We start from the raw sequence: 107,981 nt of genomic DNA, 5'->3' as shown, positions 1-107,981 counted from the left end.
AGGAGGTGACCACAGGTGCGGGTTGTATATAGAGATGAAGGTGACCAGTGGTGGCTTTATAGAGAGCTACTGTGTCCAAGACATAACAGTATGCTTTCATTGTCTGACTTCCGTAAAGCCCTGTCACTCATAAGACTTAATCTTTGAATTTTTTTTTCCTTTTTGTTTTAGTATTGAGGCAGGATATTGCTGTATAACACAGGTTGGCCTTGAACTAGAGGCATACTGCCACATAATCCTTTTAATGTATGTTAGCATATACTTGCCTCTGGCTTAGCTTAAGAGTCCAAATCCAAGCTGGGCAGTGGTGGCGCATGCCTTTAATTCCAGCACTTGGGAGGCAGAGGCAGGCGGATCTCTGAATTCAAGACCAGCCTGGTCTACAAGAGCTAGTTCCAGGACAGGCTCCAAAGCAACAAAGAAACCCTGTCTCAAAAAAACAAAACAAAAAGTCCAAATCCAACAGCCAGTACTGAACACGGCTGAGATTTGTAATGCAGACTACAACCTAGAGCTAGTGCTAACCTTGTGTCTACTGTCTTGCCGTGTTCATCCCCGGAGAATTCAGCTGTATCCAGTATTTTAAATATCCCTTGAGTAGAATTTCACCCAGAAAAGAGGAAGATATCAGTGTCCTTTTGGGAGTATAGGTGTACTGAGCTCCAGGCCAAGTGCTGGGCATCCTTTTTAGTGGGGTCCACGTGGCAGGAAAAGAGAACCGCCTCAGCTTGCCCACACTCCAGCATGACTCAGCGCTCTGCAAATCATCTACTCCCCAGGCAGTGATGAGGCCTGCCAGCTAATCCTATATGACTTGGCAAAATCTTAAAGCTAAAATCAGATCATCCTGACTTACTCAGGTAAGTGCTAGACTTTTCTGGCATTGCACTTGACAGAGACCTGGGACCCCACCTTAAATTGGTGAGTCCATTTTGTTTTGTTTTGTCTTGTTTGTTTTTTGAGACAGGATTTCTCTGAAACAATACAGTCCTGGCTGTCCTGGAACTCTTTAGACCAGGCTGGTCCTCTGCCTCCCAAGTACTGGGATTAAAGGTGTGCGTCACCTCTGCCTGAAGTGAGCCTTTTCTAATACAACACAAAAAGCTGGAGCCCCGCCTCCTCTGTCTCTCAGTAGAGAAAGATGTGAAGCAATGATGACACCTTAGTAACATATGACACACCAGTGTGCCTGTCGGGTGACATAGCCCCAGTCAGCCACTGTCACAGGAAACAGCCTTCAGATCCCAAGATGTCCATAGTCAAAACTAAAACCATGGACTTTTCCTAGTCAACATGGCAAATGTCCTTGTCTATAAAAATGGACCTAAAGCCGGGCAGTGGTGGCGCATGCCTTTAATCCCAGCACTCAGGAGGTAGAGGCAGGAGGATCTCTGTGAGTTCAAGGCCAGCCTGGTTTACAAGAGCGAGTTCCAGGACAGGCTCCAAGCTACAGAGAAACCCTGTCTTGAAAAAAAAAAAAAAGAAGGGGGGGGGGCGCTAACAGGTATCTTGTGAGACCACACAGGTATGAGGTGGGGTGTGATGGCGTGCACGTATAGTCGCAGCTCTCAGGAGGCAGAGGCAGAAGGATCAACCATTACAAGCCCTGGTCACGCTGGTCTCAGGTCTGTGTAGAGAATAAGTAGCTAAGGTTAACCTGAGCTAGCTACAGAAGGGACCCTGTCTTTAAAAACCAACTAAATAAGGATGCACTTGGCAACACCTAGTGGCTGCTGGCTTCTGGACTCACGCTCAACCTCAGGTATTTTCCCTTAAATCAAAATTAATACTGTGGGCCAGTTGGTGGTGGCATACACCTTCAATCCCAGCACACAGAAGGCAGAGGCAGAACTCTTTTTAAGGCCAGCCTGGTCTATAGAGGGAGTTCCAGGACAGCCAGAGCTACACAGAGAAACCCTGTCTCAAAACAAACAAAACTGATACTATGACATACTGGTTTAGTTCAAATTGCAGTCCCTAGAACAATGGCTTTCCATACCTAAAGGTCACCTGGGGGAACCCGTTCAACACAGAATCTCATACTTAACTCTATAGAGATTCTTTTGACTTCTTTAAGTGTAGATATGTGGCCCACACGTTTACGTTTTCGTGTCTTAAATAAATCTAGGGTTAGGGTGGCATTTTTAGAAGCATTTCAAACATGAAAAAGAAAATCTATCTGTAGCAGAGGAAGCAAGAAGCACATCCGGTCTTCGGCAAGCTTTGAAGCATCCTACTTCCGTGCTGCTGGCTTTTTCCAACTTCATCTGCCTTGCCCAGCCTCGGGGCCTGTGTGAAGCAAACCACAGAGAGAAGCGGGAACAAAAGTAGGTCGGTGGCTGGGGCTACACAGTGGCAGTATTCACGGAGTTCATGGTCTTGCTGGGCTCACAGCTGGCTGAGGCAGAAAGGTGCGTGACTTGAGGCTGAGCTGGCGAGGAAGGGCCTTCTCTGATTTCAAGGCCTCCAGGATCTGACACTAGCCACTCCTAAACTGTCCTGTGAGAGGTTCAGTGACTCCACCGCCACCGTTGGAGCTTTTTCCCCTGCACAGGTGTTCCCTAAGCCTGTAGCCACCTGCACAGGGTCCCTTTCTCCTCTGCAGAGCTTAAATAAACTCTTAATTCATAGCTGATGGGCTACTCTTCCTGCAAGCCTCCCAACAACCTCTCTTTCCTGTCTTTATTTTCTCTCGCCTGGGACTTAGCATGGCAGCCGTTTAGCGTGGCATTCGGAGTCCAATAGACAATCACCGAGAACTGATTAAATGTTGCTGATGGTTAAGTGCCGAGATAAACACTAGAAAGGAGCGCAATTGACAGTGCCTGTGGAGAGAGGCTGGGGCGTTTCTACTTTGTTTTTTAAAGTGTCCGCTAAAACCTAATTAAAAAATGAGCAGAAGGTGGCAGACGTGCCTGCAGCCCCAGCGAAGCTCAGGCTGGAAGAGGAGGACCACTTGAGCTCAGGAGCTGAAGGCCAGCCTGGGCAAGCCAGCAAGACCCAAGTCGGAGACAAACAAAATGGTCTTGAGTGTTTGTTACTGGGGCTTGAATCCAGGGTTTCATGCACGCTAGGCAGGTGCCCCAGGATCTATTGTTTTGGTTTTTATTTTTTGGCGGGGGGGGGGGGGGGGGGGGAGACACACTGAGTCTCTATATGTAATCCAGTCTGCTCTCCCGGCCACCCATATTTTCAGCTGCTCTGCCACCTTTTTCCCCCCTGAGCCTGCTCCCAGCATTTCTAGGCCTGTTAACCACTTTGCTGCAGAAGGACCTTGGGCAGAGTGGGGAAGGGTCCTCTCAACACAGGGACACCTGCTCGCCAGTCCTTTCAGGCTCTTAAATGACCAACAGCAGTCTACCTTCTCCAGGGTGGACTTGCCCTTGGTCCCCAAGGGGAGGATTTTATCAGAACATGAAGAGTTAATATCTCTACCTCCTGGATCTATTCAACTGGCAGACAGTTGATAAGTTACTCTGATGTATATACAGACAGGGATATAGTCTAAAACTCATAACCCAAAGCCAGGCGGTGGTGGCACATGCCTTTAATTCCAGCACTCAGGAAGCAGAGACGGGCAAATCTCTGTGAGTTCAAGACCAGCCTGGTCTACAAAGTGAGTTCCAGGACAGGCTCCAAAGCTACAGAGAAATCCTGTCTCAACGCCACCCCAAAATAATAATTTAAAAATATTAAAGCCGGGCGGTGGTGGCGCATGCCTTTAATCCCAGCACTAGGGAGGCAGAGGCAGGCGGATTGAGACCAGCCTGGTCAACAAGAGATAGTTCCAGGACAGGCTCCAAAACCACAGAGAAACCCTGTCTCGAAAAACCAAAATAAATAAATAAATAAAATTAAATTCATAACCCAGCCAGGTGGTGACAAACACCTTTAATCCCAGCACTCAAGAGGCAGAGGCAAGCAGATCTATGTGAGTTCCAGAACAGCCAGGGCTACACAGAGAAACCCTGTCTCAAAAAACCAAAAAACAAACAAATCAACCAAACAAACAAACAAACAACAACAAACTCATAACCTCCCTGTCAGCCTCACAAGGACTAGGATTATAGACACACACACTAATCCCTTAAAACAGAAAAGGAAGCCAAGTGGTGGTGGTGGTGCACACCTTTAATCCCAGCACTCGAGAGGCAGAGGCAGGCGGATCTCTGTGAGTTCGAGGCCAGCCTGGTCTACAAGAGCTAGTTCCAGGACAGGTTCCAAAGCTACAAAAAAAAAAAAAAAGTCTTGAAAAACAAAACAAACAAAAGAACAGAAAAGGAGTGAACCTGGCTCCTACCTGACAACCCGAGATCCTCTGTTCCGACCGCTAATATTCTATTTGCACCAGAACAGATTTAGACTGTTGTTTAGATCCAGACTAAGATAAACCCTGCCATACTCTGCCCTTCCCCTAAATGGGGTGTCTGATAAGGGTGCAGGCTAAGGGAAAGCACAGACACAGATACACCTCTCCTTTCAGGTTGGATCCCCTGCCCCGCCAAGCCCATCCCTCAGAGACTTGGTGCCATTTCCCTATAGAGTAAATGAAGTTTGCCTGTATGTCACAGATTTGGAGTTCTGTGCCTCTGGGACTAGCCAGCTCCTAGACAGGCTTGAAGATGGCCCTTTCTGGGTGTGAGCCGGGATAACTAATGGTCAGAGTGTAGTCTCTGCATTCAGGGAACCCCGAAGGCTGCTTTAGGAAAAGGAAAGGCTGGCTGGGGGCTTGGTGATCACAAGCCCAGCCAATGGAGCTTGACCTGGGTGATAAGCAAGGGCCTCTGTGCCCTCTATGCCCTCCATTCTGCCAGGCCCCAAGTCCTTTATCAAACAGTGCGTGAAAATAAAGTGCTTTATTCCTGAGTGTTCCAGGACAGCATCTGGGCAGCTGTGGAAGGCTGGAACTCAAGTCCCCTGCATCCTTTCTGGAGGATTTAGGAATGGAGACAAAACATTGGGTCTTCAACATTTCAGCTCCAGCCGGGCGGTGGTGACGCACGCCTTTAATCCCAGCACTCGGGAGGCAGAGGCAGGAGGATCTCTGTGAGTTTGAGACCAGCCTGGTTTACAAGAGCTAGTTCCAGGACAGGCTCTAAAACCACAGAGAAACCCTGTCTAGAAAACAACAACAACAAAAAAAATTTCAGCTCCAGAGAAGACAGGACAAGTGACTGTCTGGGGGATAAGATGTGGTTGGGAAGAGGCATAGATAGGTGTGCATCTTCCGACTCCAAGTCCAGTTCCAGGGCTTCCGGTGGCGCGGTTTGGGAACTTTAAGGGGGCCACTAGTGTGGGCATGGACACCACGAAAGGGCCCACATCGAACACTGGGACTGTGTGCCATCACATTCCTGGTTTAGCAACCACTACAGGCACTAAAACCCTCCTGAGCCCACCCCTAGTTCTGAGCCCATCCCACGCCTGGCTTCTGCACATTCCTCCCACCAGGGGACTGAACCAAGGAGAAGGACCAGAAACAGCTGGTGGTTCCCTGCCTCAGATCAACGCCCCTCAGCTCAGCTGTCCTGTCAAGGCCCCTGATGACCTCACAGCATGGGCAGTCTACCCGGTGTAGACGAGGCTGTGTGGCACCCATAGACAAAGAGTGTGGTCACCCTGGTTCTGCCAGGCCAGCAAAGGGCAGCTGTAGGGCCACTTGAAAGGACTGTCCTTTCTTACCCTCCCCCACCATGCTCTTCCTCAACCAGCCATTGGGTGGGGGATCTGAGGAATTCACAACAGACTCTGGGAACTTGGGTGCATCTGGACCATCCCGTCTCAATCCCGAGCAGAGGGAGAGGCAGAAGGGCCTGATTCTGCAAGAAAGGGGAAAGGGCCCCGAGGCCAGACTAGGGCAGTTCCTGCCCTTCAGACGCAGACACAGTCCCAACACATCCCAGGGGCCCTAATCCTGACCCATCCTCCAATCTATCACCAATCCTTGAGATGCGTGGCTTTCCTGACTCAGGGTCATGAGGGGTTTTGCAGGCCAGATGGCCTCTCAAATGTACCCTAACACTCGCCCAGTCCCGGCAGGGACGGGGTAATAGGCAGAAGGACCATTCTCTAAGCCCTTTTCAGTACTCTTTGGCCTCCTGCAGCTGGGCCAGGTACTCTTCCTCCGGTGGGTTGTCTGCGCAGGCCCGGCCATTGTTGGGGGGGCGGACCGTGTGGTAGCGACTCCAGTCCCCCTTACATAGGATCCAGGGCAGCGTATCTACCTTGAAGTGCAGTTCCGGTGAAAAGTCGGTGCTGACTAGGTCCGGAGCTCCAGCCCCCTTGCCCCGGGTCAGCAAGCGGCTACCTTCGTCATAGCAGCAGTGCTGGGCGGCCAGCGTGCTGCTCTCGCCTGACAGCACGGAGCGAAGGCAGAAGCGTGCGGTGGGCTGGTAGATGTCCAGGCGCTCCCGTGGGCCACTGGCATCCCGCCACTGGAAGCTGCGGCCCCGGAGTTCATCCTGCAGGCTCACGGCACGGTACACAGCCTCCAGAGGGTATGCGCACGGGCAGCTGGGCAGGTCTTGGAGCACTTGGCTCAGGTACTTGGCTAGGAAGTCACTCTTGCAATTCAGCCACTTCTCACAGCTGTCCACATCTGCAGAGGGTAAGGAGGCACAGGAGAGTGCTGATTGGAGCTGCCCGCCAGACCAGGAGACCAGGAGACTGATCCAGGTCAGTCCCCTGGGAAGAAAGTCCAAGCCCCCAGCAGGGGCAAAGGCATGGCTCAGGAGGGCCTCTGGGTCAGAAACAGAGGGTTTCAAAAAAGACAGAGAGCAGAAAAGGGATAGTCCACACCATGCAGGCACTTGACGCAAGAAGCTATAGCTCAGAAGGGACACTAGCTTTGGGCTGGCAGCCCCCTTTGGGACACTGGCATCATGGCTTTAGGTTCTGGACGGTGGGAAAGATCTTGGGATCATGGGAGGGGTCTGGGCTAAGCGGGGATGTGATAGGAATAAGTTCTTGTTCTTGTTGTCATTTTGTTTGGTTTTGTTTGCTGTTTTTGTTCTTCCAGGCAGTCTCATATTCTAAGCTGGCCTCAGGCTTGCTATGTAGCTGAGGATGTCTTTGAACTTCTGCTCCTCCGCAGTGCCAAGGTTGCAGGCATGCACTGCCAAGCCCAGTCTATGCCCCTGCTGGGACTGAACCTGGGCTCTGAGTGCTAGGCAAACTTTCTACCAACTGAGTACATCTCCAACCAAGGATGACAGTTTTGTTTTGTCTTTCACTTTTCGTTTTATGTGCATGGGTGTTTGCCTACATGTATGTCTGTGTATCACGTATGTGCAGAGATCATAGAGGACAGAAGAATATGTCAGATCCTCTGAGACTGAAGCCCCCTTGTAGGTGCTGGAAATGGAACCTCGGTTCTCTGGAAGAGCAGCCAGTGCTCTTAACAGTTGAGCTATCTCGCTGGGCAGTGGTGGCGCACATCTTTAATCCCAGCACTCGGGAGGCAGAGGCAGGAGGATCTCTGTGAATTTGAAGCCAGCCTGGTCTACAGAGCTAGTTCCAGGATAGGCTTCAAACCTACAGAGAAACCATGTCCCGAAAAACCAACCCAACAAACAAACAAAAACAAAACAGTTGGGGCTGGAGAGATGGCTCAGAGGTTAAGAGCATTGCCTGCTCTTCCAAAGGTCCTGAGTTCAATTCCCAGCAACCACATGGTGGCTCACAACCATCTGTAATGAGGTCTGGTGCCCTCTTCTGGCCTTCAGACATACAGACAGACAGAATATTGTATACATAATAAATCAATAAATATTTAAAAAAAAACCAGTTGAGCCATCTCTCTAGCTCAAAAACAGGGTTTTGTTTTGTTTATTTATTTATTTATTTTGGGTTTTTCGAGACAGGGTTTCTCTGTGGTTTTGGAGCCTGTCCTGGAACTAGCTCTTGTAGACCAGGCTGGTCTCGAACTCACATAGATCCGCCTGCCTCTGCCTCCCGAGTGCTGGGATTAAAGGCGTGCGCCACCACCACCTGGCTTTGTTTGTTTATTTGAAACAGGGTTTCTCTGTGTAATAGCTCTGACTGGCCTGGAAAAGCCAGGGCAATTTTTTTAAAAATATTTATTTATTTATTATGTATACAATATTCTGTCTGTATGTATGCCCGCAGGCCAGAAGAGGGCACCAGATCTCATTACAGATGCTTGTGAGCCATGATTTGGTTGCTGGGAATTGAACTCAGGACCTTTGGAAGAGCAGGCAATGCTCTTAACCTCTGAGCCATCTCTCCAGCCCCCAGGGCAATTTTTTAACCAAAAAACATTTCATTGTTTTTACTAGTCTGTTCTCTCCTTTCCCTCCCTTCCTCTTTTCCTTCCTGAAACAAGGTCTCCTGTAGCCAAGGCTAGCCTTGAACTAATCTACTTGCTTCCACTTGCTGCTCAATAATTCTTCCTCCTCCTTCATTTGTTTGTTTGTTGGTGGTGGTTTTTCCAGAGAGGGTTTCTCCTTGTAGCCCTGGCTACCCTGGAACTTGCTCTGTAAACCAGGCTGGCCTCAACCTCCGAAATCTGCGAGCCTCTGCCTTCCGAGTGCTAGAATTAAAGCTGTGTGTCACCACCACCCAGATGATTAACTGCCTGTCTTAGTGCATGGGCCTTTTGGTGAGTTGCTCAGCTTTTTTGAGCTTCCTGTGACTCCCTACCTCTGCGGCCCCTTCCCTCTCTCCCTGGCAAAGCGTAACCTCGGAGTCTGGCCCCACAGAAAAAGCGACCCTTTCCTTTTGGCTCTCTGCATTCTGTAGCGCTGTGCCCGTGCAAGCCACGTGTCCTGCATGAGACCTGACCTCTCTGAGGACAGATGCCAGGCCTCCTCCAGGAAGGCTCAGCCTTTGTTGTAGGCCCAGGTACATGACACAGGTTCAGGAAGCTTCCATTTCACGTTGTAGAACTTAGACTCATGAGCCATGCCTTTGGGGGTGCAGGGGAGGCCCAGGAACACCAACAGGGTGCATGCTGCCAACGCCTGGCCAATGTCCTCTGGCATCATGGAGCAGCCCTGGATGCTGGAACCCTGGCTCATTCTGACAGATTCCTCTCTAGCAGAGTCTGCCAGGGGCCTCCAAAGAATAACCAAGGGTAGAAGTAGAAGCCCCCTTTTCCCCTTACCCCGAGCATCTCCTAGCTCTGGGGTTCCCATCAAGACCCCCTTCCTGGTAGGAACCTGGAGCGTGGCAAGGATATTCGGCTACAATCTCTCCCATAGGAAGATGTGCTTAGTGATTCCTGCTATCCAGGGATGCCCCATCCTCCCAAGAGAGAGGCTCCCCAAGGCCCAGCAACAAGATCTAGCCCCTCACTAACCTGGATCAAACATATCCGTAGCATTGTGGGCTAGGGGCTGCCACCCCTCACTGGGAAAGCCCAAGGCGTGCTCGTCTTCAGTGCCTTTGGGAAGAGAGGAGGCCAGGCTGGTGGTGCCCCAGGGCACCTTTGTGCTCCTGATAGGAAAGCCCAGCCCTCACTAGGCTCTCGGTGCCCACAGCATCTGGGACAGGCCTGAGACAGGACCACCGTATTCATGAGCTTCCCATACCCCTCTCCAAAGTCCACCCCTCCTATTTCTACAACCATCCCAGTTTCACATTCTCAGGGAACAGAGCTCACAGCCTGAGCCACGTTAGCCACTCCTGGGTGGGGGCTGGAGCTCATCTCACCAGGACAGGGGGGCAGGTCGCAGACCCGGGACTCTGTGGCAGTACAGGCGTAGCCGCAGGGACGAGTTCTCTGCTGGTTGCCGCTGGTGCAGCTCCCACTGCAGGGAGACCAGGCGCTCCACTCCTCCTGAGGTTCGTAGTCTGAGTTGAAGTAAGGGGCCAGGATGAGTGCGCTCAGCCCCCAGGGCACACCAGCACAAATTCACAAAAGGCACCTTTATCCCCAATCCCGCCCATTCCCTCAGTTAGATGTCCTTATACAGCAAACACCTGTGCGATGCATCAGGAGGTCCTATATAGACAGAACAAGCGCCAACCACCCACTGTGTCAACACAGGGGTACTTGGGACAAGAAGCCACCAGGCCCACTATCAGTGTGACCTTAGGCAAGCCCCATACATTTCTGAGCTAATGTTTTTCCGTCCATCAGAACCAAGGAAGGCAGTGGATAGTGCTTGTCTAGCCCGAGTAAAGCCCTGGGTTCCATCCCCAGCACCAGGTTGGTAGCGAATGCAAGCCATCCCAGCAGGGAGGGCACAGGGGGAAGAAAGGTAAGAAATCCAAGATTACCCCTGACTGTTTATTAATTTTGAAGTTAGTCTGGGCCTCAGGTTACTCTGTCTCAAATAGTAACAGAGAGAAGCTGGAGTCAGAAATCGAGGGTGGCAGTACTTTCCTAGGTCTGGGATTCCCTTTCTTTATCTGAGGGAGAGCAAACACCCGGGCCCGGGCCTGTATCCGCGGCCAGGTGTGGAACTCCGCAGGTCTGGCACACTCCTCTCTAGCTCCCAAGGCCTCAGGCCAGCTGGCACCAAGAGCGGGAGGGCGGGGATGGGAGAAAAGCTGAGACTCCTGAAGCTCTGTTTACAGCAGTTTAGGAAACCAGGAAGAGCTTGTCAGGACTTAGTCTTAATCCCCGGCGTCTCAGCAGTGCGATAACAAGACCCCGGGGCTTCCGGAGAGTCGGGGAGGCTGTTTACCCAGCGCAGTGGGAAGTACAACCAGAAGAGCACTGGTGGCCACCCCAGCAGGAGGTGGAAGGAGAGCCAGGGAGTTGTCCTCACACGCTGACACTCTATGGACGTATTTTGGGTATATGTATATGTGCAGCATGAGTGCTTGTGTGCTCATATATGTGGAGGTACACATGGTTCCGGGGGGGCAGGTATGTGTGTGCGTATGTGGGTAGGCCCCAGGTTGACATGGGGTGTCTTTTTTTTTTTTAAAATAACTTTTCTACCTTATTGACACCGGGCCCCCTGCTAAACCCAGAGCTTGCCAGATAGCTAGTCTGATCCATCAGCTAATGCTGGGGATGCCTGTCTGCCTCTGACATCCTGGGAATATAGGTGGGCTGCCATTCAGCTGGCTTCTGGTTTGTTTGGTTGGTTTTTGGTTGTTTTTTTTTTGTTGTTGTTGTTTGTTTGTTTGTTTTGTTTTTTTCCCCCCCAAACACAATTTCTCTGTTTTGGAACTGTTCTGGAACTCACTCTGTAAACCCAAGGGCCTTGAACTCACCGCCTCTGCTTCCCAAGTGCTGGGATGGAAGGCTCACACAACTTTTACCTGGCTTTTTTCCATAAGAGTTGAACTCTGGCAGGTGGATCTCTGTGAGTTCGAGGCCGGCCTGGTCTACAAGAGCTAGTTCCATGACAGGTGTTAAAGCTACAGAGAAACCCTGTCTCAGAAAAACAAAAAAATCAAACAAACAAAAACAACAACAACAAAAAAAAAAGAGTTGAATTCTGGTTCTCATGCTTGCATTCCAGGTGCTTTCCCCCTTGAGCTATCTCAATGGCCCAGCTGTTTTATTTTTTGAGACAAGGTCTCAAGGTAGCTCAGGCAGGCCTGGAACTTGCTACATAGCCCAGGTTAGCCTCTAATTCTCAGTCTCCTGCCTCAGACTCCTGAGTGCTGAGGTTCTGGTTGTATATGATGATACCTGACTGGATATAAGCTTGCTCTTACCAACCCCGTGTCATTTAGACATATGACCACCTGTTTCCGAGAGGACAGAGCTGAGACACAGAGAGGTAAAGTAATTGGCCTAGGGACACTCAACGGCTAAGCAGCAAGGCCAGCAGTCAAACTCACAATCTCAGGATGAGATTCGCTGTAAGTGGTGTAACTTAAGTGTATTTTTCAGGTTTTTTTAGAAACTGAAGCGTGAATATTTATGCTATTAAGTAACATTTACTTAGAGGAGCTCAGGGCTGTTGTTCAAATGTTGGAGGGAAAAATATTTAATTCTAGCAATGTCACTTTGGGGTTTTCAATGGTACCTGCATAGGCCTAGGCTGCTGGGCTACCCAGTTCTACTGGCCTGGAAACTTCACACACACACACATGCCCACACACACATGCACACACACACGTGCATGTTCCAACTCATTCCCACTCAGGACCTAGCAGGCAGCAGCTGAGGGTGCCCAGCCAGAGCACTCACCATAAACGTCTGGTTCCTTGAAGTCCTGGTCCTGAGGACCCAACCAGCCATAGTCCCAGTTGTCTGTGTCCCCACTGGACCAAGGATCCTCCTCCTGGTCCTCTTCACTGCTCTCCTGGTCCTCACCATCACCGTACTCTGTAGCGTAACCCTTCTCTTCTTCCTCCCCTACCTCCCCTGGGGCCGTGTCTCTGAGGCTGGCGCCTCCTTCTTCACCTTCCTGATAGCCCCAGAAGAGGGGCCAGAAGAGCTCCCTGGTGGGCAGCCAGCTGGAAATGTGCAGGGGCCAGAGACTTCTAGGTTCAGAAGGCAAGTCCATCTCTACCTCAGCCTGGGGGTCCTGCACCACCTCGATGGTCACCTATGGGAAAGACAGACGGATGCCAGACAGGACTCCAAAGAGGAGACTGGTTGGACCCAGATGCCAAGACCCATCCTTGCCACCAAGCCTGCTGTCTTCCTGCCTGACCTTGGCCTCTCAGGGAACAAAGGACATTGGGTCGGACATCCTGCGTGTCAGAATCATCTGGGCGTAGAGGCGCTGGGGTGAACCCACTAGTTTAAGAGAGGCTGTTTGGAATTCTGCCTGGTCTCAGGGGCCAAAAAGGTCCAGAGCAGGACTGCAGATGAGACATCCTGTGTCACATCCCCAGGCTAGCCTCCGAGTGCCCCAGCTGTACCAACCACAGAAATAATCAAGTAAAAATACAAAGAAGAAAATGAGCCATGGGGGCGCACACCTTTAATCCCAGCACTCAGGAAGCAGAGAGAGGCAGGCGGATCTCTGAGTTCGAGGACAGCCAACTGGTCTACAGAGTGAGTCCCAGGAAAGCCAGGGCTACGTAGAGAGACTATGTCTTGAAAAACCAAAAGAAAAAAAATTATTAAAAAAAATCATCTGCTATACACACTACAAATCCATCACCAGCAGGAACACTTGCAATCTATGTGTGCACGTATGCACATGTTATTTTAATACAGGTAGACAGATAGACTTAAGACAATTAGAGAATGTTTTGCACTTTTACACTCTTTGTTTTGGTCAAAGTATTCTGCTACACACACAGGCACACCCACTATTCTTAAAGAGTCAGGATAGGGAGTAGAGCACAGGGCTCGATTTCTTCCTGGCTTTCCTGGAACACCCTTCTGAGGGCTTTTCCATGCTTCAGCACCCTGCCCTCCATTCTGAACTGAATCCCTCTCTTGCATGCAGTAGGGTTTGGGGGCCAAGAGGGGATCACCCCTGTAGGCTATTCCAGCAAGTCTCCGCCACATTCCAAGACCTTGGCAGGATCAGGAGCAGGGTGTCTGGTGTCCGTGTTCCTAGTCCTCAGACTAGCCCTAACAGGTTGCTGGGTTTGTCCCCTGCTACATCCAGGGTCAAGGCTCAGGAGCCAAGAGACTTTTTGACGAGGAGTGGGGCAGATGCTCTTCCCACACTGCATGAGAAGTTTACTGTCTTCACTCAGCTAACAGAAGAAAGAGGATGAAGCTCAGTCACCAGCCTGGTACCTCTCCAGGGGTCCCCTAGACCTTTTATATGCTCACCTGGATATTGGGGTTTGGGGCACTCAAGTCTGTGTTGGCCAATCCTGGAAGGTTCTTCAGCTCCAACAGCAGGGGTGTGTGTTCTAGGGTCCCGGGAGGGGTGGCTGTACCCAGAGTCAGAGCTGCTGGCTCAGGGAGGGTCTGACACTCGGGGTGACATGGTTCTGCCTGCAGATGGTCTCCAGCAAATTCCAGTGTTACCTCCTTATCTTGGGGAGAGCCAGGATCTGGGGCAGGAGAGGCCTGGGGAAAGAAAGAGGAAGGAGCGGGGATGACTAAGGTGTTGTCCTCCAGGACCACACCTGCTCCAACAAGGCCACGCCTCCTAATCCTTCTCAGACAGTGCCACTCCCTGATGACTAAGCAGGCAAATATGTGAGCCTATGAGGGCCGCTCTTTTACAAGCCACCATAGTGACCAAGCCAGGACTATCTTTTGTCAGCTGAGGTGGTGAGGGGAAGGAGCCCCTGAGTAAAAGTCACCTTAGATGGTAAACATTGGGTAGTCTATGTCCGCTACCTGTTTCTGTTCCCCATGTACCCACGGCAAGGCAGGAGGAGCTCCTTCCAGGGACACCTTTGTGGGTCCTGTTCAGGCCACAGTCTTATTCCCTTCCATCCTGTCCCTGGTGCAGTAGAGGACAATTGCTTCTAAAAAATTAGATAAGAATGAACCCAACAGGGGGGCTGGAGAGATGGCTCAGAGGTAAAGAGCACTGGCTGCTCTTCCAGAGGTCCTGAGTTCAATTCCCAGCAACCACATGGTGGCTCACAACCATCTGTAATAAGATCTGGTATCCTCTTCTGTACTGTAGAATACATGCAGGAAGAACCCTGTATACATAATAAATAAATAAAAAAAAATCTTAAAAAAAAAAAAAGAATGAACCCAACAGCCAGTTCCATTTTCTATTAAGGTGTTCAACAAAGTGAAGTGCTCTACCAAATGAGAATAAGAAAGAAGGGTCAGAATCTTCTTACTAGACATGTCCACAGCATTTGCTGTGTAGTGGGCACTATTTGCGTGTGTGTGTGTGTGTGTGTGTGTGTGTATGTACATGTGTGCATGTCTGTGGAGGCTGGAGTACAGCTTTAGCTGTTATTCTTCAGAAGCCATCTGCCTTTAAAAAATACTTTCTTAATTTTATTTTATATGTACGGGTGTTTTACCTGCCCCTGTCTCCTGAGTGCTGGAATTAAAAGCATACAGCACACACCTGGCCCTATAAAGAGCTTTACCGACTAACACCCCAGTCTCTACAACAAATGCCTCCGCTCAGGTCAGCCCTCTGCCAAGCAGCCACAGGACAGGTGGATGGTGCAGAGGTGGGGCCTCCTCTGCTGATGTGCCCGGAGACCTGAGCATCCCTGGTACCTCAGGTCAGCTCCACAGCCCTGATGGTCCTTCATTATTTATCATGTATACAATATTCTGTCTGTGTGTATGCCTGCAGGCCAGAAGAGGGCACCAGACCCCATTACAGATGGTTGTGGGTTGCTGGGAATTGAACTCAGGACCTTTGGAAGAGCAGGCAATGCTCTTAACCAGCGCCCCTGGTCCTGACTCTTTGCTCAGAGTCTCCACTGTGCTGCTGCCTCCGTCACAGACGGGCAGTCGTGGGTGGCTTTGGTGACTGTTCTGGATGCTCTTGTCACAAGTTGGCGGTGGTGAGGGACAGTGGTGAAGTGATTTTCATCTGGGAACCACCGGCAAAGTCTGGAGAGATGAGTGACTGTCCTCAGGGCCTGGGGTTTCTAGTGGCACCTAGTGGCTAGAGGCCAGAAATGCAGCTAAGCAGAGAGAATTCCTGGGGCCAGAAGAGACCACCAATTTGCACCTTCATCTATATATAGCACGGGGAACAATGGCGGCAGAGAGGCTAACCCAGACCCCACTGTCCTAAAGGCAAGCAAACATTCCTTCTCATCCCTCCTTACCATCTCCACCCAGCTCCTGGGGACAGCTAAAGACAGAGAAGGCCCCGGCCTTGGGTCCCAGGTGCTCAGGCTGCCCTTCCTCCTTGGTATACTCTTTCCTGAGCCTCTTACTCTGGAAAGCAGTCCCTGGGAAACTGTCGGGGGGTGGGGAGGGACAGAGAAGTCCTAATGGGGTCCCTCAGATGCCTACCCTAAGAAGAGCCAAATGCAGGCCCCTATCCCCGAACTGCCTCCTCTCTCTTAACCAGCTCTTCTTTGTCTTTCTTTGTTCCAGAGAGAGAGAGAGAGAGAGAGAGAGAGAGACAGAGAGAGAGAGAGAGAGAGAGAGAGAGAGATCTGGAGGGACAAGAAGGCCCGGGGAGGTGGGCAGCTGCAGGAGGAGCTGCTAAGACAAGCCCTAGGCCTGGTATTCCAATGGCCCCATGTACCTCCCTCCTGGTCTAGACAGACAGTCAGGCCTCAAGCACAGAAGATCTACCACTAGGAAAACACCTGCATCACCACCAGGTTGCCCACCCAACACCAGAGCTCTTCCAAACCCCTCCCCTCTCTGTCGTCCGGGCCTGCTTTCCCGATGCATAAGGAGTGTGGGTGCTGAACAAGAAGCCTGTCAGGTTCATGACCCTGCGGGTTTGTCAGGACTCACAAGGTCCTTCCTCTGCACTCAGCTCTAAGCCAGCCTAGCCCTTCCTACCACAGTGACAAGCTCCGGGCTGCTGGGTGAACTTCTAGAACCTGTGTCATGGAGGCACCCCAAGGCCTCGGAGCCCAGGAGAGTTGTCCCACTTCTCTTTTGCCTTATTCTAGCTCCAACCACCCTGCCCCCTGTTCCTCTCTTAATTTCTCACACCTTGCTAGGGTGCCAGGGTGAGGTGCCCAGGGGCATAAAGTTGAGTCTGAATCCTGGCTCTCCACACACTAGGAGGCCTGGGCTGGTTACTGGGCCCACTATCTGTTTCTGCCTCCCCTACATGAGAATAAAACAACACACAAGAGAGGCCAACCTCGGTGGGTGTTTGGGTGGCATTTGTATCTCAACGGGACAGGAGGCAAAACTGCTTCATACTGTGTCGGCCTAGCATCCAACACACTGACCCCTGCCCTTCAGAATGATTGAATGAGTGTATCTTTGAGTCCAAAGTTTTCTTACTCAACACTTCAGTTCACAGAATGGAGTCTTGAACCCATTTTACTTTGGAGGTAAGCTGAGGCTCAGTGTCAGGCCTGCTGGAGTTCAAAGGTGACATAGTCGGTTTACAAAGTCCCTGATTCTTTTTGTTGTTGGGATTACAGGGGTATTCAACCACATCTGGCTTTGAGGCCTCTGAAGTGGGATTTCTCAGCAATGGCCAGGGGAGCCAGGTGGCACACATCTATAGTTCCAGCAGTCAGGAGGCTGGGGCAGGACTGTCATCAGTTCAAGGCCAGCCTGAGCTACGTAGTGAGTTCCAGGCTGACCTAGACTTTAGGGTAAGAGCCTGTCTCAAAAAAGCAGGCCACCTCCCGCCCCCAAATAACCACACCAAACAGGATAAAATGATGCAGGCATGGGGGAGGGATGTGTTTCTCTCAGGAGACAATTCGGCAACATCTGGCACTGCAACATCTGGCCAACATCAGATAAGCAGCGCGGGACATGCCATGTAAAGATGTGCCAACCTTCCTGGAACAGCTCCTCATGGCTGGCCTTGTCCCATCTGTGTTCAACACCTCTCTGATCTGATTTTTCTTGTAGACTGGACCTTGCAACATAGCTAGAAATGATATTCAATTCATAATCCCCCTGCCTCAGTTTCCCCAGTTGTGGGATTACACCTTCTGGATTTAGTCATGTGGACTCACTGAGGAGCCAGTGGATTGGGTGAATCCAGGTCCCATGGATAGCTATCTACGTTTTCTCAATAGGATCCTTGACTTGAAATTAGAAATTTTAGCTGGGCGGTGGTGGTGCACACCTTTTATCCTTTTAATTTTAGAAACACACCAATGTTTTCATGGAGATGATGTAGTCCCCTTTTTTGACTTTTTATTTTCTTTCTTTTAAAGATTTATTTATTTATTATGTACACAGTGTTCAGCCTCCATGTATGCCCGCACGCCAGAAGAGGGCACCAGATCTCATTACAGATGGTTGTGAGCCACCATGTGGTTGCTGGGAATTGAACTCAGGACATCTGGAAGAGCAGTCGGTGCTCTTAACCTCTGAGCCATCTCTCCAGCCCTTCACTTTTTAATTATTATTTGTATATATATATATATATGTATTGAGACAGGGTCTCACTATGTAGCCCAGGCTGGCCTGGAACTCACAGAAGTCTGATGGAGAAAGGTCATTGGCTAATAAAGGAACTGCCTTGGCCCATTTTATTGGTTAGAAGATAGGTGGGAGGAGTAAACAGAACAGAACGCTGGGAGGAAGAGGAAGTGAGCTCAGACTCGACAGCTCTGCTCGCTGGAGCAGAGACACCATGCCCCGCTCCTGGGCAGACACACGCCACGAAGCTCCGACCCAGGATGGACTAGGCTAGAATCTTCCCGGTAAGACTGGTTCTCACAGATTATTAGAGATGGGTTGATCGGGATGTGAGAATTAGCCTGTAAGTGCTAGAGCTAAAGGGCCAAGCAGTGTTTAAATGAATACAGTTTGTGTGTTGTTATTTCAGGCATAAGCCGAGCAGGTGACCGGGGTGCTGGGAACGCAGCCCCACCGCCCCTAATTACAACAGAAGTCTGCCTGTTGCCGGGCGGTGGTGGCGCACGCCTTTAATCCCAGCACTCGGGAGGCAGAGGCAGGCGGATCTCTGTGAGTTTGAGGCCAGCCTGGTCTACAAGAGCTAGTTCCAGGACAGGAACCAAAAGTTACAGAGAAACCCTGTCTCGAAAATCAAAAAAAAAAAAAAAAAAAAAGAAGTCTGCCTGTCTAAGCCCCCTGAGTGCTGGGATTACGGGTGTGTACTGCCATACCCAGGCATGTTTAGTTGTTTTTCATGAGTGCTGGGATTACAGACGTGAGCTGCTATGCCCAGGCGTATTTAGGTGCTTTTCAGAGTATTGCCAGGTTCTATCCTGGGCCTAAGGATACATTTCTGACATCTTCTCACACTAAAACATACAAAAAATAATTATAGCATGAAGTGATGAGTTAAAATAAGAACTACTGATACCAAGAGAACAGAAATAAGGCCAATTTAGTTTTTATTTTAATTTTATTCTATTTTGAGACAGGGTCTCACATGGACCAGGCTGGCCTTGAACTTGGTATGTGGCTAAATTAAACTTGAGCTTCTCATTTTCATGCCTAAACCTCCTCAGGGCTGGGTTTACAAGCCCATGTCACCAGCCCTACCAAGCCAATTTCATCTGATCACTATCATGATTCTCAGGTTAGTAGTGAAACTGACTAAAAGTCTCTGGGTTTTTTGTTTGTTTGCTTGTTTTGTTGTTGTTTCTATGGCTGCTGTTTCTAGTTATTTCATTGTTTTGATTTCTTTCTTTTTTTTTTTTTACAAATGTCTCGCTCAGACTAGCCAGAGACTTTACATAGCACATATTGGCCTCAAACATGTGAGCCTCCTGCTTCAGGATCCTGAGCGCTGCTAGAATTACAGGTGTTCAATGGTACATCGAGCTCAGAAATCCCCGCGTTTGACCACATCGGTCTTTCTCAACAATGGCCAGGTAGATGTGTGTCCCGGGAAACATTTGACAGCATCTGGCCCCCATGGCGGTGGCCACTGCCTAGGAACAGTGGTAGACATCCTGCAAAAGCATAGGACAGCTATCCCCAGGACAACAAATTCCAGGCCCCAGAATGACAGACTGCATGCGCTTTACTACCAACCCTGTGATTTACCTGAGGAGAAAAAAAGTCTTAGAGATAACATGGTTTGTGATACTTCAGGGCCATAGGGCATAAAGTTGAGGGAGGGTTCTCAGCCTCTAAAGGGCTCCTGTAGGCTGGGCTCTCACAGTGTGGTTCCAACTCTGGCCCAAGTCTTGCGGTCAGCATCACCTATTTCCTACGGGTCCTGGGTCCTGGCCCCTCCGTTCTGGTCTTGGAAATGAGGGTCTTCCTCCAGAACAGCTCAGGGCAAGAAGGAGCCAGCTAAGCCTCCAAGGAAATAGGGATGGAGAAGGCCCACTGAAACTCTAAGAAGAGAGCATCCGGCAGGACCGCAGAGCTGAAAGAGCATGACCGACTGGCGTTCCTAACACAGCAAACACTCTTTCAGCTTGTTCTTCTATCTTACGACCCACGGTCCTTGTGGAAATGTCGGGCTGACGGCTCACACCCACTAAGGTGCAAAGGCCCTTGATTACCTCAGCCTTCCTCAACTCTCAGTGAAAAACTCTATCCCTGGCTGATTGGAAGTAAGGGGCTGGGACTGGAGAGAGGCCTCAGTGGTGAAGAGCACTTGACTGCTCTTTCAGAGGTCCGGAGTTCAATTCCCAGGACCCGTACATGGTGGCCCACAACCATCTGTAACGGGATCAGATTCCTTCTTCTGGTGTTCATGAGCACAGAGCACTCATACACATAAAATACACGAATAAATGAATCTTTTAAAAGAGAGGGGGGAGGGAGAGGGAGAATGGAGGCCAACCAAGGTAGCCCAACAATATTTTAAAAAAAAATTAAGAGGCTTCTGCAAGGGATCACCTGGCCCACCTCGGCAGCCCCAGGCCATCCCTCCACAGAGCTGAGCTCAGCGCTCCGGAGGCCCCCTCTCCACCCTGCACGACTTCTCAGGGCGGTGTGGCTGCGGGTGAAGTTCGCTCAGGGTTAGGAAGGGGTCCACCTGGGCCACTGCAGAGCAGGAACCAAAGTCAACTTTCTTCTCCGCAGCCTGGACGTCACAGCGCCGCCAGGGCTCCCGGGCACGCGTGGGGCGTGTAAACTCCTGTAGGCTCAGTGCACCTGGCCATCACTGGTGGATCTCTGAGTTCGACACCAGCCTGGATCCAGGACAGCCAGGGCTACACCGAGAAACCCTGTCTCCCCGAGGCATCCAGCCCTCTCTTTCCCTCCAGTCCCAATCATCTCTCACCTCCAGCATCCTCGAGTGACCGTGGGGCCCGGGACCCCACTTCCTCAGGGGTAGCCCTCGGCCGGTGGCCAGCAGAGCAGCCAGCAGCATCAGGGCGCGCGGGAGCCGCGCTCGCAGGGGCGGTGGCCGCATCGCCTCTCCTCGCGGCTGCTCTGCGGGAGCCGCCAGTTTCGGGAGCGCGTTCGCGCAGCGGCGCAGGCCCGGCCCGGGCTGCGCGGGGACACAGCCAGGAGCGGCGGGAACGCGCGCGCGCTCGGGGGCGCGCGGCCGGTGATCCCGGGTCCGCGAGCGAGGTCAGTGGCCCTGGTGTCTCCCCGCCCTCCCTCCTGCAGGGGCCCCTCGGCGCTCGGGGACTCGTCCGGGCCCCGCGGGCGGCTCCTTTGATCTGGCGGCCTCCCCGCCCTCAGTCCCCGCCGCTGTCGCCGTCGCGGCCCCAAGCGAATTCCTGTCCCGGGGAAGTTGCCGCCCGACGCTGTGCGGCCCCGCGCGACCGCTGCTGAGGGGCGGGGAGGCTGCGGCGCCACAGTAGCGCTCCCCGACGGCGCGGCGACGGCCACCTGAACTAGCCCGGGGCTTGCTCGCAGCTGCGGCGAACGGCGGGAGTCTTTGGAACCTAGGCAGAGGTGTGCGTGCAGCCAGGTAGGTTTGCGGCAAGGCTTGGCAAGATGCCTCGGGCGAGAAACTCGCCGAGCTGGTGTCCCTGATCGCAGTTCCCTTTCAGAACCGGGAGACCACACAAGCTACAGCCCCGGGACGGCGGGCGGGGTGGGGAAGGCTTGAACGCAGGGGTCAGGGGATCTTTCCTGAAGCTGGTGTCGCTGACCATAGGGATGGCCCAGCCCCTTCTGCCAGACCCTCGGGTTGGGTCTTCACAGCAGGCCACAGAGCAACCTCTAAGTAACTCAAATTCCTGAGATGACCAGTATGTCCAGATGCGTTCAGGAGTGGCTGGAGCAGAGTGAAATTCTCAGAGCTGCGTTGAGTTTTTTGGGTTTTGGTTTTGGTTTTTTGTTATTGTTGTTTTTTTTTGGGGGGGGGGGGGCTGTTTTTGAAGTTACTCTCGTTCTTCACAGCAGCAGACACTGCAGGTCATGGAAGGTGTGCCGCATGGGTGACAGTCTGGGTCTGAGGTAGGGTCAAAGTGGGTGGATCCTGGCGATCTCGCATGATCCACCTAAGAAGATACTTGCCTGGTACATGATAAATACTCAAATACTAGCCAACAGGATGCTAGCCTCTGAGCATCTTCTAAATCAAACTGTGTTTACTAGGCTGAAGGCAAGGCTGTAAAACAATTTTGGTTTAACTGGTTTTACCTCTACCCGAATGTTTAGCCTGTTAGCCATGCTTTTGATACTTTCTACCAGGTTAAATGTGACTTGGAAGGTAATGAGCTTGTTTGTTCGTTCATCATTCATTCATTCATAGCTGTCTCCATGTAGGTAACTGCTACTTTACCTCAAGCCCCACTCCCCAACTGGTCTGTCTGAAAGGGGTCCTGCTGTACCACTCCGGTTCCCACGGTGCTTCCACCCCTGGCTGCCAGGAAACTTATCTTTTCTGATTTTGATCAATTTAAGTGAGACACAGTTTACATAAAATAAAATATATCCATGTTTAGGGGCTGGAGAGATGACCTTACCTGCACCCACAACTGATTTTTTTTTCCCCCAAACAGAATCTCATTATGTAGCTTTGGCTGTCCTGGAACTCACAGAGACCCACCTACCTGTTCTGTTTCTCTAGTGCTGGGATTAAAGGCATAGGCCACTATACCTGGGTCTACAGTGGTTTGAATGTTCTCCATAAGCTCATGTGTTTGAATAGTTAGCCCTCAGTTGGTGGAACTGTTTGGGAAGAATTAGGAGGTGTGGCTTGTTGGAGGAGGTGTGTCACTTTAGGATAGGGTTGAGGTTTCAAGACTCAAGGCATTCCCAGCGTGCTCTCTGCTTCCTGTTTGTGGACTGGGACGTGATCTCTCAGCTGCTGCTCTTTGCCCAGTCAAGACGGTGATGGCGTCCTGTCCCTCGGGAACTGTAAGCCCTGAATGAACTCTTCTAGAAGTTGCTTTGGTCATGGTGTCTTATCACATTGCAGTGGAAAAGTAACTGATCCAGCCACCACCTGGAAGTCCAGTTTTAGGGGGTCTGATACCCACTTCTGGTCTCCAGTGGGCACTAGGCATGCACACGGTGCACAGACATACATGCAGGCAAACAGATAAAATTTAAAATATATATATATATATATATATATATATATCTTAACTGTACAGCTCAGTGAATTTTAAGAAATGTATAGATTCATGCAGGCCAGTGAGATGGCTCAGCTGATAAAGGCCCCTGCTGTCAACCACCTGAGTTCCATCCTTGGAATCCAGATAGTGGAAGGAGAAAACCAACCCCCACACGTGCCCTCTAATATCTACCCATGCCCTGTGCAATATGCATGCAGGTGAGGCCAGCCTGGTCTACAAGAGCTAGTTCCAGGACAGGAACCAAAAGCTACGGAGAAACCCTGTCTCGAAAAATAAAAAAAAAAAAAAAAAGAAAGAACTATGCATGCAGGTGTATTGCATCCACACCCACAATAAACAGATATATGTATTTTGGTTTTTCGAGTCAGGGCTTCTCTGTAGTTTTGGAGCCTGTCCTGGAACTTGCTCTTGTAGACCAGGCTGGCCTCTAACTCAGAGAGATCCACCTGTCTCTGCCTCCAGAGTGCTGGGATTAAAGGCCGGTGCCACCACCGCCCGGCTAACAGTTATATTTTTTAAACATATGCTTTTATGTGACCACCATAGCTAAGATTAGAACCTTCCCATGATTCTGATTTCTTTCTAGAGCTGTATGAAGCTAAAAAAATTGTATGAGAACTTGGCGGGGGGGATGATGAAAAGTCATGAGAACCCTGTACTGTCTGCGGACAGTGCATCCCTGCCATTCCTCTCATGATCTGATGATTTTCTCATGATTTTCTGAACTATATTGCTGCATTTGTAGTTATCAACAGTAAAGCAAAATGACTCTTTCTGCCGGAATGTAAATTCTAGCCCGTCTCATAAAAGTTCAGGCGATGTCTACCTGAAGCATAGAAGAAACCAGTTCTACCTTCATTTGTACTTTTATTTCTAATACTGCTCATCTGTACATTTCTGTTCTCTTATTTCTTCATTAACGCATCTTTTTTTTTTTTTTTTGGTTTTTCGAGACAGGGTTTCTCTGTGGCTTTGGAGCCTGTCCTGGAACTAGCTCTGTAGACCAGGCTGGTCTCGAACTCCCAGAGATCCGCCTGCCTCTGCCTCCTGAGTGCTGGGATTAAAGGCGTGTGCCACCATCGCCCGGCTTATTAATGCGTCTTTTGTATTCATTTTTATTTCTCTAAGAAAATCACGATTTTTATGTTTTTGTTGTTGTTTTGAAGATGATCTTTTAACAATGTCATTGTACAATCACCACCCCATAATCTTGTCTCCTGGCAACAGCTTATGCTACTGTACTACCATTTGCCATTTTCTAGAATTTATCAATAAAATCATGTGATATAGTCTCTTACGTAGGCTTCCTTCAGCATGTTTCTGAGAGACATCTACCTTATAGATGTCGGTGATTTGTTCCCTTACATGGCTAGGTTGTACCTATTGCTATTATTTGGGCACACTGCAATGTGTGTATCCACTTAACACGATGTTTCACAAGTTGTTTTCAGTTTGGGACTGCGATTAGTGAAGAAGCTCTGAGTGGTCAAGTTCTGAACGAATATGTTTTGTTTTTTCATGGATTAACAAACACCTAATAGGCTGCAAAAACGAAAGCGGCCATCTTGCTTCTCAGATGATCCCCACCAGTAACCTAAGACAGCCCCAGTTACTCCATTTCTATGCCCACTGACTATTGTAATTCTTCCAGTTTTAGTCATTCTGTGTGCAGGACAGTATCTTATTGTTTTGATTTGAACTTTTTGATAATAATGATGAACGATGAACATTTTTTAATGGGTTAGCATCTCTTTTGTTGTTTAAATGCTGGGATTATACAGGCATGTGCCACCACACCCCTTGCCAGACTTTTTCGACAAGTGTTTGATCAAATATTTTATCTACATTTTAAAAACATTTAATGTTATAAGCTGGGAAGTGGTGATGAACGCCTTTCATCCCAGCACTATGGAGGCAGAGGCAAGTGGATCTATGAGTTTGAGACCATCCTGGTCTACAGGGCAAGTTCTCGAACAGCCTGGGCTACATAGAGGAAACTCTTGTCTTGAAAAACCAAAACAAAAATAAAAAAATAACCTTATATGTATGGTTTTGCCTGTGTGTCACATGCATGCTTGCCCGCAATGGCTGGGCACTGGGTCCCTTGGAACTGCAGCCACAGTTATGAGCTGCCATGAGGGTGCTGGGGGTTGGCCCTGAGTCCTCAGGGAGAACAGCTAGTGCGCTAGTGCTCTTAGCCACCCCAGGCCACTTTTAGCGAACTTGTTGACTTTATTGAGGAGAAATTCTTTGCATGTGTGCATCTGTGTGGTGCGCACATTTGTATGTGAGGAGGCCGGCTGCTCTCATTTTATTTACCGAGGTGGGGGTCTTTCTCTGAACATGGAGCTCACAGGTCATCTAGCTACCTAGACAAGACGGTGGGTGTTGGGGACCTTAACGCTGGCACTCACGCTTAGTGACAAATCACCTGAACTACCGCCCTAGGCCTGTCATTTTCATATTTAGATCTATCACCTAATTTAATTAATTATTGTATACGGAGGCTAAAGATCATCCTCCCACCCCATACGGGCATTTAGTGACTCCATTGCCACTGGTTGCAGCTCTTGCATTTGCTTCTCTGAAGTACTTTGGATCTTTTGCTGAAGCTGGGCAGTGGTGGCGCATGCCTGTAATCCCAGTACTAGGGAGGCAGTAGACCTCTGAGTTCAAGGCCAGCCTGGTCTACAGAGCAAGTTCCAGGGCTACACAGAGAAACCCTGTCTCGAAACAAAATAAAAGAAAAAAGAAAAAGAGAGAGAAAACCAAGTGATCACATTACACATGAGTCTGTTTCTGGACTCCGCTGAGTTTAGTGACCCACAGGCACCCTAAAGCCAAGAACACTACCTACAATGTTAAAGAATGGTTTTAGGCAGTATAAGCCATTTTTCAAAACTGCGGACTATTCTTAGGTCCTTTGTATTTACATACAAATTTTATGAACTTGTTAGCGTTCACAAAAAAAGCCTGCTATCTTTTTCCACTCTCCAAATTTTCTTTTCTTTTCTTTTTCTTTATTTTTGGTTTTTCGAGACAGGGTTTCTCTGTGTTGCTTTGAAGCCAGTCCTGGAACTAGCTCTTGTAGATCAGGCTGGCCTCCAACTCTCACAGAGGCCTGCTTCTGCCTCCTGAGTGCTGGGATTAAAGGCATGTGCCACCACCACCCGGCTTCACTCTCCAAATTTTTCTAGCCAGTAACATGGTTCAGTTGGCACTTTGCCGCGAAACAAGATATACCGAGTTCAGTCCCGTGACCCCACATGGTAGAGAAATGGGCTTCTACAAGTTGCACTCTGACCACATGTGAAACGGCAGGCTCACCCAGACACATGCTCTCCCCACAATAAATATGAAAGAACAAAATAAAAAAACTTTTCACTGGTTTTTCTACAGGTGGGGTGAATATCTCCCCTGACCTGCAAAGAGGCATAGCTGCCCCACCTCTCTAGCCTTGGCCTGTGGTCCCCCACCCCAACCTGCAGAGACATACCTGTCCTGGCCTCTCTAGCCTTGGCCTGTGGTCCCCCACCGCACCCCATACCACCCCACCTCAACCTGCAAAGAGGCATAGCTGTCCTGGCCTCTCTAGCCTTGGCCTGTGGTCCCCCACCGCACCCCATACCACCCCACCTCAACCTGCAAAGAGGCATAGCTGTCCTGGCCTCTCTAGCCTTGACCTGTGGTCCCCCACCAAACTTGCAATGATCTTCCCACCTCTGCCTCCCGACTGAGGTCTTCTTTTACTGAAACCCATCAGACTTTCCACTTCCTCAGACAAGTCTTCTCTGTTACCCATTTCTATTATTCCTTTTGGGTGCTCTGTGCAAGCCTTAGCAGTCTGTAAAACGGTGTTCACACACTTGTCCACATCTGTCTTTTCACTGCTGTTAATTCCCAGTGCACTTGCACTTGCTGGCTTTGAGGTTAATGCCTAATATTTATTGGCTGAATGAATAAAGGCAGGTGTCTATTTCTGAATATTTTATTAGGCCAAAACAATATCTGTGGGATGATTCATCACAAGTAGGTCCCCTTTAATTCTTAACATGTACTCTGAAAACGGATACCCTCTACAACCTACTATGTATAGCTTCACAGTCATCCGATACAAAATCAAAATTTAAAAAAATCATGATCTGGCAAGAAGGCAGAAGGCTACAGGCGAGTGACATTTGTAAGACGTTACTAAAATTCAAACGAACCCCACATTCCCAGGTGGTAAGAACATTGCAGCAATGGAAGGGGTTAGGTCACAGGACACCTGCAGATTCCAGCTTACAGTAACTTGGTCAGTGGGAAGGCATGGATCAACAGGACCAGCCTAATTCAGCTCACAGTAACTTGGTCATGGGAAGGCGTGGATCAACAGGACCAGCCTAATTCACCTCTCACACCATGGATCAACAGGACCGCCCTAATTCAGCTCTCACACCTGTTCTCCTCTCCCCCATCCCTTACTGCTAGCTGCCTTTGTACGGAGAGGGATCATCAAGACTATGGGCATGCAGGCTAAGCTCACACAAAAGGCTTCTATGTCCTGTGGAGAAAGACCCAATAAGGAAGCTCTCAATTCCAGCTACTGGCTAAACCAATCCTGAGGTACAAGGATAAGGGGGAAGGTAAGTCACTACTCCGCCTCACTTGGTGGTGCAATCGCCACTCCTTTGAAAGGCCTACGCCAGTCAGGATCTGTACAGGAAACCTGGGACCTGTGCTAGACTTAGAGTTGAGCCGGGGAGAGCAGCAGCACGTGGGGGTGCCGTTCTTGCAGGCACCTTCCATTCCACCTACTTCGACTGCTCCAAAAACAGAGCGCTAGGTATTGCTTCATTAAAAAGTGACCGCAGGGTGAGAGCCTCGCCTCCTTCCGTGCGCACCAGCTGCAGTGACAATGCAAGGCCACATCATAGTGAACGAAATCTTGCCCACGTCTCCCCAAACCCCCACGCTGTTCCCAAGGGCGAACTGTGAATGTAGAGCCTCCAGACTCAGCAAAGATGAAAAAGGCCATTTTCATTAAGGGCTTAAATTGGCTCCTCGTGTTTCCTTCCTAGCAACACTTTACTCTACAGCAAAAAGCCGTTTGGAAAACACAAGTCACCGATAACTCCCATTTTACAGGCAAGGCAAGGGAAGGGATCAGTGGAAGGCCTTAGCATTTCTCTGAGCTCTGAGATGGCTGTCTGGCTGGACACAGCAGCTGGCTACGAGCCCTGCACACATTTCATGTGGATAAGAAGGAGGGAAGGAAGGACATGCTTTTCTTCACATGGAAGGTATTTTGATTGACCGGCTTAATGGATTAAGATGCCTGCTGGGCACGGAGCTTACAGGTAATGGCTCATCCATAGGTTCTGGAACTTGGTGGTGGGTGGGATGGGGGCTAAAGATTCTCTGATAAACCGCCAAGCAGAATCCTCATTTTTTATGAACCTCTCTCTTCATAGCCCCAGGTTAAGGTGATTTTACCTGTGGGAAGTACTCCACAGTTCCTGCTCATCACAGGCACAGGGCTGTCAGAAAGAAAGAACACCATTCTCCCTCTTCTAACCCCACCTTGAAGCAAAATGACAGGAACACCCAGGTAGTTTTTACCTAGAACAGCGTCCGGGCACTCAGTCATATCAATCTACCCATCACCCCCAGAGCTTTACCGGGTCCTCTTCTGTCCGAGTGTTGGGACTACAGATGTGCATCATACCTGACCCATAGCAATCATTTACACAGGAGACTGACTGTTATTTTCTATGGCGTTTTGTCAAAAATACTACAAACCATTAGGCAGATTCATCAATTTGGAAAAAATGGAGTTGGTAATAGATACTTTGTCCAAAAAGTCAGAAGATCTAATAAGTCAGTTGTTCATCCCGCCCACTTTTTGCAGGGTGTATTACATACCAGGTAATCCGGCTACACCCTGCCGGTCATGGACACTCAGATGTGGATGCCCTCAACTAATAAAGATAGAAAAAGTCCCCTGCGGATCACTGAAGTGCGTGGTTGTGCATGCAAGGGGCAGGCTGTCTACACTGCAGCTCCCCACACCCTGCAGCACACGTCAGTCCTCTCTGAAGCAGAAGACACAGTGGGCGAGCGAAGGATCAGAGGCAATCACTATGAGGATGCTCCACCCTTCAGCCAACGAGGGGGGGGGGTGCGCACGTGGCAGAAGTGAGGCCGGAAAATTCGAGGAAGAAGCTGATTATGAACTTTGCCTAGACCAGAAGAGTTGAAGAGCATGAAGAACTGAAGAGGGCTGGATACTGCAGAGGGGAGATGCTCACTGCCCTTGCCCCTTGGGCCATCTCCCTCACATATGATTCTGGTTGGCTGTAGTGGGTCTTACACACATGAAATGGGTAAGGACAATGGTAATGAAAGGCAGGACGCAAAGCGCCACGATGAGCTGCACCTTGCAAACCAATCAGCAGCCAGGTCTGGTGGTGGCAGCTGACTTACATGTTTGAATCTCTTCAAGATTCTCAAATGCTGGACTAATATACCCCTGTATTGCCCCAAATTTAGATAATAATCTATGACACGACTGGACGGGAGATTTCTGTAACAGTTACAAATAACCAGTCACATATAATGTGCATACACCACTTTGTCCTCTAGAATGTAGATCACACGAGTTTTCTCTCTTCAAAATAAACTTCGCACCAACCAAGTGATGCACACATAAAAATTTAAATGCCTGTCACAAATTAAAGTCACTTTAATTTGAAGTGACTTTGCTAAAAGACACGCTTATCGCTTAAAGTTCGTTACTTTTACAAGCCCTATGTTTACATCATTAAAGTCACTATACTTGGTATTCCGGTGGGATTCCACAGGGGGAATGTGAGCAAGATGTTTGGAGCTTTACAAGACTTTGTTACAAAATCTTTCTTATAAATGTAGTTGTTGTCAATTTCTATGGTTCTTTTATTTACCATTTTCTTTTTCTTTTTCTTTTGAGACAGGTTTCACTATGCAGCCCTGGCTGTCCTCAAGCTCAGAGATATGCTTGTTTCTGCCTCGCAAGTGCTAAGATTAAAGGCACAGGCTACCATGCCCAGCTTATTCACCCATTTCTATTCCTTTTTTGGGGGGATGGGTGGGTTGAGACAGGGTTTCTCTGTGTAACAGCTCTGGCTGGCCTCGAACTCACAGAGATCCACCAGCCTCTGCCTCCCGAGTGCTGGGACTAAGGCATGTGATGCCATCGCCAGGCTCCATATCTATTCTTTAAGAAAGCCTCATACAACCTTAGACTATCTCCTGGGCTGGAAGCTCACAGATCTCAAGAGGGCATGAGAGCACAGCTTCACCAACAGCAAGGCTTCTGCTTTCTCTTCCATGTACTGCAGCAGACAAGAAGGTCCCAGGAGAATCTGGGTGGGGCATCTTTACCAACAAAAACAGTAATTTTAAAGAATGACATATAGAATATACTTTTATACAGTTCTTTTCATTCTGTTCTCAATTAAGTGATAGACGATCACTACTAAAAGACAAATTCATCTTCAGTACAATAGAGACAAAAGTTCTCTTCCACTATGCTTTGGTTGAAAGAAAAAAGTACTAACTCCAAATGGTGTTCTTCAGATGTGTTCTTTGGTCAAGCAGCACAAAGCTCTGGATAAAGTCCCTGACCTGGTAGTAACAGAAAAACAGAAGCTGTTCCAGTTTAGGAAAGAGGTATTTGATCAGAATTCCTCAAAGAAAAAAATACACAATGGAAGCTCAAGAGAAGCCAGCCCTAGATGCTGGGTTAGGGTCGTCTTAGGACGTCAAGAGTAGAAGAACCGGCATTTGGAAGAGCACTGTTCAAGTGGGTCAGCATCTACAAGGAAAACTTACACCACTGACGATGAGGCGGAACGGGTAAAGGACTGACCAACACTCTCCTTTACCATGTCAAATCCTACTCTGGACCCAGAACCAGCCAAAGGCTGTCGTAACTTCGGAGGTGGGAAGCATTAGGGTCAGATCTGGGGAAGAACCCAAACACTGGATACATCTTCAGTCTGTGACCATAAGAAGAAATATCTACTAATGAATAAACTATCTGGTGACCACCACCACCACAGAGTAAGAACAGATTAGGGAGGCTTTGTGTGTGTGTGTGTGGGGGGGTCACATAATAAACTTCTTGGCATTGTTAACATTGAAGATTAAAGACAGATGCTTTGGTTGATTAACTTGACTGGTTAAATAAGGGTTACCAGGGGGGCGACTTCTGAGACCTGGATGGAAGTCAGCAGAAGGCACTTGCTCCCTAGGGAGAGGGCCAGCGAGTCTCAAGGCTGGAGAGCCAGGGCCAGAGTAAGTCTTGATGGATCCAAGTCCATGAGGTGGCTGGAGTGGGGAATGCCTGTGCGGTAAGGCATAGGCAAGGGTCAGTGTAATTTCACAAGTAGAATAGTTATAAAATAAAACATTTTTTAATGGGCAAAGTAATCATTTATATGTATATAAAGGTGAGACTTAGCAAACAAAGGAAGAATGTGAAGCAGTTTGTTTTTTTACTATTTACAAAATGCCATTTGGAGTGGAGGTGGCCACCTTCAGTAGTTTCAGAAATGTCTTTCACATGAGGTGGTCACTGAAGTGTGGTTCCTGGAACTGGCTCAGAAAGGCCACACACTGTCCTGGGAGGGAGTTTCCCCCTCTAGGGAGCACCAAAAAGGCTCAGTCTTCTGTCTCCTCATAGGTCGTCTCATCAAAGGGCCTGTCCAACAGAGGCACCAACCGACGTCGTGAGTACTTCAGCTGCAGCAGGTCCCCGACTTCATCTATCTCCTTTAAAGCCTAAAACACACAAGACGGGTCAGCCAGGACAAGCAGGATGCAAGCATACCCAACACTTTCCTGGAATGACCACAGTGGTATGGTTATCTCGGTGGGACACACTGAATTCGATCATCCAGGAAAGGTCGTACACAGCTGAAGCTAGATAAGAGCTCAGGCCTGGCCATCAGATGGGCACGGGCACCCAAGCATGCACTACAAAGGCCACAGTTCTTCTAAGTGTAATATGCTCAGTAGGAAAGGGACAGGCTTCCTGCCAGGATCATATCTATAATTCTGTATGAAAACACACACCTTGGGTCAGTGAGGGGTTCAGCTGGTAAAGGCGTCTTCCACATAGCCTCACAACCTGAGATCAATCCCTAGGACCCATGTAGTGGAAAGAACCAACTCCTGCAACTTGCCCTTTGACCTCCATCTTTAAGTTATGGCATGTTTGAACCCATACCCATACTCAAAAGCACAATAAATAAAAATTGTAATAAAATGTTTTTTAAAATGTATATTTTAGGCCAGGTGATGGTGGCACACGCCTTTAATCCCAGCACTCAGGAGGTGGAGGCAGGCGGATCTCTGTGAGTTCGAGACCAGCCTGGTCTACAGAGCTAGTTCCAGGACAGGCTCCAAAGCCACAGAGAAACCCTGTCTCGAAAACCCCCCCCCCAAAAAAATGTATATTTTAGAACAGTTTACCAACATAAAGTTGAGTTTGCCTGTTCTTTATTCCAAGATGTGAAAAATAAAAAGAGCAAGCGTTGGACTTCACTGTGCTATCAGAACAAGTACCTCTGAAGCCAGGCTTAAAACTGAAGACTCCACATAGACAGTCGACTCTGAACTTCAGACGGGGGAACCCATTTATTTCCTTGACTCTGACAGAGGATTTATACATTTGAAACAGAAGGGTATGTGACTCGGAACGCAAAGGAAAGGGTATTTACGAACTGTGACTCCAGGAGCACCTCATTTTTTTTTTCCATCAGTGTAAAAAGGAACGTGGTCAGGAACAGTCAGTGAGCAAACAAGCTCACAGTGCCCAAGGGGATGAGGGTAAGAGCTCTGTTCTCACAGCAAGTGCTTCACACAAGGCTTTTGAATGTTTTTTTGTTATTTGATGTGGAATCTCAATAAACTTCCCAAGCTGATCTGAAAGTCTTGAGCTCAAGTGATCTTCCTGCCTCAGACTTCTGGGCACCTAGGACTATAGGCATATGCCAACATTCACAACCCGAGGTAAGTTTAATCTACTTAAAAAACCAAATTTCTCATAGAGACTGTTGGCCCTTAGTGAGGTTATTTGGTTAGGAGTGAAGAACTACTATATGGTACCATTTTTTAGCAAATAATTACAGTGACCCCTGCTCAAGACACAGGATGAACTCATTCAGGACGGGCAGAGTGAGGAAGCAGGTTAACACCACTGCCCCCCCACAGCTGATGCTATTGTTCTTCCCATTATGTGGAGAAATTACTGAAATATGACCCACATTCTACAAAACCCAACTCTTTACTAGACATAATTCAGTGCTTCTATATAATCCCAGCAGGTGCAATTTCCATCTTCACTAAGTGTAGAGAGTTTCAGTCTCTCTCTTTCTCGGCTCTTGAGACAGGGTTTCTCTGTGCAGCCTGGCTGTCTTGGAACTGGCTCTGCAGAGCAGGCTTTCTCTGTCTCTGATTAACTCCCACACTCAGTACGTTTACTGCTCGGCAACCCTGCTTTCCCTCTGAGTTCTCTCAACCACCAATGTATTCTCTGACACGGCAGAGTCGTCTACTATGGGCATTCCTTATGAGTAGAATCCTAAGTCACAGCTGTGTCTAGCTTCTTTCAGTTAGCACAGCTTGCAGGTCTGTCCACGCTGCAGGGTTGCAGCTTCACTGGGTATCCATGCTGGCACTGCTTGCTTTAGAAACTACCTTTTGCTTACTGCCTACCCTTGGTGCCCTGTCAACAATCAGCTGACCAGACGCTTAGGCTGATTCCTCAGCTCTTGTTCCAAGCCTCTAGTCTAACTGCAATCCTCGTGCTGGTATTTAGCTTTAGCTACTATAGGGTGTAATTAGATTTGTGATTGACAAATATGAGTCTTCCAAATTTCATTTTCAACATAAGAGGACAATCATGCCTGATACTGGAAAATTAGCCAACTTCCCAGAGTAAAGTCATGAGCCTTGGATAGGAACCTCGACCACTACTTTACTAAGATAGCATAGTTCCTAACAATAATATAAATAAATTTGTCCTTATACCCATGGTTAAGTATAGATCTCTCCCTCAGCAAGGAAACTTCTCTTTGCAACAGAGACCATTACAGAAAATCATAGCAAAATGCAGGGTTCTGAAGCCCAGTCCAAGCTGATAACATCTGTACCACAACTCCTGCTCTAAGGTTCAGGGATCACTGCTGAGGGGCAGGAAGTTCACTGTGAGACTGCGGCCTTTAGAAATCTCAGAAGCTAGACCCAGTCTTACCAACACGACTGCCTAAACTTGTCCTAAATACTAACAGACATGTTAACACGGAAGGGGAATGTTTACAAGATCTCAACTCTACACGAAGAGCTACAGACAAACAGGGAATGTCGAGTGGAAGAAATAGCCTTCCCCGAGAAGAGAACACCAAGTTTTTACCTAATACCAAACAGTCAGCCCTGAAACAAGCATATAAGTAATGTTATACAGACTGAGCAAGTTGTATTTATATATTTACAAACACACACATAACAAAGAGGCCATGAATTTGAATGAGAGCAAGGGCAGTGGTGCATGGGAGAGACTGAACTGGAAAAGAGAAAGGGGAAAGATGTAATTGTAATCCTACCCACAGTCCACAATACTAGAGTATTGTATTGATCACTTAAAGAATGAATACCAATCACTAATAAGGTGCTCTAACTAAAAAAATTATTTATTTATTTGTTTGTTTTTTGAGAAAGTTTTGTTTGTATCTCAGGCTGGTTTCAAACTTCCAACCCTCCTGCTTCAACCTACTAAACGCTGGGGTTACTAAAGGAATGCATCCATCTTTATTATGCCCAGCTCAGGAATATATTTTTAGAGAAATTTCATTTTGTAGATATAGAGGGAAATAGTCAAAAGTCTTCAGTTGTAAGAAATAGAAGTATAGGGCTGTAGAGATGGCTCAGAGGTTAAATGCACTGGCTGTTCTTCCAGAGGTCTGAATTCAATTCCCAGCAACCACATGGTGGCTCACAACCACCCCTAATGAGATCTGATGCCCTATTCTGGCAAGTAGGCATATATGCAGAAAGAACACTATGGATACTCAATGAATAAATAAATCTTTTAAAAAAAAAGAAGTATAATTAGATATGCTAAGAAACAGAAACCGTTAGCTGGGCATGGTGGCACACACCTTTAAGCTAAGCACTCAGAAAGCAGAAGCAGGCAAAATTCTGTTTTGATGCCAGCCTGGTCTACTGAACACGTTCCAGGACAGCCAAACTGTTACACAGAGAAACCCTGCTCTTAAAAAAACAAAAACAAGACAAAACAAACCAACCTCCAAACTTCAATTAAATTATTATAATATTTTTAAAAATAACGATTTAAAAAAATTCCTTAAGATTAGTAGCTCTTAGCCAAGTATAATGGCACATGTCTGTAATTTCACTACTCAGGAGACAGAAACCATTACCAGCATAAAGAATTTGCTGGGCGGGGTATCTAGGCTGCTGTGGGAACAAGCAGCAAGCTTCCTTTTGAGTGGAGCTGTGATCAACACAGAGCAGCCACACAAGGAGGAAAGAACTTAGGAAAGGAATGTATTTTAAGTGTAACATCGAATGAGAAAGTTTAAATTAGAAACAGCTGGAGAAAAGAGACCTGTTCTGCTTTAGACTGTATCGTGAGAGAGACAACAGTACAAGTGGATGGATGCTGATTGAGTAAGGTAGCCCACACCTATAATCCCAGCAGCCAGGGGGCTGAGACAGGAGGATCTCTAGTGTGAACACTGTTAGTTCAGGGGCAACCTCGGCTACTCAGCAAGACCCTGTCACAAACCAAAACAGAGGAAGCTAGACGGTTCTCCAGAACTCTGGTACTGGATTTGTGGACTATATGAAAGATTCGGCAACTGCTTTGAAATAGTCATTTAAGATAACACTGTCTGCCCTGTCTCACCAGGTGCTCGGGCTGGAGAAATGGCTCAGTGGTTAGGAGCACTGGGTGCTCTAGAGGAAATGGGTTCAATTCCCAGCACCCACATGACAACTTACAACTGCCTGTACCTCCAGTTCCTGGAGATCCATGGCACCAAGCGTGCATGTGGTGCACACACACACATATATATAGCATACAGATAAAATATTAATACACATAAAATAAACCTTAATAAAAAAAATCCTAGATGCTCTAGAACATCAAGTGACTGGTACCGTCTGATATACAGCCCCTTTTAGAATGTGCCATATTGATTTCAAGGTACTTACCGTATCAAGTATTTCTTTGGTATGAGCTGCTGACAGGCAAAATCTGGCTCTGGACTCAATGATTGGGGTAGCAGGAAATCCCACCACAACTACACCAATGTTCCGCTTCAGCATCTCCCGCCCAAAGGCACTACAAAAGGAAAACCAAGAAATGTAGCCAGACATGGTGGCACATGACTTTAATAGGCAGAGGTAGGTGGATCTGAGTTTGAAGCTAGCCTGGTCTACAGAACTAATTCTATGGCAACACAGAGAACTAACCAGGGCAAAATATAGAAATCTTGCCTCAGAAAACAAAACAGCAACAAAAGAAACCAAGAAGTATAAATAGCAGAAAGCACAAAGTCTTACTAGCTTGATGCCTGCCTGCCTCCCTGCCTCTCCCCCAAAAAACAGGGTTTCTCTGTGTAACAACCCTGACTGTCCTAGAGCTTGCTGTGTTGATCAGGCTGGCCTCCCACTCATGGAGACCCACCTGCCTCTGTCTCCTCTGCTGGGATTAAAGGCTCACACCACTACCACCTGGCTGCTGGCCCAATGTTTGATGATTCTAAAATCTCTGCTTTCCCAGTCCTCTGATAGTCACTCCTTCACAAAGGTAGAAGAATGTAACTGGAAGGATCAACTCCAGGTGATAGCCTGTCCCTGAAATGGAATAGTGGTTAAGATTGCAAACAAACCTGTGTTAGAAAACAGTTTTGAGACTGTGAGGACAGAGGACTTGTGACAGGTACAGCAGGAGTAACTGACTGGAATTGGCCTCCTAGGTCAGGAATTCCTCTTTTTTTTTCTTTCCCTACTTGGGAAAGCAGGACAGGCTGCTTCTGAGGCTCTGTAGGCCAGCAGGTCCCCCAAACGCCACAGCTCTTATACAAGTTCACCACAGCTGTCTTGTGTCTTCCTCCACAGCAGAATCCCGACTAGATAATGAATTATAATGGTTTGGCTTTGTTTACAAAATTTTGCTTTGTGTTTTACCTTCCCTTAATTTGTTCACAGTACTTGGGAATAAAAAGCAGCCCATGGCAGGTGTGGTGGTGCACACCTTTAATCTCAGCGCCTGGGAGGCAGAGGCAGGCAAATGCGGTGAGGAAGTCTGATCTATATATAGTGACTTCCTGGCCAGCTAGGGCTATACAGTGAGATCGTCTTTAAAAAAAGCAAGCAAGGAAAACAAAATCCTGCCCATGTAGCAACACAAGAATGCCAACTTCTCCCCCTTCCCCCCAACATATCTTTCTGTCTAATGACAGACCAGTTTGTGGCCTTTCCCAAAAGTACCCAATTTTGGCCGGCATGTAGAGCATCAAAGGCACCACCGGGGAGTCTTCATTGCCATAGATGATGAATCCCATTTCTTTCAGGCGTCTCCTGAAATACCTGGTGTTCTCAGCCAACTGTTGTACACATTCTTTGCCTAAAAAAACAAAAAACAAAATAATACTAAGGAATAGAAGAAAAAGATAACCATTTTCTTTGTCTTCTTTTTATCTGCCAGGACTTTTGTTTGTTTGTTTTGTTTTTCGAGACAGGGTTTCTTTGCGTAACAGCTCTGGCTGTTCTGGAGCTCTCTATGTAGACCAGGCTGGACTCAAATTCACAGAAATCCACCTGCTTTTGCCTCCTAAGTGTGCTGGGATTAAGGTTGTGCACCACAATTGTCTGGAGTCTTAAGAGTTTTTACTGCTATGAAAGTATACTACGACCAAGGTTACTCTGACAAAAGAAAGTTGCTATTGTTTTTTATTTTTGAGACAGGATCTCTGTTGTGGAATAATCTTTCTGTATACTGTGAAAATGTGTTGTTCTCATTGGCTTAATACAGAGCTAAATGGCCAATATTTAGGCAGGAAGAGGTTAGGTGGGACTTGTGGACAGGGAGAATGCTGGGATGAAGAAGGTGGAGTCTCCAGGAGGCCCAGGGAGAAACAAGATAAACATGCTGTGCTGAAGAAAGGTACCAAGCCACGTGGTAGAATATAGATAGGAAATATGGGTTAGTTTAAAATGTAAGAATTAGTAGTAACCAGCCTAAGCTATTGGCAAAACATTTATAACAACAAGTCTCTGTGTTGTTCTTTGGGAGCTGGCTGGTAGGACAGAAAATTATACCTATGGGTCTCTCTATATAGCCCTGGATGTCCTGAAACTCATTATGTAGACCAGGTTGGCCTCAAACTCAGAGAGATCTGCCTGCCTCTGCCTCCCAAGCACTGAGGTTAAAGGCCTGTGTTAGCATACCTGGCTAAAAAAGTATTTAATTGGGGGCTTGCTTACAGTTTCAGGTTAGTCCTTTATCACCACTGCAGGGAGTGTGGAGGGTGGCATGCATGCAGGCATGCTCCTGGAACAGTAGCTGAGAGCTTTACGTCCTGATTCAGAGGCAGCAGGAAGAGAGAGCCACTAGGCCTGGCTTCAGCCTTTAAAATCTTAAAGCACTAGGGAAGTAGAGACAGGAAGTGATATGGCTAGGCAGAGAGAGGAATATAAGGCAGGAGAAGACAGGAGCTCAACCCTATTCGGTCTGAGGATTCAGTAGAGGTAAGAAGTCTCTCTAGTGGCTGCTCCTTTACTTCTTTGATCTTTCAGTTTGTGACACTCTGGGATCAATCTAGTGATGCAGAAAATGAACTAAAATTTGGAACTTTCTAATTAACGACCGTAAAAGACTAATGAAGTAATAAAATCCTTACGGGTGTAGAATTTGTGTTCATCTGTGCAAATATGTAGGTGGTTTCTTATGTTCTGATTTAAGCTCTCATTTTGAAATGTTCACATTCATGTAGCAACAGAACTTGAAACTACAGATAAAGATAAGCTGGCAAAACCCACGAGGATTTAAACTTGTCATCATACTGAAAGAAGAGTTTAGTATTGTTCCTGCATTGCATGTGCACAGGACCTCTGACATTATCCAGTAGAGGGTTCGTTTGTTACAATGTTGATTCCCTTTGAATATTAAAAACCATTTTTTAGTATGCTTTGAGTTCATTCTCAATACTGCATAAGTAGAGAGATATGGTAACCCATAATTGTTTCTTGTTAGTCGCTTTACAAATTTTTAAGGAGCTGCCTGCTGGTGAGGGTTCCTTTTCTTCCCACCATGTGGTCCTATGGATCGACTCAGTGTCACATTTGTTGGCAAACACCTTGTTTTCTATCACCCCTTTCTGCTTTCCCTGACAAATGGCCCCAAGCCCCATCATACTCATTTGAAAATGAAACAGTACTAAATCTGAAGACTCATCTAAGTAGTTTTAATTACAGGAGTAAGAAAACCCTGTTCCACTGGGCATGTAGAATAGACCTCTAATCCTAGTACTCAGGAAGCTGAGGCATACACATACACAGTTAAATTCAAAGTGAACCTGGGATACATAGCAGGATTCTGTCTTTAAAAACAAAAACAAAACACAATCACCTCCCAAACCCCTCAATCAAAATACTCTGTCCATATCAAATATAAAATGGGCCAACTACTCCTTTCATCCTTGATCAACCCCAACAAAACAAAGAGTGGCTCCTTCAGCCATGCATGGTGGCACATGCCTTTAAACCTTGTACTCTAGAGGCAGGAGCAAGTGGTCTTTATGAATTTTGGGCCAGTCTAGTCTACATAAACTAGTTCCAGGGCAGACAGGGTTGTGTAGAGACCCTGGGTCCACAAAACAAATAAACACCCCAACTCTTTAGACATTCAAGGAAGAGACCCTATCACTGATGAGTCCTGATAGGAAACACTGAAGGGTACATATTACTTACAAAAAAACAAACAAAAACCAAAACAACAATAACAACAACATAACCCCCCAAACTGTGGCAAAATCTAAAACAACAAAAACAAACATGTGCAGGAGGCAGAGGCAGGTGGATCTCTGTGAGTCTGAGGCCACCCTCGTCTACAGAGGGAGTTCCAGAACAGTCAGGACTCTCCTACAGAGAAACCCTGTCTTGAAAAACCAAAAAGTGTGGCCATACTCTGATTCTATCCTTACAAGAACATGTGTGTGTGGGAAGGGGCATTAAAAACTGAAGGCAGCAGAAAAACAAAAATATCAAAAACTCACTAAAATCCTTTCTGTAGTGATGGCAAACATTTGGAGTTTGTTAGTATAATTGCTGCCCATCTTATGAATCTCACTATTAGGCTGAAGTTCATTTCCATGCCACTAGAAAAATATAAAGACTAAACTTTAAGAACTTCTACTCGACAGTTTTCACGTTTGGATATTTTAGCTATGAACTCTGTAGAAGAGGAATAAAACTTCACAAACTTTCTGGATCAGCAGATTCTGAACGGTCACAAATACCCCACAGGATGTGCAAAGGACCCCTTAGTGTCTAGGGAGGGAGGAAGAGTTGGGAAAACATGACAGTGAGCATATACCTCACTAGGCCTTTAAGGATGCAGACTTAGACTGAAATCCAGATCATCACATCTAAAAATATCGTAAAGCAGTGACTGGACTGGGAAGGGGTAGGCGAGGATAGAACATGTAAAGGAAAAAAGAATGAAGGAGGCTTTAAAAAACCAAATTGCACAGGTAACTGAAATCTGTTCTGCTGGTTTTCTAACTTGGTGAAAGATGGAAAATCTTAGGTCAAAACTCTATGAAAGACAAAACCAAAATAAATGTTAGCTAAAATGCAAGATAAACTAACATATTCCCCTTAAGTTCCTGAAAATGGCATCAGGAAAAAAAAAATCTTTGTTAGCCAATTAAGAATCCCAAGGAAGGGCTGGAGAGATGGCTCAGAGGTTAAGAGCATTGCCTGCTCTTCCAAAGGTCCTGAGTTCAATTCCCGGCAACCACATGGTGGCTCACAACCACCTGTAATGAGGTCTGGTGCCCTCTTCTGGGCTGCAGACATACACACAGACAGAATATTGTATACATAATAAATAAATAAATAAATATTAAAAAAAAAAAGAATCCCAAGGAAAAGAAACAAATGCATCTTCACCAGGCTTCTAATAACCTAAGATGCTGTCTGCCTCCAAGAAGCACCTTGTAAAGGACAGGTGAAAAGGCTTCTAGGAAACGAGCGAGCTGGAGCAAAGGAGTGGGAGTCAGGTTCATCAACTCTGAGCCCCCATTTTGCTAGACTGGCGACCGAGCATCAAAGTGCCCTGCTAGAGTCAGGGCCAGACTAAAGGACATCAAAGCAGCTCCTTGGCTCTCCAGCTCCATATAAGAATGAGAGCAGCTTAGCTAACACAGGCCCGTAAGTTCCTCCAACAAGCAGAGTTTATCACCCCCTCCCTTGTAGTGGCTTAATCCTTTAATTCGTTTCAATGCCAAAAAATAGGATTTCCTGAGGGCTGCCACAGGATGTGCAACAAGCAGCAGGGGCAAGGGCTTAGCGTTGTTGATTCAATATAATCAAGAGTTTAGCACAAGGGTTGCTAATGCACAGTCAGTAACACAGGGCCCCCAAACAAAAGGAAGAAAAGAGGCCAAAAGCCTTTGAAAAAAATAAAGAACCAAATTTTAAAGGGTGCCAACTCATTCAGGATTGAGTCTCTCTCCCCTCCCCTCCCCTTGGACCCAGAATCTTTAGCATGTTAGGCAAGCATTCTACAACCCAGTTACTTCCCTAGTCCAGGACAGTCTTAGATTGTCTAAAGACTATTCTATCCTCTGACGGAGCTGGAATATAGGTAACACAACTACTTTAGACAGAACCAAAGGGATGAGGAATCTACTGTGTACAGTGTGGGCAGGCATCCACCTCCAGACCCAGAGGGTAGCAAACAAGGGCAATTACTGGAAAAGGTCTGCTTGGTTTTAAGTTGGTAATTTGAGTCAGATAACAAGGTAGTAAGTTAGTTTACAAACTGCTAAAAAATGAACATTAAGGAAAACATTTATTGGCCAAGGCTATCTGTATGTTATTTCTAAAGACTTTGGGATTTTGAAGCCGGGCGGTGGTGGATCACACCTTTAATCCCAGCACTCAGGAGGCAGAGGCAAATGGATCTGTGAGTTCGAGGCCAGCCTGGTCTACAAGAGCTAGTTCCAGGACAGGCTCCAAAGCTACAGAGAAACCTTGTCTTGGAAAAAACAATATCTGAGTAGTCAAAATGGGGAGGGGAAAACAAAAAAATAATTCCAAGTAACACCCCCAATCCTGACCTCGGGTCTAAAGCCTCAATTCTCCCTCCCTAACTGGTTTCTAATTCCTAGCCCGGGGGTCAGGGGTCAGGGTTCTAAGCAGTTAGGTCTCTGAAAATGATGAAAACTGGCAGCTTAGCTTTATCACCAAACATCACACTTCTTGCCTCCCTTTTTCTTGTGGGTAGATTCAGCTTTGGTGCTCTCTGATGTAAACAAGCTTTAAAGTATACATAAACAACAAGTTAAGTCTTTTAAATGCTAGTTTGCCTTCTGATTCTGGTGTTTTCAAAATGCTAGGCGCCTGGTGACAATAATTATCAGTGGTTTGAGGAGAATCCTTTTTGTGAGGAGTGGGGAGACAGGGCCCCACCTAGCCCAGGCCAGCCTTGAATTTCCAATCCTCCTGTGATTACAGGCACGTACCTGGCTCACACTGGCGGTCCAGGGGGTGCTTCTGTGCTGCGTAAAAACACATCAGGCACTACCACCTTAAGATGTCTCTGATGAAGTTCTCAGAGTTTACTTTTGGAAGGTCCTTCGGACACTGATAAAGACTCTCTTCTCACACTAACGTCAACCTCTCCCAAGACTTTTCTAACCAAATCACACATTAAATACCCCTGTCTTTGAGGAGTCCAGATTGGTCGAGATGGACAATCCTGCAAATCATATTAGAGAAAATCACCTGAACATGGTATTTTATTGCCCTGTTTGCCTTCAGCAAAGACTCTAAAGGTAAGGAGCACCCATACCCTGATATTTTCTCTCCACTGACAACAAATCCCTGTATTTCCTGGTTGAAGTCAGAACTGACCTCAATTAATTGCTCTTCCTAGGACAAGACTTCACTGTAGCTGCAGTCTCGGCACCTGTACAGTCCCTCTTGAACAGAATTGCTCTACTGTATTAAAGAAGCATTATGGAGAAAGAGGTGGAGCTCAGAGGCAAAGAGCTGGCTTACTATGTACAAGGTCCTGGATGAAAAAACTTCTAAGGTAAAAGCATCACGGATAGGCCTTCTTCTTTAACATTCATTACACTATTAAGGTAGATGACAGGAACATACAAATCAAATTTAGGTAACTAGAAAGTCCACAGGAAGCACTAAAGATAAAACCAATCCTTTGGCATATTCTCATCTCTTCATTGGGGAGCTGTCAGAGGATAACTGGCCCCTCTATCTTGTTACTGGAATATATTATTACTAAGTCGCTGAGCAGCAACCGTCTCAAAGTTGAAGGACTGCTATCACCAACTCTTTTAGATAAAAACCTCAGAAACAATTCCAGGGGAAAGAAGCAAGGCCAATCGTGTTGTGGTGTGCAAAGTTAGATATGTTCTTCAACACAGACTAAGCCACAGAGGCCACAAATCCAGAATGGCGAGGATAAAGACTATGTCCCAGCTCAAATAAACAGACATAAAAATTGCAGAGAAAAATCTTTAAAATAAATCTGACTATAAAAATAAACCAACCCCAAAAATTAAAATAGAACTAAGGAAATCTATCTACTTTAATCCCTAAAAATTTAAGACCTGAGCATCACCGTAGCATGCAACCATATCTCCAAATGAAGGGCCTCTGGTTTGGGGCTCCTTTCCCACCCCAGGGGAACCTAAATGCCTTTCTTAGGTATTCTAAGAACAACGTTCCATTTAATGGTCAAGTGTACATCTGTTCAAGGCCTAGCTTCCAGCCTGATGCTTGTGGGCATCTAAATAGCCAGCTTCAAACTGACTGCAACAAGACACAAAAAGAAGGTTCTTATTGCAAAAAACTTTTATTTGCATTTGGATTTTGAATGAGAGTGGGAGAAGGAAGCACACACAGTTCACATCCCTGAAAGGCTCTTGAGCTGAACTGCTTCTGAGTGGGAGGGTGCGCGGGGGGGGGGGGGGGGGGGGGATAGCGGTGGGGTGGTAAAGAGCTTGCTGAGTCAGAGTGGAGTGGAGACAGGCAGTCAAATGTCCCAGTGGCTGTCATTGTCAGCATGACCATCCACTAGGAAATTCAGGTGTTTTGTGGAAAATTAGTAAGAGGCCACAAAACAGCCTGTTTTAATAAAACACTGACTACAATCAGAAGCAGATGGACCGAGGGAAGCCACGTCCTATTTGGAAACAAGATACAGAAAGAACTTGCCCCACGTGTGAGCTCAAATCTCCCCACCTGTAAAGTGGTCTTAGTGCTTTCTGATTTTAATAAGCTTAAGCCATTGGTTAAAAGGCCTTTTGTGTTAGACATTAGAGCAACTAATTTATAAAAGAAATTTTTTTTTCGTTTATAGAATTTGTAAGAGGCTCTACAAAGAAAAAGCTCACTTAAGTTTGATTAAGCATGTTAGATCTGAGTTGGCCTCAACTTTTACTGAGTTGTAGGAAACTTACGGTTTCACTGGGGATGCAGTGTGGAAGGAGGTTGTTTAGAGGGAGGGACAGAGGGAATTAAGAAAGGAGCAAGGTGAACAAAGGAAAATGTTTCGACTCTGGGACTAGTTCCTCCAGGAATCTTACCCTGCCAAGCTGCAGGACAGTTTTTAAAGACCTGGAGCACATCTTGTTCAACTCCAACACAGAGCAGGTAACGCTCGCTGACAGATGTTTCTTGACATTAAGTCACAGGCCTCGAGCTCAGCCCTGGAAAAGCTGCTCAAAAGTTTTAGGAAAGGACGGCCACACCAGGAAATGCACTCTGCCCTTTTCCTTCTTTCTAATCACCGCACTCTGCTCATTATTCCCTCTCTCCACTGATCTGGCTGAGTTTCTAAACAAACTCCATTAAAGCACAATACTAAAGAAAAAAGCAGAAGGCAGATACTCCTGGACTTGGAGGGCAGTGTTGGGGAAATGTCAAAAGTTGTCCCTTCTGAGTAGCTCTCCTCAGGATCAAGCTGATGCTTCTCAAAGACAGGGTAGTGTCTACTCCTAAATTAGTTGTTGACAGTTCTCTGGATCATTTAACACCTCACTAGCAAGTCTTTTGCTGGATTAATTCAAACAGGTCAAGCCTAATTTTAATTAAACTTCAACCTACTCAAGTCTCTTTTACACTAGTAAGAGATTTATCTAGGTTCTTTAGAAACTAAATGCAGACAGTAGTGTTTTCTTTCTGTATGTAAAGTGACTTCTGTAATCACTGTAAAAGCTTCCTGTTACATGTACTTTTGGAATTTACTTTATCTCTAACATGGTCATACTGGTAGCATGCAACTACACAAGCACTGTACTGTATAGAAAGCACTAAATTATTTTACACCCAAGTGCAGTTCTGGAAAAAAAAATTTAAATCTTAGTTGATTTTTCTAAATATTTTACTTTAATAAAAAGATACTGGAGCTAAAATCCACCACAGAATATGGTCAGTGATGCATGAAGGACAAGTTAGCTTTCCAAGTGTCTGGTGGACTTTTCAGAACTTCCTAGGCTCTCACTTTTTTCACCCACCAGCCTGTAATAACTTGAATTTTCGAATGACACTTTTACAATATACACTCTTCCCACTTGTGCAAGCACTGGGGTCAACAGGCCTTAGTGTGGCATTTCCTTTGAATGTAAAGACTGCTTTTGCACTGAGGCTCCTGCATCTTCATGGGAATTTCTACATGCCACAAGATATGCTGAAGGACAGGTGCCAAGTCTTCTGAGGAAGGGCATATGACGCATATGCTCTCCACAGCCTCCTCCTCCTCAGACTAATGCCCAGCTGACATCAACTCTGGTGCTGTGCAAGGAAGGCTCAGGACAGTAGGCTTAGAGTCAACTAACTCACTTAAAAGTTTCGTTACCACAGCAAGCACGGCAAGCCTTCCAATGGTCAGTGAAGAGGCTGACAGATGATCCCTCTCCCCATTCAGCTCAGGTCTTTCTAGCACCGGAACCTTCTAAGCTGGTCCCAGATACTGTGGAGCACAATTAATAAACTTTTTTCTTGAACAGGCAAATTCATAAAACTGAAGATGACAACAATATTTCCAAAAGTCTCTCCATAGAGATAACAGGATCACTGACAGATGGGAACAAATATAAAATCAGTTTTGACTTTAGAAAAGTCTTAGTCAAAACCAGCTCTCCTACTTAACTGTTTCCAATGCAGGCTGTAGCCCATCTACAGTACCATGTATTAGAATGGAGAAATCATGGCTGAGGATGTGAAATCTGCCAGAGCCACGATGCCTCAGAAACAGCAAGAGAGCAAGTTAAATTAAGTCAATCTGCTAGTAGAAAAACATTTGTACTTTATTTGTTTTTGTTTATGAGCTAGGCCTCAAAATATATAGCTGAGGATGACCTTAGACGATTAATTTTCTTGTCTCCACCTCCCAAGTGCCAGAATTAGACTTGTGTCACATGTCCCACCCCTGAAAAGACCTTTAACAGTAAAACCAGCAAAATCAAATTACCCTCCTTTCACAGTAACTGGTCAACACTGCCCTCTGGTGATACAAATGAATAAACCAGGCAACATCTTTTATTGTTCATTTCAAATACATTTAAGTAACTGCAGCTCTTCTGAATGCACATCTCATTTGAAATGGTTTTTTTAAATTTATTTGTTATGCATAAAATGTGCTGTTGGCATACATGCCTACAGGTCAGAAGAGGGCACCAGATCTCATTACAGATGGTTGTGAGTCACCATGTGGTTGCTGGGAATTGAACTCAGATCCTCTGGAAGAGCAGCCAGTGCTCTTAACCTCTGAGCCATCTCTCTAGCCCCCTTAAAAAGGTTTTAAATCAAGGACATTTACTCTGGAAATATGCTATTGATGATATACACATTACTATGTATTGATAACATTTTCACATAAAAAGATGTGATTAAGAAAGACCCTGGCCGGGCGGTGGTGGCGCACGCCTTTAATCCCAGCACTTGGGAGGCAGAGGCAGACAGATCTCTGTGAGTTCGAGACCAGCCTGGTCTACAAGAGCTAGTTCCAGGACAGGCTCCAAAACCACAGAGAAACCCTGTCTCGAAAAACCAAAAAAAAAAAAAAAAAAGAAAGAAAAAAAAAAAAAAGAAAGACCCTGAAGGCAAATGCCCTAAATTAAAAGCACTGTAGGACAGCAAGAAAAAGTCTCATCACATGTAAATCAGGCATGGCAGTGGGGGTGCACACCTCTAACCCCAGCACTTGGGAGGCAAAGGCTGTGAATTCAGGTAGCCTGGTCTACACAGAGTTCCAAGACAGCCAGAGCTACAAAGAGAGACCCTGTCTCAAAATAAACAAACAAACAAAAATTCCACAGGAGAGAGCCAGTAGAGTTCTCAAGGAGTGTGTCTTTTTTTTTTTAACTTTTTTTTTCTGACTAATTATGCAGGCACACGTCACAGTCACACACAGTACAGTACAAGAACAAGCACAGAGACAGACAGACACACACAGCACACAGTACAAACTCACTTACCTTATCTGGGACTCGAACCGGCGACCTTGGCCAGTGCTCAGACCGTTAGGAGTGTGTCTTTAACACACTTGAAAGTGTCTATGGAAACCAAAGCCTAACAGTGGACCCATTGGAAGCCTGACTCCTTATTTAAAAAAAAAAAATCTCAACCAAAAGAACACAGTTGGCTGTTAAGTTTTTACTAAGTCAAAGACGTACCAAGGCTGGTGCCATCCTGCCCCATAATACACTTCATGGAGGTGATGATCTGCTCCATCACAGGTGGTGACATCGACGTGGCATACACAGCACTGTGAGAATGTGTACGCAGATAGTCTATCAGTGCCTGTGGAAGCAGAGGCAGATATTTAGAGTCAGGTCCTGAGCACACAGTTATGCAAGTACCTTCCTTCTAGGTGCTACTGGACTCTTTCATTCAAAGGCCTGCAACAGGGCGCTAAACAGAGACTCAAGGTCAACTAACACCATCAAAGCTCACAACTGGCCAACAAAGATGTCAGAAATAGCAAAGTCTTGGGTTTTGGTTTTTAAATTCATTTTTAAAGGCTCACTCTAAATTCAAAAAACATATCATTTAATGTTATGAATTAAGAATGCTGAATTGCTTTTTGAGGTATAATAATTTACTTCTAGGTGTCATTTGTATCTCATCCTATACATTTACCGTCCATCTTTATATTCCTAAATAACAATTTTCCTGGGCTGGGAGTGTATCATTCAGTGCTGTGGAAAACACCAGGCAGGTGTGAGGTTCCTCAGTTTGATCACGCCCCTCCCAATATTCTCTGGAAGGAGATTCACAAATTGATACATAAATTGGCAGAACTTCATTATGTCTTTCATTAGAATATTATCACTGAGTAAAATATCTTTTAATCATCCTCGTCAGGATAATTTAAAAAAAAAACACAACTGATTTTATATCAGTTTCGATTGCGTTCCTGTACTTTTTACTATCATTTAAGCCTTTAATTAAGGCTTATTTTATGTATATGAGGTTTCTGCCTGCACATGTGTGTGTGTGCACCAAGTATGTGTGAGAAGCTTACACATTCTGGAATTGGAATTAAAGATGGCTGGAAACCTATTATGTGGGTGCTGGGAACTGAACCCAGATCCTCTCCAGGAACAACAGGTACTCTCAGCTGCTAAGTCACTCTCTAGATTCTCATTTAAATCTTTTTTTTTATTTTGTTTTGTTTTTCCAAGACACGGTTTCTCTGTGTAGCTCTGACTGTCCTGGAAATCAATCTGTAAAACAGGTTGGCCTCAAACTCAAGAGATCTGTCTGCTTCTGCCTCCTAAGTGCTGGGATTAAAGTCATGCACCTCCACCGCCCAGATTAAATCTTTAAAAATAAAAATTTTAAAATAATATTTAAATATAAATAATATATTTAACAATAAATTTAATTTATTTTTTAATTTATTATTTTTAACAATAGATTTATTTTTAATTTAAAATTTAATAATAAATTTAAAAATAATATTTAAAAATAAAATATGCACAAGAATCTGTTGTGTGATGGCACATGCCTATCACCCTAATCTCTGGACGATGAGGCAGGAGGATTACAAGTCTAAGGCTAGTCTGGGCTACAAAGTGAGACAATGTCCTAAGTAAAGAGGGGTGATCAGTAGCATATATACTAAAAACAAATAAATAGTAAAATAGTCTTGTTGCTTCTAAAACTCTCAAAATTGTACCTCAAAGCATAAATATGTCATGTTGATTCTTAATTATACCCTATATGATTTATTAGCCTTTAATTCATAACAATATTTATTTACCAGTTAACTTCTAAAGTAAGCTTTGTCTCATTAACAAAAAGGTAAAAATTAATAATGACAGCTATCAAACCTGATTAGAAGCAACTGAAAATGGGTCTTTCTAAAGGCAATCAATTATTAGGTGTCGTTATTTTGTCACCAGTGTCCAATCTGGAGTGAACAGACATTTGGTTAAGTCTTCCCAGGAAAAGTCACACAACACAGAGGTATGTACAACTCTACCAGAATTTACCTGAACAATTCCAGGTGGTCAGACTGAGGCCAATGGCTAGTAAGATTAGAAGTGTATTCTGTGAGGACTATGGATAATGCCTGCAGAAATACACCATGCACAATCCAACTGAAGTGCTCACAAGTCTCATGCACTGTTTCGTACAGTAAATGGCTTTTCTACACACACACTTCAATTCACAGTAAGAGTGGCACAGACACCAGACAGTGGTGCACGCCTTTAATCCCAGCACTCAGGAGGCAGAGGCAGGCGCCTCTCTGAGAAGTGAGAAGTCTACAGTGTGAGTTCCAGGTTCTGCTTCTGGGCTGACCTCACTTGTCTAATTCATCCTATCCACTGTAGGTACTGAACAACGTGACGCTATGGAAGAACAGAACCTGGCATCAGGTCAGATTCCTCTCTACTGTGTGGCTTCCTATAACACCATCTTTCATGCAGATAGGTCCATAACTTCTGGGTCCATCCCACTCATCAGAATTTCCAGTGTTTCCTCTGATCGCCTAACTCTGACGAACACAAAGCGTACAAGTAAATGTGGCCAGAACTTATGCAGCCCATAATCCAATTGAGAAAACTGTACTATGAAAATCTGGATGTAGGTACTCCTGACAAGGTTTCATGAAACTTTCTGAATTGAGTGAAACTTAATGTGATCATCAAGAGGGGAACTGGCTGATACCACATGCCTTCAAAACAAAGCATTTCTTACAGATAAACATGCTATTTTCAATGAATACACAGACTTCTTGCTTCCTGCTTGTCGGTTTGTGCCACTATTAGCACTACATATCCTTCCAAGGTATTTTGCTTATGACCTGGGGTGACACAAGGACCCTCAGATTCCTGGTCTATGCTGTACTGCTGTCTGAACCAAACCCCCAGGAGTCTCCATGTCCTTTCAAAAAATATTTAGTTTCTATCAGCATGAGTCTAGTGAACAACCAACAATCACAGAAACTTAATTAAACTAAATCTGGTTTCCTATGGATGCTTCTGTGGGTTGTTGGAGTTTTGTTATAAAACTTCAGGTTTCTCTAGCTACAATTTCATGTTAACTTTTTAAAAAGATTAATAAAAAATGTCCTTGCTTTTGTTACTGTTGTGAGTTAATGCTGAACATGTGTCTGTTAGTAGCAGAGGCAAATATAGTTCCCTCTCTTGTCAGGCAAGGTGGTAGCCCTGGGCTTTCCCATTAGGGTAGGACAAGCTCTGGTTAAGGACGATAGCCACACTGCACACATTGAGAATGACTGTTCTTTAAGGCTCCAGTTTAGTTTTAAGAAGACATTCAGAGCATTTATGAGCACTTACTAGTGTGATGCTTGGCATACATTTCTTTTTTTTTTTTTTTTTTTTTTTGGATTTTTCGAGACAGGGTTTCTCTGTGGTTTTGGAGCCTGTCCTGGAACTAGCTCTTGTAGACCAGGCTGGCCTCGAACTCACAGAGATCCGCCTGCCTCTGCCTCCCGAGTGCTGGGATTAAAGGCGTGCGCCACCACCGCCCGGCTTGGCATACATTTCTTTTTCTTTTTTTTTTTTTTAAAGATTTTATTTATTTATTATGTATACAACATTCTGCCTGCATGAAGAGGGAGCCAGATCTCATTACAGATGGTTGTGAGCCACCATGTGGTTGCTGGGAATTGAACTCAGGACCTTCGGAAGAGCAGCCAGTGCTCTTAACCACTGAGCCATTTCTCCAGCCCCTGGCATACATTTCTTAATGATATTACAACAAGTTTTTCTTTTCTTTCTGAGAGTCAAATTGAGGTCAGAACACATGCCAGGCCAGTTCTTTACTACTCAACTAGAGGCCTGACCCAAGTTCTTTTTTAAGTCATAGCTTTATGGGAATATAAGCCACATTCCATCAGAGTTACCTCTGTAAAGTGTACAATTCAATGGATTTTGGCATAGTCAGAGGGGTGCAGCCCTTATCATTACCTAATTTTAAAACATTTTCATAACCCAACAAGGCACCATCCTATCCATCAACAATTACTTTCCATTTCCCCATCTCCTTAACTAATGTACTAATCTACATTCTGTTTCCATACCTATTCTAGATAAACACACACACACACATACAAAAGAAAAGAGAACCAACCTATCATACGGCCTTTTGCGACTGACTTCGGTTAACATGTCTACAAAATGCATCTGTGTGGCAGCATAGGCATACATCCTTTTTAAGCCAGTATCACATTACAAATCCTCCCTCCATTTACTTTTACTGATAAGGCAACCAAAAAGTCGAAAATGCTTTCCCCTAGGTCTTACAAAGTAAAACACATTCAAATGCAGACAGTGTTCATGATTTTGTATGGATTCTTAACTGCCTTAGAGCTCATACATAATTTTAAAGTTGAAAAATAGATGCTTTACAGTGTATTACAGCTAACAAAACCGTCTCTTTTTGTTTGTGCATTCTGATCTTCCATTTTCGTTGGCTCCTGTGACAACCCTTTGAAAGTGTGAGCACAGCTCAAACCCAACAGAAGATTGTGGCAAACAGGAAGCACCACTGTGTGCTCTCTTACAAAAGAGTGTTCTATAACTCAGACCAGAATGTAGTTTAGAAAGAAGCTCCAATGAGCACACAACAAACAATGAACAGAACCAGCCTTCAGCCCAGCAAGCAACATCAGAGTCACTCCCCAGGCTGAAGTAGGAAGTCCACCAGCACTAGAACATGAGCCCATTCAGGAGCCCCATAGGACCCACCAACTAGACAGCTTCCAAATCAACAGCCTTTCTTGATCTCTAATCGGCCATCTAAAGGCCTGCTTTACCTTCTTGCCTCCAATGTATCCTCCAGAAGCACCGAAGCTCTTTGTGAATGTTCCCATCATAACATCTACATCCTCGGGATCCAGGCCAAAGTAGTCTACCACACCTCGCCCTGAAGGACCAAGGGCCCCAATGCTGTGTGCCTCATCCAGATACAAGTACGCCTTGTACTTCTTCTTGAGAGCAATCACTTCAGGAAGGCGAACAATAGACCCTTCCATGCTGGCAAAACAGGGTTAAAAAAACACAAACACTGAGACTTTTTAACTCTCAAAATTAGCAACTGGACACTTTATTTTTAATGCTTTGAGGTTATTGCTTTTCAAAATAAATCTGAAAATTCCACCTCTGGTTTAAAACTAAGTTATGCAGTATACTGACTTGGCAGGAAACAGGAGGTTGACGTCTCAAAAATAAGTGCCGCACTGTAACTGATTTTATTTCAAAACAGAAGGAATTAAAGCTACAGCAGATTATTTCTGTTTGCTTTTGTGGGGCTAAGGATTAAAGCTGGGGCCTTGCATATGCTAAGAAAGCATTTTACCACTGGGCCACATCTCCCCCACATGTGTCTTCTAAAGCTTGCAATTACAAGCAACATTAAACTTTGTATTCATTGTACATGCCTTGAGTTCCTTTGGTGGACTGTGGCCTAGGATATGTCTTTTTTTTAAAATCAAAGTTGTTTTTGGTCATGGTCTGTATCACAGCAATAGAAATCTAAGATAGATTGTCCAAATTAACAAAAGAAAAAAATCTTAAAATTAAAATACAGCCTGGTATGGGGGCATATAACTGTAAATCCTAGCACCCAAGAAGCAGAGGCAGAAGCAGAATTAGGAGTTTAAGGTCAGTGTGGGCTACATGAGACCATATCTCATAAAATAACAAAAAATAACATATTTTTAGTTATTTTGATGTTAGTTTTGTGGTGCTGGAGATTGAAACCAGGGTCTCATGTATGCTAGAGCACAATCACCGTGGTTAAGGTCTTGCCATGTACTCTGGGTGGGCTTCAACCAGATGTATCACCTGTATCAGCTCTCTGAGTGCTGGAATTACAGGTATGTACCACCACTTCTAGCTTTGTCATTTGTTTTTGATAAGTTAGAATCTTTTATGCATAAGCTTTTCATAAACAGTTGAAAAATAACTTTGATAGAAGAAGGATCTGAAAGCTGTGTACCATACAGACTTAAAGACCTTTGGGCTCAGTGCCTCCTGTTCCCAGGTATTTTTAACAAGTCATGAGCACTGTCTCCTTAGTCTCCAGAGCGGGCTAGTCTAGTGAGTCCTTCAGCTGAGAGTGTACATGACCTTACAGGCCGAGGCCACAGGCAAGTGCAATAGAGCAAGAGTACCTATATATGCCTTCCACCAGGATTAGGATTTTCTTCCAGGGCCTTCTTGTCCGAGGCTGACCATAAACAATGGCATCTTTCAAAAGCTTCTCCAAGCTTTGCATATCTATGGCACAAAGAGAGAATTCAGTCCCCAAGTGTTTTTTTCCTAACAGTATCAGAAAAATGAGAATATACATTTCTTATTTAGAAGTGTCTCAGACAGTCTACTTAGCATAAGTAGAGCTGAGCAGAAAAGATGTTAAGATATTGCTTCATTAACTGACATCTAAATGTGACAAATGTTCAAAGTAGAGAACTAGGTGTGTCAACTCGACTTCCTGACCGAAGAATCGTGACCTGACCGATCGTAACCTCCTGCCCTGCCCCCCATCCCAACCCAAATTCCTCATCCAGGGGCTATATAAGCTGCAACCATGACGCTAATAATCGGAGGCTTTGACAAGAGAATTTTGCTTGGCCTCGTTCCTCTCTCTTGCCTATGTCTTTTCAGATAGCGCCTCTCCGGGACCCTGGAATAACTGACGTGCCAGGCGGGTTACAACCCCTAGACTAACTGACCCGCCAGGGTAGTCTACAGATGGTTAGATAGAAAATCTCTGCCTTTGAATTAGCTTTTCTGTGTTTTTAAAATCAAACTTCATCTTTAAGTGATTCATTCAGAAATAAATGTATAAAGACAAAACAAGAGTTGTAAATCACCCCAAATATATGTTCCTTCTAAAAAGCAAACATGCACAGACCCAGAGAGACTGCTCAAGGTTCTAAAGCACTTGTTGCTCTTGGAGAGGACCCAGGTTTGAGTCCTAGTATCCACAGGGTATTCATAACCACCCATACGTCTAGCTCCAGGGGATCCAATGCCCTCTTCTGACCTCTGTGAGCACCAAGCAAGCACGTACATGCAGGCAAAACACTCACACATAAAACAAAATAAATATATCTTTAAAAATAAAAAGTAAACATGGAGAACAAACTTCAAAGTGCATGATCTATTTTCTTTTACCCAGGATGCATTCAATAGCTGCTTATTAAACAACTGGTTAAAAATATGGCAGTCTGGGACATGCCTGAGTCTAAGCTTAAGTCAGCTTGGCACTCTGGTGTGGGAGGTCCTTCTCTATATGTGCTGCTTTTACTGGTTAATGAATAAAGAAGCTGTTTTGGGCCTACACAGGATAGAATAGAGCTAGACGGAGAAAAATAAACTGAATGCTGGGAGGAAGAAGGAGGAGGCAGAGGGGAAAGGCTTGAGTTGCCAGGTGGAACCTTGCTGGTAGGCCACGAACCTCATAATAAAATATACAATAATGGAAATGGGTTAATTCTAGATGTAAGAGCTAGCTAGCATGCTTAAATGATTGACCAAGCAGTGATTTAAATAATATAGTTTCTGAGTGATTATTTCGGGTCTGGCAGCCGGGAACAAACAGGCAGCCTCCTACAAGAGCACTCAGCTGAGATGGCCCCACTTTCACTCCGTCAGCTGCGCTGCTGAAAGACAGCAAGCATATTTGGGGCTATCATTAGTAAGGACCATAGTTTTCCTCTCAAACGTCTCCATCTCTATAGACTTTATACTTAAAATACTTGTTTTGAGTGGCATTTTTAAAAAAAATTCTCCCTAAATCTAAGCAACATTAAATGTGAGGAACATGTCATGCAAGTGAGAGGCCCTACACTATAAACTTTCTGTGTTCTTTACTGCTTATCACTGAAAGAAAGGGTCAAAATTGCATGACTTTGTCTTTCTTATAATTGAACTTTGATAGGAAAAGGAAATAGTGTGATAAAAACACACAGCAGGATGGGCAAAGGTCATGACTGTGCCACACCTTTCAATATTTGCAGCACAGCAGTACTGCTTGACAGCCCAGAGCAGGAGACAAGTGAGTGCGCTCACTGTAGCTGCTTCCTATGTTTATATACAGAAAGGAGACAGAAAGGAAGCAGTGGTTCAACACTTTAGACAAAAGGAAGATCACAGGAAAAAGAAACTGAATGTGGCAGTGCATGGCTGCAATCCTAGCAAACTGGAGGTTGAAAAGGAGAATCCTTATAAAGTCAAAGACAATCTAGGATAGATGGTAAGTTCCAGACTAGCCAGTGCTACATAATAAGACCCTGTCTCAAAAAGCAAGCAAGCAATAACAGTGGGAAAGGTCTTCTACAAACTTTAGTCAAAGGACAGATTACATACTTAGGGAAGCTATTTCCATCTTTCTTCCATCATAGACCATGTAAATTAAAGTTTAAATATGCCACAAAACTCCTAAAGGAAAATGTGAGAGAACAGACCCCCTTTACTGAAGAAGCATTAAATACAACTTAAAAGTCAAAAAAATTTTTGATAAGTCAAAATAACAAGACATTTAAATAAAAATAGCGTGACATAAAAGGACAATACAAAGAGCTCCTAAAACCAATAAAAAGATATTAGCTTGAGATTAAACGGATTATCAAGAAATAGCTACAAATACAATAGCTGTATAAAAAAAACCACTCTATACCTAAAAAAAATAAATAAATAAAACCCCCAAATTGTGCCCTTATTAGGTTCAGAAAGATTTAAAATGATACATAATAGACCATGTTGGCCAGTGGATACAAGTGTCCAATGTCACATTTGTTATTTGAAAAGGTATTAAAAACATACCTGCTGGGTGGTGGTGGTGCATGCCTTTAATCCAAACCCCAGCATTCAGGAGGCAGAGAGAGGCAGGTGGATCTCTGTGAGTTCGAGGCCAGCCTGGTCTATGGAGTGAGTTCCAGGACAGGGTCCATAGCTACACAGAGAAACCCTCTCTTGAAAAACCAAAAAAAAAAAAAAGCACACCCTTGCCGGGCGGTGGTGGCACACGCCTTTAATCCCAGTACTCGGGAGGCAGAGGCAGGCGGATCTCTGTGAGTTCGAGACCAGCCTGGTCTACAAAGGGAGTTCCAGGACAGGCTCCAAAACCACAGAGAAACCCTGTCTCGAAAAACCAAAAAAAAAAAAAAAAAAAAAAAAAGCACTCTGAGGGTGCTCAACACTAATCAGATGATCATGGAAATGTTAGCGCAGTGCTGCTTACAGTTAAAATTTCAAAAAGGGCTGGGCGGTGGTGGCGCACGCTTTTAATCCCAGTACTTGGGAGGCAGAGGCAGGCGGATCTCTGTGAGTTCAAGTCCAGCCTGGTTTACAAAGGGAGTTCCAGGACAGGCTCCAAAGCTACAGAGAAACCCTGTCTTGAAAAATCAAAAGAAAAAAAGAAAAAAAAAGTTCAAAAAGGATTTAAGGACAAACAGAGGAGACAACGAGCTATGGTCTATCTGGATACGTCACATTTAAGCATAGGGAAGAGTCACAGGCATGGACAAAAAGGTAGCAATATTTATGGTTAAAAGTTTCACAGCAACAATGAAAAGGTCTCAATCACATACAAAACACTTCCAGTCTCACTGTAGAACATTTTACTTAAGATAAAAAGAAAAAAAGAAATAAGTTATTGCCATCCAATCCTTCCTTCCAGGGATACAGACCTAATATTTATATATTATTCTACAATTTCATCTGCATACATACATTTTTGCAAGAGATGATATTTTAAATACAGCTGGATGATCTTTCTCCCTATATGTGTTTTAAATTATAAAAATATGATTTTTATAAGTTTTTATATAAATAATTTTTTAAGATTATGATTTGTGTACTTTAATTTTTTAAAACTATGATTTATGCATTTTAAAAACTGCACAAAGGTATTTCCATTTAGGGAACAAGTTTTAGCTTGACAACACCATTCCCTACCATCTTTGTTTATTACTGTAGAGAACATTTGTCTGTTCTTTTTTTCTTGAACATGTGTCTATATGTATGTATGTATGTGGGTGGTATATGTGTATAAACTTATGCATAAACACACATGTGCAGGTACACATGCAAATATAGGTATTTGCAGAGGCAAGAGGTTGATGCCAAGTGTCTTCCTCAATCATACCCTACCTTATTTTTTAAGACATGGTCTCTCCTGAACTTCTGGCTCAGCAATTGAGCTAGACTGGCTAGCCCCAAAGATCTTGCTATCTCCATCTCCCAGTGCTGAGATCATAGGCATGAGGTGCCATGCCCATCTTTTTATATCAGTGCTGGGGATCAGAACTCGGGTTTTCACACCCATGTGGCAGACACCTTATAGAATGAGTGCAGCCTTAAATGGGTACTGGGAACCAAACTCAGATCCTCTGTAAAAGCTGTGCACATTCTTTAACCACTGAGCTGCCTTTCCAGCCCCAAACTTTGTTAAGTGTGTGTCTTGTGCCTGTGTGTGATGAGAGGTGAGGGAGGCTCACGCCACAGCACAAGTGTAGTGCAAGAAAACAACTTTTGGAGTCCGTTCTCTTTTGCATGGATGGGTTCCAAGGATTGAACTCACATCACACAGCTTGTGTAGCTAACTCCTCACCTGCTGGTTCCAGCTGTTTTATTGTATTTAGTTGTTGCTTAACTATTCACATCTCTTCACTAATCTTACTCCTAGTGTCATGACAAGACATGCTATGTATCCAACAAATGTATCTGAACAGAGATTTACTAACAAGGAAAGGAGAGATGGAAAACCTAAGAATCAAATCAAGGGAAGGCAGTATAAACTGCAAAAAGGAATCCCATCAACCATATGTTCTCTTCATTCGTAGACGGACAGACAGATAGAGAGATACACACACATATTCAAGCTGACCTCATGAAAATTCCTCCCAAGTGCTAGGTTTACAATCACGTGCCACCATATCCTGCTTTTATTTCATTAAAGGAAAAAAAAAAAAAAGGAAGTGTCTTTTGAAAAGACTGGACCAGAAGAACATTTTAAATCTTCTACTTCAGCTGCCTTGTACTTCCTACTACTACCGTAACTTTGTCATCACCAGACAGTAAAGCCAATGGCAAAGCCCAGAATAACTCACTGTTGTGTTTGAAGATTCGAATGGTTGCTCCCGACAGCCTGGCTCCTAGAACCAGTGATGCATGGTTCAGTTCATCACTCAGAATCAGACAACCCTGCAAAGTCACAAGCACAGGAAGGTAAGACACTAATTTCGCTGAAAACAGTTTTCAAAGATGCTTTAGAAGCATATGCAGAATCCATCCTACATGCAATAGTTTCGTAATCCTGTCAATTTAAATACCTGATACATAGCAACATGTTCTTACATACACCTAAAATCTAGCAGTCTGTAAAGGGTCCTGATATCTATGATTTGAGAGCATTTTGATCTATCTATCATTTTGTGAGAAATGGCAGCTGTAGATATAGTTCTTTTCCCTTCAATATTAACATATCTCAGTTCAGGGAAGAACCCATTTATAAACCCCAAAATCACATAGTATGAAGGCTGTGGTTTAGCCTCTTAAAATCCCCAAACATTCTTTAACACCTAAGTTAAGGAGAGAGAAAAGCCTGACATTCTTGGTGGTTTATTTCTTACCCTTCCATCTCTCATGGGATCCTGCTAAAATAAAAACAAAACAACAACAACAACAAAAAAAAACCCAAGTTTTTGTCTTTCAAAATTGGCCTCAACAGGGGCTGGGAGTATAAGGCTCAGTGGTAGAGAACATTTGCCTGGCATGTACAAGGCCCTGGGTTGGATCCTTGACGCTATAACAAACAAACAGATGAATGAGTAAATAAATAAGCAAATTTCCATATGAAAATCACCTCAAAATACCCCAATGGCCCAAACAAAAACAACTTAAGCAATACAAAATTATATTCATAGCTGGGAATAATGCTGCATGCCTTTAATTCCAATACTCAGGAGGCAGAGGCAGACCTATCTCTGAGTTTGAGGCCATCCTGGTCTACATAGTAAGATCCAGAAGAGCCAAAGCTAAACAGAAAAACCCTGCCTCAAAAAACCCAGAAAAGTAAAAATGTAAAAAGGTTCTAATGTTGGGTTACTACATAAATAATAAGATATTCAGGAGTCCATACTGATATAGAGGAGAAGCAACAACTCTTCCACAAAACTCCACGAATAAATAAAGGAATGAGAAAATTCACTCTAAGAATACCAAAGCAATTGACCGTCACTGGCAATGCATAGCCACACTAAAATTAGTGTTTGAGAGTTTAATAAAAAAATACCAGTTACACAGTCCCTAAGTTTCTCTATCATGGTAATTGGTAATTACAAAAGGAATAATAAGAAGATACAGTAGAAAGTCTTGTTTGTTATCTTAACCAAGTAGCCACATTTATTTATATCGCTAGTAACATATACTGGCACCATGTATGTTATGCAACAGCCTGAGGTCAGTGTCGCCTATGTAGTGTCCTTCTCCATAACATATGCCACCAGTTGACCACTCAAGATGAGAGACGTTATACAAAATAAGGGACAGCCAGCATGTGGGAGTCAGGAAGTACACTGGAAAAGACTAGGGGCTACAGTTAAATGAAGATGGTGCCTCAATGGAAGCCAAGGGTAGACTGGAAACGATTAATCGCAGACATGAACTAGGCTTTGCATTCGTCAGTGTACTGTGTCACAGTTAACCTCCGGGCTTTGGGAGATGCTGCACTGGTAAGATGCTACGAAAGGGAAGCTGGGTGAAGGCCAGGGTGGGACTCCATGCCCCCTGCAGCTCCTCTCAAGTCTAAATTGAAATCACTGGGAGAAGAGCAGGAGGACTGCTCTTTTGTAAGCCTGACTTAGCATGCAAGCCTCTAGTCTAGTGTACTTTAAAAGCATTCTCCCAACTTCCTTCTCTTTCCAGATAATTTATTTTTCAGGCAAAATTCGCAAGGTTGTTTTTCAGACCCTTTAGTCAACATTTTTAGGTTATCAATCTGGCTTTTTTTCTTGTAGTCTACTGTGAGGTTCTATTATATAGTTGGTTCAAAAATAAAATGAATATGAAATATTAGGAGGTGACATCTAAGTGCATATGCTTTAGGCAGTTTGTTAAGGGATTTTACAGCATTGTTTTGTTATAACACATGAAATAGGTATTATATCACCTTCAATTTACAAAGGAAAATCTTTCTTATCTAAGCATGGGCACAAGAGACTCAATACAAAGCTCCACATTTTAGATCATGTGTTCTACCAGCCTTTAAGATGAACAATCAAGCAACTTAGAGAGATTCAGGATCGAATTCAAAGAATTACCATTCTTAAGAGATCAAATAATAGTTACTACCATTTCAACTATAATTTGGAAGACTAATCTGGAAGGTAGCCCCTTTCATGTTAGTATAGAAGAAATCTAAGTCTAAATGATGACTTACTAGCATTCATGAGCATATGGGAAGATACAAAGTGAGGTCACTTAACCTCCTAGTGTCAAAACCCTAAGAAAATCCAGGTCAGAATTTCAGGTTTATGCTGCCAAAACACAGGATGGCAGTGTGTTGTTACCAATGGAAAGAAACACACACTGTGTCTTTCAAAGAACTTGTCCATGCTGTATGAGCTGCTGAACACGCTGTATCCTAAGACTTTCTTCTTATCCTTTAAGTCCACAGGATGTACAAAGAAGCTCTTTCTTTCATTCCTGCCTCCTCTCTTTTTATCCTGATGGGTGTAGTTAGAGTTTGCCATTTTACTTATTTCTCTGAGAACCAGCTTCAGTTCACTGCTTTTCCCTGAAATTCGCTGATTCTGTATCTGTATTCTGATGTTGCTATCGTCTATTTCCTGTTTACTTAATTGGGCATAATTTGCTCTTATTCTGAAATTTTCATTTTAGATTTATTTTATGTGTATGAGAATTTGGTCTACATGTATTTATATGCACCACAGGCATGCCTGCTGCCTGCGGAGTCAGTCAGTTGAGTACATTAGGCCCCTGGAATTGGAGTCAGGAGTTGATGTGGGAAACCATATATATAAGTGCTGGGAATCAAACAGAAGCCAGCAAGTACTCTTAACCACGGAACCCTCTCTAGCCCTCTTTTTATGATTTCTTAAGATAGAAAAGCTTTTCTTTCTTTTTCTCCCTGGAAACAGCATGTAAAATAAACTAAGTATGTAACTCAGGAGGAAGGCACATACACTCCAAGTACATTAGTGTTATACATGTCTACATGTATAGTGCTTTACTGATTTGTGATATTACATTTCATCAACGTTTTTTAGTTTTGATTTAACTTCGAAAATCTGTGTGAATGATTTGATTAAACTGTACTGTGGCCAAAGAACATACTTTAATAGTTTTTGTATTTTCAAACATTAAAACTTATTTAAACCCCAAAGTACAATGTACTTATTCTGGTAAATACTCTGCTGTTGTTGGGAAGTGTTTGGTAGGTGTCTAGAAGATTAGCAAGCTGAAACTGTTTTGCCAGTGTTCTGTACCCATGCTGATTCTTGTTGATACCATTCTCTGTTGGTACCCATTGCTAATGACTAATGCACCTCTATTTCTCTACCCTCCAGTGAGTTTCATCAGCTTCTGCTTCAGGTTCCTAACACATCCTGATTAATCAACTCTCTTGCATTATAGCATATTCTTCATCTTTACAATATTCCTTGGTCTGAAATCTGCTTTTATCAATACAGTAACTTCAAATTTTTCATTAGTGTGCAACTTTTTCATCTTTTTTTTTCCCTTGAAGGTGAAAGATCAAACCCAGGACCATGAAAAATGCTAAGCAGGCATTCAACCACTAAGCTGACATTATTTATTTCTGACACAGCCCCCGCTTCCGAACTCTATGTTGATCTCAAATCCCTGAACTTCTTGCTTCAGCCCCCGAAGTGAAGGACAGTAGGTACATGCTACTGTGCCATTTCATCTTCTTACTTTTAATGCTACTATCTTTGCATTTCAAATAGGTTCACTGAATATTAGGAAACTTAGTAGTTTGATCTCATCTGAGAAGGTCTGTCTTCTACTTCAATGTACAAATAAACCAGTTACATTGTGATATCAATACAACTGGGTTAAATCTCTTGCATTGCAATTTGTTTACTGTTCCACCTGTTCCTTAGAGAATCAGTTATAGCTGAATTGGAGTCACACTAACCGTTTACAAAGAAAACCTTGAGGACCAGTAAAGCAATGTGACACATTCACAGTCATGGATAAGTTTGACTGTGTAATCAACAGACGAGTAAAACCTCTCAGTGGGAACTTTGAGAGAGAAAAGGTTAAAAAAAAGTCTGAGGCAACCCACTGCGTCTATCAATGTGCCTAAACATTCATGCTAAGATATAAAACAAACAACAGGGGTTCTTTTTGAGCTGACAGTGCTGGGTAGCGACATTTAGAAAGCATTTTACCTCTCCTTACGTTAGCTGTAACAAGTTCAACTACAGAATGGACATGCAGAGATACAGACATACACATTACGTTTATATAAAATTTACCTATATATCAAGGTAAATGCATTTTCTTTCTGTTTGTTTTCTGTTTTGTTTTGTTTTGTTTTTTTTCAAGATAAGGTTTCTCTGTAGCTTTGGAGCCTGTCTTGTTTTGCTTTGCTTTTTCCAAGATAAGGTTTCTCTGTAGATTTGGAGCCTGTCCTGGAACTCACTCTGTAGACCAGACAGGCCTCGAACTCACAGAGATCCACCTGCCTCTGCCTCTGAATGCTGGGATTAAAGGCATGTGCCACACTGCCTGGTACATTTTCTTATTTTTATACTTAGATAAAACTATTAAGTTTCTGAATTAAATCTTTCTTCCATAATTTTAATCTTTTGGCATTTATTTTCACTGGAATTCTTTCAAAATTGTACAGGAAGAGGGAAGGACCACAGGTTCTAGGAGGAAAACTCCAACTGGTACTGGTTCTGCAAGATATACTTGCCAAAAAAAAATCTGTGATGGAGTATCTATCATTGTAAACTGTGCTTAGCCCAATGTTAATAATAGGGCAACTGGATCAGGATGTGTTTATCAAAACAAAGAACATATGTATAAGAGAACTGCCACAAATGATGCCATCTTACTTTGCCAACAAGAGCAGGAATGTTCATTGAATTTGTGGCAAATCCCATGCCATAGGTCATAGCAGCTTCCACGCCCAAGAACCTTGCTACCAGTTTCTCTAGTTCTTCATGCTTGTCCAGGTTTCCTGTATGAAGAAGTCAATTAATGAAATCAGTATCATACTCAATTTTAAAATTACTAATTTATTAAGAGAAAACTGGACCAGCAAGATGGATCAGTGTGTACACTTGCTGCCAAGCCTGACCACCTGAGCTCAATTCCTGGAACAAACATGGTATATGGAAGAACCAACTCCTGAGAGTTGTCCTCTTACCTATGCCACACATACGCATGCATGCACACAAATAAAATCAAAATATTTTTAGCAGGGTGATGGTGGTGCACGCCAGAGGCAGGCAGATCTCTGTAAGTTCAAGGCCAGCCTGGTCTACAAAGTGAGTTCCAGGACAGCTACAGCTGTTACCCAGAGAGACCCTGTCTCAATAAAAAACAAACAAAAAAACCAAAAAACAAACCTATAAACAAATAAATAAAATAAAAATAAATCAATCCATGTGTTGTAACATTTTCCAAATCAGTTCATCAAGAGGCTGACACTATAAACAGCAACAGCTGTAAAAACACAACAGCGATACATTCAGATTTAGCAGCTCTGGAGAAAAAGGAAGACTACTAACTCAATGTTTTTCATGTTTTAGTCTCAGGTCTAAGACCTAACAAGTTTGTGTCTACATTTTTGAAGTCACCAGTCATGCAATACAGTGTAACTGGCCTGTTGCAAAGAGAGAATACGTAGAGGATAAGAAGCTAGACAGCAGAAGTATCAGCAGTACTGCTGGCCAGCTGAGGTACCAGCTGTGCCCATGACACCACCCATCCTCAGGGATAATGGCTCACTTGAAACCACATGGAGCACACCTATTCTCACTTTCAAATGACTGTTACCATTGTACTATGGCAACTACAGTGGCTTTCGAATCCCTAATGACTGAATGATTTGCACAAAGAATCAAGACTGAGAAAGATTGTTGATCTTGAATGCTATGTATGTATCATTAAGACTTTAACAAGTATTCATTGGCGAGCACCACAAATAATAATCCCTTATCAATCTCAAGACGTTGTTATAAAGATCAAGATAACATCCTGGTACTTTACAAAATTCGCAGTGCCATAAAGATACACAGTGCTAACTGTACCCGATCAGTGTGTAGCTTTCTAGCTCACACCACTGACCTGTGATTTCTCAAGCTTCAGCTACAAAACTTACTTTAAAGGTGGAACTGGTGAGGTGGTGATGGCACACGCCTCTAATCCCAGCAGTTAGAAGATAGGCAGGTAGATTTCTGAGTTTGAGGCCAGTCTGGTTTACAGACTGAGTTTCAGGACAGCCAGAGCTACATAGAGAAACCCTGCCCTGAAAAACCAAAACCAAAACAAAAAAATTCTGTTGATATTTTCTGTTGAAAAGTTAACACACACATCCCAAAACACTGGGAGGACAAGAACTGAAACTCCATTTATGAATACTTGTAATCCTTAGCACAATTAGTGAAACATGAGAAATACAAGCATGGGTAATGTAAAGGGTAAACTGTGTTCCACTAAAGATATCCTGAGGGGCTGAGGAGGCAGCTCTGTGATGGGGCAGATGCACAGCATGTCCAAAGACCAGAGTCAGACTCCAGAACCAAAACAAGACAACTCCAACTCCTTTCCCTCAGAATACAGCCACTTTGGAAATTCTTCACAAAAATAATCAAGATAAAATAAGGTCCCGGACAAACAGACATATACAGAGGAGGCACAGAAGATGACAGTGTCTGACACACAGAAAGACAGCCATGAGACCACAGGCTAGGGAACACTAAGGTGCTGTCAGAGTGAGCTTGGCCTTGCCAACACCTTGACCTCATACTTCTAGCCTCCACAATTTCCTATTTCTCATTCTTTGTTATAGTAGTCCTAGGAAGCCAACAGAGCTGGGAACTTTGAGACAGACAAGGTTAAATCTATGTCCTTACTAAGTAGATGATGAGTTGATGAGAGAGGAGTACACTCACTGCATGAACTCCAGAGAGGCTTAAAGTGAGAGGCAGCAACAATCAAGGCAGGAAATGGTTAAAGCTGGCCTACAACCATGATATATAAAACACACATAGCCAGGAATGGCAGAACACATCTGTAATCCCAGGACTTGTAGGAGGATCTCAAATTCAAGATAAGCCCGGGATATATAGCTGCAAGACTAAGCATACCTTACCCTCTTCCTCTTAATACCAAGCCCCCAAAACCATGAACTCCCACTGCTGATGGGACTATACAATAGTGTAGCTGCTCTGGGAAGCAGCTCAAAATGCTAATCATTACCATGTGATCTAGCAATACCACACCTAAGTATATACGCAAGAGAAATGAAAATGTTATTTCACAAATATATTCTTTTTTTTTTTTTAAATAATTTATTTATTTATTATGTATACAATATTCTGTCTGTGTGTATGACCGCAGGCCAGAAGAGGGTACCAGACCTCATTCCAGATGGTTGTGAGCCACCATGTGGTTGCCGGGAATTGAACTCAGGACCTTTGGAAGAGCAGGCAGTGCTCTTAACCTCTGAGCCATCTCTCCAGCCCCCCACAAATATATTCTTAAAGCCAAAAAGAAACAAACCAAATGTCCAGCAGAGATAAACACGATGTGGTTGTTACTTAGTCACAAAGTAGAATGGCGTGCTGATGTAGTCTATGAAGTACTAATGCATATTACACATAGGCAATCTTGTGAATGTACGCTAAGTGAAAGAAGCCACACGTGAAAGGCCACAATGTTACATGAGTGCATGTATATGAAATGTCCAAAGGAGGCAAAAAAAAGACTGCAGACCACTGGCTGCCAGTGAATGCTAGGGGGTCAGGCAGCTCTATAGAGGGAATGAAAATATTCTAAAATTTAAACTGTAGCGACAGCTGTCATCTCTGCTAACAATCCTAAAAGAAGTATACTCTTCAAATGGACAAATTATACATCATATAAATTATATATATTTTTTTCTGAAACAGAGTTTTGCTATAGCTTTGCAGCCTGTCCTGGAATTAGTTCTTGTAGACCAGGCTGGCCTCGAAATCAAAAAGATCTGCCTGCCTCTGCCTTCTGAGTGCTGGGATTAAAGGCGTGCACCCTTTAATCCCAGCCAATATAAATTATATCTTAATAAAGCTTTTAAGACAAGAGACAGAAAGTAACACACTGTCCCTTCTAAGCCTAGCACAAGCAACCCAGTAACTCTGCCTTCTTTCGCCCACACAGTAAAAGAACATCATTTAGAACTTCTGGGCTTCTGATACTGAAGTATACGTACTGCCAGGTAAATGGTGAGGAAGGGCAAGTTTATAGACAGATCTGCCCACCCAATTTCTCAGTAGCAAAAGAAAAAAAATGAAAGGACAGAAAACAGGAAAGCAAAACAATTAGGAGATAAATACTAAGAGTCTGCACATATTTTTCAAAAGCAATAACTAAGAAAATGTTCAGGAGATTATCACGAAATCAAAGAATATGAGTCTTCAATTTATAAGGATCCACAAAGTAGCAAGACAGCACAGCTTGTGAGGGAGATTCATAACAAGGTAAAACTGCAATTTCCTGATATACTCAAAAGAAATGAGGTCTTAAAAACTAGGGGGAAAAAAAATCTCAAAAAAAGGGAAGAAAAACCATTTTCTCATATGTAGACTCTAAATTTAAACAAACTATTATATGAAAGCATAATAGGGGCTTTAGGGGAAGGAGGGGATGGAAGGAGTTGGGGTAAAACAAGGATGCTATTGGGGGTACAAACATGAACAATATAAAAAGTACATGTGTCATGTATGTATATAAGAATGATATCCATTTTTTTCCATGTTAACTAAAAATATTAAATTTTTTAAGGTGTCCAAGAATATGCAAAACAAACAAAGGCCCAGAAAAACAACAGCAGAATCCATTTCTGCAGGAAGGGGAACTACATGGCTGAACCACATGCAGCATGTAGATTTTTCATTGCATGCCTTCGGGTACGTTGGGAATTACTAGCCATGTTTATGTATTATTTATCCCCAAAGGTTTCTAAACAATGAAGTCTTTCTAGGTAGAAATCTGGAGAGAAGGAATTACACAAAACGCCATGAACCATAATAGCATCATACTTGACCGGCCCCACTCCTCACAAGATATTTTCAACCTTGCATGTGGTAGTGCCAGAATGACTAGCTGAGCAATATTATCACATAAAAGACGGTTTCTGATACCATATTTCAATTCCCTGCACACCAGGAGGGCACTAGACAATGAGCTCTACCAATGAGGGATCCGTTACCGAGAGGAAGGAACAGGGAATAAGGAATCCAAATTGGACATAGGAACAAAATTCCTAAAATGGCTCCTCTCACCCCAAATAAAGAAATACCAGAATGCCACAAGAGCTAGTTCCAGGACAAGCTCCAAAGCTACAGAAAAACCCTGTCTCGAAAATCCAGAAAGAAAAAAAAAAGAAAGAAAGAAAGAAAGAAAGACCAGAACGTAATTGTAAAACAGTCCTGAGAGCTATCAGTTCAGACTAAAGCAGGAGACAGATTACACAGAGAACTACGGTAAAAATAACATGCTTCTCAAATCTCAGCAGTGATATTTTGTCTGTGTTTTAACAAATAAAGCTTGCCTGAAGAACAGAGTGCAGAGCTAAGCCACTAGAAGCCAGGCAGTGGTGGCACACACCTCTAATCTCAGGACTTGGGGGACAGCCAGATCTCTGTTAGTTCAGGGCAACCCTGGGCTACACAAAATTGATCCAGTCTCAAAGAGAAAAAGAGCTCACACAAAGGTGATCCCAGTATTTGGGAGTCAGGTGGAGACAGGAGTGATATGACTGGGTAGAGAGGAAGATACGGTGGGAGGAGACAGAGGCTCAGTGAAGCCTGAGGATGCATATGAGCAATGGTAGAGGTAAGAATGTTCTAGTGGCTGGCCGCTCTGCTTCTCTGATCTTCAGCATTAACCTTTATATCTGACTCTGGGTTTTTATTATTAATATCAATAAGAATTGCGCTACACTCTGAGGCTCCTCCAGCATTGGAGACTCAGTGGGTTATTACATTGGGGTGGCGGTACACTCCTTTAATCCCTATAGTCAGAAGGCAGATGCAGGCAGATCTCTGAGTTCAAGGCCAACCTGGCCTATAGAGCACATTCCAGGGTAGTCAAAGCTACAGAAATCCTGTCTTAAAACAAAACAAAAAAGAGCACTGGCTGCTCTTCCAGAGGACCTGGGTTCAAGTCCAAGCACCAACATGGCAGCTCACAGCTGTCTATAACTACAGTTCCAAGGGATCTGATACCCTCATGCAGACACACATGCAGGCCAAACACCAATGCACATAAATCAAAAATTTTAAAAGATGGTTAATCTTTCACATTTTACAGATTTGTAACAACAGTTTACATTTACTGAGTAGCTAATTCTGTTCCAAGTGCTTTACATGAATTAGCTTATTTAATTCTCGGAACATATCTACGGATTATCAGCCCTAGCTTGCCAGTATGAAAGCACATTAGTTTTGAGAGTTCCTATGCAATAAGCGGCACTTCTAAGAGTTATGAAACAATAAAATCCAACAAAGTCATAAATGAAACAAATACAAAACTTTGCTATGGACATTATGTATATGCAACACACTGGGATCCATCTCAAAATGTGTTGCAAATATTAAGATTATCCATCACTCGAGGAAAAGAAAGTGTGTGACCTAACTCACCCTGAGCTCATACTTACCAATCTCTTGGCGAGTGCTGCACACTCCAGCTCCATACTCCTTGAGAACTTCAGCAGCTGCTTCCTGACATGATCCAGTGTTCCTCGCAAATCCAAGATAGTTGTAGGAACCCATGTTTATAACACCTTTAATTATATTCCCTGTGTACCTGTGTTTCAATAGTATAAAACTTAATGATACTCACAGCATGCCTGATACTTTAGGGTGACATAATACACTGGTAACACAAAAGCACTATACAGAGAAATAGAGAGGACACTCTGTAGAAAAGGAGCACAGACTCATGAGAGAAGAAAGGTACAACAAAGTCTAACAAGCACAAGCATGAAATCATCAAAGAATAAAAATTATTTTTAAAAAATGTTAATCTATTAACAGCGATAAAATTATAAAGTGTGACAGGCAACATTGGCTTAGAACATTCTTAAAAACTAGCCTTCATTCAGTATTTTCTTCTGGAGGGCAATTTGGTACTACTTATTCACTGAAAATTATGTATGTTTTGATTCAGCAATTCTACATGTGAGCACGCACACACAAGGGTCCTTTAGGAGCCATTGTCCTCCCATAGGCCCAGGGACCAGTGATGGTCCCCCTATGATGGAAGCTCAGTCGGTAAGCATGTCATGGTCCAGATGACTGACGGTAGAAGTGCTGAGCCTTTAAGTGCTGGGGTCTGGGACAGACTAGCATAAGATGGCTAGGGATGGCACACCAGCACTGTGGAATACTATGTAGGTATTAGCCACTACAAACAATGAACTTATAGTGAACACACACATAGGCAAGATGTTGCCAGTATGTTAGCAAAAAATATATAACATATGATCCCATTTTTGTGTATTAAAAAGTGAGTTTGAGGGCTGGAGAGATGACTCAGAGCTTAAGAGCACTGGCTGCTCTTCCAGAGGTCCTGAGTTTAATTTTCAGCAACCATATGGTGGCTCACAGTCATCTATAATGAGATCTGGTGCCTTCTTCTGGTTGCAGGACTACATGCAGGCAGAACACTATATACATAATAAATAAATCTTAAAAGAAAAAGTGAGTTTGACACCAACCTGGTCTATAAAGTGAGTTTCAGGACAGCCATAGCTACATAATGAGATCCTGTTTCAAAAAATAAACCATGCTGGACAGTGGTGGTGGTGGCATGCACCTTTAATCCCAGCACTTAGGAGGCAGGGACAGGTGAATGCCTGAGTTTGAGGCCAACTTATTCTATTTGCAGGACAGCCAGGGCTACATGGAGAAACCTTGTCTCAAAAAAACCAAAAACCACACACGTCGAATAAAATGTTTATTCAGTCAGATGAAAAAAAAAACAAACAAACCAAAAACCAAAACAGAACAAACAAAAAAATAAAAACAAAAGAACCGAATGAAAGAGAAAAAAGCCCTTGAGTCCAATGAGGGCTGTGGTGTGTGTAGCTCCCTGGTGTAGCACTTGCCTAGCATCCCTACACTCCCTCCAAAAAGTATTCCAAGAACAAGGACAGTATTGCCAGGAATTAATCATATTCAGCTGCTGCTTTTGCTTTGAGAGAATACCCAAATTCCTCTGTTGGTAAGAAATGATTTCTAAAACAACTCACTTGAACGACCAGTTGTAGTCATGGGACTGTCTCTCCATGATGTCCACCCTGGCTCCAGGCACACTACAAATAGGTCGGTTCCAGTTGTCTCTTATCCTCATGTAGAGGTTTCTTGTATAGAAGTTTTCAAAATCCTGATACAATGACACAAAGTCCTGCCAACAAATAGGGAAACAGTAAAAATTTAACTGATTTACTTAAAGAAAAGTCTCACAATTTTTCTTTTCATATCCCAGGAGGACTTATTTAATTAACTGACATATCAAAAATACATTTGGAAAGGCGTTGATTCTACGTTTATTTCAAGTCTTTTTGAAATAAACTTAGTGTTGGTGTTTGACCTATTATTTCATGATTTCAAATAACTAAAGCACATTAATGTAGAACTAACTGCTTTCAAGTTATACCCACAGAGATAAAACCCAGTCATATAATTCTGCCATTGAATAGTTTCCCTTCCTAGCAAACTGGAAAAAACTGCCCTCCCACGTGCTTCGCACATAATAGAGCAGGGAAGATGCCAGAAAAACGTTTTAATCCCAGTTGAAAAGGAGAAAAACACAAAAATACTTCTAAGATTAAGATTTTTTAATCCTCTGCATATGCTCAAGGATCAAAATCAAACCCACCCACACCAAAAGATTAAAAAAAAAAAACCCACTAATATATTCAGTAGAGTAAGTCTTTGGCCTTGGATTTTCCCTATTAGACAGGAGTTAAGAATGTACATTCTGGTCTGGAGAGATGGCTTGTTCCAGCACCCACATTAGGCAGCTCACAACCACCTGTAACCCCAGCTTCAGGGGATCCAAGCCTCTGTACTGGCATGCATATACCTACACATAGCACATATACACAGAATTCAAATAGAAACGAACAAATAATCCTCTAGAGGCAGTGGCAGGTAGATTCTAAGTTTGAGCAGCAAGTTCCAGGACAACCAGAGCTACACATGAGACCCTATCTGAACACAAACAAGTACATTCTGAAAATGGACTTCCTACCCTACAGATTTTAGTCTCCCTTTTCTTTAAGAGTAAACTAGAATGTTAGTCTGTAAAAAGTTAAGTTACAAGAAAAAAATTAAGTTACGACAGAGCCAAAAGGAATGCACAGTGCTATTCCCGTGTCAGTTCTCACGAGACCTACTGAGTTAAAGGGTCAGCCACACAGAGAGAAAGCGGAAGTGCGCTTTACTGCAATCAGCTCATCACTGAGCTTGTAGCCATCGGGTCTGGGCTTGTTGTCAAACTACATTAATCTGTTAAGTAAACCTATCAAAAACATTTTTAAAACCATATGCTTCACATTAAAAAGATTCTATATAAATTCTAAAATAATCTTTCATCGACTTGGACTCTAAAGTGCCCAAGACTTAGCTGAGTCCCTGAGTAGATATCATCTCTTCAGCAGCTCAGGAGAATTCTCTGAACGTAAAGAATAGACCAGCTCTCTCATAATTCCTTCTAATATTCACCTTTTTCTTAAGGCAAAATAAACCACCTCGCATCCTACCATCTCTATCACTGTTCTAAGAAAATAAGGAATACTGGGGCTGGAGAGATGGCTCAGCAGTTTAAAGCATTTGATGATTTTCCAAGGATCTGAGGTAGTTCCCAGCAGTTACTCTAATAGTAATTGGAGTCTGTAACTCCAATTCTAGGAGCTCCAATGCCCTCTGAACATGGGCCAAAGACATTTGCAGGAAAAGGACTCATACATATTTAAAAATATAATAATAATAATAATAATGTGTCTGTCACAACTGGAAAGTAATCATTTAACAAACCCGTTCCCTTTCATAGTCTCCCCTTCCATCAAGGATACCAGCTAAGCAAAAGTAGGGACAGAGATACTCAAATTCTAATTATTTTATTTTGACTACTATTTACCATGTATTTATTTCCAAAAGCATGTACATGTGCACAGATATACGAGCGTGTGCATGTGTGCACACACACATACACATACACACACACACGCAGTAGTCTTCATCTTCACACTGACTAGACTAACAGCATGTTTTGTTGTTTTGGAAACAGGTCTCAAATTCATTATGTAGCCAAGGATGACTTTGGCCGCCTCCCTCTGAAGTGCTGAGATAACAGTATGCCCATGTGGTGGTGGGAGGCAATCCCTCTATTATTAACTGAGCTATGTACATGCCAGTCCCTAGCCTCTGCTAGTAAAACCATAGTACTGATCATCTCGGCTCACTCTTATTAGCTATTAGTGTGTATACATGCATGCGCTCATATATGTATTGTGGATATGCATGCCACAGCATGTATGGAGGCCAGAAGACAGCTTCTTGGAGTTGGTTCTCTCCAAACACCTTAACATGAATTCTCTGGATCCAATTCAGGTCACTAGGCTTGCAAGACAAGTGCCTTCCACACTGAGCCATCTCACCAGCCCTGATAGACACATGTATTTACATGTTTTTTGTCCGATGAAAACATTGAATGTAAAGAGGGCACTGTGTCTTGCAAATCTGAAGATCCTTTCTAACTCTAATCAGCTATTTTAAACAGTTATTTTCAACTGTTTTCTAAACATCATCCATTAATGTTCAAGGATGAACTCTAAATATTTTAAGCAACTGTTTTCTCACAGGCAAATTTTTATTAGCAACAAAAAGGTAAGTTTTAAATACATCAGCATGGAAAAGGCAAAACAATCCCTCTGAGGCTGGTTCAGATACCAGAAGGGTAACCAAAAGCCAAGACAGGAAAAGGGCTACAGGCTAGAGCATGGCAGAGCTTCAATGGATAGAGCAAGCGATGCCAGGTCCAAAAGCAGTGGGCACAACGGCAGCAGAGAGACTTAGGCCAAATTTAGTTTTTCTTGACCCACTACCTAGTTCTAAGGTGGCAGCTTTAGTGGCGGTTAAATACGGAAGCAGATCTAAGGGCAGCTAACTTAATTTCATGAAGCTTAGCCCAGAAGAGAAATTGCTATGGAACAGCTCAATTCCAGACAATCAGGGTGTCTATTGTCTGAAAAATCTTGTACCTTTGATATTCTAGGACTAAGGTTAAAGTAGGGGACTTGGTTCGGCAAGATGGCTTAGCAGGCACCTGTTGCGAAGCCTGACTACCTCAGAACTTACATGGAAGGGGAGAACTGACTCCTGCATGTTTTTCTCTGACCTCCACACACATGCGGAGCACACCACCCCATAACACATAGATGTAATTTAAAAGATTTTAAATGAGGACTTATTTTTTCATTCATTTATTCACCATGTTGCTGAATTCTTTGACAGACTTTCAAGATACATTAAAGAACAAAGTGGGCTGATCTCTCTTCAAATAATGAAATCCTATCATTTCTACCCCACGTCACCATTTCCCTGCCCTTCCCTCCTCCTAGCCCAGTCACTGTGGAATGACTTTAGTCAGGGTGGACCTACAGTTACGATGATCCATCATTGAACAAACATTTACAGAGTAGCTCCTTCCAGGCACGAACTGGGCATGAGGGATAAGGTAAGGGAGCACGTCTCTGCACGGCAAACAGGTACAAAAACATAGCTGATACCTGGTACGACAAAGTACGTACTATAAAAGGATCTCGGTCCACGGATGGGGAAGAGTATCTAATCAGTACAGACAAGTCCAAGCAGCCTGTAAGGATGTATTCTTCATGGATGTTCTGCCTACAATTCCTCACTAGTACAATAAATAGAAAGAACCAGTATCTTCTTGAGACCTGCCTATATGTTAGGCTTGCAGCTCTTCAGTTAAGAGATTCCTTTACTGAAGAGGAAAACTCAGATTCATGGACTTGCTAACTAGGGGTCACCGTAAACAGTACCAGAAGTAATCTGAGGTCACCTTATCAAATAGTCACTAAATATCCTGCAGTGTTATATTTAAGGTGAGTCTTTGAGAAAACATGCTACATTGTTTAGAACAGAGATCTCGCCTAGTGTAGTGTCTATGCAGGCCTTCCTTATACTCACAGGGGTAAAGATGGGCGCAACCACTTTGAGACAGAACTTTCCAACTATTCATGTCCATAATGTGCAATTCTGTCCCAACAAAGGGGTCTACACATTGTTAAATGACGATGAAGTGGAAAGATAAATAATCATAAGAGCAGCAAGCATTCCTATCTATTATTTATAATACACTGGGGTGCCTTACAGTTGCTTTACATACACATGCTTTTTTACATACCTGAGTATCTCTTTACCCTCTTACAAAAGATGTTGTTTCTCCAACCTTCAGAAAGGTAGAATTTTTTTTTTTTCTGTTAAGGAACCAGCTTGAGCCATAGCCAGAATCTGATGTGGATTTTTTAATTCTAAACTATGACCCTGATCCCAAGGCCACACTGTGAGACAGGTGGGCAGGCAGGCACAGGCACTGAATTCCAAACACTCCTGAGACCTGGCTATGGAAGTGATATGACAATACGTACAAGGAAGATCTGTAAGGCTGAGCCACTGCTTTTCTTTTTACATCAGGTAACCTGCACACAAATCCACAGCAGACCCTCACACTGGCAACACCAGTCAGCTTCCACATTCCATAGCCTGATACTTGTGGCAAGAGCAGTTTCCAAATCTGGCGTGGCTTCTTAGCTGGGGGAAGAGGCTCTGACACCCAACCCAGTGCTCTCGGAATGTTATAAACATCTGGTTCCCCTCTACTTCAGTGCCTACAGTAATGGGGGCTAATTCCACTGCACTTTCAACTATATCAACACATTCTCTATAATCACTACTTAAAAAAATATTTAATAAATAAGTTGTCTGTATTTATAGATTAAAAAGAATAAAATTTAAATAATGTGCTGTTGACCACCCACCAAGTAATAGGGCTGAGCTGGAAACCCTAGTAGCATTCCAAACTAGCAGCCATTAGTAGTGAAGCTACACTTATTCCAAGAAAAAAATTTTTTTTATTTTTTTATTTATTTATTTATTTATTTTTTGGTTTTTCAGAGACAGGGTTTCTCCGTGGCTTTGGAGCCTGTCCTGGAACTAGCTCTGTAGACCAGGCTGGTCTCGAACTCACAGAGATCCACCTGCCTCTGCCTCCCGAGTGCTGGGATTAAAGGTGTGCGCCACCATCGCCCGGCTAAGAAAAATCCTCAGTGTCACTTTTAACTCAACAGTTTCCATTTAATTTTAGAGTCCAGGTATTATGGTTTGGACCAAAGGTCTCTGAAAGGCCCATAACAGCCTGACTGGGAGGTTCTGAACCGTCAGCACATAGAACCTGACATTAGGGTAATGGGGATGTGCCCTTGGGATGGTGAGACTCTGGCCTCAGTTCTTCCTCTGCTTTCTGGCTGCCATTAGGTGGGCACCTTTGCTCCACCCTGGGCACCCCATCATGCCTCACCGAAGGTTCATAAGCGACAGAGCTACAAAGCTCTTCGATCACTGAGCCTCCATAAACTGCTCTTCCTTTGAAGCTGTCTGTTCTTTTAATCACAGTGAATGACACACTAGGGTACAAATTTCAATTAATCAAAAAACAAAATTTCTCTCAAACATGAACATTTAAGGCAAATAACACTGCTTTGATGTTGATAGAACATGCCCTGAAACAGGTTGACATCAAGACAATTTAGAGTCTTATTTATCCTTGGCTTTTGGTAAAGAGAATAGAAGAAAAATGCATAAAACCACTGGAATCATGAAATAGCTTTTATATTTATTTAAATCTTTGAAATAGAATGGAAAAGATAAAAATCTATTGAAAGCATGCAGAGACAGGCAAATTACTGAGTCTGAGGTAGCGTGGTCTATAGCCATGTAGTAAAAGGAACAGTGGGCTGCGTTCCCAGCCCCCGGCTAGCTTTACACCCGAAATAATTACACGGAAACTGTATTCATTTAAACACTGTCTGGCCCATTATTTCTAGCCTCATATTGGCTAACTCTCACATCTTGATTAACCCATTTTCCTTAAATCTGTGTAGCACCATGAGGCTGTGGCTTACCGGGAAAGATCTTAACCTAGGTACGTCTCAGGCCACTACACACATACACAGCATACATACACAGATATACACAGAAATACAAATAAAATTAATCCTAAAACTGTAAACTATAACTGTAATTCTCTAGTTTGGTGGTGGTGGCACATGCCTTTAATACCAGTACTTGGGAGACAGAGGCAGGTGCATCTCTGAGACAATGGCTAGCATGGTCTACAGAGTAAGTTCCAGGATGGACAGGACTACACAGAGAAGCCGTCTAAAAAACAAAAACAAACAAAAATCTACTTTGTCTGAAGGTACTAAAACAGCTACCTATTTGGAAAAAACCTAAGTACTTCTGAACCCTAATCTACTTAGCCCTGAAGACCACACATGAAATAATAAATATCTTGATGCTGGCAGGTACTCGGTTCTCTAAAGATTTCAAAATACATGACAATAATCGACAAAATAACGCATTCCAAATACAGGATACCACAAAAAATTCTGTACTGTCAATGTTTATTTGGGCACTAATTTTTCTACTAGAGAAGATAACTTTAAGATAGAACCTCAAATAGCAGAAACAGGGCTCGAGAGATGGCTTGGTTAAGAAAGTACACTGTTCTTCCGGAGGACCCTAGTCCAGTCACAGAGAAATTGGCCCGTTATCTGTAGTAATAAGGGCGGCGGGGCTGCGTCCCCAGTACCCCGGCTGCCTGGCTAGCTTATGCCCGAAATAACAACACACAAACTGTATTCATTTAATCACTGCTTGGCCCATTTCTATCTAGCCTCTTCTAGGCTAATTCTCACATATTAATTTAGCCCATTTCTAATCATCTGTGTAGCGCCCCTAGGTGCGCTTACTGGGAAGATTCTAGCCTATGTCCATCCTGGGTCGGAGCTTCATAGCGTGTGTCTGCCTGGGAGCTGGGAGCATGGCGTCTCTCTGAGGCGTCTGCTCCCGAGAGGAGAGCTGTGGAGTCTGAGCTCACTTCCTCTTCCTCCCAGAGTTCTGTTCTGTTTACTCCTCCCACCTATCTTCTAACCAATGAGGGCCAAGCAGTTTCTTTTTATTTAACCAATGACCTTCCTCCATCATTTCCCCTTTTTCGGTTTAAACAAAAAAAAAAAAAGGCTTTAACTTTAACATAGCAAAATTACATATAACAAAACAGTTATCAAGTAAAAGTTACAATAATCTTTATCATAACTAAGGAAAACTATAACTATAACTAACTATTCTTAACTCCATCAAAGACTCCAGAAAGATACAATACTACCTAAGCAAACAAGAAAAAAGCAACTTTTAAAACTCTAGAAATGACAGAGACATCTCGCTGCCTGGACAGTCACCCAAAGTTCCTCTGTACCGTTGGGGCATCCATCTTCAGCCTTCAGGCCCATGGTATCCAGCAGACATTTCCATAAAGCAGGAAAATTCAAAGTCAGTTCAGTCACTTTCTGCTGTGTCCTGCAGAATGTCTCGCAGACTCTTTCATGAATCAGGAACCCCAAAAGATCATCTCACCTTAGGCAAGTTCAGTAGTCCTCTCTCTGTAGGTTCTCTGTGTCCAGTTTATGCAATAGTCCAGGCAAGAGCAGTTTCTTGCCCAAATGGCTATCAAACTCCATAAGGAGCCTCTTCGATGCCCATCTTCTTCCTGAAGTAGATTGGTGCTGCCAGGAGCAGAGTGTCTCATTGTCATGAAAAGTCCTCAGTTATTAAAACATTTAAAATGCCATATTCTATAATCTTTGAAAAATATGAAGAATGCCTATCTAAAATATATCTATGTACATCTAGAAAATCTTAACTAATGTGACTACAAACTTGACTATTATGATTATCTATTAACAACCTATATTTCCTAATTATACATTTTAATAATGAACTACACAAACACAATACCTTAATCAATATCAGAAATACATATACATATAACAAAATTGACCGTAAATCTCTATCAATAAAGCAAAATCTATACTAATGCAAATTATTCATACCTATATCATATCCCCCTTTAAATGTAAAAGAACATTTATAAACATTTTTTGGGAATATGGCACAGTTATTTCTCTCCAAACTGCTTCCTGCTGAATGGGGGCGTCGTTAATTAGGTCTTTCATAGTATAACCTGTGTGCTAGTTTCATCTCAGTTGGCAGTTGAGCAAAGCAATTTTCTGAAGATGTTCACAGCAACCCTTCAGGAGGACGTGGTCCATCATACCAAATCGGAATAGAAGAAATGAACAGGGTCTCATCCTCTGTGAAAACAAAATAAGAAACTCCTTTCCAAAGCATCATGTCCTTAGATCCAAATTTCAAATTCAAGGCATTTTCAAAATATCTATGTTGGATTAGTTCAGCAGCATTTATAAACAAGTATCTTTTAGTAGTTTTTGCTCTTTCCTCAGCATTCAAACAATTCAAAGAGAGCATAATAGCATATAGTATCAAAAGTCTCTGTGTATTTTCCATCATCGTGCGGCTTTATTTTAATCTCTATTTCATTTCTTTTTACTTCTATTTTATATTCTCTGTATATCTTTGACCTGGAATAACTCTGTAGACCAGGCTGTCCTTAAACTCTCAGAGATCCGCCTGTCTCTGCCTCCCAGGCATTGGGATTAAAGGTGTAAGCTACTACACCTTGAACTCACAGAGATCTGTTTGCCTCTGCCTTCTAGGCACTGGGATTAAAGGTGTGTGCTACCACACCTTGAAGTCACAGAGGTCAATCTCCCTCTGCCTTTCAAGTGTTGGGATTAAAGGTGTGTACTACCACACACAACAACTCTCTTCCTTTTTTTGTTTTTTACTTTAAGAACTTCAACTTTTAGTCTGCATATATTTTTTTTAAATATTTATTTATTTATTTATTATGTATACAATATTCTGTCTGTGTGCATGCCTGCAGGCCAGCAGAGGGCACCAGACCCCATTATAGATGGTTGTGAGCCACCATGTGGTTGCTGGGAATTGAACTCAGGACCTTTGGAAGAGCAGGCAATGCTCTTAACCTCTGAGCCATCTCTCCAGCCCCTCTGCATATATTTTTAACACACTTTAAACCATTCAGAAATTTTCTTTGTCTTTGAATCTCTCTTTACTGTATATCTCTCTTTTTCTGACCACATGAATCTTTAATTTACCAAGCAATCTCAGTAGGACTAAAGGCGTGGCTTTGCCAGCTAGATCCAGTCCATTCCTTAGCTTTCCAGCCTCATGGCGGATATACAGGCTGTAGCCATGTTTACTGCCACAACTGTATGGCATTTCAAGGTCCCTGCCAGCAAGTGAGCTACAACAGACTACACTCAAGTCCTCTCTCGGTAGCCGGCCCTCCTGCCTTAAACAGTCAAGAGTTTGCCCTGGCAGGATGGCCCAGAAAGCCGGTATTTTAAAACAACACAGGTTTTTTCCTGCTGCTGCTGAAAACCGAAAAGCATGTGTTCAGCTTTTCGTCAACACCATTTAAGTGTTTCGTGGCAAGACCTCTTAATGAGCTGCAGGGTTTTGCAGCCAAAGCTGAGTCAGGAAGCTTTTCTTAGATGAGAGAAGCTTGCTTGCCTCTAGCAAGCAGAGTGCCACAAATGCTTTAAAGCCAGAGTTCACGCTGGCAGCACAGCCCCAAGAAGCTGTGCTTTAAAATGACACAGCGTTTTTTTCTTCTGCTGTTGCCGAATCAGGAAATCTCTCTACAGCACGCCACCAACAAACAGCAAAAATCTGTGTTAAACTCTCTCTCCCTTATTTTTAAGCCTTCTCAGGTTTTTTAGGTGGGTTTAGTCCATCACGTCGGGCGCCATTTGTAGTAATAAGGGCGGCGGGGCTGTGTCCCCAGTACCCCGGCTGCCTGGCTAGCTTATGCCCGAAATAACAACACACAAACTGTATTCATTTAATCACTGCTTGGCCCATTTCTATCTAGCCTCTTCTAGGCTAATTCTCACATATTAATTTAGCCCATTTCTAATCATCTGTGTAGCGCCCCTAGGTGCGCTTACCGGGAAGATTCTAGCCTATGTCCATCCTGGGTCGGAGCTTCATAGTGTGCGTCTGCCTGGGAGCTGGGAGCATGGCGTCTCTCTGAGGTGTCTGCTCCCGAGAGGAGAGCTGTGGAGTCTGAGCTCACTTCCTCTTCCTCCCAGCATTCTGTTCTGTTTACTCCTCCCACCTATCTTCTAACCAATGAGGGCCAAGCAGTTTCTTTTTATTTAACCAATGACCTTCCTCCATCAGTTATCAGCATACAGACGGGACTGAGAGTACTCACCTTAAGATGAAGTTTGGCCTGAAACAATTTAGCCAAGGATGTCTTTGAACTCAACAGCAATGCTCCTGCCTCAGTCTACCAAGAGCTGGCATTATAGACATGAGCCACCATGCCTCTCTTTCCTGATTTTTCGAAGTGTACTCTCTTTCTTTACTGGCTGCTCATTCAGAGATGATCTCACTACCCTGTATCTGACTCCCTCCAAGTCCACAAAGAACAATGTAAAGAATAAGAAGCCAATGCCAGGGGCCAGGAAAAGCTCAGTCAGCATCTAGCCGGTTGCCATGCTCCAGCAGATGCCCCACACTGAGGCACACAAGCAGCACTAATGGGATAGAGTAGAGTATTTAAAATAAATAAAGTGGGGAGGGACCCAGGGAGAATGACTAGAACGGAAAAATCTGGGGATCATGGTGGATACAATCAGAACACATTGGATGACTTCTCAAAGAATAATTTTTAAAAAAACTTTCAACGCTGAGTGTTTATTAGGAATAGGTAACACATGTGCACTGCATAAAGCTGTGAAGGCATAGGAATATTCTAAGAGGGGCCTGAACTGAATCTGATCTTCCCCTCGATTTACTAAAACAAGAGCGTTTGCCACATTAGCTTGGGGACATGTTTGTTTGGGGACAGGCATTGACCTGTGAACTGGACAACTATGTCCAATGTGTCCAAGAGAATCCAGTCTCTGCATTACAAACATTATAAAGACAATGTAGGATCCAGAAAGAAGGATGAACATTCTTTCTGCACCATATACACTATAAAACTAGGCAATTTTTAGACACATTGCTTGTGATTGTTAGCTTTCTAACCTATGAACTAGGGAGACAGTTGTCAGCTTCATTAAGCTCTAGTAATGTGGTTGAGTTAAAGGCAATTTTTAGACACATTGCTTGTGATTGTTAGCTTTCTAACCTATGAACTAGGGAGACAGTTGTCAGCTTCATTAAGCTCTAGTAATGTGGTTGAGTTAAAGTTCAATGTTGCACAGGAGTGGTAGTGCATGCCTTTAATTCCAGCACTCAGGAAAAGTCAGGCAGGTGGATCTCTAGAGGCCGGCCTGGTATAAAAAAAAACCTGTCTCAAAAAGGAAAAAAAAAAAAGTTAAATAGTTTGCTCTGTTTTTGTCTTTGATGTTTACTTTATGTACATGAGTATTTTGCCTGCATGTTTGTATGTGGATCAGAAGGGGCAGCTGTGAGCTCCCATGGGGATGCTGGGAGCTGAATTCAGCTCTCTGCAAGAACAAGTGCTCTGAGCTTCTGAGTCATCTCTCCGGCTTTCAACACTGTCTTCAGCTTTCTTTGTGGAGTATTCTCACAAAGGTTTCTTACAGTTGTTATTTGGTGTCTGCTTTGTTTTGAGACAGAGTCTTACTCTGTACCCCAGGCTGGTCTCAAAGTCACAGCAGTCCTCCTGTCTCAAAGTTTAACTCCATGTGCACAGATTTCCACTTGGGGGAGGGGGAAACTGTGAAAATGACAACACTTCCATGAACAGATTCTATTTAACAGAACCAAAGACTCCCTGACAATTACCTTTTGTTCTTCTCTTTCTGTTGCATGGTGGCATTTTTCAATTCTCCAATGCCTCAAGAAATCTCGAAGATATCCAAAGAGAGTGAGCACGCCATACCCCACATATGTGAGCACGGCAACCAGCATGGGTGTTTCTTCAAAAACTTCATTAAACGGTCTTTTATAAAGTCCTCCGTTTTCTGTAACATGATGAATCTAAGAGAGCAATTAAAATTGTTTGTTGAAACCACAGCAAGAAAAAAATTTTCTACTTAAAATCCAAGTCCTGAGAGATTTGTAGAACAATATACCTTGAGAATTGAGTAACAGGCTAGTGAACATGCTAAGGGTGCTTACTGTCAAGAGAAATGATGTAAAAATCACTTATGAACAAGGAAAGGTAGGAAAAGAGACAATCAGAATCAACACTGATCTTATCATTGATTTTTCCCAGATTCCAAACACTATTATCTCAGGGAGCATTGTTCTAATAAAGAAAATAAAAATATATAAAAAGAGACAGGCTAGTCGGGCGGTGGTGGCACACACCTTTAATCCTAGCACTTGGGACGCAGAGGCAGGTGGATAGCTGTGAGTTTGAGGCCAGCCTGGTCTACAAGAGCTAGTTCCAGGACAGGCTCCAAAACCACAGAGAAACCCTGTCTCAAAACAAAGTAAATTTTTTACTACCAGCTATCCTTTTTGTTTGTTTGTTTTTTGATTTGTATTTCAAGACAGGGTTTCTATGTAGCCTTGGCTGTCCTGGAACTAGCTCTGGAGACCAGGCTGGCCTTGAACTCAGAGATCCACTTGTCTCGGCCTCTGAGTGCTGGGATTAAAGGCCACACCAGTCACTCTTAAAGCCACACAGCTGTAGTATCAAATGACTGTTGGCACAGGGCTGCAGCAGGTGCCTATTAACTTTCCTCAGTGATAACACACACATAAAAGTAAAAGGAGGCTGTGGAGAGAGCTCAGCAGCTAACGGTTCATTCCCTAGGATCCACAGGCTGAGCTCCCACACATGAGCTGTACGGATGTAGCACACAGTGCCCACAACAACACCTGTAATACAGCCAGGAGAGAAGAGTTCCTTAAACGGGGTATGAGAAGAGGATGGAGAAAGAAAAGGGTAGGAACACCAACCAAAACTAAAGATTATGAAGAGCCTTGCAGAAACCAAAAACTCTGTAAAATAATCCTAAAAAATTTTTTTAAGGGATTTCAATGGATACTCTGGATAGGTAGATAAGGCTTCCCCGAGAAGACCCCTAAATACACACACTTTTAATTAATTAATTAAAGAATAAAGCCTGGCAGTGGTAGCATACACCTTTAATCCCAGTACTAGGGAGACAGAACTGCCAGCCTGATATACAGAGCTAGTTCTAGGACATTCAGGACTGCGCTTGTGCAGACACGCATGCGTGCGTGAGCAAGCATAAACACACACACACACAAACCCAACAAGCCCTCTGTGGGGGAAGAAGAAGTAAATGATAACAAAGAAGGTGATACTTAATTTAGGAAGGCCAAATGTTAAGAACACCAGCAGCTGTCAGGAATTGATCCTGACTCCCTTTATTTTGATCTAAGTATACATTCCCAAACTTCTACAGATTACCCCTATTTTACCATTTCAGATATGTCTGTTGTTTTTTTATGGAGACAGGGTTGCATTGTGTCACCTAGGACAGCTTCAAACTTACAAATCTTCTGCCTCAACTTCTGAGTGCTGGGATTGCAGATATGTGCCACTATGCCTGGCAGCACTTGGGTTTTAATATACAAACACAAAGATACTTTTGATTTCAATGATTAAAACATTTTACTATTTGGTTAATTTTAATAAAAATCATATTTTACAGAAGAAAGCCCTGAAGAATGAACTAATGACATCAGACTGCAGTTAGGGCAATCAATCAAAACTACTAAGAGCACATGATCAAAAAAAGCAATGTACAGGACTCCTGTCATATGAATTACTATAGTAGAGCAGTATCAAAGGATTCAAAAAGGTCCTCTCTTGCTCTGCCAGGCATTCCTGATTAAAGGTATAATGTAAAAACAAATAGGAACTTACAGCCAGGCGGTGGTGGCACACGAATTAATCCCAGCACTTGGGAGGCAAGGCAGGTGGATCTCCGAGTTCAAGGTCAGCCTGGTCTACAGAGTGCCAGGACAGCTAGGGTACACAGAGAAACCGCATCTCAAAAAAAAAAAAACAACACACACACACATAAACAAGCAAACAAATAAAAAAAAAGCGAGTAGTAAGGAAGATACTAACATCAACCCTGGCCTCTGCAGGTACACACACGGAAATTCTAGCATCTCATGCCCTCCAGTCGCAATTATAAGCACACAAAAATGTGTTGCTGATAGTACTAGTCAAGAGAAGATTCCCAAATTCCAATGAACACCAAGGTGCATTTGCTTCAACAGGACTGTTACCGATCAAGGAAATACAAAAGAAAACAAAACAAAAAGGAAGACTTTCCTCTCCAGTCAACACTACAAACACACAAGCATAAAACACACTGCAAGACAAAGGGGAAAAAAATTCAAACACACTATTTTGTCCGTAGCCTTTTTGCTGTCAAGCAACCATATTCATGATGCAGCTGAAAAGGCTGGAGAGGTGGCTCAGTATTAAGAGCAATGGCTGCTCTTCCAGAGGATGTGGGTTTGATTCTCACCACCCGCACGGCAGTTCACAACTGTCTGTAGCTCCAATTCTAGGGGATCCAATGACCTGTTCTGGCCTCTGCAGGCAGCAGACCAACAAGTGGTGCACAGATACACATGCAGACAAAACACCCATACACATAAAATTAAAAGACAAAATGAAAAAGAAATGGTACCTTAAACCAAAGCAATAATGGAAAGATGTACTCAAAAGATACACACGCACACACGCATGTATGTATATGCTAAAACTGACTAGAACGAGACGTAAGGAATCAGGGTGGTGAGGCTGGTAAGGTCACTATCTCAGTGGTTAAGAGCACTGGTCAGCTCTTTTAGCAAACCTGAGTTTATCACATTGCCAGCACCCACACAGAGGTTCAAACTGTCTGTTCAGTTCAGCCCCAGGGGATCTGATACCCTCTTCCAGCCTTTGAGGACAGTAGGCACAAACCATGGTAAACACACTATAGATGCAGGCAAAACACCCATATACATTAAATAAAAATTTAAAGAGAAACAAAGTAGGTAGAAGAGAGAATGGACAACCCCACAGCATCCTCTAAGCCATTCTGAGGCTTCTTAGTTTCTTGTTAAGTTTGTCTGTACAGAGCTTTATTAGCCCAGCTAGACTCACACTCACTATATACTGAGGAAGGCCTTGAAACCCCTAACCTTCCTGCTCCACCTCCTAAACTCTGGGATTACAGGTATGTACCACCTCACTCAGCCAGTCTGATTCTTGTCTCTTTTTCTAGTCAATACTATTACTGAGTTTTTACTTGAATTTTGCTTCTGATTCTACTCACTATTTAGATTTAAAAAAAAAAAAAGCTGCCTATGACTACCATAACTCAGGCCATCTGACTAGCCATCAGAATCTCCAACCTATTGATATTGCTACACAATGCTGTGATCTACAAAGGTCACACTTAAAAACCAAACAACATGACCTCTGAATGTGATATATGTCAAAAGACGGGCAGATCCCTGTGAGTTCCAGGCCAGCCAGCTATATAGAGTGATATCCTGCCTCAAAAACAAACAACCTTGTAACAAAAAAAAACAGAAATAATCAACAGTTTATCATCTTTTTGTGTTGGACACAATCATTTGTAGCTGCTATCATGGGGAAGAGGCTTATTAGTTCTCAATAGGCTTCAGAGGCTGGGGCAAACAAATCTACGTTGCGATCCCAATTTACTCCCCACAACTCTACATTTCCATTTGCCTCCATCAACAAAACTAACACTGAAGGTACCTTCCCACCCAGCCCCTCCTCCCTCCCCAAACCCGATTCTCCCTGTTACATTCCCTCTTTTGGTCACCAGCATCACCACCCAGGCGACCCTGGCTCCCAAGTTTGCAGTCATCTTTAGCTCCACCTTAGTTTTTGGCTTCCACCCAGAGTTGTTGGTTCCAGACCTTCTTGTTTGGCACCAGGAAGTGTGCAGGGTCTCATGCAGCCCAGGAAGGTCTGGAAATCACTACATAGCCAAAGATTATCTTGAAGTCCTGATCCTGTCTCCACATCCCAAGTGCTAGCTAGGGTCACCACAGCCGTTGGCATCAGAGTATTTGGCAGGGGGGGAGGGGTGCTGAAAATGTTGCATACCTTGACAGGGACAGTATGCAAACACACAGAAGTGAAAATTCGACAGCCTGGTACAAGAGACTAGCATATTCTACCCCTCAAAACTTTTTTTACTATTACAATATCCTTCTTGCTATCTGGTCTCCACATCCCATGGGCTCTCCCGATAGACCAATAACCATACCCAAACAAATGCAATCACAACACTCCCTTGCTCAAGTATCAGTGTCTTTATAAGTCTCAAGTCACCATCATGGCACCCAACTAAGTCTGTAGCCTTGTGAGGCTGACATTTCTTCCTCCTAGCTCCTGAGTTCTTTGTGCCAGTCACAGAAAACTTCTTGCCAGTCTTTAAAAAAAAAAAAAAAAAAAACCCTCTTCCAAGAATGAAACCCTTCCTCAAGTAATGCCCACTGCTGAAAAGTCAAGACATAGTAAATTAAGTACATTACTTAGAAATGAGATTAACCCCAGAGACCGTGGCAAAAAGAGAAAACGGAAAACCAGTGCTTCTGAAGATGAAGACGGTCAGGAGAGAAGGCTGTAGCGTATTTCACAAGTCTTGTGGAGTTCAGATGCTTAGAGCCGTGGGCTAAAATTGAAGTAAAGGGATTTATTGACTCAAGAAAAAAAAACAGTGAATGTGTGTGTGTGTGTGTGTGTGTTCCTTAAGGAAAGAAAAAGACAGGAAGAATAGTGGAGGGAAAGGGAGAGAAAGTTGGAGAATATAGCATAGGAGCAGAGCGTTTGAGAAATATAAGGGGTGGAGAGAGGAGGGGAGGAGAACAGAGATAAGGAGACAAAAAATTCTCTTTCTGAGCCATCTCTGAATCAGCTACAGTTATTGTTAGCTTTTAATATTTGAGAGCATTATTTATTTATTTATTTATTTATTAAATTTATTTATTTTCATTTTATATACATTGATGTTTTGCCATAGGTGTCAGGTTTTCTGCAACTGGAGTTACAGACAGTTGTGAGCTGCCATGTAGGTGCTGGGAGTTGAACGTGGGTCCTCTGGAAGAGCAGTCAGTACTCTTAACCACTGAACCATCTCTCTAGCCCCGAGGGCATTATTTATTAAAAACAAGAACTGCTGGTATGATGTTGCACATGTTTAATTCCTGGACGTGGGAGGCAGAGGATCTCTCTGAGTTGAAGGCTTGTCTGGCATACAGAACAGCCAAGGTTACTTCAGAGAGACCCTGTTTAAAACAAATCAACAACAACAACAATAAAAGGACATTGTATTATATAATAACAAATCAGATAATTGATATAGTACTAGTATCTAGTCTACAACATTATTAAAATTCTGCCAACTATCCTTATGATGTCCTTTACAAAAAAAAAATCCTGGAAGTATGGAATTCTGTCTTTGGTCTCAGGAAAAAACAAGCAATATTTAATTATACTGTAAAATGACTTAGAAAGACAAACTCATGACTCTGAATAGGTTTTCAAGAATCCCATGAAAGGATGCAGAGTTAACCATATTTTGCTCAAATAGCAAAATAATTATTGGGGAAATCAAGGCATACATTTCTGTTATGAATACAAGCTCATGTAAGTACACTGTCATCAAGCAAATGAATGCATGCCAGTTGCATGCTAGGAGGTCAGAGTCTGAGTACCTAGTGGGTGCTTTATACTATTTTTAAGTCTTTATGTCCAGTTGCTGGGGGGAGAACTTCAGTTCCAGCTCCAGCACTCACATAAGAGCCAAGGAGGGCAGTATTACTTCTGATCTCAGTGCTAAGGAGGAAGACAGGTGGATCCCTGCGGTTCACGGGACAGCCTACTTAGCAAGTTCCAGGCCAGCGGGAGACCCTCTCTCAAAAACTTAAGTTGAGCCGGGCAGTGGTGGCACACGCCTTTAATCCCAGCACTCAGAAGGCAGAGGCGGAGGACCTCTGTGATTTGAGGCCAGTCTAATCTGGTAAACTGCAGGCTAGTCAGGGATGCATAGTATGACCTTGTCTCAAATAATGATGTTGGTAATAAATATCATGTAATAATAACATAAAATAATAAAGCAAAAGGTTCCTGAGGAACAACACCTGGTATTCTCTTGGCTCTGCATCACATGCACAAACACACACCTTCTCACATGTAACAAAGTAAAATAGATAAACCTAATGTCCAATACGAGCCACCCGTTTCTCTTCAGCAACCTAAGAACTGTTGTTATCATGCCTTCTGCAGTAAGGGACTCCCACACATTTCTATTGTTCTTTAAAATCAGGCCTGCTGAAATGATTTTTCCATGGGATTACCCTCTCCCTACCGCATACCACATGCTTCTCCCTACTACACACCACATGTATTAGATGAAGAGCCAGGAGCTCCATGCAAATCATACAAGGTATATGCCATGCTCTGAGCGTGTTTCCACAACAGTCTCTTTGATAGGCAGAGAAATTATGAAAATTAGGTAGGCCCTTGATTTTCCTGTAATTAGAATAAGTCTGTAACGTCTGACTTTGTGTTGTGTGTGGTTTGGACGAGAATGAACCCCGCAGGTTCACATTATTTGCATGTTTAGTCCCCAGCTGATGAACTGCTTGGAAGGACTAGGAGGTGTGGCCTTGTTGGAGAAGGTGTGCCACTGCAGGTGGGCTCTGAGGTTTCAGAAAGCCCATGCCAGACTCAGTGTCTGTCTCTGCCTGCTGCCTGTATATCAGGATAAAAAACTCTGACTTTAGCAACCATCCCTGTCTACTTCCCACCATGACATTGGACTACTCTGAAAGAAACCCTCCAATTAAATGCTTGAGTTGCCTTCATTGTGGTGTCTCTTCACAGCAGCAAAACAGTAAGGACAACAGACTGAAAAGTGCTCCCCAAACTTCTGTCAAACAGACTATCTGACATGACTGTTCTACTGAAAACCCTAATCTTTCTGAACAAATTGACTATAAAATGTCGGGAAGCAAATCACCAAGAAGACAGAGGTGATTTTGAAGATAAAGGAATAGGTGGAATCACGTCAGACAGATAATAGTGATTGAAGATCTACAGTATGTGAGCATAGGATTTTAATTAAACAATGGGGAAATAGAACAGAACAGAAAACTCTGTAAAAGAGCACTGTGAATACAAAATTGGATCAGTGATAGAGGTGGCATTTCAAATTACTGAAGAATGAATTGCTTTTCTATGAATTGAAATAGTTTAGTATGTGCAAATAAATAAAAAGTAGACCCCCCGGTAAAGGAATGGAGGCTCACACCTTTTACCCTACCACTTAGGAGACAGACACAGGAGGATCTCTGTGTTTGAGTCCAGTCTAGTCTACATAGTAAGTTTCAGGATAACCAGAACTACATAGAGACTACGTCTCAAAACAAATAAATTAATTAAATTAAAAAAAATAGATACCTACCTAATAACATACTATAAAATCAATCCTAGATTATTAATTATCCAGATGTAAATCCAAAAATTAAATTGTAGCATGTTAAAAAATTTTTATGATCTTGGAGTATATAATAATTTCCCTAAAATCAAAGCACAAGCCACTAAGTAAGGGTTAAAATTTTCTCTGCACATGCATGTGTGTGTGACTAGTGCATGCATGTGCACTGGGGCATGTGCATGGATGTGCAGATAGAGGTTGATATCAGGTGTCTTCCTCAGTTATTCTTTATCTTATACAGTATACCCTTTGTCCAAGCAGCCCCATTCGAAAAACGTTCATTGCAATGAGCCACTGGTCTGGTAAAGGCCTCTGGCACACCATCATCACTGGACCCTCTCCAGAATTTCTCTAGGATATCCTACCGTTGCCCCGGATTCACAAGCTCCAGCAAGTCTTATATAGAGTAGATGTTAGGGTGGGCCAACCTAAGGCCCAGGATGTGGGTCTGGGTGTTAACTGAGCTACTCACCTGGTCAGCCTGGGCCATTGGGACCACCCCCTCAGGTGCTCATATGAGGGGCAGAACCAGTTCTTCCAGGCCATGCCCCCCTACCCCGCAGCTCTCCCATGAGGGGCAGGGTAAACTTTCCTGCTACAGAGCAGCAGAACCAACTATCCTAGGGCCAGTAAGGGACAGGCAGGCTGAGCACGGCCTTCAGATTTGAACACACATAGTTCCTATGGTAACACAGGTCATGACATCAACACAGACCCTAACTACAGCAGGAACACAAACCCAGACATAACCCTCTGTGGCAGTTTGGGTCCAGAAGTCACCATGGCCCTGTGGCAGATCAGATCCTGGGCATCTGCACAGCCCTCGGTGGTAACAAGAGATATAGACATCGATTCAGACCCTGGCTGCTGCAGGAACACTGACCGAGAAATGGTCCTAGGCAGCAGAAGGGCCCAGATGACACCATGGCCCCAGACACCAACATGGCTACAAGTTGTGGCCTAGACCCTGGGCATCTGTGTGGCTTTGATGGTACCATAAGCCACAGACATCAACACAGACCCCAGCTATAGTAGCTATGGTAGTCCACTGACCCAGACATGTTCTTGGGCAGAGGCTCAGGCCCAGATGGGTGGCATATTCCTTTAATATCAGTACTTGGGCCGGGCAGTAGTGGTGCAGCCTTTAATCCCAGCACTCAGAAGGTGGATCTGAGTTCAAGGTCAGCCTGGTTTATTGGGTGAGTGCCAGAACAGGCTCCAAGGCTACACAGAGAAACCCTGTCTGTGGGATGGGGGTGGGGGACAAAGGACTTTTGCAGCTTTGAGAAAGTTAAAAAAATAAATAAGCACAAAGGACTGCAATGTAGCTTGGTTTTAAAATGTTTGCTTTGCAATCATAAAGGTCTAGTTCTAATTCCAGCAACCATAAAACCTGTCCTCATGCCGTTTTTAACAGGCTGTCTTCTTCTGCGATTACATCTGCAAATTGTCCACAGAGAGGCAGAGAGAAGATAAAGGAGGATACGTGCACTTCACTTTGACCACTTCCTGCTGGCCAGAGGTTAACACGTGGGCGTCCCCTAACTGCATGACGGGTCTGGGTTGCCATGTGACACCGAGAACCTGCGATCTGATGACCAACATGAAAAGAGGGAGAATGCATAGTAGAGCAGAGAGTAGTCCTGCCACAACACGGCATCGAGAAAAGTCCGAACTAGACTTCTCTGTCCTTAAACAGTCAATTTTCCTGAAAGTCTGTATTAAATAATCTATTGCTTCTTTTTTGTTTTGTGACTTTCTTTATCAGAGAAAAGTTAGCCTTGCTTGGGGGGGGGGGTTAAATTTGTTCCCCATAATTTGGCAAACAGTAGGCTGTTACAGAATTTTGATTTGTGGTCTTATGGAGTTTTGAGGATATCTATCTTTACATATGTTATGAACAAAGCAGCAAACTGGTAGTTATATCAGGTGAGTAAAGTCTGATGTCCTCAAATATAGTATGTATTCTAATTATTTTGCTATTGCTGTGGTAAAATACTGACCAAAAACAAACTGGAAAGAAAACTGTTTATTTGACTTATATGTGTTAATCACAGAAGCAGAGAGAGAAACCACAAAAAACCCTGCTTACTCGCTTGCTTTCAGGCTCACCTTTCTTATTCCTCCTAGGACCACCTGCCCAGTAATGGCATCGCCCACAGTGAACTGGGTCCTTCCACGTCCATCAACAGTCAAGAAAATGCCACACTTACAAGCCTGCAGGTCAATCTGATGGAGGCGTTTTCTCAACTGAGGTTCCCTCCTCCCAGGTAACTCTAGTTTTGGGTCAAGTTGACAAAAACTAAACCTAACACACATGCTCGCATATACCTTGAAGCCCTAAAGTGATTAAAGGTTACACTACCCCAATATATACCAAACAACAGTTCAGAAAATTGTAATTGAACTTATAGGGAAATTGTACTTGTCACATTTCAGTTGAGGAATAAAGACAGCTCCAGCTAAACTACATGAAAAGGAGACCTATTGAAAGGATAGCGGTGACAACGAGGAGGACAAACAACTCTGAAAGGCGAACACAGCAAGCTCCCCGGCCTCAGGAGCAGTCAGTCACCTTTCAGACTCTCATCAGAAACTCAAACTCGGTGAGATAGGGTAGTTGGATTCCTTATGGTCAACTCATAGATGTGGCCTTAGGAGTCCACCCCACACATCAAAAAGTGTTCTAGACAAGAAAAATGGGCACATGCAGCTACAGTCAACTAGCCTGTGCCAAGGGAAGGGCCGAGCAAAGAGGGTGGCATGACGGAATCAGCACATGTTAGGGATGTGTACAGCTGAGATAGAGAGCAAGATATGTGGCAGGGTTGCCGTTGTTCAGCCTCCTGCATGGGCCTGTAGTGCTCAAGCCTGACTGAAGCAGAAACTGCTACAGAGGAAGTCAGGACAGTCCCCACAAGATCGTACTGTTGAGACATACATGGATCTACATAGGAAGGAGGAAAAGACATGATCTCCTGAGTAAATTGGGAGCGTGGGGGTCACAGGAGAGAGTAGAGGGGAAGAGTAGAGGAAGGGAAGGGAGTGAAGAAAAATGTATAGCTTAAAAAAAAAAATCATACTATGGTTGAACTTGTCCCAAGCTGGCTGCAATCACTCATGGGAGCAGGCCTTGAAGGTTATAGCAGAGCCTGACCTTGAGTTCTGCTTCCTGGTCCACCACCACAAGGTCAGCACGGTCCTACCAGGCACTCCTGCCTGCATGAACTGCTCCGTACGCTTTCACCGCCATGGACTGGGCCCCTAAAACTGCTCTGTCAGGAATCTTGTCACAGCATTAACCTGTGCAGACTCACCCAGGGTGCCTCTCAATGGACACCTTCCATCCATGAAAAGCTGAAGGCTTCTGTTGTGGGTTTACAGTAGAATAAATAAAAATCATGTCAAATGATGTTTTCCAGTAAGCCCTGGAAGCTAATCTCAATCCATTTCACATGATAGTTAAGATACTGCCAAATATTAAGGATTTTATCTGATAAAGGGAAATATGGTCACAATTTTGCAAATGTTTCCTGCTGATAAAAACATGGCCAGCTTTGGCACAGCTGCGTGTTCACACAAAGGCTCACACTATTCTCTCTACTATGCGTGGCATGCAGTAGGAGAGGCTAGTGCACTTCTGTGAAATTCCAAGAAAAGGCCAGCCTTCGTTTCCATGGGCTCCGTCTCATACCTCTTCCTCCCAACTGTGTTCTTGCACATTCAAAACTCCGTGTGTGATGCATGGATGTGTCATCTGAGAGGCACTATGGCTCTCTAGTATTGTTATCTTTGATCTCTCCTCTTCTACCTTAATGCCCTCTTGTACACACTTGACCAACTCCATGGCTTCAACTACCACCCATTCCCTTTTAACCAATTCTCATGAGATGAAATCAATTATCATCCTTAATTATCCAATTTAATGCCCCCACGACTATGAATGGATTCTGAACTGTCATGTGGGTACTGAGAATTGAACCCGAGATCCTCTGGAAGGGTAGCCAGTACTCTTTCACAGCTAAGCCATCTTTCTAGCTCCTACTAATGAATTCTGAATTCAATGCTATGGTAGAGTCAGACAAACTAAATACAGCTAAGACTCTTCCAAACTCAGTAACTTAAATGTCTGGACTTTAGTCTTTATCTGCAAAATGGGGATGCTATTTACCTAGAAAGACTCTTCATTTTTTTTTAACTAAACAAAGTTTATTCTTTGACAGTTTCATATGTTTATATAGTACATTCTCTCTATTTAATTTCACCTTCCAGCTTCTCTTTCCTCCCACCTGTTTTCCACCTCTTCTCCCTACAGGTCCTTTTCCCATTTATGTCTTCTGTAACACTTTGAATTTTAACCAGGATAGTTGTGTGGTCACAGGTTTAGCCTCTGCGTTTTGCACACAGTTGAAGGCAACAGCTATCCCTTCCTCAGAATCCATCAAAAGCCAAGAGTTCCATAGAAAGATGACGGCCCCCTGAACCCCTCCCTATCCATCATGACTGGCCTGTGCAGGCCCAGTGCAGGCCGTTGCAGATGCTGTGAGATCATGTTTGTAAGGTCACTGCTACACCACAAAGACAGCATTACACATTTCTCCTATTGGTCCTCCAGTAGGTACTCTGTAAATGGTGCAATTTTCTTTTTTCTTGTGATGGGGTCTTATGTAGTCCACGCTCAAACTCACTATGAACCTTAAACTTCTTTGGCCTTTTGCCCCCACTCCTGCAGTTCTAGTGATAGAACCCAGGGCTTTGGGCATGCTAGGCGAGCACTCTATAACTGCAGCACACCCCAGTCCTCTCTGCTACTACTATTATTCATACTTTTTCACTGTCTGAAAACATTGCTTACCCTTCTTAATGAAACACCCACCATGTACCTGGTTTTTTCTAGAACCACTTCCTCCCAACTGTGTTCCGCAGGCCTGCTCTTCAACCCTGTGTGCATCTTTTCCAAGAAGCACTATGATTCTTAAGTTTAACAACCTTGGTATCTCCTATTCTAGCTTAAGGACATCTTCTCATCTTCTATCTACTTTGTCAGTGCCATGGCTTCAAAGACTACCCATCCCTTCAAATAACATCTCCTGAATTCTAACTACATACAGGCATATAATATAAACAGTAAAATCTCAAATGTTTGCTTTAGGGTTTTCAAATTGGGGTGGGGGGAGGGAAGGCTTATTTAAACTGATTCAAAATCATCACATTTGGGCTAGGGACATGGCTCATTTGGTAGGGTACTTGCCTAAAATGCATGAAGCCCCAGGTTAGAGTCCCAGTATAATGGTGCTATATGTGATTCCAGCATTTAGAAACAGGAGGAAGCTGGGCAGTAGTGGCAAACACCTTTTATCCCAGCACTCAGGAGGCAGAGGCAGGCGGATCTCTGTGAGTTTTGAGACCAGCCTGGTCTACAAGAGCTAGTTTCAGGACAGGCTTCAAAACTACAGAGAAACCCTGTCTCAAAAAGCCCCCCCCCCAAAAAAAAAAGATTCAAGAGATAGGCATGTTTAACCATGGCTTAAACACTACACAATGTACATATGTATACATTTATCAGAACATTACATGCTGTATTGTGGAGCGGTGGGCTGCATCCCGCCACCCAGCTAGCTTAACCCCCGAAATAATTACACAGAAACTGTATTCATTTAAACACTGCCTGGCCCATTACCTCTAGCCTTCTATTGGCTAACTCTCACATCTTGATTCAACCCATTTCTAATAATCTGTATGTCACCACGAGGCAGCTTACTGGGAAAGATTTAGCATGTCTAACCTGGCGGCTGGCTCCATGGCAGCTCTCTCTGACCCTGCTTTCTTCCTCCCAGCATTCAATTCTGTCTCCCCGCCTACCTAAGTTTTGCCCTATCAAAAGGCCAAGGCAGCTTCTTTAACCAATGAAAGCAACAGAAATACAGAAGGACCTCCTACACTAATTACATAGATACAATTTTTGCATTTTTCAATCAAATGACTTTTAAGAACCTGGACAGAAAACAATTGTTTCAATGCTTTAAGCTCTACAGTGACTGTGCACCACTTCTACAACCAAGAGTAAGAATTTTCTAAAAAAGAAAAATAGCCTTAACTTCATTAAGGGTATTGAAAATAGTATTAAAGATAAGAAATGTAAAATAAAATGTCTGAGATTAAGCAGGTCAAGAGCAAAGGGCTTTCCTAATATTCACAAATCACAAATTCTAGAAGCTTCTTAGAAATTACTCAGGAGGCAAGTGATTTGTGGCACAAACCATCTACTCAATCAAGTAAGGAACAACCATTCTGCATGCAAACACTGCCTCTACCCGTCCCTCTCAACTGCCCATTCTGCCAATAAACACTGCTTCTTTCAATAACTGAATCAGCCAACTTAACTCTCTTGCTTAGAGGGTGACAAGCTTCTAGTGTACCTGAGCCCACCTAACAAATTGGCAAGTCTGTCCTCCTTCAACACCCATTTTAAATACTATCTTAGGAACCAAATGGTTTATGATTTCTTAAGAATTCTTTTTTGGTTGTTTGTTTTGTTTTTCAAAACAGGGTTTCTCTGTGTAGCCCTGGTTGTTCTAGAACTCACTGTGTAGACCAGGCTGGCCTCAAACTCACAGAGATAGCCTGTCTCTGCCTCCCCACGCCCCTCAGTTCTGGAATTAAACGTGTAAACTACCAGAGCCCAGCCGAAAAATTCTTATTAAAAAGATGAGTCCCACAAATGATTGGATCCAGATAACAAAAATCAAATGTTCTTCCTCTTGGGGCAAAAAGCATTTGAAACAAAAACTTATCTCAAGGTTTCTGTAGTTACCACATTATTTCTGCAATGCCTAGAGCCTAAGGTGTCTATCCTGCCAAATCCAGAATGTATAATGGTTACTATGACTACTATTCCGGCTCCTACTATCTCATAACCAATCCCCAATCACTGTTTCCCTTCAGTGGAAACAAAAGCTAGGTGTAAATCACTCTTCCTTAGTTATCTGTGGATCTCTTTCTGACATCACACTTGTTTCTACTATGCTTGACTTTTATTTAACATAATTTAGGCTCTAATGCTCCCTTGTGGTTGAATTTTACTGATTCTGGCAATTAGAAGTCATTTATCCTTCTTAATTTCTCATCAAAACTACTCCCAAATGGAAGAAAGTTAGATTCAAAGCTGTCTCAATGACAGTATCCTTTCTCTTCTTTCATATTGGTTCATATTGGTTAAAAAAAAAAAAGCAGAATCTGACAGGCCTTGTGGTGCACACCTTTAATCCCAGCACTAGGGAGGAAGAGGCATGGGGATCTCTATGAGTTTGAGGCTGGCCTGGTCCACAGAGTGAGTTCCAGGACAGGCTCCAAAGATACACAGAGAAACCCTATCTTGAAAAATAAAACAAAACCAAAATCTGAACTTTTATAAAGAACAGGTCTTTTTTTAAATATGATGACATGCACAACCATCATTTGCTTATTAATCAACTGCTACCTCAAAACAAACAAAGAACCCAAAAACACAGAAACTGGTTTTAAGAAAACCATGCAAAGAGAAAACACTCTCTTTTGTAATTCAAAGAGAATTACAAAGATATTCTGAAGGTTCTTCCCAATTCTAATGCAGCCAGATAATTCTCAGGCCACAAACCACCCTCCACACCTTCAATAAAGGCTGACACTCCTCCCACTTCTTTAATGGCAGAGAGGAAACTAATTGCTTATTGTTCAACTGTAACTCTCCTCTGCCATCATCACTGAACAGTAGTAACCTCTGTTTCGTAATACTTCCTTACCACATTATCTACTTATCAAACTCAGCCCCAGTCAGGAGTCACTGTTAACATAGGCATGAATCTTTTCAAACCCGGTTGAGTGTATACAAACATCAGAAGTAGCCGCTTCCCTTGTGCAAACTTGCAGAAAGTCTACAAGTTTCTATTTCTCTCCAGTCCATTAAAAAGCAACATTAAGACAGGCAAGGAAACAATTTACATTTCAGCCATGTGATATTTAGTATTTTAGTGAAAGCATGACCCTTATATACCTAGTATCTTACTGTGTCTTTTCAGACAGAATTGGCACTATTTCCCAATACCCTTTCCACTCCCAGGATACAAGGAAAGGTAGGTAGGGGGTTAGAGCCCATACATTTAACTTAACACAACCAACTTCGAAATTATTTTAGGACATTCTCTTCTCATAAACTTAGAGCTCTTATTCCTCACAAATGAAATACCAGCTTTAGAATTATTTGTGAAGAATAGTTTTCTAGAAAGGATATTGCACCCCTTAGAACATTCCATTAGAACATTCTTCCAAATGCCATTGTGCCTTGAGTGAAAATGTTCGATAAAGTAGGTTAAAAAAGCCAGTAATTGGGGCAGGAGAAATGGCTCAGTGGTTAAGAGCACTGGCTGTTCTTCCAGAGGACCCTGCTTCAATTCCCAGCACCCACATGGCAGCTCACAACTGTGTGTAACTCCAGTTTCTGGGGATCTGACATCTTCACACCAATGCACATAAAATGAATTAAAAACAAACAAACAAAAAAAGAGCCAGCCATATGTTACAAGCATGAACTTCTTTGGGGATGGGGGGGACCCTGAGGTTAACTATATATAAATCCAGACTGGCTTTGAACACTCCTCCTTCCAGCCCCAGCTTCCTTCCCAAGCATCAGGATTACAGGTGTTTGCCACCACACCCCTCTACAGTCACAGATTTTTATATTTCATTTTAGTAACTTGGTATTTCTCCATCTTAATAGTTGGCAGTCTCTGAAGAAATACCATGCCTACAAATGCTAAATTGTTGGGATTCCGGGAGGTCAGGACTTGATTTACTATTTAGTCAGAATATCTAGTGACTGAAAGGAACATTCAGACAGAAAGCATCTCTCACACGTGGCCGGCTTGGTCTGGACTTCCTTTTTCCTCACCAGTTCACCCATTATCTTCTAGCTCCAAGGTTCAATTTCCCTGATACATTCTATATCACTACAGTGTTGTCTCATTAGCCACCTTACACTGCTAGTGAAAACAGAGAATTCTTCCATGGCTCACTACTGTCCTCAAACTCACTATGCAGACCAGGCTTGGCTTGAACTCACAACGATCCACCGGCTTCTGCTTCCTGAGTGCTGGGTTGAAAGGCCAGCGACACCAAGCCTGGACCACAGATGGGACTTTTATCACACCCTCTCTCCCACAGTCAGCTTTTGGAAACCAATCTTTTGAATCGTAACACCTTATACATTCAAGGGAGGTCAAGTCTTTCCTATGTACTCCCATCCTAAGCCTTCGCTCTTCCCCACAGTCTCAATAACTCATCTTGACCTGGAGAAAACCCTTCCACGACACAGGGTTAACAGGCCTGTCACCGACTCTGATTCAGGGGACAGGTTAGTATCTATGTTAATGCCAAAGCAAGGTCATCATCCTATCAAAACTGCAATAGTCACACTCCAGCTAAGGGGTTTAAAACTCTTCTTCCTGGTATCTGCACAAGACTTAAAAATGTTAAAGTCAAAATCATCTCAGCATTCTCTTCCAGCAATGTTACGTCTTGAATCTCTTGAAGAAGCTCATCTTAGAAACGTATTTCACTAGAGGAGTTAGCAGACATAAATGAAAGGCTAGTTTAAAAAAAAAAAAAAACACTGTCAGGAAAACCAGGCCTGTTGGCACACGGCATTAATCCCAGCACTTGGGAGGCAGAGGCTGGAGAATCTCTGTGAGTTCGAGGCCAGCCTGGTCTACAACGCAGGCCAGTCATGGCTGTTACACAGAAAAACCATATCTCAAAACAAACACACACACACACACAAAATGCTGTCAGGAATTCAGAACTCTGTAAGGTATTTTAGAACTGCATGAATACGGTTGATGATTCAACTTCTGTTAATTAGTACAAGGACTCATGACAACTTACCACTGGATTAAGCAATGCCCTCTTCGATAGCTCTGTTGCTTGGTGAAAGGGGCCACCTAATCTAACCTGGATGGTGGGATGGGGGTCTCACCAATCGCACAACAGGACAACTTTCAAGACACACGGGGAGGGGGTGGGGGGTGGGGTCCCTGTCAAGTCCACCGTCAAGGTTTTCCTGGTAAAGGAAGTTCAGAATGGGGTAGGAAGAGGCTGCCTGGGTGAACTTCCACAACCGTACTGCCTAACTTTCCTAACTCTTCCTGTCGGGGCTGCAAGACTCTACAGGAAGCATGTACTTGAGGGGACCTGAGAAGGAACCCTAGAGAAAGTACAGACGGGCTCCGAGGGCGTTCCTATGCTTCGCAGTGGGAGAGGCCTGCACTGCTTGCAGGATCGGGACTAGGAGAGGAAGCCCTGCTTCCAGGGACCCGGAGGGCCCTTCAGAACAGCAAATGCTGGGGAGCTTCACACAGCTGAGGAGCCGGGCAGACTTAGGGAGTCCCGCGTGTTGGGGAGCCCAGTCGAGACTGGAGAGTCGGGCAGAACTCGGGAACCCCGCACATCTAAGAATCCAGGTAGACCTGGGGAGTCCTGCATGGTAGAAAGCACCTCATCGCTGGGGAGGCGGAGGCCCGCAGGGCTTGGGTAGCCAGGTAGAAATGGGGAGGCTCGAATAACTGGAGAAGCGGCATAACTGGGGAGCCCCACACGGTTGTTGAGTCCCGCGCTGCCCTTGAGTCTCCCTCGCGTTCAGGTGGAGGCCCAGTCAATGCCGGGTCCGGGCGCCAGCGCACCTGAGCCGCGCCCAGCCGGCCGCTGAGAGCCGCCCGCGCGGCTGCCCGTCCGCCCCGGCCTGGCCCGGGCTTCGGCTCGCGGGGTCCCGGCCCATAGCCCCGGCCCCGCCCGGCTTCTCGGTCTTGTCGTACCTGGCCGGCAGCCGCGGCAGTGGCGGTGCTGCTCTTCACGTACCCGTTCCTCACTTCCCCGTTCTTCACGCAGCCGTTCGCCCGTAGCGGGCGGCGGCAGCAGCAGCCGCCAGGCTCCGGCCGCATCGTCCCGGCAGCACCCGGTAGCACGACAGGCTCTGGAGGCGGCTGCGGCGCCAACTCCCGCTCCACACCGCACCCACCTCCCCGAAACCGGAAATGGCTGCAGCGCCGCTGCCAATTCCCGGTCCGGCCGTCACACAAGGGCGGGGCCAGAGGAGAAGACCAGGTTCTCCGAAGCCGGGCTGCCGGAGGGACCACGGGGCGGAGCCTGATGGAGTCCGACCAATCCAAAGGCTAGGGAGGCGGACCTCATGCTGCTTCTGGCCAATCAAGGCGAGAGAAAAGCGTCTTGCTAGCGTCAAGGGGGCTTCTTCGGAGGAACTCGAGAGCTGGGCGCTTGATTGGAGCCCTAGACAGGTCGTAGGTGGAGCTTTGCTGCCTAATGGTCTAGACTGAGGAGGAGGCGGAGCCCGGAAGGAAGTAGCCAATTAGCGTGTGGAGGAAGAGACAGGGGGCTGAGCCCAACTCCAGAGCCGGTTCCCGGTTCTGCACAGGTGGTGGTTGCCCTCTGTGCCCTTTCTCCCTAGAGGTTCTCGGATTGAATCCAAGCCCAAGACAGGCAGCTCCCTTACTTCATTAGCAAATTCCTCTGTGGGTGTTAATAGAATAGCCCTTTTGACTGTCTCTCACCGTTCCTCACCGTGCGCTACGCAGACGTCTCGAGTGCGCACCGCTTGTTTCTATCCGGGTTTGCCCTGTACAGTTTCCTCTGAAGACTTTCCTTGAAAGTCAGGAGACCTGATCTATTTTCAGATCTTCTGATAACCGAAACTGAAATTTGAGAGTTAACTACTTTATGAGTCAACTTCTTTTTAAAATTCTTCCTGCTTCATAGATTCATTTGCAAGAATTACATTAGGAAAGCGTTGTGCACCTATCAAAATACCTAATCCAGACCAGTAGTAAAAGAAAGGAAATCGTTCCACATTACAGCATTACAGAGAACTTTAGTTACCCATAAATTTTTAGTGTCATGATTAAGAGTATGACTCAATCTTGGTTTGAATTCTCGCTGCCTCACCTACTAGCTGAGTGACCTCCGTGTGTCTTCCTCTGCTCTGGGGGATAATAATAGTTGCCATAAGAGAATCTAATGAGTTAATGTATGTGATGTATTTTGTGCAGGACCTAGCAATTAGTAAGTGTTCATTAAGTACTGGTTATTATTAATTGCTGAACGTGCTATGTGAACCCCAACATCATACAACCCCTACTCCCCTGGAGCTTTTAGAAATGAGTTGGCAAGGTATTTGTTTTGCTCGAATTAGGAGAGGACCAGTCTAACAGAAAGTGGAGAGAGCACAGAACTACTTTCAAGTCATGAGCATTCTGATCCCAAAGTGAATACGCTAATCAGAAAGAATTATATGGGGCCTGGAGAGAGGACTCAGCACTTAAGCGCACTTAATGCTTATACAGAGGACCTGTATTTGGTTCCCAGCACCCATATAGTGGCTCAGAGTGTCAGAGGATCCAAAGTCTTACATTGATTTCTGAGGGCAATAGGCATGAACTTGGGCCACATACATACGTGCAGGCAAAACACTCAGACACATAGAATAATACATTTTTTAAAAGTTTTTTTTTGTTTTTCTTTTAAAGCTCTGTATACCTTTAAGTCAAACATGGAAATGCATGGATATGATGCCAACATTCATGAGGTGGAGGTAGGAGTATCAGGAGTTCAAGACAACCTTTGGCTATAAACCAGTTCCAGGTCAGCCTGGGATATATGAGTCCCTGCCTTAAATATGAGGGGGTGGAGATGACTCAATAAATGGAAGACTGCCAGGAAAACGTGAGGAGTTAAGCTCAGATTCTGAGCATCTCGTTAAACTCCGAGTGCTCAGGACATGGAGCCAGGAGGATTCCTAGAGGTATCTGGCAGCCAGTCTAACTGAATCGGTGAGCTCCAAGTTCAGTCAAAGACTCTGTCTCAAAAATAAGGTGGAGAATGAGTGAGGAAGAAGCCCGAACGTTGACATCTGACTATCATGTCACACACCCACCCACAAAGAAGTGTCTGCCTCGTGAAGCTTACACGCCACTGAGAAACAAGATATGGGGCTGGAGAGATAGCTCAGTACTGAAGAGCATTGGCTGCTCTTCCAGGAGTTGTGGATTTGAGTGCCTGAACCCACTAACTGATCATAAGCATCTGTATAGGTGATCTGATGCCCTGCAAAGACATGCATGCAGGCAAAACACTCAGACATATAAAATAAAAAAATAATTCCTTGCTGGGTGGTGGTGGTGGTGCACACCTTTAATCTCAGCACTCAGGAGGCAGAGACAGGCGGATCTCTGTGAGTTCAAAGTCAGCCTGGTCTATAGAATGAGTTCCAGGGCTGTTACACAGAGCAACTCTGTCTCAAAATAAATAAATAAACAAAAATTTTAAATTTGTTTTCAAAGTATATACCCATATAAAGGAAAATTTTTAAGATGAAATTAAAATAAAAGGAAAAACTTTTGAAGAAGGAGAAGAAGAAATAGGCAATAGGAATTTCAAAATGGGACATTGGATGACAGCAACAAATCAAACTACCACAGACAGTGGAGGTATTCAGGGCAGAAATCTGGTTGAAAAAAGAGCTAAGCTATTTGATTGACACTTAGATAGGGGGGCTGAGAGAATGTGGAAAAGGCTTGGACAAAAGGTGTGCAATTAGCTGGACCTTGAAGGGTGAGTGGGACATAAAACTGGTTCTGAATGTACAGGGGAGTTTGTTCCGGAGGGAAGGACCCACGGTAGCACATGTGCCAAGCTGGGCAGAACAGAGCCTGGATCCTGGGAAGAGCCTGTCCCTTCCTCCTGAGGACAGGACACCACCAGCTTCTTATGTTGTTCTGCCACTTACTCACCACTTGTGGCCTTAAAGCAGTCACACACAGCCCTGATTGCCTCACTTGCCATCCGAGGTTAATTCCTGCACTTCGTCTCTTGCTAGACTGTTGTGTGTACATGATATAATACACAAAGGACGTGATTACTCAATAGGCCATTGCTAAATCCCCAAAAGGACTCTGCAGTGGGAAACACCCGGGACTCCACAAAACCTTCCAGATCCACAAGCTACCTCCTGCTCCTCATTTCACAGAACTTACATGCAAAGTCTCATGCTCGGTACCAGAACTCAGCTCTCCTTGTCTTCAAAGATGGCTCGAATCACTTCAGCTGTGAAGCTTTTCTTGAAGCGCATCGTCCCTATAAGATCAGATGGCCTGTGTCACATGGCTTTGGAATTCTCAGAGAGTGCGTGATCACAAACAAGAACTCCGTTGTCAAATCCAGGAGGATTGAAGACCCAGCTCCAGCACTCACAAACCTTGTGACTTAGCAGTCTAACTCTCAGTGACTCAGTTCCTATGTGTATGAAGTGGAACACACGGACTTCACGGAACTGGGGACTGACTCCAGGCCCAGGGATTCAGCGCCTTCTTTTACTTCCACAGGCACCTGTGTGTGCATGGTGTGAGAACACACTTGGACACCCGCAAGCATGCACATGTGCACACACATGCACACCACGATAAAAATAAATTTTAAAAAAGAATTTTATTTTGTGGTCTAATGAGGTATACTGTCTAAGTTTAGGGGTAAGGAGAGTGCTAATACAGGCAGATTCGGGGTTACAAAGATTCAGAACAGAGCTCTTTGCTGTTTTTAATACCTTGAGGTGGCTTTAGGAAAATCTGCATCATCTCTACAGGCAATTCTATCTTGACTGTCCATCAACAAGAACCAATTAGGTTCCAGAGAAAGGATCTTTTTTTCCCTTCCTCATGCCCCTTAGTTTTCCCTGTCTTTCTATCTAGCCTCATCAGTGAGACCATAAAAGACTCACAGGACAGAAAGGAGCCTTTTTGAAGTCAGCTGCTTCTGTATAAAACAAAATAAAAACACAAAGACGGGAAGTTCAGAGCTGGGAGGCCATCTTGATGTTAAGAGCATATATAGCACTTCCTTCCCAAGTCCTCCATGCTTCGTTCATTCATTTCTCCATTTGGTCATTCCTTCATCAATAAATAATGTTTTGTTAGCTATCATGTTCGGTGTCACAGTGATAGGCAGGAACAGCAAGGTCTCTATTCTCAGGAAACCTTCAGGGTGTTTTTGTGTGTGTATGTGTTCATGTGTGTGCTGGTGTACGTGTGTATGGAGGTCAGAGGTTAACTTTGGGTGTCATCCTCAGGAACACTGTCCTTCTCCTTTAAGATAGGGTCTTTCTTTTTTTTGTTTGCTTTGCTTTGCTTAAGACCGGGTTTTTCTCTGTAGCCCTGACTGTCCTGGAACTCTGTAGATGAGGCTGGCCTCGAACTCACGGAGATCTGCTTGCCTCTGCCTCCCGAATGGTAGAATTAAAGCGTGTGCCCAGCAAGACAGGGGACTGGAGGTCATCAATCAGGCTAGGGGCTGGCTACTGAACCTCGTGAGTCCTCCTGTGTCTGGCTTCCCAGTGCTGGCATTACAAGAACTCAGCACTGTGCTGGAAAGCTGAGAGAGAATTCTGAAGAAAGAACTCGGTTTGCCACACTTGCTAGTAGACTGAGACATCACCTTAGCCTTTTATATTTATTTATTTCTTTGTTTTAAATGCTGTGTTATGCAGCCCAATCAGGCCTTGAATTTACTTGATAACCCTAGATCTTTAGAGTCAAAGATGACCTTGAACTCCTGACCCTTCTGCCTCCCCAACTGCTGAGATTACAGGGATACAACACCGTGCCTATCTTCAGATTTGATTTGGAAGGGATGGGCTGGCCTTTTCCCTTTCCATTATCCCTACACTAATATAATAAGCCAAGGAAAGAGACTACTGTCCTCCCTAGATTTCAGACTCCACTCTCAGTACCACATTTGCATCTCCCGAAGCAGGACAAGCATCATTGGCCTTCTTCTGGTCTCCATATGTGCTCCATTATCAGGACTGGGCTATGTAAAGAAATGACTGCATGTAAATATGAGACTTTAGGAGGAATAAATGGTTCCTGATCACACACCTAGAGGGTGCCCACTGAGCATGCAGGAGAGCGATTTTAGTCTGTGCCATATAAAGCATTGACAGTAGGAATTCTGAGGTTAGAGATGTGATCTGGGAATGAGCCAGAGCTTGTCTCAGTGGCAGGTCTCTGCTCTTGTGTTTCTTTGCTGTTGATGCACCTCAGAGCTTCCTATCCAACCACCACACCCCAAGCTTGCTGCCACCCTGGGCTTCCTGTGGGCACTCAGCCAGCTAAATGTTGCAACCATCTGAGATCAGCTTCAGGAAGTGGACTTTTGCTTCTGGCTCCAGAGATTCAGAGTAGTGACTTTTGAAACTGGATTCAAATTGGATTAAGCATAGGAGAGATTCATTATTGGCTCATCTCACCAGACTGGATCCAGGTGCCCTTAGAATGGCCCTGGGAATACATTCCTACCCTTGGCTTGGCATCTGATTTAGGTACTTTCTCTTGCTATAGTTAAAAAAAAAAAGAAAAAAAACTGACCAAAACCAACTTGAGGAGGGAAGGGTTTATTTCATCTTCACACTTTTAGGTAACAGTCCATTTCTGAGGGAAGCCAGGAGAGGAAATCAAGGCAGAAAAGCGCTGTAGGCAGGAACTGAAACCGAGCCCATGTAAGAACAGTACATACTGACTTGCTCTCCGTGGCTGGCTGGGCTTGCTCTCTCTCATAGCCCCGGAGTGTTTGCACTGGAGGGGCACACCCCACAGTAGGCTGGCATTTCCTCATCAATCCTTATCAAGAAAATGTCCCATGAGGCATGCCTGACGTCTGATGGAGCACCTCAGTTGACTTCCCAGGTGACTCTAGTTTGTGTGAAGTTGGCAAAGATTAATGAACACAGGCTCCCTTCCAGATGTTTTGGTTTGGTTTTCGCCTTATAATGGCATGGCCCCTGGAAAGGCGGCTTTCCTTAGAACCGCCTCGAAACCTACCAAGGGTTGCTGTTTCTAGCTCAGTGTGAGAGCGCTTGTTTAGCATGTGGAGACTCTGGGTTCCAACCCAGCATCAGAAGCAAAGCAAAACAAACCACTTTCCTTTCTGTGCTAAGACTGGACCTAGACAGGCAGGGCACCAGCACTCGGAAGAACGCTGGTGAGTTCCTGACTATCCTCGGGGCCTCTATTCTCTGCAGTTCCCTCTGCTTGATGAGGCTTACTTGACCTGTGGTCACTCATCCATCTGTGTATCTGGAGCTGGTCCCGCACCTTGATTCCCTAAGCCTTGTCCAGGCTTAACCCAATGGTGGTACAGCAACACTGGGCACCTCCAGCAGCTTTACTGCCAAGACCTCAGCATCTTTTCTAACCACTGCAATGAGTCTCTTGGCATCT

General features: G+C 44.1%; 2 protein-coding genes across 2 annotated transcripts; both read right to left on the bottom strand.

Moving 5' to 3' along the window:
• Positions 1-4,892: 4,892 nt before the first annotated feature.
• Ism2 (isthmin 2) lies at positions 4,893-20,786 on the bottom strand. Its single transcript, XM_041658677.1, has 6 exons — positions 20,655-20,786; positions 13,670-13,912; positions 12,119-12,479; positions 9,673-9,813; positions 9,320-9,403; positions 4,893-6,598 (listed from the first exon to the last, which is right to left on the bottom strand). Exons 1-6 carry the CDS (start codon positions 20,784-20,786, stop codon positions 6,081-6,083), a joined length of 1,479 nt encoding a protein of 492 aa, XP_041514611.1. The 3' UTR covers positions 4,893-6,080.
• A 10,544-nt stretch (positions 20,787-31,330) lies between these two features.
• On the bottom strand, positions 31,331-101,741 carry Sptlc2 (serine palmitoyltransferase long chain base subunit 2). The gene is made up of 12 exons (XM_041658698.1): positions 101,514-101,741; positions 82,991-83,185; positions 71,221-71,375; positions 69,625-69,773; positions 63,812-63,936; positions 58,814-58,907; positions 53,870-53,975; positions 52,511-52,730; positions 47,895-48,021; positions 37,453-37,588; positions 36,172-36,301; positions 31,331-31,713 (listed from the first exon to the last, which is right to left on the bottom strand). The coding sequence occupies exons 1-12, from the start codon at positions 101,637-101,639 to the stop codon at positions 31,594-31,596; spliced, it is 1,683 nt and encodes a 560-aa protein (XP_041514632.1). The 5' UTR covers positions 101,640-101,741; the 3' UTR covers positions 31,331-31,593.
• Between the last annotated feature and the right edge of the window lie 6,240 nt (positions 101,742-107,981).

The sequence above is a fragment of the Microtus oregoni genome, unplaced genomic scaffold (assembly GCF_018167655.1).
Source record: "Microtus oregoni isolate MIOR12 unplaced genomic scaffold, Mior012 000009F_ref0000495, whole genome shotgun sequence".
Classification (NCBI taxonomy): domain Eukaryota; kingdom Metazoa; phylum Chordata; class Mammalia; order Rodentia; family Cricetidae; genus Microtus; species Microtus oregoni.
This window is presented reverse-complemented; position numbering and strand designations above follow the sequence as displayed.

What these genes read in the sequence shown, in the direction of transcription:
- Ism2 (XM_041658677.1), bottom strand. Translation starts at nt 20,786, where the DNA reads ATGCGGCCACCGCCCCTGCGAGCGCGGCTCCCGCGCGCCCTGATGCTG. An exon ending in CCCCAAACCCCAATATCCAG is followed by an intron (nt 12,480 to 13,669) that starts GTGAGCATATAA and finishes TCTTTCCCATAG; the next exon opens with GTGACCATCGAGGTGGTGCA. An exon ending in CAAGGAACCAGACGTTTATG is followed by an intron (nt 9,814 to 12,118) that starts GTGAGTGCTCTG and finishes ACTTCAACTCAG; the next exon opens with ACTACGAACCTCAGGAGGAG.
- Sptlc2 (XM_041658698.1), bottom strand. Translation starts at nt 101,639, where the DNA reads ATGCGGCCGGAGCCTGGCGGCTGCTGCTGCCGCCGCCCGCTACGGGCG. An exon ending in CAGAAAGAGAAGAACAAAAG is followed by an intron (nt 71,376 to 82,990) that starts GTAATTGTCAGG and finishes ATTTGTTGGCAG; the next exon opens with GACTTTGTGTCATTGTATCA. An exon ending in GCAGGATGGCACCAGCCTTG is followed by an intron (nt 37,589 to 47,894) that starts GTACGTCTTTGA and finishes TTGTTTTTTTAG; the next exon opens with GCAAAGAATGTGTACAACAG.